At 43.9% G+C, this 142,556-nt stretch overlaps 2 protein-coding genes and 1 pseudogene across 2 annotated transcripts in view; 1 reads left to right on the forward strand and 2 right to left on the reverse strand.

The window, feature by feature from the left end:
* LOC149441892 (E3 ubiquitin/ISG15 ligase TRIM25-like) overlaps window positions 1-2,343 on the reverse strand; it is an 11,062-nt gene extending 8,719 nt beyond the window's left edge. Inside the window, exon 1 of the mRNA XM_089656787.1 lies at window positions 2,255-2,343. The gene's annotated coding sequence lies outside the window, so the exon portion shown is untranslated. The remainder of the gene's footprint in view (window positions 1-2,254) is intronic.
* A 21,697-nt stretch (window positions 2,344-24,040) lies between these two features.
* On the forward strand, window positions 24,041-108,890 carry LOC149441893 (sodium channel protein type 8 subunit alpha-like; annotated as a pseudogene).
* A 29,068-nt stretch (window positions 108,891-137,958) lies between these two features.
* The window catches only part of LOC149441894 (BOS complex subunit NCLN-like), a 69,346-nt gene continuing 64,748 nt past the window's right edge, over window positions 137,959-142,556 (reverse strand). Inside the window, exon 15 of the mRNA XM_089656786.1 lies at window positions 137,959-138,136. Coding sequence (XP_089512912.1) covers window positions 138,077-138,136 — 60 coding nt within the window. The 3' untranslated portion in view covers window positions 137,959-138,076. The remainder of the gene's footprint in view (window positions 138,137-142,556) is intronic.

Consider the following 142,556-nt stretch of genomic DNA (forward strand, 5'->3'; position numbering starts at 1 on the left):
AACTCAATATTGAACCCTACGGACTAAGACTGGGGGGCCATTAAAGGTCATGTGCGTGGAAAGGACGGGGCAACTTAATATTGAACCCTACGGACTAAGACTGGGGGGCCATTAAAGGTCATGTGCGTGGAAAGGGCGGGGCCAACTTAATATTGAACCCTACGGACTAAGACTGGGGGGCCATTAAAGGTCATGTGCGTGGAAAGGGCGGGGCCAACTCAATATTGACCCTCTGGACTAAGACTGGGGGGCCATTAAAGGTCATGTGTGTGGAAAGGGCGGGGCCAACTTAATATTGAACCCTACGGACTAAGACTGGGGGGCCATTAAAAGGTCATGTGTGTGGGAAGGCCGGCCGACCAATACTGCGGGCAATATAGAGTATGTCTCATCTGCCATTTGCGACAGTCAGCCCCTGCCGATGATTACTTGCCGGCGCCTGGTGATTGCTGAGCATCTCTGACGTAAACAAAACAGTTCTCTCCCAATCAGCTCATGCACACTGCTTTGCATGGCTGTGCAAAGCAGTGTGATTACAGTGAAGCACACAGACACAGCCCCCTAGTAAAACACACACAGCACAGTTAACCCTTTGATCGCCCCAGATGTTAACCCCTTCCTGCCCAGTGTCATTAGCACAGTGTCAGTGATTTTTATTTGCACTGATCACTGTATTGGTGTCACTGGGGATGTCAGTGACACCAACTCAGTTCCCCCCCCCCCCCAGTGTCAGAATGCCCACCGCAGTCCCGCTATAAGTCGCTGATCGCCGCCATTACTGGGATAAAATAAAATATCCCGGTATATATATACCGCCATTTGTAAACGCTATAACTTTCACGTAAACCAATTTACACATATTGGGATTATTTTTTTGGCCAAAACACGGAGCACAATAAATTTGGCCTAAATTTAGGATGAAATTTGATTTTTAAATTTTTTTTACTGGACACGTTTAATAGCAAAAAGTCCAAAATATTGTTTTTTTTCTCAAAATTGGTCTTTTTGTTTTCTATATAGCTCAAAAAATAAAACCCACACAGGCGATCAAAATACCACCAAAAGAAAGCTCAATTCGTGGGGAAAAAGGATGCACATTTGATTTGGGTTAAAGTAACGCAGTGCAGTAATGCAAAAAACGGCCTAGTCAGGGAGGGGGGGGAATCCTCGGGAGGGGGGGAATCCTCGGGAGGGGGAGGGGTTAAAGCGTGACACGCTGGTTATCCTTTTATTCAGCATCTCACCTTTTATAAATGTACCAAAAATTAGGAAATATATCGTATTTGTGCCTCAATATTCACTAGAGTGTAAGCTCCTCTGTACAGAGACTGATGTGACTGTGGGGGAGGGGACATTAGAGTGTAAGCTCCTCTGTACAGAGACTGATGTGACTGTGGGGGAGGGGACATTAGAGTGTAAGCTCCTCTGTACAGAGACTGATGTGACTGTGGGGGAGGGGACATTAGAGTGTAAGCTCCTCTGTACAGAGACTGATGTGACTGTGGGGGAGGGGACATTAGAGTGTAAGCTCCTCTGTACAGAGAGTGATGTGACTGTGGGGGAGGGGACATTAGAGTGTAAGCTCCTCTGTACAGAGACTGATGTGACTGTGGGGGAGGGGACATTAGAGCGTAAGCTCCTCTGGTACATAGACTGATGTGACTGTGGGGGAGGGGACATTAGAGCGTAAGCTCCTCTGTACAGAGACTGATGTGACTGTGGGGGGAGGGGACATTAGATTGTAAGCTCCTCTGGTACAGAGACTGATGTGACTGTGGGGGAGGGGACATTAGAGTGTAAGCTCCTCTGTACAGAGACTGATGTGACTGTGGGGGAGGGGACATTAGAATGTAAGCTCCTCTGTACAGAGACTGATGTGACTGTGGGGGAGGGGACATTAGAGTGTAAGCTCCTCTGGTACAGAGACTGATGTGACTGTGGGGGAGGGGACAGAGTGTAAGCTCCTCTGTGCAGAGACTGATGTGACTGTGGGGGAGGGGACAGAGTGTAAGCTCTTCTGTACAGAGACTGATGGGACTGGCTCAGAATACTGCACTATGGTATATGTCGGCTCTATAGAAGGATCAGAGATAAGATCGGAGCCTGCTGTGACTTCTCTGTAATGAAAAGTAAATCTCTGTCCTCCCCTCCCCCACCCTGCTCTCTCCTCTCACATTGATCACCGATAATCTATATTATTGATCATTTCCTCCATGTGTCCCCCTCCCCCCATCCTCTCCCCTCCCCTCCTCACCTCTCTTCTCCTTTCCACACAATATCTCTTCCTGTCACACCCTCCCAAACACTAGAGGACCAACAAGGTTTAGCTGAGGCTCCAGCTGGCGGCCATTTTGCGTAGGACCAAACCACACATCATACACTGCATAGGACACGCAGGGAATCCTCCGGCAGACACTAGAGGTCACACTGCTGTGTGGGAGGGAGGACTCCAGCTGGGAACGGCCATTTTTGAGTAGAGCAAAGAATATGGTCTCTGTGTGGACCATCAGGAAGTGGAGAATGTCATTCTTGGGGGAAGATCAGTATTACACGTCAGATTCATACATGGGAGGGAATAGAAAATGAGTCAATAATTCAATATTTAATAATAGTTAGAATATGTAATATTGATAAATGACTCCGGGAAGATGAAGATACAGATGAATGCAGTTCCATCAATATATTCTATGAATGCAAGCGGTGGAAGCAGCGGAGTGTGATCAGCCTCATGTAGTTCCGGTACAGCAGGGCCAGGGTGTGAGAAGGAGAAGCAGCACAAGCAGCCAGACAAGAAGCATGCTGATAGGAGGAGAGAGCAGGGAGAAGAGCTAATCACGGAGTTGCTTCTCTCACTCTTCAATCACAGGCTAGGGGCCTGGCCGGGGATGACCTGGGCTCACGGACCAGGGAGGGGGGATGACCTGGGCTCACGGGCCAGGGAGGGGGGATGACCTGGGCTCACGGGCCAGGGAGGGGGGATGGCCTGGGCTCACGGGCCAGGGAGGGGGGATGGCCTGGGCTCACGGGCCAGGGGGGGGATGACCTGGGCTCACGGGCCACGGGGGGGATGACCTGGGCTCACGGGCCACGGGGGGGATGACCTGGGCTCACGGGCCACGGGGGGGATGACCTGGGCTCACGGGCCAGGGGGGGGATGACCTGGGCTCACGGGCCAGGGGGGGGGGATGACCTGGGCTCAAGGGCCAGGGGGGGGGGGAATGACCTGGGCTCAAGGGCCAGGGGGGGGGGAATGACCTGGGCTCAAGGGCCAGGGGGGGGGGGGAATGACCTGGGCTCACGGGCCAGGGGGGGGGGGATGACCTGGGCTCACGGGCCAGGGGGGGGGGGATGACCTGGGCTCACGGGCCAGGGGGGGGGGGATGACCTGGGCTCACGGGCCAGGGGGGGGGGGATGACCTGGGCTCACGGGCCAGGGGGGGGGGATGACCTGGGCTCACGGGCCAGGGGGGGGGGGTGACCTGGGCTCACGGGCCAGGGGGGGGGGGTGACCTGGGCTCACGGGCCAGGGGGGGGTGACCTGGGCTCACGGGCCAGGGGGGGGGGGGTGACCTGGGCTCACGGGCCAGGGGGGGGGGTGACCTGGGCTCACGGGCCGGGGGGGGGGTGACCTGGGCTCACGGGCCAGGGGGGGGGGGTGACCTGGGCTCACGGGCCAGGGGGGGGGGGTGACCTGGGCTCACGGGCCAGGGGGGGGGTGACCTGGGCTCACGGGCCAGGGGGGGGGTGACCTGGGCTCACGGGCCAGGGGGGGGGGGGGATGATCTGGGCTCACGGGCCGGGGGGGGATGACCTGGGCTCACGGGCCGAGGGGGGGGGATGACCTGGCCTCACGGGCCGGGGGGGGTGACCTGGCCTCACGGGCCGGGGGGGGGTGACCTGGCCTCACGGGCCGGGGGGCCAGCATGTTCTCCTATGTGTCCATACACACAGACTGGAATCAACGTTTTTTGGCAGGAAAAAAAAAAAACCCGGAATTAGTGGGCTTCTAGAGGAGTGTTTTAGTAAAGACGCAGCAAAACGCTGCAAACTATCGGGTTGGACTTTTTTACCCCCAAAAAAATGGCAAAAACACTAAAAACCGCAAACGCAGAAAAACGCAAACCGGGTTTGGACTTTTTTTTTACAACAATAAAGCTGCCAAAAAAAACACTATAAACCGCAAAACGCGGGAAAACGCAGTAAAACTGCAAACCGGCGGGTTTGGACGGGTTTTTTTTTAACAAAAAAAATGTGAAAACCCACTAAAAACCAAACGCATAAAAATGGCATAAAGTGACTTTTTTCACCTGACATCCGTATTTGATGTCACTGTTGGGATGTTATATATCCAACTGCAACGTATAACTTCTATACATACATATGACACTAAGATCTAATGGAAGCGATCGGATCCCATATGTATGGTGGGTGGACTATACTGCATAGAGCAGTGTGAGAAATCCCAGGGTGATAATATTAATGGTATAGATTATAGCCCTCTAATATTTTTGGATAAATGATGTGATATCCAGCATGCGCTGGATAGCCGGTAAAATGGCGGACGCGAGAAGTGCGCACACCATTTGTACCCATAAATAGAGCAGATCAGACGTCTGATGCTGTAAGCCTGCACCCTAGGACTAAGTGCTGTGCATGCAATGTGTCATGGTAAGGGGCTACAGCATCCTGACGTCACACCGCCGCTGACGGCCATCTTTTACACATGGTCAGTTGTCTTCATTTTCTCCTATCTGGAATAAATACCCTATGGAATGCAGTATCACGCTATGTGGCGTTCTCGGGCTGTCTGAGTCTCATGATTCGCAGAGGTCATTTCAGAAGTGTCCTGAAGCGGTGACACCATTTGAAGGACCCTGAAGGGTGACAGGATGTAAAAAAAAAAAAAAAAAAATTAAATAAAAATGTAAAAACAAATTTTCAAAATGATTTTTGGTTATAAACTAAATTTGTTTTTGTTACTAAAAAGTAAACGGAATACATTTTGGACAAGATTTATGATTAAAGATTATTTATGTGCAAAATTTTATAAGAAAAGCACTTTTTTATCAAAATTTTTGGACTTTAATTTATATAGCAAAAAAATAAAAATCCCAGCGGTGAATAACTACTCAAGAATAATTATAGAGATGTGAAAAAAACCATGTGCTTCAAAACAGTGCAATATCTTGTGCAACAAAACATATAAAACCTATAAATATCTTGTGCAACAAAACATATAAATATCTTGTGCAACAAACCATATAAAACATATAAATATCTTGTGCAACAAAACATTTAAAACATATAAATATCTTGTGCAACAAACCATATAAAACCTATAAATATCTTGTGCAACAAAACATATAAAACCTATAAATATCTTGTGCAACAAAAAACATATAAAACCTATAAATATCTTGTGCAACAAACCATATAAAACCTATAAATATCTTGTGCAACAAACCATATAAAACATATAAAGAGAAGAATGAAAAGAAGAATGAAAAGAAGAATGAGAAGAATGAAAAGAAGAATGAGAAGAATGAAAAGAAGACTGAAAAGAAGAAGGAAAAGAAGAAGAAGGAAAAGAAGAAGAAGAAGAAGAAGGAAAAGAAGGAAAAGAATGAAAAGAAGAATGAGAATGAAAAGAAGAATGAAAAGAAGAATGAAAAGAAGAATGAAAAGAAGAAGAAGAATGAAAAGAAGAATGAGAATGAAAAGAAGAAGAATGAAAAGAAGAATGAAAAGAAGAATGAAAAGAAGAAGAAGAATGAAAAGAAGAAGAAGAATGAAAAGAAGAAGAAGAATGAAAAGAAGAAGAAGAATGAAAAAAAGAAGAAGAATGAGAAGAATGAAAAGAAGAATGAGAAGAATGAGAAGAATGAAAAGAAGAATGAGAAGAATGAAAAGAAGAATGAGAAGAATGAAAAGAAGAATGAGAAGAATGAAAAGAAGAATGAGAAGAATGAAAAGAAGAATGAGAAGAATGAAAAGAAGAATGAAAAGAAGAATGAGAAGAATGAAAAGAAGAAGAAGAATGAAAAGAAGAATGAAAAGAAGAAGAAGAAGAATGAAAAGAAGAAGAATGAAAAGAAGAAGAATGAAAAGAAGAAGAAGAAGAAGAATGAAAAGAAGAAGAAGAATGAAAAGAAGAATGAAAAGAAGAAGAAGAATGAAAAGAAGAAGAAGAATGAAAAGAAGAAGAAGAATGAAAAGAAGAAGAAGAAGAATGAAAAGAAGAAGAAGAAGAATGAAAAGAAGAAGAAGAAGAATGAAAAGAAGAATGAAAAGAAGAATGAAAAGAAGAAGAATGAAAAGAAGAATGAAAAGAAGAAGAAGAATGAAAAGAAGAAGAAGAATGAAAAGAAGAATGAGAAGAATGAAAAGAAGAAGAATGAAAAGAAGAATGAAAAGAAGAATGAAAAGAAGAATGAAAAGAAGAAGAATGAAAAGAAGAAGAATGAAAAGAAGAAGAATGAAAAGAAGAATGAAAAGAAGAATGAAAAGAAGAATGAAAAGAAGAAGAAGAATGAAAAGAAGAATGAGAAGAAGAATGAAAAGAAGAATGAAAAGAAGAATGAAAAGAAGAATGAAAAGAAGAAGTATTCCAGTACAGCAAAAAGTGTATCTGCAGAGAGCTCCGCTATTTCTGACAGTTCTCTGACAGTTCCTTCACATTTACAGCGGTTGAAACATTGTATCTATTTATTTCCGAATAAAAACATCTGTATCCTAAATGGAAACAAATAGATACAATGTTTCAACCGCTGTAAATGTGAAGGAACTGTCAGAGAACTGTCAGAAATAGCGGAGCTCTCTGCAGGGACACTTTTTGCCGGCTGATCGGGAAAAATCCGATTCGCGCACCCGAAGTTGGCTAATATTCGGATTCGGCACGAATCGAATTTTTCCTGAAATTCGAAACGAATTCCACTTTGCCTGGTTCGATTCGCTCATCTCTAATGCCGGTGCCAGTGCAACACTCCCGCTGCTCAAGAATAGGTGTACGCTCACCTTACCCATTAGCCAAACTAAGTGGCTAATAACGCTTTTTGTCCCATCAGGACTTAATGGTGTTTTCCATGCTGGGTGCTTATCGTCAAATACGAACGGATAGGCTTGTACTCCCAACTCTCTCCCACCAGGGGTCTCCCTCACTCCTTTCTATCCACACTCAGTCTTGGTGGATGGATGAGACAAATCTGTGTACTGCTTCCACCTCCCGGAGTTATGGGATACCATAAAAAAGGGGGAAGTAATAATAGTGCCTTGTCCTTTTAGAATTCAAGTGCTTTTATTATATAAAAAAAAAAGCGCACTCACACATTAAAGTGCTATTACAGACAAGATTATGCCCAGATCCTCTATTTGTACTTGCCGCTTATCCGCATCAGCGTCGTGACGTCAGAGCCCAAGCAGCATCAGATGGTGAGTGACGTGACAAGCAGCCAATCAGAATGCACCCTGCTCTGTCTGGCTCGCAGTGGCTTGTCGCAGATGTCGGCAAACTTGTAATGTCAGACATCCACGACAAGCTATCTATGGATGACCAGGAGTTGGTTAACACTCAAATGCGCATTACCATTGCGCATTCTGGTTAGTGCAATCTACACTCATCTCGGTGGGATGAATATGGTCACGGAAGTCACCCATTTTTTCACCACTTCACCTTGAAATTTTGCACTATTCACCACAAGAACGCTCTCGTTGGAGATATTTATTGCGATTACAATCTGTGAACGTTTAGACAGTTTATCATCTAGTGGTGTTCACATACCGTTTTATTATGCACCATCTATAATTATGCATGTATGATTGAACTCAATTAGCGCTGCATGTTCTTTTTATATTCATATTTTGGAGGCTCCTGGTGTTTGCCTTTCATGCTAGTCGCTCTCTTTTTTATCCATCGTATCGTTTCTGTTTTTGATCTGCTATCTATCTAGTTGTTACTGAAGCAGATTAGGTCTGCCTCTGTTATATTTCAACTTCTGTATTGGAACCCGAATATCTCTGTAAGAGAGAGATTTGTGGTTCATTATCATTCTATTTACACTGCAGAATCCTTTTAGATATATCTATCTCTTATCTATCTCTATATCTGTCTCTCTCTCTCTCTGTCTATCTCTCTCTCTCTCTCTGTCTATCTCTCTCTCTCTCTCTGTCTATCTCTCTCTCTCTCTCTATGTCTCTCTCTATGTCTCTCTCTATGTCTCTCTCTATGTCTCTCTCTCTCTCTCTATGTCTCTCTCTCTATGTCTCTCTCTCTCTATGTCTCTCTCTCTCTCTATGTCTCTCTCTCTCTCTCTATGTCTCCCTCTCTCTCTATGTCTCTCTCTCTCTCTATCTCTCTGTCTCTCTGTCTATCTCTCTGTCTCTCTCTGTCTATCTCTCTCTCTCTCTCTCTCTCTATGTCTCTCTCTCTCTCTCTATGTCTCTCTCTCTCTCTCTCTATGTCTCTCTCTCTCTCTCTCTCTCTCTCTCTCTCTATGTCTCTCTCTCTGTCTCTCTCTCTGTCTCTCTCTGTCTCTCTCTCTGTCTCTCTCTCTGTCTCTCTCTCTGTCTCTCTCTCTGTCTCTCTCTCTCTCTCTCTCTCTGTCTCTCTCTCTCTCTCTCTCTGTCTCTCTCTCTCTCTGTCTCTCTCTCTCTCTCTCTGTCTCTCTGTCTCTCTCTCTCTGTCTCTCTCTCTCTCTGTCTCTCTGTCTCTCTGTCTCTCTCTCTGTCTCTCTGTCTCTCTCTGTCTCTCTGTCTCTCTCTCTGTCTCTCTATCTCTCTCTCTATCTCTCTATCTCTGTCTGTCTCTCTCTCTCTATGTCTCTCTCTCTCTATGTCTCTCTCTCTATGTCTCTCTCTCTATGTCTCTCTCTCTATGTCTCTCTCTCTATGTCTCTCTCTCTATGTCTCTCTCTCTATGTCTCTCTCTCTATGTCTCTCTCTCTATGTCTCTCTCTCTATGTCTCTCTCTCTCTATTTATATATATATATCAGTGTTTTCAGCTGCATACGACTGTCAGGTGAACTTTCTATTAACTTCAGTGTATCTTTGCAGCCTCTTTGCTTAAAGCCATAGCACCCTTATTGGTCTGGATCTCCCTTTAGCTAGGATTAGCATAGGGAGCGTTGGATAGATTAGGCTAGAGGTAGGTTAGGCATCCGACGGCCACTTAGACAGATAGAGGCCCGGTTGCGGTGACAGCCCAGTTTAGGGATAGGGACTAAGAGTAAGGATAGATGGGGCATTTTATCCTTTTAGGTGATGCATCGCTGATCGTCAGACAAGCAGTGCAATCATCCGCATAGAACGGGTTACTTGGACGCCATCGCAGCATCTGAAGTGGAAGCGTGCATCTTATGGACTCTCACCTCTCCAGGGGCCCCTGCAACCGGACTGCGCTATAACCCATGTTGGAGGTATTCTGTATACTACATGCACATATACCCGGGTATAACTGCAACCTCCCAATTTATGGTAAATTGTAATTCCTGAATGTTATTCTTATACATCCTGTTTATGTGGCTGCTTTATATAAACTTTGCATTAATCTCATACAGGTGTGGTGACACCTGTATGAGATTGTTTACCCCCCTTTTTTTGACTATTAAACGCAAGTCAAACAATATTACACCATGTGGCGTCCTTCATTGGGCTCTCTATGAGAGCACCATCTCCCACAGCACTTCTTTGGACCAAGGAGTTCCCTGACGCTCACACGTTCGGACGCTACTTGGCCACCTCTTCTTGCGGTGAGACAGTGGATAGGACGCAGTGCGACCTGACCAGATCCCTGATGCTGGAGAGATCTTGCAGCAGCTACTTCCTTACATGCGTTATTTTAACGCACTTCTGGTGAGTGCGCACTCTGTTTTCCAGGATTCCCTCTACCTTTTACTACCATCACCCTGGGATGAGAACTTTGTACGTGCTCTCAGCACCCTTTATAGACTCAATGCACTATTCACCTTGTGGTATATCTGTTTGACCACTGATATTTATATATTTATCCTACAGAGAAATATTTTATTTTGCTTTTAGCGCTGCACCTACTTTTCTTTTATTATTGACTATTGCAAGGAGGATTGGTTGCCTTTTTGGTGTTCTAGCTGCTTGTGCTCTTGTACCTGTAGCGCTCGCTATACTTTTTTCACATGTTAGCAGTATTAATGCACCCAGCTTATATTTCTATGTATAGTTACTGTAAGTTGTCTGCCTGTTACATTCCTAGAAAGGGGGGAGTCTCCTCCATTGCAGGATCCCTATTCTAGGTGGAGACACTGCCATTTGTATTATCACAACCCCCTCTTCCATATAGCGAAGGCTCAGGATTGCCTACTCATATACAGGTTAGCGCCATAGCTTGTTTGGTGTGGGCCATTTCACATAACCCCCCCCAAAAAAAACAGGGCTACACAGCAAACATATCTTTAAGTTCATGCCCTGAATTCCACTGACCACTACCCTTTGTGCTGGATTCCCAATCCCATGAGTGAGAAAGTAGTAGTTCTGAAGCATTTATCTACTCTTATCTGGCTTTCATTAATGTTTACATTTTCTTTTTCAAACAATAGATTCCAAGATGCCATCTTTGATTGGATTACCCAACAAGCATTTGATATAATCATCATGATTCTCATCTGTCTGAGCATGGTCACCAAGATTTATTTATTTCAGGTACTTATATAGCGCCGTCAATTTACGCAGCGCTTTACACATATTGTACATTCACATCAGTCCCTAACCCTCAAGGGGTGTACAATCTAAGGTCCCTAACCCTCGAGGGGTGTACAATCTAAGATCCCTAACCCTCGAGGGGCGTACAATCTAAGGTCCCTAACCCTCAAGGGGCGTACAATCTAAAGTCCCTAACCCTCAAGGGGTGTAAAATCTAAGGTCCCTAACCCTCGAGGGGTGTACAATCTAAGGTCCCTAACTCACATTCATACATACACATACTAGGGACAATTTAGACAGGATCCAATTAACCTACTAGCATGTCTTTGGAATGTGGGAGGAAACCGGAGCACCTGGAGGAAACCCACGCAAGCACAGGGAGAACATGCCAACTCCATGCAGGAGGCGCCATGGTCGGGAATCGAACCCATGACCCATTTACTGCAAGACAGACGTGCTAACCACTAAGCCATTGTGCCGCCCCCACAGTGGAAAGTGGTGGAAATATGATCAGAGTGAATATGCTGAGAACGTCCTTCCAGCTTTCAGTGCTGTTGCACTTTGAATGACAATTGTGCGGTCATGCAACACTGTACCCATATGAAATGTTTATCCTTTCTTTGAGACAGATAAGAGCTTTCTTTTGGTGGTATGTAATCACCTCTAGGGTTTTTTTTGCTAAACAAATCAAAAACTGAAAATTAAAAAAAAAAAAAAAAAATTTGTTTTTGTTCTAAAATTTTGTAAATCAATGATTTTTCTCCTTCACTGATAAGTGCTAATGAGGCTGCAGTGATGGGCACTGATAGGTGGCACTGATGAGGAGGCACTGATGGGCAATGACAGGCATCACTCATATGGCACTGATAGGCAGCACTGACTGGCACTGATAGGTGGCACTGAAAGGCAGCTGAGATGGGCACTGATATGTTTAATTGATGAGCACTGACTGCTGGGGCTACACTGATCATCAGGGCACACTGATGATCAGTGCTCTGATGATCAGTGTACATGTTCCCTCCGAGGAATGCCAAATTACCGGCTCTCCTCTCCTCTGTCAGCGTGACAGCTCGTAAGGAGAGAAATGCCGGATAACTGGAATTTCCCTATTGACATGTGATCAGCTGTGATTGGAAGCAGCTACTCCATTGAAAGCAGCAGTATTGGAGGTAAAACGACACTGCATGAATTATAATTACAGGGTAAATGTAAAATCATCAACTACTGCAAAAAAAAAAAAAAAAAAAAGATAAATTTGTAACAATGAAAATCCATCCTGCATATCAGATATTCACATTACGATTCATAATAGTAGCAAAATTACAGTTATGAAGTAGCAAGGAAAATCATTTTATGGTTGGGGGTCACCACAACATGAGGAGCTGTATTAAAGGGTCGCGGCATTAGGAAGGTTGAGAACCACTGCTTTAGAGGATCTGTTCATGTTTAACCCCTCGCCTACCGGGCACTTCTACCCCCTTCCCGCCCACAGGGCACTTCTACCCCCTTCCCGCCCCCCGGGCACTTCTACCCCCTTCCCGCCCACCGGGCACTTCTACCCCCTTCCCGCCCACCGGGCACTTCTACCCCCTTCCCGCCCACCGGGCACTTCTACCCCCTTCCCGCCCACAGGGCACTTCTACCCCCTTCCCGCCCACAGGGCACTTCTACCCCCTTCCCGCCCACAGGACACTTCTACCCCCTTCCCGCCTCCCAGGCACTTCTACCCCCTTCCCGCCTACAGGACACTTCTACCCCCTTCCCGCCTACAGGGCACTTCTACCCCCTTCCCGCCTACAGGGCACTTCTACCCCCTTCCCGCCTACAGGGCACTTCTACCCCCTTCCCGCCTACAGGGCACTTCTACCCCCTTCCCGCCTACAGGGCACTTCTACCCCCTTCCCGCCTACAGGACACTTCTACCCCCTTCCCGCCTACAGAGCACTTCTACCCCCTTCCCGCCTACAGGACACTTCTACCCCCTTCCCGCCTACAGAGCACTTCTACCCCCTTCCTGCCTACAGAGCACTTCTACCCTCTTCCCGCCTACCGGACACTTCTACCCCCTTCCCGCCTACAGGACACTTCTACCCCCTTCCCGCCTACAGGACACTTCTACCCCCTTCCCGCCTACCGGGCACTTCTACCCCCTTCCTGCCTACCGGGCACTTCTACCCCCTTCCTGCCTACAGGACACTTCTACCCCCTTCCTGCCTACAGTACACTTCTACCCCCTTCCCGCCTACAGGGCACTTCTACCCCCTTCCTGCCCAGGCCAATTTTCAGCTTTCAGCGCTGTCGCACTTTGAATGACAATTGAGCGGTCATGCAACACTGTACTCATATGAAATTTTCATCATTTTTTTTTAGACAGATAGAGCTTTATTTTTGTGGTATTTAATCACCTCGGGGATTTTTATTTTTTCTTAAACAAACCAAAAACCACTGAAAATTTTGAAGAAAAAAAAAACACGTTTTCTTAGTTTTTGTTATACAATTTTGTAAATAAGTGATTTTTCTCCTTCACTGATGTGCGCTAATGAGGCTGCACTGATGGGCACTGATAGGCTGCACTGATAGACACTTTATAGGTGGCACCGATTGGCACTGATGAGGAGGCAGTGGTAGGTTGCACTGATGGGCATTGACAGGCATCACTGATAGGCACTGAAAGGCGGCACTGATGGGTGACATTGAAAGGCAGCTCAGATGGGCACTGAGATGAGGCATTGATGTGCACTGATATGTGGCATTGATATGGCACTGATGGGCACTGGCACGTGGCACTGATGGGGCCACACTGATCATCAGTGCCCTGATGATCAGTGTACATGTCACCTCCGCGGAAAGCAGATTACCGGCTCTCCTCTCCTTTCCTCTGTCAGCGTGACAGCTCGAGAGGAGAGAAATGCCGATAACCTGCATTTCCATGTTTACATGTGATCAGCTGTGATTGGACACAGCTGATCACATGACCGCGCCGACATCTTCGGCTCTTTCCGTGATCCGCTGTGTCCAAGGGACCTAGTGCACCGCCGTTCGTTTCGCGCTCCCTGAGCCACACATGCACAATGAGAATGGAAGGACGTCATATGACGTCCTATCAGAACGGGAGAACCACCTTGCGCCTGTCATTGTACTATAGGGTGGGCGTAAGGTGGTACCTGTCAGTGGCCTTTAATTCCAATCAACCCCCTCCCCCACCTCCCATAGTATCAAGTCTATGTTCAATAGTAGGTTATGGACTTTACTACAGTCTTCTTTTCTTCCAACACAGGTTGTAGTCAACGCTTTGGTTGGATCGATCGCTTCCATTATGAATGCATTGCTGGTCCGCCTTATATTTGATTTTCAGCATCATGGGTGTCGGCTTATTTGCTGGCAAATACTATTACTGTTACAATGAGACAGCTGAAGACAGATTTCAAATCGACGTAAACAATCAGACTGTGAATAGCTCATAAATAACAACTTTACTGAAGTCAGATGGAAAAATGAAAAGATTAACTTTGACAACGTTGGAGCTGGATACCTTGCATTGCTTAGATAGTTGGCTCTCTTGTATGTGTGTATTGCTTGTGAAGGTTGCATTTGTTCAGTACTTTTGTTTTTGACATCTGAGAGCCATGGAATGAAAACCCCGATTACAGAATCTGCTGTGATTGGCTGCACCTTATTTCCCTCATTGCATCACTAACACCGATTTACATACAGCTTTGTGGTCTGTATACTGTAAGTAATGGGCATTTTTTTTTTTCATTTCAACTGTTCATTTCACTTTACCACTTCATGTCCGGACGCCTTCCCCCCCCCCCTTCCGGTCCGGACGCTTTCCCTCCCCCTTCCAGTCCGGACGCTTTCCTGCCCCTTCCAGTCCGGACGCTTTCCCTCCCCCTTCCAGTCCGGACACTTTCCCTCCCCCTTCCAGTCCGGACGCTTTCCCTCCCCCTTCCAGTCCGGACACTTTCCCTCCCCCTTCCAGTCCGGACACTTTCACCCCCCTTCCAGTCCGGACACTTTCACCCCCCTTCCAGTCCGGACACTTTCACCCCCCTTCCAGTCCGGACACTTTCACCCCCCTTCCAGTCCGGACACTTTCACCCCCCTTCCAGTCCGGACGCTTTCCCCCCCCTTCCAGTCCGGACACTTTCACCCCCCTTCCAGTCCGGACACTTTCACCCCCCTTCCAGTCCGGACACTTTCACCCCCCTTCCTGTCCAGGCCAATTTTCAGCTTTCAGCGCTATCACACTTTGAATGACAATTGCGCGGTCATGCAACACTGCACCCATATGAATTTTTTAGCATTTATTTGAGACAGATAAAGCTTTATTTTGGTGGTATTTATTCACCGCTGGGATTTTTAAAAAAAAGTGTTTTTCTTATAAAATTTTGCGAATATTTAATCAAACCTGGAACAAAAATGTATTCCGTTATCTTTTTAGTGAAAAAAAAAAAAATAACCCAAATTAATTAATAACCAAAAATTATAATTTTTAAACTTTTTTCACATTTTTCACAGCGGATGCAGGGGTCAGCCGCAGAAAGGGGATGCAGGGGTCAGCCGCAGAAAGGGGATGCAGGGGTCAGTCGCAGAAAGGGGATGCAGGGGTCAGTCGCAGAAAGGGGATGCAGGGGTCAGTCGCAGAAAGGGGATGCAGGGGTCAGTCGCAGAAAGGGGATGCAGGGGTCAGTCGCAGACAGCGGATGCAGAAGTGAGCTTCGGGTCCTATCTTCCCAAACAGTGCACCAAGCGCATTCACTCACCACTCCGCCTCTTCCTCACTGGCCAATGATCACCCCTGGGGCATTGGCTTCCATGCATTACGCTGCAGCATGAGATGCCCCACCCCTAAACACATTGCACCCTCAGATATCTGTTCCTTCCCTGTCCCACAGTGAGTACAGAGGTAGGGGGGTTTGTGGGAGCGGATGGTGCTGTCACTTACAAACTCAAACACCGCACTTGTGTGTTTATAGGAGACAGTAGATATTGGTGTACACAGGGCCAGAGGTGGTGGAACAGCTGATCACAACTAGGTCTTCTTTTCAGGCTAGGTCTTATATTTCAGCAATTCCCAAAAACAGTACTAGGTCTTATTTTTAGGGTAGGTCTTATTTTCAGGGAAACGGCAGTTAGTCTGGCTGAAAAAGGACAAAAGTCCATCCAGTTCAACCATTAAAAAAAAAAAAGAAAAGAAAAGTTATAATCCTTTACCCACAGTTGATCCAGAGGAACAGAGGGGGCGTTGTGTATTTAATGGAAAGACACTGTTATGATGTTATAAATAACTGGAAATGCTACAGTAAAGGATATCTAGGGGACAAAATACATTTTAGGGAGGCATTGCCCAGCTCTAGGTTTTTGAATTGGAAATAACGCAGATTTGCATTTTTTATTTGCTTGAATGCTTTCATGCAGATTTGTTTGATCTTCAAACATTTACACAAAGCGGCCAATAATAATAGATTGTACAATGTAAGAATGGTATGATTCTCTACAGACCGAGCAAATCTGCCTTCATATATTCAGGCGAATCAGCTTGCTCAGTTAGAACTGTTGATAGCCAATACATGGATCAAGGTTAAAATTGTCTGGAGATAAAATCTAAAAAAGCAACAATACATATTTTGTACATCTCAGCAGAACATGCACGTTTCACCATGTTTTGCCTCTTTTAAAGGAAAAATGCCAGATGATTCTGCCAAAAATCCAGTGAGCTCCTCACTTCCTGTTTGAGTTCAATTCTTTCCTGCTGGGTTACAGAACACCTCCTTCAGGGTGGAGTTCTGCAGTCCATCCCCGGAGGACTTAGGGCTGACAAAACAGCTTGGGATTGTAGTGCAGCAGCTCACTAAAGGAAGTTAGAAGTATTAGAATGTTGTGGGCCTTTTGAATTTACATCTCAAAAACATGATTTTATCAAGGCATAATTATTATTATTATTACTACGAGTTTATATAGCGCCAAAGGGTTTGCTCAGCGCTGTACAATAGGGGGGACAATACATGGCACAGTACAACAACAAACAACGTACGAGGGGTAAGAGGGCCCTACTCTTACGAGCTTACAATCTAGGATCCTATATAACAGCAAGTCAGCATAGCCGGACGTTAAGGGTTAATTTGTCTTGGTTGAACCCTCGAAGGACTCTAGTTAAGAAATGGATAATGAGTGAAGTGAGTTCTTTTACAAGACAATAGATTGTTTGAACTGTAAATAAATACTATTTGTATATTGGGGTCGGGAAGACTGCATAGACAAAAAGTTAATTAGACAGCCAAATAAGACTTTAAACCTTCAAATGGTGAAATCACCACACCAACAAGTGAAACTATAGTAATGTTTGAGAAGCGTAAACAACCCTTGAGGAGACTGGTGAGATATCAGTCTTTTCAAATGGTCTGTACAAACTACAAGGACACCTGGTTATTGCTTCTCATTTTTACAATGGACAAACATCGGTTTAATGTGTTACTTTTAAGACTAAAAGTTAAATTCCGGTCACCTAAAGCTAAGAATTGAATGTATCTAACCACAAAGATATTACTACAAAAGCATAGTATCTATAGATGTTATAAAGAATAGGTTTCACACACCACCAAATATTCAGCAATGGGAATTGTATATCACTAACTTGAGTATTGAGATGATGAAAAGTAAGATATATTGTGAGGTAGCATCAGTGGTATGTCTCATCAGGAAACAGATGCTGTCACACAAGCTTGCATTTCAGGGAGGAATAACTGAATATACACATATATTCCATGGTTCTTATTTAGAACACTATAGCTATGATCAACTATATATCTGGATAAGACGTATATTTAATACCTAAAATTACATTAAATTCCACCCGAGGTATGAGTCATCATCAATACTCAAATTGTTCTATGGTACAAGACCGCCATCTGGCGGATAGGTGAGAAATAGCTTATGTACATACATTTCTCAACTAGCCAATCAAGAAGCCTGGTGGGAGGGTATCTTAGAACAATGGGTTAGTTGGTATAAAAGCCCATGCACCTTTAAAAGAAAGGGAGACATCCAAAAAGAAAAACTCATCAAAAGAAAAAACCTGACTGAAGAAAGACCTCATTAGAAGAAAAATCGGAAGACATCTGAAGAGACCTCTCTATAACCGCTCTTCCATCCTTTCAAACTTCCAAAACTTTTCTAAATTGCTAAATCTCTGTACTTCTAACTTCCTACATTCTCCCATACTAAATATCTATCACTTGCCCTGTGACATCATTCTAAAGGCGTTCCATTGCCAGCTGAATCCACGAGAGAGTTTCATAATCTGAATTCCGGGTGTGGTGAGACTGTCCATTTAATTTTGCATTGCCTATTTTCTCTGTTGTGTAGAGTCATAGAATTATCTTAATGTCTCACAACTATATTGGGTAGTTATATATATGTAGAGAGATCCTGTATTACTGTTAAAATTGTTTGGTGTCATATTATAAATTTTTCATATTTCATAATTTATTAAATATTAATAATTAGAGTATATTTTATCAGAGAATATCTTCTTTCAATCCTATGGCCACGGTTTGTGAGAATATAACCTTTGAGATACTCGAAATTATTAATTATTAATAAATTTAATTAATAATCAGATCATCTAGAAATTGTTATATTGATTTCATTAGTTTGAAACATTACTATTGTGTATGATATCGGCATAGTATATCTTTGAACGTGTGTATCAATATTCATTTATCACCAGTCTTTTGCGTTTTGTGTTAATATAATTTTTGTACATAAATAAATTTTTATATTTATCTATTATAAGGCAAATTTTGTGTGTATGGTACGAAATCATACTGGCTAAAAGAATTCAATGTATAATAAGTGGTGATCAAATTATCAAGGTGTCCAAATTATTGGTTTACTAAATATTTGCCGTATTTTAACGGCTGGAGGCACTGTAATATTTCATCTAAGGGAAAGGGACACGCCCTTTATAAGTACAATAAATCCTTACATAAACCACCACAGGATAAATTTGGAGGCACTGCTGAGATCCATAGAAATCGTACCATAATACAAAACGCACTGGTGATTGTATATTTGTACACTTGGTCAAACATATATTTTGTATCAAAATGGCATCCAGTAATCACGGATCCACCTCTTCCAAGCATAACGAGGAAAATATGGCGGCCCAAGGTATTGAGGAGGAAACTCCGAAGCCAGCTCGGAAAGCTGCCGGTGCTTGGCAGAAGTATGTTGAATGTGGAGTAATAGATTATCTCCGCAAGAGATTACGTTTGGAGGATAGCAATAATGAATTCGTGGATGAAGAAAAAAGGCAGGCTATGAGCACCTTTGAGGACCTGTTCAACCAAAAGGGCCAGGTTGTTGGGTTTTTAATAGCATTTGCTGGAGCAGAAAGTGATAAAAGCCGTGACAGACTTCTCCTAGAAGCTTGGCCCATGTTATGGTTCATGACCGCTGGAGCTGCCCAGCGAACCACAACTTTAAGGGAAGAGTTGTCAGAGGCCTGCATATTGTTGGAAAGCAGAAATCAGGACATTGAGGCTTTGAAAGGAAAGCTTGGTCATGCCGGTATTCGTTTAGACGAATCCGAGAAATATCATGATAGATTGGTCAGAGACTTTCAAAGTGCTCAGGACCTGTATGAAAGAAATTTTCAGGAATTAAAACGACTTCAAAAGAAGTATCAGGATTTAAAAGATGAGGTGGAGTACTTCAGATCAGAAAGGTTATCTCCTGTCGAAATTAAAGTTCACCCAGGGGATAAGCATGACCAGTCAGAACTTACCTTGATAAAATCTGAGCAGAAAACTCTGGAGGAGCAGATTATGAGGTTGACGGCCCAAATAAATTCTGGCGTCCAAAACCGGACCAACCCAGTCGAGCAGGAGGCTGTTGAGCGGAGATACCCGCATCACAGTGAAGTACCTGATAGTGAGGCAGAGACAGAATATAGGTCGCCCCCTAGGCTCCCAAGATACACTCCAGAGCGCTCAGAAGAAAAGTATGAGGTTTCATATAGGCAGGAAGGGAAATCCCAGGGGTCATTCAGGAGATATGACACCCCAAAGGTCATTAAGTTCCTGAAGGACACTGTTCCTATGTTTTCTAAGAAAGGGTCCCTCGAGATCACCGAACATATGAAAACATATGAACAGACGTTAGAGATTCTGGGCATTAGAGATGACCACACCAAAATAGAATTGCTGCCATGGGTATTTGAAGAGAAATACCGGCAATTCTTTGATACCTTGAAGGCCTATTCCAATCAGTCCTGGAGAGAGGTTAAACATAAGTGCCACATGGAATTTGGGCCTTATAAAACTGTAACCTCTGCCAAGGCTGCGGCCTACAATTTAAAGTGTGGTCCTCACCAAAGCCCTGCAGAATTTCTGGCTGTCCTCAGAAATGCCTATTTCCTGGCTGAAAAGGATCCCAATCCTAACCAGCCAGAATTCAAGACCCTATTTTATGAAGCATTACCTGCTTACATAAAATTGGGACTTGCAAAGGATTACAGAAAGGGATGCTCTCGATTGGTTGGTGAGAGAGAGTGACTATTTATTCTCAATCCAACAGTCCAGTGAGGGCGGGATAAAAAGAGAACCCAAAAATAGCCCCAAGATAGTAGCAGCCACTACCGTTTCCCCTCCAAATCCAAATTTGCAGGCAAAGAAGAAATCATATGCGGAAGTAGTCCGTGGGGGTAAAATCAATGGTTCCCCTAGATTTGTATCTCAAACCCAGCAAGTGAAGGAGGTCCATAGCTTTGCACCCCAAAACCAGTGGGTGAGAAAGGATAGACAAAAGCCAGGGAACTACGGTAGTGGAAGTGAGAAAAATAAAAAGTATGGTAAGGGCCAGTACAGTGATGAGAATCAAAGGGGGCAATGGTATCCTCGGAGGTTCTATTATCCTCGCCAAAACCAACATGGGAATTTTTATGGGAACCCCAATTTCAATAGGAACCATAATTACAATAAGAATCCCAATTTTAATAAGAACTCTGACTTCCAAAGATTTCCTCCACGCCAAGAACACCCTCAAGCTCAAAGGGGGGATACAGTACCCCAGGCTCCCCTTAATGACAGGGAGACCCCAAAACCTCAGAGAGAACAATGGCGTCGGGACCAGAGCAGTAGTTCTGACTGAGTCTCATTACCAGTCCCGTCCAAAATACAAGCGTAAGTATAGGAAGAGGGAGAATCAACAGAATGACTCCTCTAAGCGCATTGAGCAAATAGAGGCACAGGTCAGCAAAATGGCTGAACAAATGGACAGGCTTGTCACTCAATTTTCATCCAATCCTTTTTTTAGGAACAGCCCCTGTGACCAACCAAGGGTCACAGAACAGGCAACCAAGACTTACACCAACAGGGGAGAACACTGAGTCAAATGACAAGAGATGTGTGTCCCGTCCCTGACACACCTACTAATGGAGAATCTAGTTCTCAGGCAAAGGGGGACCAGTTGTTGGTTATTAACGATTCTCCTGTTTTTCAGTGTCCATCTATTGCCCCTAATATAGTCGCGGCATCGGAAGTCGTCGGGATTGACAAGCCAGACGAAGCACCAACTTCTAGTTGTGCTTCTGTTTTGAGACAGTCCAAGAATCCCACCAGGGAGGATAAGGGTGATGTGTCCACCACATGCGGTGAGATAAGAGCCAGTCATATGTCATTGAAGGGCCCACAGATCTTCAACCACACCAATTTCATGTGTGAGCTGACTGAATCTGATGGGAGATATTATGCCACGGTGCAGGTGCAGGATGCCAGTGATCTTTCTATTGTTGGCCTAATAGACACTGGATCCCAAGCAACCATCATGTCACAGGAACATTTTGATAAAGTGGCGAATGTCATGCCCACCAAGCCGAGACTTAAAAGTTTTGACAGCTCATTTATTGGTGTAGGTGGAGACCCTTTACAAGTCATGGGTACCGCCTGGCTTAAACTGAAACTGGGTAATAAGGAACTGAGACACCCCATCATCATTGCCAGCATCTCCCAGCACCACATGATAATTAGGATGGACTTCCTAAAAAGGCTGAACACAATAGTTGACTGTGTGAACCAAGTACTGTGGTCACAGGTAAATACCCCGATTAAATATGGGAAACTTAAAACTCCCCATTCCCGACAACACTGCCACCTGGTGGAAGAAAGGCCTGGATCATTAGAAATCCATTTCAGGAACAGTCAACTTCCTGATGTAACGGTTATCAAACATGATGACCATAACCCTATCAGAAGAGATGAGGATCACATTTTTAGAATTCCCCAAGATAAAATAAAAGATATTTCCCTCCAAGATGACATCCTTACGATATCTTTTCATCAGGAGGATAAACCAAGAAAAGGGGGAGATCACACCCAATTCTTGACAGGTATTGAAAGGGTTAACAGCGACTTGTTTATCCCCATCCGGATAAATGGTCTTAATAGGTCAAAATATGCCAAACTAGATTTGAGACAGGAACACAGCTTTGTAAGCCATGGGCTGATAAAACACCTGACCGAAATGGAAATGATCCGTTTCCCCACACCTCAGCGTCATTGGATTTCAGACTCCATTGATGACTCTGATGATTACAATTCAATGGCTAGGTGTCTCTTAAACGTCACTGTAGGAAACAAAACAGCCACCCATGTGTTCCTAGTCTTGGATAATCCCCAAACTAAAATTTATTTTGGCAACGATGTATTACATCGATTTGCAATGCAAGTCGACCTAATTAATGACTGTTTATGGAGTCGACTAAAGGGGGACCCCGAGAAATACCAAAATCTGGACTTAGCTTTAAAATCCCAGCAACAGATGCCTTATGCTGTTGAAGTCCAGATAGCCTAAAAGATTACCATCCCTAAGGGCATAAATAATTTCATACTCCCCATCCAAGTTAAAAAGGGACATAGACTGAAGGGGTCAGATGCATTAGTATGCCTCTCCCATAAAATGCAGGGGGAGGGACTGAACATTACACACACGCCCCTAGTCAACACACATCAATCCCCGATGTACATTTACATACATAATCTGTCCAATCAGGACATCGTCTTACCCAAAGAGACCCTTATTGGTCTAGCAGTAGAGACTGAATATTACACCTTTGGGGTCACTAACCAGGTGATTGGACTCATTCCCGATGAATATTTGTCGGAGGAACAATTAATTGAACAAACATTCCATTCATTACCAGAGGGTATTTTCACCATAGAGTCCATTTATCCATTCGATTCTAAAGATGGCACCTGTCGAATCGAAGAGACATCAATTGTCTTTGATCGCCCAATCAAAGAACAAGAGTACCCCAAAGAACCTGGATGGCAGGAGAACACACACATCACATGCCCAATGACCTCACCACAAAACTTGAAGAGGCATATGAGATAGGTCAGCCGGAAAGCTTTCCTGGATTCAAGGAGTTAGTGGAAGAGATGGTGGCCCTCGCCGATGCGTGTTCCAATGATCTCGACCGACAATTGCTCCGAGAGCTTCTCCTTGAATTCCAAGAGATCTTTGCCAAGGATTCTTACGATTGTGGGACTACTGACCTACACATCGCTAGGATCCAAACAGATCCAGATGCCCCACCAGTATTCGTAAGACAGTATAGGTTACCATTAGCTTCCTATGAATCTCTAGCTGAGATTATCAGGAAGTTACATGAAAGGGGTATAATTAGGCCCATCCACAGCTCCTATAACCACCCGATCCTGGGTATTTTAAAACCCAATGGACAATGGCGGTTGTGCGCTGACCTCCGTCAGCTGAACAAACGTGTGTACATGTCAGGATGGCCTGTCCCATACATAGACCAGTGTCTAGCCCAGCTCCAAGTTTTTACAGCCTTGGATTGTGCACAAGGGTATTGGACCATAAAGGTGAGTGAGGAAGACCAATACAAACTGGCTTTCAGTTTTGGAAATCGACAGTATTGTTGGGTGCGAATGCCTTTCGGATTCATAAATTCCGGACATGAATTTGCTGTGTTCATGCACAAGGCCATGCCAGACGCCTTCAAGAGGGGGACGTTGGCATATGTAGACGATATCCTGATCAAAAGTACTGATATGGCCAAACACATTACAGAACTTCGGCATGTTTTGGGCCAATTGAAATCAGCAGGAGTTAAACTGTCCTTACAAAAAGCCCAGTGGTGTCGCACGAAGGTAAACTTTCTAGGCCATGAAGTTACTGCTGAAGGTTTGAACTCACAAAAGAAGGTTGAGGCGGTTCTGAACTGTAAAGTCCCTACTAACCTTAAAGAATTGAGATCATTCCTAGGTATGGTAAACTACTCGCGCAAGTTTATTGATAATTACGCCGAGATAAGCAAGCCGTTGCTTCACCTACTGAAGAAAGATGTCGGATGGTCGTGGGGTAGGAAACAGGAAGACGCCATGAAGGAGTTAAAGGAATGTCTTACACAAGCGCCGTGTCTCGGATATCCCGAAGGGGGTAAAAATTTCTATCTAGAGACAGGGTTTACGCAGGTAAGTATGAGTTCCGTTCTTTACCAGAAGCGTGATGATGTCAGTAAGGTGATTGCCTATGCCAGTAAAACTTTGTCCCCGGTTGAAGTAAAGTTCAGTGACTGTGAAAAAGCGCTATTGTCCACCGTGTGGGCATTACAGAATTTCCGCAGTTACATTCAGGGAGAGAGAATCATTGTTGAAATGGCACACCAGCCTTTACAGTATTTAAAGAGTGAACGTATCAAGGGAGGAAATGTGTCTAATAGCCGCATCACTGCTTGGACTTTGTCTTTGCAAGGGTGGCCTCTTGAAATTCGGTACAAACAGAACAAGGAAAGTCCAGTAGCCCAGGGCCTAGCCGAGCTCCATGATTGTTCCGCAACTACGCCTGCCATGGAGGCCCCGGACACTGACTTTCTGGAAGAACAACTTTTCTCTCCCTACAAGGTTTATGATGAAGAATACTGTAAACAGCTGCCGTGTGTATATGTGGATGGTTGTGCTTTTCGTCACAAGGATGGGGAACAGCTCCAACTAGTGGCAGGTATTGGAATCGTTTGGACCCAAGGTGTCACCCCAATTTCTGTGGGATACAAACTTGGACCAAAAAGCAGTCAGGTTGCTGAACTTACTGCAATCCTTAGAGCAGTTGAGATGGCTATAGAGTTCAACATTAAAGAGTGTGCCATCATAACCGATTCCAATTATGTCAGGAATAGTTTTGTGGAGTATTTCCCTAGGTGGAAGCGAAACAACATGAACAAGAGTAATCACAAACCCGTGAAACATGGTAAGCTCTTTTGTCACATCGATGAACTGGTAAGGTCCAATGATATCACCCTGCACTTCAAGAAGACCAAAGGCCACTCCAAGGTTCTAGGTGCCGAGAAAGAAGGGAACGATCTGGCTGATTCTCTAGCCAAGGAAGGGGCAATCACCGGTGAACTGTTAGACATTCATCAATTTTTAGGTACCGTACAGGTTGAAGCTGTCACCAGGCAACAGGCCAGAACAGCTGGTGATCCAAATGCATTACAGTGGAGTCACGATTCTCCTAGTGAGGATTTAATTACTGCCCAAAAAGAAGACCCAATAATTGGCTTGTTTTATAGTCATATAGAAGATTCCAACCAAAATCCCATAAATAAGGAAGTATGTAGTGGGAAGGAGGATTTACGTATCTTAATGAAATCCAAATCCCAATTCTCTTTGTACCAGGGATTGTGGATACGAACCTCAAAGGGTGGCGTACAACAATGGGTCGTCCCACTTAAATTTAGAGGTTTGATGCTACAGCATGCCCATGATGCTCCTACTTCCGGTCATCGTGGAGAGAAGATCACGTATGAGATCCTGCGGGATTATGCCTACTGGCCTCATATGTTACGTGATGTGAAGGAGTACTGCCAAGGTTGCCTAATATGTCCCCAATTTCAACCTACCAAGCCAACTCACAGAGCACCTCTCCAGAAAAGGGGGATATGTATGCCTTGGTCAGACCTTCAAATGGATTTTATTGGGCCCGTAATAAAATCTTCACGAGGAAATCGGTATATGTTAACAGTTACATGTTTATTCACCAAGTATGTCGAGTGTATACCAGCACAAAATAATAGCTCCGAGACATGTGCTGCATTGCTAATAAATCATGTATTTTCACGTTTTGGTCTCCCACAGAGGATAGAGTCTGATAGAGGATCGCACTTCACTAGCAAAGTGATGGCCAAATTGTGGAAAATTTTGGGGGTTAAAAGGAAATTGCATATCGCCTATCGGCCAGCCTCTAGTGGTGGTGTAGAATGATACAATCAGACCATCGTTAATGTCCTTAAAAAATTTGTTAAGGAAACAGGCAAAGATTGGGATGTTAAACTTCCACTGGTCCTGATGGCGTTGAGGGCTACTCCTAATACAGTTACAAAAATGTCATCTTTTGAACTGATGACAGGTAGACGGATGGTACTGCCCCAGCACTTATTGTATCGCACTACAGATCAAAATTTGATCAATGCCACCACCACACACCAGTACATAGAGGATTTGTCAGGGCAGGAGCCGAGGAACGGACAGGCAGGCCTAACAATGTAACGCACTGGCTGACGACAACCACCACCCACAGACCGAAGTCCCTCAGGGCGCGGAGTCTAAGTCCCAGGCTGCCCTTCACCAGGGCCCCTGATGGTGGGGATGGACTTGATGCAGCCAGGAACCAGGTCGCGGCCCCCGAGACACCTCAGCTGCGGTAATGGCCGCCGCCAATGGCGTGTAGCTGGTGGAAGAAACAAAAGAGTAGTTAGACAAGCCGGGGTCAACAACAACAGGACAAAACAGTACAGGACAGCAGACGAGAATCACAGGTCACAAGCCGGGTTCAGCAACAGAGGGTCAGATCAAAGGAGAATACAAAGAATAGTCAAGTCACAAGCCGAATCAGAATACCAGGAGAGTCACAAGAGTCAGAACAGAGTAATAGTAACACAAAGACACAAGTGCAAAGAGCATGTGCGGGCCACAGGCTTATATGTCATCAGCCACGCCCCTCTGGGGGGTGGACCTCAGAGACCTGAAGGCATAAAAAGGATTCCCATCATGCACAGCAGAATCCAAGATGGACGCCAGCACATGGAGTAACATAACCTCAGGGAAAAGGTAGGACCTTGACAGGATTTACGTAAACATCTGCAATATGCTTTTGCCTTTGCCCAGCGAAATTTGGAAAGAGCTGCAACTAGTGCTAAGACATACTATGATCTCAAAACCTCCAAGAAGGAATATGAGATTAGTGACAAGGTCTATCTATACAACTTTGGAAGAGACCAGATCAAGGAATGGAAATTCCTTCCATCTTGGAAAGGTCCGTTCTCTATCATTGATAAAATCTCTCCGGTCGCATATAAATTGCAGGTTACCCGGTATGGTGAAATCAGTGATAGATGGGTGCACATCAACCAATTACGTGCTTGCCATCCGAAGTCTCAATTGCAGTTGTTGGAAGACTGACCCACCAGTTCCTATCTGGAGATATTGAGATCATTATTAAATTTCCTTTGAACATATTATTCATCTTTTGCCTTACAGGATCCAGTAATATAATTTTATGTATATCCAATACTTAAACTGTTCATTTTAATAATTTAGAAAGGAAGACCCAGACAATGACCAGACCGGCGATCGGAGGTGTCAATGACCAGACCCTAGAAGGAAGCTATAATGTCCTGTGGGAAAGACCAGATGCCAGAGATCGACCCGGAGACGATAACCTGATGTCCCAGGCCACCAAGGGCCAGTCCAGAGGAAAAGACCCGCCTAGGAGACCGTCTAAGAGACCTGTCGTGCGGAGGACCCATGGACCCCAAGGTGGATGTGCCAGGCCAGGCCGGCCTCATCACAAGACCAGGATCGTCATCAGAAGTGTCCATCTAAAGACGCCGAGTCAAGTTGAGGACCAACCAGCATCACCGCTGCCATTTTTATTATTAAAAAATTCCTTATTTCATTCACTTCACCGGAGAAGACGAACGATCACCCTAGCCAAAAGTCCCACTCGTGTTTTGCGACACAGACACCCATCTGTACGTGCCTGTACCCCAAAAAAAGGGGGATTTGTTGTGGGACTTTTGAATTTACATCTCAAAAACATGATTTTATCAAGGCATAATCCTATATAACAGCAAGTCAGCATAGCCGGACGTTAAGGGTTAATTTGTCTTGGTTGAACCCTCGAAGGACTCTAGTTAAGAAATGGATAATGAGTGAAGTGAGTTCTTTTACAAGACAATAGATTGTTTGAACTGTAAATAAATACTATTTGTATATTGGGGTCGGGAAGACTGCATAGACAAAAAGTTAATTAGACAGCCAAATAAGACTTTAAACCTTCAAATGGTGAAATCACCACACCAAGTGAAACTATAGTAATGTTTGAGAAGCGTAAACAACCCTTGAGGAGAATGGTGAGATATCAGTCTTTTCAAATGGTCTGTACAAACTACAAGGACACCTGGTTATTGCTTCTCATTTTTACAATGGACAAACATCGGTTTAATGTGTTACTTTTAAGACTAAAAGTTAAATTCCGGTCACCTAAAGCTAAGAATTGAATGTATCTAACCACAAAGATATTACTACAAAAGCATAGTATCTAGAGATGTTATAAAGAATAGGTTTCACACACCACCAAATATTCAGCAATGGGAATTGTATATCACTAACTTGAGTATTGAGATGATGAAAAGTAAGATATATTGTGAGGTAGCATCAGTGGTATGTCTTATCAGGAAACAGATGCTGTCACACAAGCTTGCATTTCAGGGAGGAATAACTGAATATACACATATATTCCATGGTTCTTATTTAGAAAACTATAGCTATGATCAACTATATATCTGGATAAGACGTATATTTAACACCTAAAATTACATTAAATTCCACCCGAGGTGTGAGTCATCATCAATACTCAAATTGTTCTATGGTACAAGACCGCCATCTGGCAGATAGGTGAGAAATAGCTTATGTACATACATTTCTCAACTAGCCAATCAAGAAGCCTGGTGGGAGGGTATCTTAGAACAATGGGTTAGTTGGTATAAAAGCCCATGCACCTTTAAAAGAAAGGGAGACATCCAAAAAGAAAAACTCATCAAAAGAAAAAACCTGACTGAAGAAAGACCTCATTAGAAGAAAATCGGAAGACATCTGAAGAGACCTCTCTATAACCGCTCTTCCATCCTTTCAAACTTCCAAAACTTTACTAAATTGCTAAATCTCTGTACTTCTAACTTCCTACATTCTCCCATACTAAATATCTATCACTTGCCCTGTGACATCATTCTAAAGGCGTTCCATTGCCAGCTGAATCCACGAGAGAGTTTCATAATCTGAATTCCGGGTGTGGTGAGACTGTCCATTTAATTTTGCATTGTCTATTTTCTCTGTTGTGTAGAGTCATAGAATTATCTTAATGTCTCACAACTATATTGGGTAGTTATATATATGTAGAGAGATCCTGTATTACTGTTAAAATTGTTTGGTGTCATATTATAAATTTTTCATATTTCATAATTTATTAAATATGAATAATTAGAGTATATTTTATCAGAGAATATCTTCTTTCAATCCTATGGCCACGGTTTGTGAGAATATAACCTTTGAGATACTCGAAATTGTTAATTATTAATAAATTTAATTAATAATCAGATCATCTAGAAATTGTTATATTGATTTCATTAGTTTGAAACCTTAGTATTGTGTATGATATCGGCATAGTATATCTTTGAACGTGTGTATCAATATTCATTTATCACCAGTCTTTTGCGTTTTGTGTTAATATAATTTTTGTACATAAATACATTTTTATATTTATCTATTATAAGGCAAATTTTGTGTGTATGGTACGAAATCATACTGGCTAAAAGAAGTCAATGTATAATAAGTGGTGATCAAATTATCAAGGTGTCCAAATTATTGGTTTACTAAATATTTGCCGTATTTTAACGGCTGGAGGCACTGTAATATTTCATCTAAGGGAAAGGGACACGCCCTTTATAAGTACAATAAATCCTTACAAAAACCACAAGAAATACTGTTACAGGGCGGCAGGGGTGCGCAAAATCGTGTATATATACGCGATTTTGCAGTTCCTACCCACGCCGCCATTCCTGGCCTCTGCTGTCAATCACCGGGTCCCGGCCGGTGATTACTCGCCATTACCTGGTGATCGCAGAGTATTACCAACGCTGGAGAGAACTGTATGTAAGCAATACAGTCTTCTCCCCTGTCAGCTCCGGCACACTGCTTTGTATGGCTCTGCATGGCAGAGTCATTCAACGCAGTGTGCTTAAAGTTGAAAGCACACAGCATACTGTGAAACAGCACACAGTTAACCCTTTGATTGCCCCAGATGTTAACCCCTTCCTGCCCAGTGCCATTAGTACAGTGTCAGTGCTTTTTACTAGCACCGATTACTGTATTGGTGTCACTGGGGATGTCAGTGACCCCAAGTCAGTTCCCCCCCAGTGTTAGAATGCCCGCCACAGCCCCGCAGTTCCACTATAAGTCATTGATCACCACCATTAGTGGTAAAAAAAAAAAAAATGATGTTTACATTATTATACATTAAATGGAGACCACTACAATAAAGTGTTTGGTCTCAACTTGAGTTACTATACTGTATTCAACAAGCAAATGTAGCCAAAGTCAAGTGGCTTTGTTGAACTCTATGTGCTGTGCAATTTCACTGGGTGCCCAATGAAACATTCCCATATTCTTACTAGCAGCAGACCCGAACAGTCCACAAAAGGCAAGTTCAAGATCAACATTCAAATGTATTGATACAAGTTAATGGTGATCCCGCCAGAAACCAGTCGTCCTCCTGACATGTTTTACCCAGATTATTCTTCGTCTTGTTTGTAGTACTAGAATGTGCCTTGTTACAGCTCACTCGGTTACAATGGACATGTTCTTGGTCTATGTAGAGGCTTTTCCTTGTGCATAGAACAAAATGATTTACAGTATTTGTGTGAAGAAAGCTCTATAACCTAAAGACCTTTATTGTCAACCACTTCCCATCCGGCCATTGTATATAAACGGCCGGACGGTGGCAGTGCAGGGTCGGGTGGCCATTTATAAACGGCCTCCCCACCCCCTGCTTATGCGCACTCCTTGGGAGCGCACAGCATCGCGAGCCGGTGCCCGCTGTGTCTTTCGGACACAGTGGAACACCAATCGGACGGTACCTGTGTGCGAGGTCCCGATCATGTGATCACTGATTGGCCAATCAGTGATCACATGCAGAGTAGTAAGCAAGATGTCACTTGCTGACATCATTGCTTACTACGTGTGAAATCTGTGAATGTTCACAGAGGTCACATGGTACAAGGCTATTCACAACAGCTTTGTACCATGTGACAAGCTGTGACCAATCACAGCTCACATCGTATTTCTCAATGGCTGCAAGAATGCAGCCAGAGAGAAGGAGAAATGATTGCTTTTACAGCCTTTATGGGTGTTAAAAAAAAAAAAAAAAAATCTTCATCACCCCCCACAAGTAGTACAGTGTCACCATGGTGCTAGGGTGACAGTATGTTAAAATATAAAAAATAAAATAAAAATGTAAAAAAAAAAAAGTTTAAAAAATTATAATTTTTGGTTATAAACTAATTTGGGTTTTTGTTTTTTTTTACTAAATAAATAACGGAATACATTTTGGCCAAGATTTATAATGAATTATTTATTTGCAAAATTTTATAAGAAAAACACTTCATAATTTTTGGACTTTATCATTTACATAGCAAAAAAAAAAAAACCCCAGCGGTGAATAAATACCACCAAAATAAAGCTTTATCTGTCTCCAAAAAATGCTAAAAATTTCATATGGGGTACAGTGTTGCATGACCGCGCAATTGTTATTCAAAGTGTGATAGCGCTGAAACTGAAAATTGGCCTGGACTGGAAGGGGGGGGGGAAAGTGTCCGGACTGGAAGGGGGGGGGAAAGTGTCCGGACTGGAAGGGGGGGGAAAGTGTCCGGACTGGAAGGGGGGGGGGAAAGTGTCCGGACTGGAAGGGGGGGGGGGAAAGTGTCCGGACTGGAAGGGGGGGGGGAAAGTGTCCGGACTGGAAGGGGGGGGGAAAGTGTCCGGACTGGAAGGGGGGGGAAAGTGTCCGGACTGGAAGGGGGGGAAAGTGTCCGGACTGGAAGGGGGGGGGGGGGGGGGAGTGTCCGGATGGAAGGGGGGGGGGAAGTGTCCGGACTGGAAGGGGGGGGGAAGTGTCCGGACTGGAAGGGGGGGGAAAGTGTCCGGACTGGAAGGGGGGGGGAAAGTGTCCGGACTGGAAGGGGGGGGAAAGTGTCCGGACTGGAAGGGGGGGGAAAGTGTCCGGACTGGAAGGGGGGGGAAAGTGTCCGGACTGGAAGGGGGGGGAAAGTGTCCGGACTGGAAGGGGGGGAAAGTGTCCGGACTGGAAGGGGGGGAAAGTGTCCGGACTGGAAGGGGGGGGAAAGTGTCCAGACTGGAAGGGGGGGGGGAAGTGTCCCGGACTGGAAGGTGGGGGAAAGTTGTCCGGACTGGAAGTGGTTAATGTAACGCTCAATCTAGCCTTATTCCAGCAAACAAATCTAAGTTCATGCACTGAATTCCACTGACCACTACCATTTGTGCTGGATTCCCAATCCCATGTGTGAGAAAGTAGTAGTTCTGAAGCATTTATCTACTCTTTTATCTGGCTTTCGTTAATGTTTAAATTTTCTTTTTCAAACAGAATAGATGCCCAGGTGCCATCTTTGATTGGATCACCCAACAAGCATTTGATATAATCATCATGATTCTCTGTCTGAATATGGTCACCAAGATGGTGGAAATACGATCAGACTGAATATGCTGAGAATGTCCTGTACTGGGTTAACTTGGTCTTTATTATATGTTTTACCTCGGAGTGGGTGTTCAAGCTGTTTGCACTGAGACATTACTACTTTACCATCGGATGGAGTATTTTTGACTTGGTTGTGTTTTTGGTGTCAGACACTCAAAAGGGATCTTCAATATTTCTGGATCACACAGCTGCACCTCTAGTAATGTTGTGTACCTTATCCAGTGTGGAATACGTAGAAAAGGATCTTATGTTGGCAGAACAGAAGTTGTGAACAAGGATGAATTTGTACAGACATACCATCAAGGAACATACAGTCAGGTCCATAAATATTGGGACATCGACACAATTCTAACATTTTTGGCTCTATACACCACCACAATGGATTTGAAATAAAACAAACAAGATGTGCTTTAACTGCAGACTGTCAGCTTTAATTTGAGGGTATTTACATCCAAATCAGGTGAACGGTGTAGGAATTACAACAGTTTGCATATGTGCCTCCCACTTGTTAAGGGACCAAAAGTTATGGGACAACTGGCTACTCAGCTGTTCCATGGCCAGGTGTGTGTTATTCCCTCATCATCCCAATTACAATGAGCAGATAAAAGGTCCAGAGTTCATTTCAAGTGTGCTATTTGCATTTGGAATCTGTTGCTGTCACCTCTCAAGATGGGATACAGATGTGTATGTATACACAATTACTCCATAGGCCTTACAGACTCAATCATCAATAAACATTAGTCTAAAGCCAGGTTCCTGGATGTGACACCTTTTGTGTGTCAATCAGGTTATCACTTTCTGGGAAAACAGGTTTGGAGCTAAATGACAGCAGACTGTGCCTGATGTGGAAAGGTATAATTCACATCAAAGAAGGATGTTTCATCTCTCATAAAAGCTAAAATATTAGTTGCAGAGAGATGAACATGCTTCCTTCTTGTAGGCCATTCTGTACGCTGCATTTGCATATGAAAATCATAGTTGTGGCTTGGGGAGGAAGCCAGGAAAACGCAGGAAACTGTTAGGTGACGCTGGGTCGCGACCATCGAACAGTGTTTGGTACTGATGCGCGGGTGTCAGAAATCCAATCCCTAACCTGGTGTTCAGGCCCGTCTTGGCCCAATAGGACTTGGGCAGGTCAGCATCCACAGCATATTGTGGGCGGATGCAGGAGCAGCCCCCCGTGGTCGGTTGGCCGAGGACTAATGTCCCGCCCATGTCCAAATGCCAACAAATTGAGTACACGGACATTTGGATTGGCGATTCATACGGAGCTGGTTCGATTTACCAATGGATTGCGAAGTTTCTTGCTTGCTCCAGTCGCAGGGTAAAGTGTTATTCTGTCTTTTTATTCCCTTTTTATTTTATAGTAATTAGTCATTTGTGTGTCTTCTTATATCTTTTGTATTTTATGTAACTTTTTATATTTTGTACATATTTTATGCACTGCCCACTTTGGGAAATTAAATCTTAAAATTAATTAGTGAACTTCTGTGTATTTAAGCACGGCCCATATCTTCAGAGAGATTAGATTAGATTGTATTGTATTTTAGTGCCTTAAAACACACGTTTAAGATCATTGCCAATCTGTATGCAATTGCTCTGTGTGTGGGCAGATTGTGTGCAGATTTTAAAAGGCAACACATCGGCCAGACGGAGATCTGTGTGTGTGGGGTGTCTCAACAGACCATTCTGTGGATAAACTGTTGGGTGGTGGCAGGCTACCTTTTGTGGTGTGTCTGGTGTGGGGGTGTGTGGACAATAGAAGGGTTGTCAACACCAGGGTTCAAGCTAGGATAGCTGAAGGGACCATGGAAGGGTGATTACTAAGCTGGTCCTCAACTCTAATCAGGGCACCAGGGTGTATGTAAGATCGTAGCTGCCAATGTGTGGTCGACCAGCTGGATAGGAGTGGAGTCTCCATCTGGTGGTGGCCAAAAGGTAGTGTGGGCTGTGAAAGTGTGTCACGGCTGATCTTATATATGGTTTTAGATATTCAAGTGTAAGTCCCCTTTATTCTCCCTCTTTACCACCCTGTCGCGGCCGCACGTGCGCATCTCGGTTAGCTAGTCGCTGTGGGCGTGGTGTGAGGGGGACACGTGACGGGGTGAATCCTTGACAAAACCCATCAGAGATAGCAAAAACATTAGGTGTGGCCAAAACAACTGTTTGGAACATTCTTAAAGAGAAGGAACGCACCGGTGAGCTCAGCAACACCAAAATACCCGGAAGACCCCGGAAAACAACTGTGGTGGATGACCGAAGAATTCTTTCCCTGGTGAAGAAAACACCCTTCACAACAGTTGGCCAGATCAAGAACACTCTCCAGGAGGTAGGTGTATGTGTGTCAAAGTCACCAATCAAGAGAAGACTTCACCAGAGTGAATACAGAGGGTTCACCACAAGATGGAAACCATTGGTGAGCCTCAAAAACAGGAAGGCCAGATTAGAGTTTGCCAAACGACATCTAAAAAAGCCTTCACAGTTCTGGAACAACATCCTATGGACAGATGAGACCGAGATCAACTTGTACCAGAGTGATGGGAAGGGAAGAGTATGGAGAAGGAAAGGAACTGCTCATGATCCTAAGCATACCACCTCATCAGTGATCATGGTGGTGGTAGTGTCATGGCGTGGGCATGTATGGCTGCCAATGGAACTGCTTCTCTTGTATTTATTGATGATGTGACTGCTGACAAAAGCAGCCGGATGAATTGTGAAGTGTTTCGGGAATATTATCTGCTCATATTCAGCCAAATGCTTCACAACTCATTGGACGCTTCACAGTGCAGATGGACAATGACCCAAAGCAGACTGCAAAAGCAACCAAAGAGTTTTTTAAGGGAAAGAAGTGGAATGTTCTGCAATGGCCAAGTCAATCACCTGACCTGAATCCGATTGAGCATTTCACTTGCTGAAGACAAAACTGAAGGGAAAATGCCCCAAGAACAAGCAGGAACTGAAGACAGTTGCAGTAGAGGCCTGGCAGAGCATCACCAGGGATGAAACCCAGCGTCTGGTGATGTCTATGCGTTCCAGACTTCAGGCTGTAATTGACTGCAAAGGATTTGCAACCTATTAAAAAGTTAAAATTTGGGGCGCATGCGTGGCCAGCTCTCAAGGTGGACGTGCAGTGAAACGGCTCCGTCCACCCGCCAGACTCAAAGCGGCACACACCGGCCCTGGGACTCAGTAAGAGCACCGCACCGATCCCATACCTTATCCGATCCTCTGCAGCCATGCCCAGGAGGAAAAAAACGGCGGATCAGCCAGGTAAACTGACCCTATTCTTCCCTGCAGTCGGGCCAGGAATCCAAGATGGCGCCCGCGGCTGCAAAGAGGGAGAGGAAGGCAGAGACCAGCAGGAGGACTACAGGTCCCAGCAAAGGGATCCCAGGCTGCAGCACCTGCTCTACCCCGGGGACCCTGGTGAGTTGTCACCCCCACTATCCCCTACATCACGAAGCCCGGCTAAATCCAAGCCGCGGCTAGAGCAGGATCCCAGCGCATTATTACAGGCCTCGGAAACCATAACACATATATCAGATATAGACGCATTCCCTGCGTCAGATATACCGCTCACAGAGATATGCATGAGAAATATGCTCACATCCCTGCGCCAAACGCTACATAATGATATCCTCACGTCACTCAGCCAATTGTCAAATATAGTACAACATCAGGAGCGCAGAATAAGCCACATTGAGAACAACATAGGAGGCATCATCACGGCGCACAACAACTTAATTGAAGCTCATGCAGACCACTCAGCTGACATAGAACAAATTAACCAAAAATTGGCCGACCTGGAAGATAGGTCAAGGCGCAATAATATTAAGTTCAGAGGAATACCTGAATTTGTGGCAAACGATGACCTAAACCCATACATACAGCAATTTGTCAAAATCCTCGTGCCATCAGTATCTGACCTAGAACTTGCAATTGACCGTGCGCACCGCCTACCCAAACCCTCTTTTTTACCAGCATCTACACCTAGAGATGTCTTAGCACGTATTCATTTCTACCACGTGAAAGACAAAATCATGTCGGCAGCCCGAAATCCGCCACCGATCCCGCCGTCACACACCAATCTCCGCTTATATGCGGATTTATCTAAGGCGACCCTCCTTAACAGGAAACGCATGCTGTCAATCACCAAAGCCCTCAGAAACCACGGCATAGCCTACCAATGGGGATTCCCCACCAAGTTAACGGTGCGACAAAATGGTAGGATCTTTACCATCAAAACATTGGAAGCAGGCCTGGATTTGCTAAAATCCTGGAATATCATCCCTGCGGAAACACAGGAACCTACGCATAGCTCTATGGACGCAACATAGCCCTTACAGGGCACACTTTTCTTTACCACTCAGCATACTCATCCGCTCTCCCAGGAGCCACTCATACACTTAATTTGTCTGGCGTTTGGCCTAAACCCTTCAACTCTGATCAAAGGTTTTTTCCTTCTTGCAACTAGCCTGACCACCACCCGGCGGTCAAGCTCTCCTGAACCCCCCAGTTTAGAGGTAGCAAAATTGGCTACTCATGATGTTTGCATTTTTCGCAAATGGTTTTTTATTGTTTCCCTTATCCTCACCACTTCCTTACCCTGGCACCATTGGACATCCACTCCATACCCTAAGATCATCTACGGCGACACAGATTGGAATACTCTTTTTATCGCTTCAATTGAGTCACACATACGCCACATACATTCGATCATCCACCCTCATGGAAAAATACATACTCATCCGATTCTCTCAAATAACACTCCAGTTAACGGAAAACCCTGGAATTACAAATACCAATGATTAACTTTCTGTCCTTAAACGTCCGAGGTCTCAATTCACCTTATAAACGGTCACTACTATCTAAAGAAGCACGGAAGTCACGAGCGGACATACTCTTCATACAGGAAACACACTTCGCTACTAATAAATCACCCAAATTATACCTTCATCGATTTTCTCAAATATTCATGGCGACCAACACCACTAAGAAAAATGGAGTGCTCACAGCCATAAATGACTCTCTTTCATTCCGTATTATTTCACAGACAGCGGATCCACAAGGACGCTTTCATATATTAGTGTGCCAAATAAATGACAAGACCCACACTCTAGTGAATGTTTATGGCCCAAACTGCAAACAGTTACGCTTCTACCGTAAACTTTTCAAAACCATCTCCCTACATAAACAAGGGAAACTCATCGTTGGTGGCGATTTTAACATTTTGGGGAATTCGGATATAGACTCATCTTCCACTCCCACATATACTAAACCTACCTTTAACCAATTTCTTCACGACAATGACCTCTATGATATTTGGAGATGTCAACATGGCTCTGAACGGGACTATACGTGCTACTCCCCTCCGCATCTTTCCTACTCACGAATAGACATGTTTATAACAGACAAATGGACACTACAACAAGTGACATCATCCAAGATAGGGACCATTACCTGGTCCGACCACGCTCCGATCCAAATATCCTTGGTCGACGATCAAAGAACAGCATTATCACCTATCTGGAGACTCAACTCCGCTCTTTTAGTTACACCGGAAAATTTGAAGCACATCCAAGAAGCTCACAAACTTTTCTTTGATATTAATTCCACCCCTGATATATCCATTACCACGCTATGGCCGGCTTACAAGGCCTACATGAGAGGTATCCTCATCCAACTAAACTCCCGCATTAAGAGACAACGGTCTCAACAAATTGACCAACTTATGACTTCTATCCGCCTTAACGAAAAACTGAATAAACAGCACCCAAATCCAGCCACAATAGCGACCCTAAACTCTGATAGAAATAAATTACGAACCATTTTTCTACAGACATATGACGCCAATCTGCAAAAAACAAAAACCAGATTTTATGCGCTAGGTAACAAAGCTAACTCACTCCTTAGCAAGACTATTAAACAAAAACGACTTAAAACCAAGATAGCCACAATCCGACATCCTACCTCACAAAACATCCTGACAAACCCACAAGACATTGCCAATGCTTTCGCGGCCTACTACCAGACACTGTATAACCTAAAAGATGACCCTGATACAATCCAGCCAACAGCACAATCAATCGAACAGTTTTTGCTTAACACCAATCTTCCGCGCTTAACTCATTCCCAACTTGCATCGATCTCTGTACCGATTGACCCTCCTGAGATAGAGAGAACCATACGCACCCTGCCTTTAAACAAATCACCCGGGATCGATGGCTTCACCAATGAATATTACAAAACACTTGCCCCCAAACTCACTCTACCACTAGCTCTTCTATATAACCACGCTGCTACTTGTGGAGAATTTCCCCAAGAAATGCTGCAATCAATAATTACTACCATTCCGAAGCCTGGCAAAGACCCTCAATTAGTACAGAATTACAGGCCAATATCACTTCTCAACACAGACATAAAGATATACGCTAAGATAATAGCCCTGAGACTACTTCCCTACCTACCGACTTTAATTCACCCAGACCAAGTAGGATTTATTCCTGGTAGACAGGCCCCTGACGCCACAAGACGAAACTTATCCCTAATACACCACCTTGAACTAAATCCCCAACCTTCGCTCCTACTATCGCTCGATGCAGAAAAAGCGTTCGACCGCATTCACTGGCAATTTATGATACATACACTGCAAAAAATTGGAATATCAGATTGGATGTTGTCAGCCATAATGTCCCTTTACTCTAGACCTACAGCCAAAATATTAACCAACGGCACACTTTCTCAACCTTTCTATATCTCTAACGGAACTAGACAAGGATGCCCACTATCCCCTATAATTTTTGCTCTTCTTATTGAGCCACTAGCAACCAACCTTGGAAACGACCCTAAATTCGCAGGATTCAAATTCCTAAAATCCGAACACAAGATTAGTCTCTTTGCGGATGACATACTAATGGTCACTAACCCATACAAATCCCTCAACACAATACGAATGCACATCCAAAACTATACATCAGTATTAGAGATGAGCGAATCGAACATGGCGAAGTGGAATTCGTTTCGAAGTTCAGGAAAAATTTGATTCGTGCCGAATCCGAAAATTCGCAAACTTCGGATGCACGAATCGAATTTTCCCAAAAATGGCGGCGACATGTGTGGCGACGGAGCGGGGATCTCTGGGAAGGCGCGCAGACAAGGCGCGCTGACCCATAATGCATTCATTCATGACATGTGATCGCATTAGCCAATCAGCAGCCAGCCAGCCAGCACTGTGTAATGGTGGAGCTATAAATTGCGGCCATCTTACAATTCTCCATTAGCCTCCGGTCATTCAAGAGAGACAGACCTGTCTGTATTAGGGACAGAGTTAGGGCCAGAGAGACTTTAGGGCCACAGAATCGTTACTGAGGGACACAGAATCGTTACTGAGGGACAGACACAGAAACGTTACTCAGGGACACAGAAACCTTACTCAGGGACACAGAAACGTTACTCAGGGACACAGAAACGTTACTCAGGGACAGACACAGAAACGTTACTCAGGGACAGACACAGAAACGTTACTCAGGGACAGACACAGAAACGTTACTCAGGGACAGACACAGAAACGTTACTCAGGGACAGACACAGAAACGTTACTCAGGGACAGACACAGAAACGTTACTCAGGGACAGACACAGAAACGTTACTCAGGGACAGACACAGAAACGTTACTCAGGGACAGACACAGAAACGTTACTCAGGGACAGACACAGAATCGTTACTCAGGGACAGACACAGAATCGTTACTCAGGGACAGACACAGAATCGTTACTCAGGGACAGACACAGAATCGTTACTCAGGGACACAGAATCGTTACTCAGGGACACAGAATCGTTACTCAGGGACACAGAATCGTTACTCAGGGACACAGAATCGTTGAATTAAAGAGTATGTCAGACAACACGCAGAGTAGTGGCAGAGGAGGCAATGTTTCAGGAGCGAGCAGACGTGGCAGCAGAGGAAGGGGTCGAGGCAGCACTACCAGCCAGAGGCCAGTGCTCCCGGTGTCATCCAGCGGTCGTGTCTCCACCGACAACCCTGCCGTCATCGATTGGTTGGCTCGGTCGTCTTCCTCTTCCCAGGTCACCTCTGACACCTACAGCCAACGGTCGGTGGGTACATCAGACACAACCGTTAGTTGGCATGGCCCGGGAGCAAGCCCACTGAAATCACGTGTCCTCTACCTGCCCCTGTCCTTTGGTGTTCCCTCACCAAGCGAAGTATCGCATGCTGTGGGCTCAGCCCCACTGTACAGTGAGGAAGAGCTAACAGAGGGCGGTCAGGAACGGGGGGAGACATCCGCCTCTTCAGCAGCCAGGCGAAGAAGTACTGGCGAGGAGAGTGGCTCGGTAGCCGGTCTAGAGACAGGTCTGTCTCCTGACCCACACGGAGCCGAGGGGGCTAGTAGTGAGGCGGAGACCCTAATTGATGATGATGAGGCTGATCGCACTTGGCAGCCTCGTCGTCATCAGGCTATTGCTTCCGCATCATCAGGAGAAGAGGGTGCCAGCTTGGCAGCGAGCAAAACAGTCGGTGGGTTGCCCAGGAGGCAGCAGGGTCGCAGCAGTGTCAGTGGAGGCAAACGGCCACGGAGTAGAGCACCAGCTCCACTGCAGCCTACCACCACGGCCAGTAGTGGTGCCGGTGTGCACGGAGGAAGTAGCAGTCAGCCAGTGAGGAGTAGCGGGGGCAAAGTTTCCTACTCGGCGGTGTGGCAATTTTTTGTCAAGCCGCCCGAGGAAGTAAACGTAGCCGTATGTCGACTATGTGGCCAGAAAGTCAAGCGTGGCCAGGGGGCCCATGCTGGGACTACAGCGTTGCGTCAGCATATGCAGCGTCGCCATTCGGTGGCCTGGGAAAACCGTGATAAAGATACGGCGGTTCTGCCTGCCCCAGCCCCCTCTCCATCACCCGCTCCGTTACTTGCTCCGTCACCCGACGTCAATCGCCCTCCATCAGCCAGTCAAGGCTCCAACACCTCTGCTGAGGGGAGTTGTCGCTCGTTGGCATCTTCCGCTCGTTCAGATGCTCCTTCTCCTGCTACTCCTCTTCACAGATTCCGTCAGCAGTCTTTCTTGGAATCCGTTTCCAAGAGACAACAGTTTGCGAGCACGCACCCGACGGTGCAGAAGCTGAACGTCCTCCTGTCCAAGTTGCTGGTGCTGCAGTCCCTCCCTTTCCAAGTGGTGAACTCAGCACCTTTCCGAGAAATGATGGCTTGTGCCGAGCCGCGGTGGAGAGTGCCAAGCCGGCATTTCTTCGCCAAAAAGGCAGTGCCAGCCCTGCATTCGCATGTAGAAGAGATGGTGGGCCAGTCTTTGAGCATGTCGGTCTCTGCCAAAGTGCACGGCAGCGCCGACGTGTGGAGCTGTAACTACGGTCAGGGACAGTACATGTCATTTACGGCCCACTGGGTGAACGTGGTGCCGGCACAGCCGCACCAGCAACTTGGACAGGTCACGACGCTTTTGCCTCCACGTTTGCACGTCCTTGGTCCAGCAAACATGTCCGCCTCTACCACCTCTTCTTCCGCCGTGTCCTCAGCCGCCACCCCCGTGCCAAGTCCCATTACCCGACCGGCATATTACATGTGCAGGGCGCAACGGTGTCACGCTGTGCTGCACCTGGTATGCCTTGGCGAACGTAGTCACACAGGGGAGGAACTTCTGAGTGTAATGGACAGAGAAATCGACAGATGGCTGTCTTCGCGCAAACTGAAAATCGGAACCATGTTGACCGACAACGGAAAGAACATGGTGTCTGCTCTGCGTCAAGGAAGGTTGTGCCATGCATGGCTCACGTGTTCAATCTGGTTGTCAAGCGGTTCCTAAAATCCACCATCCCACTGCAAGACATCCTTAAAATGTCACGTAAACTTTGCATGCATTTCAGCCATTCCTACACCGCAAAGCACACCCTCCTTGAGCTGCAGCGGCAGAACGGAATTCCACAGCATCGCCTGATCTGCGACGTTGCAACAAGGTGGAATTCAACCCTACACATGTTAGACCGCCTTTACGAACAGCGAAAGGCCATCACCGATTTCCTGATGTTACAAGCGGATAAAGGTACTCCCCTGTGTAACTTAGATGTCAGCCATTGGCAGCTCATGCGTGACACCTGCCGCTTGCTCAGGCCCTTTGAGGAGGCCACGCTATTCGTGAGTCGGCAGGACTATGGGATGAACGACGTCATTCCTCTGTTGCACGTCCTGGAACAAATGCTGTTAACAATGGCTGGTCAGGGTGCGGTAGACGTGGCGCACAGATCTCAACGCCACATGACCCCTGTGGGGGCAGGACAGGAAGAAGAGGAGGAGGTAGAGGAGGACATTGGTGCTCAGGAATTATTGAGTGAAATGGGTGGTTTTTCCACTCAGCGGACAGGAGTGGAGGAGCAGGAGCATCTGGTAGAGGAGGAGGAGGAGACAGAGGACCCAGACGCACCGTGGCAGTATGCTGTGGAGATGGAGGCAGGGAGTCCCTCGCATTCCTTGGCACAAATGGCCCATAGCATGCTCGGTTGCTTGCGTAGCGACAGCCGAATAATAACCATCAGACAGAGGGATGACTTTTGGCTGTCCACCTTGTTGGACCCTCGCTACCATTCAAAAATGGTGGCCTTTTTCACACCTGCTGAGAGGGAGGCCAAAATAACGTACTATAAAAACCACCTATGTAGTCAGTTGGTCTCTGCCTTTCTGCGCCAACGTCCATCCTCAGACACTGTGGGCCCTGTGCGCTCGCGTTCCGCTGCCATGGCAGCAGGGGAGGGGTGGGGTGGTAGGAGCAGTGGCAGCTCCACCAGCAGCGGCTGCCTCAGTCTGCAGTCGATGATGAGTAGCTTTCTTCACCAGCGCAGTGAGGAAACTACTAACCAGCCGCAGCAGCAGCAGCATCAGGTGGACCTGGAGCAGGACCTCAAACAACAGGCTTGGGCCTACTTGGACAGCACCCTGCCAACCGAGGTAGAAAATCACCTTGACTACTGGGCAACGAAACTTGCCCTTTGGCCGCAACTAGCTGAATTTGCCCTTGAAAGGCTGTCATGCCCGGCCAGTAGCGTGGCATCGGAGAGCGTGTTTAGTGCGGCAGGAGGTATTGTAACTCCGCGGAGGACACGACTGTCCACCCAAAGTGTGGAGAGACTCACGTTTGTGAAAATGAATCAGGCGTGGATTAGTCTGGATTTCAAACCACCAGTTCCTGACACAACTGACTAAATCCGCCATGAATCATGCCCCAAACATGTTATTATTTTTAACATAGGCCTCTGTATGGCCTTCAATTTAAGCTGCTTACGCTTCGCCACTCTGCCATGGGCCCCTGTACCGCCTCCTCTTGCTGCTGCCAGGTCCAGAGTGTGTCATGGGTCCCTGTACGGCCTCCCATTGCTGCTGTCTCCATCGCCACACTCTGCCATGTGCCACTTTCAGGTCTCCTCACACTGCTGGTGGGTTCCATTTTGTCATAGGGTGCTGGCAGATTACGGGCCTCCCATTGCTGCTGCCAGGCCCGTAATCTGCCATGGGCCCCCGTACCGACTCCTCATGCTGCTGCCAGGCCCGTAATCTGTCATGGGCCCCTGTACCGCCTCCTCATGCTGCTGCCAGGTCCAGAGTGTGTCATGGGTCCCTGTACGGCCTCCCATTGCTGCTGTCTCCATCGCCACACTCTGCCATGTGCCACTTTCAGGTCTCCTCACACTGCTGGTGGGTTCCATTTTGTCATAGGGTGCTGGCAGATTACGGGCCTCCCATTGCTGCTGCCAGGCCCGTAATCTGCCATGGGCCCCCGTACCGACTCCTCATGCTGCTGCCAGGCCCGTAATCTGTCATGGGCCCCTGTACCGCCTCCTCATGCTGCTGCCAGGTCCAGAGTGTGTCATGGGTCCCTGTACGGCCTCCCATTGCTGCTGTCTCCATCGCCACACTCTGCCATGTGCCACTTTCAGGTCTCCTCACACTGCTGGTGGGTTCCATTTTTTTCATAGGGTGCTGTATGGCCTCCCATTGCTGCTGCCTCCACCGCCACACTGTGGCTCCACACTCTGGTTTTGGCCCCGTGACTGCCCAAATGAGTGAAGTGTGCGGTGATTCTAAGATCGACGGCACTCATCTGCATGTCATACTGACTGACAGTATTATTTCTCTTCCCCAGCAGACTCCAAGGGCATTTAAATTAAAGGTACAGTGTTCTGCACTAATATAAAGGCTCTCTGAAGCCTAGAAACACCCTTTTTATAAGTTAAATTCGCAGCGAATATATTCGACTCAAATCGAATTTATTCCGCGAATTCGCCGAATCAGCCGAATCGAATTTTTGAATAATTCGCTCATCTCTAATCAGTATCTTACTATAAACTTAATGCACCGAAATCTTCCATACTGAATCTTCACACACCTGCGAACACCCAAAACCTTATTTCTAAACACTTCCCCTTCACTTGGGAAAGACTTAGCGTTCCGTACCTAGGAATTAAACTCACTCCAAGGACTAGCCAACTATACAATGCTAACTTTAAACCACTGCTTGAATCTATCCCACAAGAGATTAAAGGCCTACGCACCACTACCCTCTCGACGTTAGGTAGAATAGCTACAGTTAAAATGTGTATCTTACCCAAGATACTCTACATCTTTAGAACACTCCCTATCCCAGTTCCTCATATCTTTTTTACCAAACTTCAGACAATTCTGAATCAGTTCGTATGGAACTCGAAAAAGCCTAGATGTGTCACAAATCTTCTAATCCGCCCTCCCTCCAGAGGTGGAGCGGGCCTCCCACATGTGAAGTCATAATACCTTGCTGCTCTACTTGACCAGCTTTTCTTCTGGAGGCAGCCCACTGTTAGCAAGACCTGGACCCTGATGGAAACCTCCCTATTCCTACCACACGCCTTACCCAATGTACTATTCATATCCCGTGGAGTACACCCCACGAATTTGCACTATAATCCTTGTATACGAGCTTCCCTAGCAGCTTGGGAGGATTTTCTTACTCTTACCCAATTACGGAAAGACAACCTCCAAATTCCCACTCCACTTTCGTCCCTACACTTCCTCTCTCCACATTTAAACCTAAACCTCTGGATAGACCATGGCATACTTCATATACAAGATCTATACGCTAACGATAAACTACATACCTTTCAGGCTATTCGGGACAAATACCGAATTCCGGTTACCGAATATTTCACCTATATACGCTTAACCCATACCCTTCACAAGACGAAAGTACCACTCAACATAAAATTCCCAGTGACAGCACACCACTTCTTACAAAAATCTACCTACCCAAAAAAAGGTATATCGACTTTTTACACAATGCTGGTTGACTCACAGTTCACCACATATACATCATCCCTAGCAAATTCGGAAAACATAACTCAACAACCGATACCTCCTTCCACCTGGGAGAGAACTTTCACCACTACGTTTAAGGCCTCAAAGTGTAGCTCACACTGGGAATCATATTTAAAAATACTCCATCAATGGTACTTAATAACCTGTCAAACTGTCTTTATTTTATCCTCATCATCCCCAAACTTGCTGGAGACATTGTGGGGAAAGAGGCTCCCTTCTTCACTTGATGTGGGCGTGTAAATCCCTTACTTCCTACTGGAATCAAGTTTTCCAATTAATCTCCTTAATAGTAAAAACCCCAATTTCCCCAAACCCTGCTTTAGCGCTCCTCCATATTGGCATAGACAACATTCCATTGTCCTCACGCACTATTATTATACATGTCTTATCAGCTGCAAAACTGAACATCACCAGGCTCTGGCGTTCTAATACCACTCCTACTCTGTCCCGCCTATTGACCGACCTTAACTTCTCCTGCGAGATGGAGAGAAACACAGCACTCCGTAATTCCTCGTACTATAAATTCAAGACCCAATGGACTCGATGGTTACAGAATCCCAATTGTTCAATAAAATGATTTTACAACATCCCTTTATACTACATCACCTTGACAACTACGGTGCCTTCACCCCCCCCCCCCTCCTCCCCTCTCTCTTCTCTTTCTACTCCCCCTAAATACACCCACTAACGCCCCAACTGGTTCACATAAGGAAGCATACCTCTCATGTACCTTAACCGAAACTTTGCATAGTACCTCGGCCAGATGGCGAGGTGCCGTTAGCTCATTCTCTGAATGCATATTTTGCTTGTATTAATGTGAACTGCGTTATACCACTGTTTTCAAATGTTTTTGTATGTTCAAAAATCTTCTAATAAAAATATCTGAATAAAAAAAAGTTAAAATTTGATTTATGATTATTATTCTGTCCCATTACTTTTGGTCCCTTAACAAGTGGGAGGCACATATGCAAACTGTTGTAATTCCTACACCGTTCACCTGATTTGGATGTAAATACCCTCAAATTAAAGCTGACAGTCGGCAGTTAAAGCACATCTTGTTTCATTTCAAATCCATTGTGGTGGTGTATAGAGCCAGAAATGTTAGAATTGTGTCCATGTCCCAATATTTATGGACCTGACTAAAGAAGATGACTTTTGCACACCTGTGGGACACCATTTCGCACAACCGGACCAAACCATGGGAGACCTCAATATTTTAGTTCTTAAAAAGGAAATTTCAAAACTATTCAGGAAAGGAAAACTTTGGAACTAAGAATGATAATTCTATTTGATACAAGAGATAACGGCCTTAATTTGGACATGGGATTCCTCACTCATTATCAAACAGTTTTACGACCCCCTCTGTGAGTGTTGTTCCCCCCAGTCTTTGCTTTTGCTGTGTCTTATCTCTAGTCTAATCCTAGTCTTATAACCATTGCTGTGTACATTTGTTTGTGTGTGTTTCTTTTTTTTTTCTCCCCCCTTTCAACATCTCTTCTAACATTCTGCTAAAACTTTGTGAAGTAGTACTGCCTGGACCTTGAAGAAGGACATTCCCCGAAAGCTTGTCCTCAAAATTGTATGTTAGTGCAAATAAAAAAAACTATCACGTCAGGACTCAATTGTTTCTGACTTTGTTGTAGTAATTCTATTGTTGGTAAGTGTGGTATTTTTTTATAATTCTAGGAAAATCTATATGCAGAACAACATTAGCATATCAGAACTTTCACTTTAAGAACTCAAGGCAAAACACTGTTTTAGTAGTTCATATTCAGATTTAATCCTTTAAAGACCTTAGACATATCCTGCCCCTGAAATCACTTTTACAGGACTTCAAAGCCTTTATTTAGGACACCCCCCCTTCCTTCCAGATTCCTGTTCTCCCAAGAGAATCACAGTAAAAATGATGGAGAGCGGGAGATTGAGAACCATCTATACCCCAATGTCCTCTGCAGACTGTACACATGAACACACTGAGCTCTGAGTACTTAGCTGTAAATATCCAAGATGCAAAGCCAGGAAAACAGTTGACTTATGAGGGGTTTATGTATAATCTTCATCAGCAACTGTAAATAGATATTTTTATAACGATACATCAATCAAGGTACAAAGTTAGAAATATCAGAGCTTGGTTTGATATAGCTGTACTGTACTTAGATATGGGAACAAGGGATCAAGGTTTGGTAATTATTCTACTAGATAGCTTTGTATTGGAGGAATGTTTGATGTGCTAAGCATGTGCGTGCCACAGGGAATGCTCTATTATGTGAGAGGGGGCAACCACTAAATTAAATACCTTATCTCAGACTTTATGGGGCCTACAGAACGATCTAGACCAGGCCATTTAAATCTGTATGAGGGCCACTTCAAAGTACCGTCTTTAGATATGCAATGGTGATGGCTATCTGGGGAAGGGGCTGAGTTATGTAAGCAATATGGGATGGGGAAATTGTCCAATCCTGGATGAGATGCGTCAGATATGGGAGATGGATTAGATAGTTCTACCAATCAGGATGGCCCCATGCAAGTCTGAGAGACCGGTGTATATCAGGGTAGATTTTGGGGAAAAACAGGAGAGAAGATCCAACAATCCTGGGGGCCCCCATGCTACACCTGTCAGGAATGGACTCGCCAATGGTGGCACTCACCTGCCTTGTGGGCTGCAGTACCAGGGCTGGCCAGCGGGTGCTCTCGGCAGCCAGAAGCTCACTCCTGCAATCAAGCCATCACCTGAGGCTGATTGCAGGTGTATTTAAGGAATGGCCAGGCCTGCAGTCAGGGCCTTGGTGTATTGTTCCCATGAGCCCCTGTACCTGCACCCTGTCTGCTTCCTGCCTGATCCTGACTCTGCCCGCCTGACACCTCTCTCTCTCTCTATCAAGGTTTTGGTTTGTTGCACCTTGTACGTATTTGTGTTAGTTTTGGGTTTGGTTTGTTGCACTGCGTTTGTGTTTGTGTTGCCCTTAATAAATTATATTGTTTTACACGCTATACCTGAAGTCTGTTTCCCTGTGTCGGTCCACACACCTCTGGTCATACCCGAAGCCCTGACAACACCATTGGTAAAATATCAGGACATCTCTCTGGCACTTTACATGTATACATGATTGTTGTATGTGTTGTCTGTCTTGCTGTTTGTGGGTTTAGGGTATGAGTAGTATATTCTTTAATTCATTGTGTTAATCGTTTACATTTTGTTTCTCTTTTCCTTTTTCTTATTGTAAAATTGTGGTATGTTAGTTTAGACCTTCCTACTATTCACTAATAAATTTTGGTTGTGTTAAAACTTTCACTCTTGGTCAAAGAACTCTCATTAAGGTTAATAAAATCATATCAGAGAAATATTATATTTTATAATCTATAGATTTGGTCAACACTGAGCACACTGTGCTTGTTCAGCTGGAGCTGGGGGCAGGACAGACATTACACCTCTGAGGTCTTTATAAAAAGAGTACCTGTCATCTGCACAGTGCTATTACATAGAGGGCTTGTGTCAGGAATGGACTTGCCAATAGTGGAGGGACTCACCTGCCTTGTGGGCTGCAGTACCAGGGCTGGCCAGCAGGTGCTCTCAACAACCAGAGGCTCACTTCGGCAATTAGCCATCACCTGGGGCTGATTGCAGGTGGTGTATTTAAGGGATGGCCAGACCTGCAGTCTGTGCCTTGTTGTACTGTTTGCTTGGCCCTGGTTTCCTGATCCTGTTTCTGCTGTCCTGATGCTGCCTGAACTCTGCCTGTACTGACCTCGGCTAGTCCTGACCACTCTCCCGCCTGCTCCTGGTACTCCGTTTGCTACCGACCCGGCCTGCCTGACTACTCTTGTATCGTATGTTTGTTATCTGTTGGAGGTTTGGTTCAGTTTGTTTGCACTTTGTTATGTTTAGTTTTGCACTGCGTTTGTATTGTTAGTCTTAATAAATTATATTTACTATATCTGAAGCCTACGTTTCCCTGTGTCAGTCCACACACTTCTGGTCACACCCGCACCCCTGACAGCTTGTTAGCCCTCATGTGATAGAAATAAAAAGGTAAGTGAAAGAATGCAATTCAAAAATGTTAAAGTTAAAATGTAACATGGGGAAAATTATTTGATCCCCTGCAGATTTTGTAAGTTTGTCCACTTACAAAGAAATGAAGGGTCTATAATTTTTATCATAGGTATATTTTAAGTGATAGAGACAGAATATCAACCAAAAATCCAGGAAAAATACATGATACAAATGTTATAAATTGTGTTGCAGTTCAGTGAGTAAAAAAAGTACCAACCAATAATATTTCTGGCTCCCACAGACTGGCTATGTGCTTATGTGGTACACAGATTAGTCCTGTTAATTTATGAAGTTGCTCCTAACGACAACTTGATGTGTATAAAAAAAAAAAAAAAAAAAAAAAAAAAAGACACCTGTCCACAGAATCTCCTTTCGTTTGAACATCATCATGGGCAAGACCAAAGAGCTGTCAAAGGACAATAGGGATAAGATTGTAGACCTGCACAAGGCTGGAATGGGCTACAAGACCATCAGCAATAAGCTTGGTGAGGAGACAACTGTTGAAGCAATTATTCGCAAATGGCAGAAATACAAAATAAACATCAATTGCCCTTGGTCTGGAGCTCCATGCAAGATTTCATCTCATGGGGTAAGGATGATCATGAGGAAAGTGAGGGATCAGCCCAGAACTACACAGGAGGAGCTTGTGAATGATCTCAAGGCAGTTGAGACCACAGTCACTGTAAAATTACTGTATGGTACAATGTGGAGAAAAACTTCAGATGTTTCTGCAGCAGGAAATATTTTATTACATCTTATAAAAATTTTTATCATTATGTATTATATTTCAATTATGTTTAATGTGTAAAATGAGAAGGAAATTAGAAGTGAAATTAGGAAAGGAGATGATTACAAAATATACTTGAGAAAAATACTTTCTGGTTTTGCTGACTCAGTTACAAATGATACATTTGAAATTACTAAATCAAAACCTGTGTGTGTATGATATATTCAAATGATTTTTCATATTTCAGAGGGGAATGTAATATTAATTTTTAATATCTAAATTTTAATTTGGTCTCTAGTAAGGTCCTGGCCAGGATAATATAAATGTACCCTCTATTTGGATGTGAATGGAAGGTTTTGAACTGAGTAGTAACAGATGTGAATTATTTGTGTCTGGGTTGGAGAATTACAGAAGACTTAATTTAGTTTATATTTTCTTAAGAATAAGCCTATGTAATATATACTTTGTTATGATTTTATATGAGTCAGAGTTTAAATTGTATCCATAAGTCAAGTGTTCAGACAGTTGTAAAATAAGACTTCAGTTACTCCCTGCAGAGTGTCTTTGTCAATCATGTTAATTAGCCCGAGACTGAAAATGGAACAGGTTACCAACCTAAATTACACTGGGAGGTGACAAGAGGAGTGGTTAATGAGCCAGCGAATTTGAAACAAAATACTGTGGGAGGGCTTGGTTTCTTGAGCCATTTTAAGTACATGCTTGCTTAGACAAAGGCACTTCATACAAAAGGAGACACACTTCATTCACACACAATTACACAAGAATAAGCACATGGCATGCTGAACAAATGAACTACATTTGTTGCTTATATTCAAGGAACAACTTATATTCTTTATTTTTATTTTCAGCTACATATCTTTTAGTATTTGAATTTGCTACTTTTGTATTGACTTTGTATCTTTTGGTGTGTGATAAAATAAAGTCACACTGCTTTTTCCTAACTGTCTTTGAAAAGGATTTATTCCTACAATTACCTACAGAAACACTAAGTTTCACAACTCTAAAATTCCAACATTGGTTCAACTTTTTACAAGCTTCTTGCCTTTTTCCTCGCTTGCTCAGAGGGGAATGAGATGAACCAAATATTGGAGTGACTAAGCTTCGGAAAAGATTGCAGAACCTAGATCGGAAGAAGGCGATTCTGGAGAACTAAGAATCCAAAAGGAGACTTTACGTCCAGAAAGCCAGGACAAAGAAAATTTGCTTAATTCAGTGAGTAGCAAAAATGGAATTTACTGATTCATTAGCTAATGAAAGCAAGTTGGAATATCAAGGTTTAGCTAGCCATGCTTCTGATACTGGTTTGTGGAAATCTATGTATGCAGGCTAATGTTATGGATAGATCTAGATTTTCGTTTAATAAGATGAAAAGAAAATTGCGTAACATTTTGAAGTTAGAGTTTTCAATTCTATGGAGGAGTTTGAATTGCCTAAGAAAAATGTGGTTTGTGCTGTAAATAAGGCAGAAAGCGAACATGTCTTACAGAGTACAAACATGCAGGATAATATGTCTACTATTGAATCCAATTGTACAAACTGTGAAACTTTTTGCAACTATATTGAACATCTTGAGCAAGAAATTGAAACTCAAAATGCTGCAATATCAAGAAACACGCAAATAGCTGTGTTGTCTAAGAAAAAGCAATCAGAAAACACACAGGCCTCATATTCCAGATTCACCCAGTGCTACAGAGAGTAGTGAGATTACTGTTCAAAAGACAAAAATTACTTGCTAAAGCATCCAAGCTGAAATTACAGATTCAGGATCAGTTAATGAAATATTGAAGGATATACCAGCATATGAAAGATTGTTTCCATAATTCAGATATGTGAGAATTTTTGCGATAGGTTCCAATTAAATAATCAAAGAACTGGTATTTTTGGATTATGGATCCCAGGTTTTATGGCCCATAGATTAACCAAGATGCCATATATTGATGAGGATGATATGGAAGTTCATAGCAATGCAACAGACCGATTGCGTCAGTCGTTGCTATACACTACTGGAGAGGAGACGCCTAGTTTGGAAATCTTAGACTCCTTAAGAGCTACTATTAATGATGATCCTTTTGATTTTAGAATTCGATTTTCTAAAACATACAGGATGATATTTAATTTAGAGGAAAAATCTCCTGCTGTGGTTAAAGATTTTGTAAAAACATTTAAGTAGGTCCAGCATCATTGTTGATTGCTAATGGAAAGGATAATTTAGATGATGCAGCTTAGGTTATAGACAAAGTAAGAAGGCAATTAAAGCAAAGTAAATGTAAGACCAAAAATTGCTACAATTCAGAATAGGTATCCTAGAAATGAAAATCAGGAAAAATTTCAAGACAGGAACACTGCCCCCCGCAGGAATGAGAGTAAGACAAGGGACTCGAGGAGAACCACTTAATTGTTTATATTGTTCAAAGCCAGGTCATTTTAAGTGGCAGTGCAGGATATTTTTGAAAGACATTCAGATGAGAAATTTGGGAAAAGAAAATGGACTTATTCCTCTTGAACCGTCTGCTCCACCTCTTTCACAGGAAGTTAAGCCATCTTCACCCTACGCTCCTCTAATAAAAAGAGCTTAGTGAAATGTCAATTGGTAAAGGAGAAAATTTGAACAACTCACATTCATCCAATACTTTAAGACAGCCACTATTACCTTCACCATGACTAGTGAAGGAAAGGGAGTTTGAGCCTCATTGTCTGGATTATGTAGCTCCAATTTTCTTAGACAAGTGTGGGCGTCCCTATGTAAAAGCCAAAATTAACGGCCAAAAATTGAAAGGTCTTTTAGACACAGGAGCTCAAATTAGTGCCACAGGTTTGAAATGACCTATTCTTTCAAATGCAGCAGTTTGTACAGTTATAGGGTTCAATGGGAAAGGTGATGCTTGTGCTAAAAAATGTAAAAATGTGTCTTGACATTCCAGGTTGTTTGCAAAATGAAATTGACATTTGGTGTTGTCAAGGTGCTGAGAACATTGGTACAGATGTTTTGTCTCAAAGAGGCTGGATACTTGATTTATAGCCAATGGCATTGTTTAGCAAGGCCCTGCTAATCGTAAGCTAATGTAATTGACCCAGCAGATTATTGTGAAGTCGGCAGCATCTGTTTGACAGAAGCAATTGATGCTGACTATAAATGGCCAGATACGGGAGATAATTTGGAATCGAAAGTTAGTACAAACTGTGCAACCAAATTAATCCATCAAAAAGTGTCAGATGCTCAAAAGGGATCTTCAATATCTCCGGCTCATACAGCTGCACCTCCAGTCATGTTGTGTACCTTTTCCAGTGCAAAAAATGTAGCAAAGGATCTTATGTTGGCGAAACAGGACAGAAGTTGCAAACAAGGATGAATTTCCACAGACATACCATCAAGGAACATAAAGAAGATGACATTTGCACATCTGTGGGACACCATTTCGCACAACTGGACCACCCTATGGAAGACCTCAATATTTTAGTTCTTAAAGGAAATTTCAAATCCATTCAGGAAAGAAACGTATGAACTAATAATGATAATTCTATTTGACACAAGAGATAACGGCCTGAATTTGGACATGGGATTCCTCAAGCATTATCTGACAGTATTATGACTATCACCTCAAGCATGACTCCCTCTGAGAGTGTTGTCTCTCCTCCCCCCCCCCCCCCCCCCAGTCTTTTCTTATCTCTAGTTCGTTTTTTTTTCCCTCTTTCTCATCCCCCACATCTCTTAAATTTCTGCTAAAACATTGTGATCAGTACTGCTTGGCCCTTGAAGAAGGGGACATTTCCGGAAAGCTTGTCCTCAAAATTGTATGTTAGTGCAAATAAACAAAGTATCACTGACAGTACTCAATTGTTTCTGTTTCAAATGCACTAATACGGCTACAATCACCTCATACAATTATACAAAAAACTTTGGAGTCAAGGTAAAAATGAAGCAGGGCTATTTAAAGATGTTGAAGTCGATATTCAAGTTGAAGTCGATATGCAAAAACCATCCCCCATTAAAGCAATACAAGTTACCGCCATAATCCGATGAACCTGTATCAGTAATCATAAAAACTGTTAAAACAGGGTATCAGGAAAACTAATTCAGTAACAAATAATCCCTTGTGGGTAGTGGCAAAGCGTGATGACCCTACTGCATACAGACTGATAGATCTAAGAATGCTAAATACACTCCAAGTTGTACACCCATTGTGGCAGAAACTCCAGGACATGTCGCAAATAAATGCAAATGTGAAAGTGTTCTCTGTACTAGACGTTGCAAATGGATTTTTTAGTATTAAATTGGCTGAGAGCTGCCGATACAAAATTTTCTTTTGTCCACAGAAATGTTCAATATTGTTTTAGACGCCTTCAAGGATTTCATTCTTCTCCGTCTATATTTCATCAGGCATTAGCAAATGTTTTGTCTAAATTCTCTAGACCAGATTGTTTAATCCAATATGTAGATGATATCTTGCTTATGACGAATACTGAGATTGAACACAGGACCCTCTTGGCAGAATGGTTTACACTCCTGCAAGGACGAAAGTCTCAAGCTGAATACACGCAAAGTAAAATTTCTTGGAGTTCTGATTGGTCCAGGAAAGAGACAGACAGTCTTTACAAGAACCAATGGAGTCTATTGCGTCACTTCCTGTACCAACAACATTCAAAGCACTGAGACAGTTTCTGGGTTTGGTAAATTTTTCTAGAGATTTTATTGAATCATTTGCAGAAAAAGCCAAACCACACTATATGATTTGTTAAAAGTACAATGAGGAAAATGTATTTGGTCCCTGGACAGAAATCCAGCAAAAGGCTTTTGAAATGTTGAAAAATGATTTACAAAAACAGCTCCAGCTTTGGCTACTGTGGATAAGTAAGCACCATTTGCTTTGCAGGTGCATGCTCCAGAAACAGTGAGGGGTCTGGAGAAGTCTTGGATACTTCTCGCGTCTTCTCCAGTAGAGAGGTTTTGATGATTGTCAGACAACTAGTGGGAGTACATTATGCAGTAAAAGCAACAGAGCATATTGTAGGATTCAACAAAATTATTCTACAAACCCCACATAGCACTTTGAAGTTCCTTTTTGAGAAAAATGTTCCTGGAGTTTCCGACCAAAGATTTTCTAAATGGTTGTTAGCTCCAGCACTATCAAGGTCCTACCTTTCCTCAGGGCTTGTGCTGATCCATGTTCTGGCATCCATCTTGGGTCTGCAAAGCATTGTGGAATGCTTTATGCTTTCAGCCCTCTGCGGCTCTTGCCAGGAGGTGGCGGCATATCACATTTAAGTCTGCTGTTTGCAGCAGTCCATTGCATTCGTGTCCTGTCTGTTGCACAGCAGCAAGCTCCTGTTTAGTTAACTCTTTGCTCTCCTGGATACCGACTCGGCTCTGGTGACCATTCCTCGCTTCTGACCCCGGCTCTGGCGACCATTCTTCCTGGCTTCTGACCTCGGCTCTGGCGACCATTCTTCCTGGCTTCTGACCCTGGCGACCATTCTTCCTGGCTTCTGACCCTGGCGACCATTCTTCCTGGCTTCTGACCCTGGCGACCATTCTTCCTGGCTTCTGACCCTGGCGACCATTCTTCCTGGCTTCTGACCCCGGCTCTGGCAACGATTCCCGCTGGTTCTCAACTTGATTATCCTGGAAGACAACCTCGGCAGGAGAACTTGTGTCCTACCAAGTCATCCGCTGTTATCGGACTTGCATAGACTCTTGCCTTGTTTCTGTGTAAATAAATCTACCTTTAATTGCACCTCCTTGTGTGTCTGGCTCCTCGCTCCCTGACAATCACCTAAGCAAATACAGGTTGAACATAATGCCAAGTATGTCCTACCTCAGTTGATGGAATACAACGGGTTAGAACATGAATGTTTATGTGAAGTCCAAGAGACTTCCTCTCCTTTTTTTTGTAGAGAGGCACAGAAAACTGATCAACCTGTATTTGTTTATGGTACTTATATAGCGCTGTCAATTTACACCACGCTTTACACATATATACTGTACATTCACATCAGTCCCTAACCCTCAAGGGGCGTACAATCTAAGGTCCCTAACTCACATTCATACATACTAGGGACAATTAGACAGGATCTAATCAACCTAACCTTAGAGAAAATGAAAATTAAGACTAGAAAACAACCAACATAATCAGAAACAGACTGATATAATAAAAAAAAAAATCTATTAGAAAATAATCTGGTAGTCCGACCTGCAGACAAAAAGGTGGAGGAGTGGTAGTAATGGACAAGGGGAATTACCCCTCACAAGTACGAGATCTTAAATGACAAGGACACATATGCGGAGTTACAAGCCAATCCCCTTATTCCACACAAGAAATCATTAAAGGCGATACTAAAAAGGGGGTTTGATACTGGCATCCTGAATAAAAAAAAAAAAAAAAAGAAAAAAGAAGAGTGATTACCTCTGCCCTGTGGTTCCCAAGTTACCTATACTTTGCTAACCCAAAGAACACAAGGACCCAGTAAACCCCCCAGGCCACCCGATAGTCAGCGGTATAGGCTCTCTCTGCTCCAGCATGGGGGAAGACAGACTTTTTCCTCCAGCCTCTAGTCTGTATTACCCCATCCTTCCTCAAAGATATGAAACAAGTCTTGATGGATATCAGGGAAGTCAAACTAAGACATCCTACTTTAGATACGGCAGACGCTGCTGCCTTATACAGCAACATCAAACATGGTGACTGGTTAGCTGCCGCGGAGTATTACCTAAGCATCGCCGAGGACATACCTAACTTGCAAAAAAACTTTATACTAGAATTACTAAAATTTTGCCATGAGCCACAATTATTTTTGATTTAGCAATAATTATTATTAACAGACTACAGGAGTTGCCATGGGGGCCAAATTTGCACCCAGTCTAGCTAACCTATTCATGGCCCGATGGGAAGAGGACATCATATACTCAAGGGATTAACTATATGAACTATATGAACCCATAACTTGGAGGAGGATCTTGATGTAAGTCGGTGGAGGCAGTGGAGTATCAATATCCTGGCAGAGATATATATTATATATATAAAGCCTTGTAACCCGCAAGGGTCGAATATTGAAGGTGAGGGGGCATTTTGGCCATTTATAAGGGGAGTCACTTCAAGAGTCACGAAGAGCACAATGGCAGCATGGAGTGAAATCATTACCACAGTGTATTGAACACTTTTATTATTTTACACAGTGTGGCATCACTAATAATAATTTTTTTGGATTTATCTTGCATTTTACTTTGTTTAATATTTGTCACTTTGCACAGTTCAATTGTCATTTTGTTATTCTGTTGAATATCACTATTCACCACTAGGGGGTGTATAATTTACATGAGGGTTTTTGCACTATATTGATTATAATTTTGAAGGATATAAGTTGAGCGCTTCATCATTTATATTATTTGTTTACTCAAGGGATTGGCCACAATTACTGTTCTATCGTAGATACATTGATGATGATATACTATTTTGGGAAGGTGATGAGTTTACTTTACAGAATTTCTTCACTACCCTTAACTATAATAATCTCAACATCAAACTCACCTTCCCGTATGATCATCATTTTTGGACTTAACCCTCTTTAGTAACTGTTCAAGGATTTCCACCAAAAGCTATTTTAAAAACAACTGACAGAAATAGCTTCATCCCAAAAGGACAGCTGTCATTATCCTAGATCGGGTGTCGGCAACCCGCGGCTCTTTTTCATCTTTGCTGCGGCTCCGGAGCACACTGCCCACCAGGTGACAGGCAATAGGGTTTCAGTGGTCGGCAAGCCGCGGATCGCAAGCCACATGCGGCTCTTCTGTGTGCCGGGCGCCCGCTCCCCTCCCTCCTCTCGGGCGGCCGCCTCAAAAGTCGGGACTCTTTTAATCCGGCCCGCGGAGCGTGGAACATTAGCTGTCAGGATGTAGGCGGGGCAGCCAGGATGTAGGCGGGGCAGCGTGACGAACTCCTCTCACAGTCCGCCCTGAAGACCGGAACACAGCGCGGGAACACAGCGAGAGGAACGCGCGGAGCAAAGGTAAGTGAATTGAGACAATATGGGGGATGAATTACTATATGGGGGATGAATTACTATATGGGGGATGAATTACTATATGGGGGATGAATTACTATATGGAGGATGAATTACTATATGGAGGATGAATTACTATAGGGGGGATGAATTACTATAGGGGGGATGAATTACTATAGGGGGGATGAATTACTATAGGGGGGATGAATTACTATATGGGGGATGAATTACTATATGGGGGATGAATTACTATATGGGGGATGAAGCTAACTGCACGATCCTGTATATAGCATTAAGGTAAGAAACAATATATGCAGTGTCGGATTTGTTTTAAATGTTGCAATGGTTTTGCGGCTCCCAGTCTTTTTTTTCCCTTCGGAAACGGGTCCAAGTGGCTCTTTATGTCTTAAAAGTTGCAGACCCCTGTCCTAGATGGTTAGACAATATTCCAAGGGGTCAATTTCTACGTCTATACAGGAATTGCGACAGAAAGGAGGATTATATCTTTCAGTCTAATATCCTCAAACAGAGGTTTATTGAAAAGGGTTATGATGCCACTATCCTGGAAACTGAGATTAAAAGAGTTGGTAGTATCAACAGAGCAGATCTTCTCCCCTCTAAAAATAGAGTCCAAACAGAGAGATGCTGCCCCTTTATCACTAATTTTTCTATCCAACATAAAGACATAGCAAAAATCATTAAGAAAAACTGGATTATTTTAAAAAATTATCTGGTTCTAGGGAGTTTTTTTTACCCGACTCTCCTGAAATAACTTATCGTAAAGCGCCTTCTCTGAGAAATAAACTGGCTCCCAATATAGTTAACCCCCAGAAGCAAATATTTTTCTTTGACCGTAAGGGATTTTTCCCATGCAACAGATGTATGCTGTGTGTATGTAGTCGCATTCATAAGAACCCAGTGAAAAAGTTTCGTTCTAATATAACAGGTAGATCATATGATATACAGTCCACTATCACATGTAACAGCTCACATGTGGTCTACCTGTTAGAATGTTCATGTGGCAAGCAGTATATCGGTAGAACAACCAGAAGACTCAGACAGGCTATGCGAGTATTTACAGAACATAAAAAAGGGTTTCAGAGAGCGTTCGCTATCTATGCATTTTCGTCAAACACACAATAGAAATCCACATTCCTTAAAATTTACAGGTATTGATATAATTAAGAAACACTGGAGAGGAGTCTATGTTGGAAACTAAATGGATATTTCTATTACAAACACTTTCCCCCACAAGGGTTAAACATCGATTTGGACATTAACTGCTTTATGGATACCAGCTAATTTCCTTTAGACATCTCCTTTTATCATTTTTAATATATTCGTTACATTTTTTATGGGGATTACACCCTTGATCGAACATCCCTCATCTTAATCCACATTAGGGATGCAATGCCTTTTAACTAATGACATAGTGTTGACGTCTGTGATAAAACCTATCTTGATATCATTGTTTTAACCACTCAGATTTTATGGGGAAATGTACTCCTAACCCCTGTTCTCTTGTATATTCCTTTTCTAGACATAGGTCACATTTTTATTTTATATATATATATATTTATATTTCTTATTAATTTATTTCACTTGGTTGACTAATTTGAGTAGATTGCGTTACCTTGATTTTACGTATATTGACATATTTTCCTTTTTTATTATTTATATCCCATAAGTGGATTTATTTTCATGATGATTTCTGATATTTTTACTACGCATCCATTTTAGTATATCACATTGATGCTTTATGCAAGATCTGTACCTATTTTCACCATTTACACAACAGAATAGAGCCATCTAGGGAGAGGTTCCTTTTGTATTTGTTGATCCACATGCTAAATATAGCACAAGCATCTCTGCTTTTTGAGTTTCTTCTTCAGCTAAAGTTGTTTAACCCAACTCTATATATTGGTTACATTCCATATATCCCGGGATCGCTAGATATATACATCATATTAAGATTGTGAATATTAAACTGGTTATTGCTTTCCTGGCACTGGATGTACGTAGAACCGTCCCCCTGGCTTGTCCTCTATTTCTGTCATTGTGTGACGGTCTCCAGTAAAATGGCCGCCCCCCGCGATGATGCGGGTGGTTTGTGCTGCGCACGCGCGGTGGGTGTGTAATGACGCGATAGCTCCCCCGCATGCGCAGTGGGACTAAAATGACGCAGAAGCGTCATACAACATGACACCTTTTAGCATAAATATGAGACTTTAATGAAGGGCACACTCCCTTTGAGAATGTGTATTTGACACGAAACGCGGTAAGAGTGCCCTTACACTGTGTCATAGCCCGCACGGTCCTTATGAACAGCCAGCAGCCATCTTGGAATTTTGATGTAAGTGCATTTACCCGTTTTATTTTTAAATTTTCAAATAAAATACTACATTATAGGATACCTTTCTTCTGGGCTCGTTTGTTATGCGGGCCCTCCCCAAGGTGATTTCGGATATTTGAGAGTGTGGAATATCCTCCTGGTGGCTGATGACTGAATATCCTGAGATGGGCTATCCCCCTTTGACGGACATCACCCGGATGCTATTGGCTTGGTGACCTTGCACGTCACAGCGCTCCAGATCCGGATGACCAGGAGCAGGTCTTAATTACTCCAATGTGCAATAGATTGCGCTATCTGGTTCGTGCAATCAACATTCACTTTCTAAGCCACAGAAGTCACGGATTGTTTCACCAGTTCTTAAATACCACTGGATAGACGGACTGCCACCCATGTCACTATTTTGTACCTTTTCTCGTTTAATATATGATATCAATTCTCATTATTAGTCTCAGCACTTAAATATTTTACTAATTTATACACGTTTATTCTATACGCTGTATTATTGATTTTTTAGCGCTGCATATTTTATCTGTATACATTAACCTACCATCCCTTCCTTCACTGACACCTAGCGCTTGGTTTATTTATCTTTCTAGCTCTGTGTTTACCTCAGTTTTACTAGCAGCAAGGTGGAGATTTATTGTGCCATTTAAAATGGACATTTTTGAATATAGGTCTAAAAGATCTATCATCACAGATGATGTCTTTACACATAAGGTATCTAATGATCTACACAGCCTTTTTATACATTTGTCTAATCATACTACCTCAGAAATTCGCACATTATGGGACATTTCTTTTTTGGAAAAATATCTAAAAGAAGGAATGGTCCCCAGATCACTAAGATGGGATATTCCACCAGAAGTTGGTGACGTTAACAGCGAATCAGAATGGTATATATTCTTTAACACCAAAGGCCTTGAATTGTTAAAATTTCTGATATCAAAAAAGAAATTGGTACATTTAGATACGGAAATTAATAAGACAAAAGAGCTACTGGCTCCTTATATGGATAAAGAGGATTATAGAGCTGAATCAGAAAAACTGAAAAGTTTACTTGATAAGACCGAAAGAACAAAAAATTAAGAAAAAGAAAAAATACAGAGACTACTATGACTACAAAGAAAAGTCAGTTTTTAAATGGGAAGCTGCGAACTATGATTTTGTAGCCTCAGACGACCCTAGGGTCACTCATCCACCCACCCATCAGCAGCATGCCTCTAAAGTTCTAAATCCAAAAGAGGACCCATGCCTCCACATACACCTGCCTCTAGACAGAGGAACAATTCAGGTTTCTCCCCTGGGCGGATTACCTCCAGACCAGGTTACAACATCCCTACGTCTAACAGATTTGTCCCACTTATGAATTATCATCATACCCCTCGCAACGATAACAGGTACCCTGGGACTCGTTCTCATAGGGTTCTCATAGGCGGCGATCTTACACTAGGTCTCCAACTAGACCTCATACTTACCCACAAAGGGCGAGGTACCATTCCCCACTACCGGGTAATTATCAACATTATGGTAATAATAGGATGGCTGATAACCATCACCATGAGGACTATAATCGTGAATATTACCATCACTCAGTTAGACCTTATAACAGAACACCGTCAAGGAACCAGACCTATAATTCACGAAGTAGACCTTACCACAACGTACCATATAACCCTCAAAACCAACAACCTCGTCACTCCCCTCACACACATCCCCAATATAATGGCTCTTAATAGAGGAGCTCCTGCCAACACGCGCCACTCTAAAATCATATCATAATGGGCATGACCATTTTTTAGAGCAAGGCTCAGGACGAAAGAGAAGTTTACGAGAAGAGGAAAGTGAGGAGGAGCGAGGGTTAATAGACAAAAAGAGAAGGATGTAATTGAATCCGGGATTTTTAACCTTAGCAACCAAACACTCACCAAAAAGGAATTACTTCTTTTAAATAAAGGGCTAAAATTTGCCCCTTCCACTAAATTGAACAAATTTGGCACCTTTTATAGATGTGCAAAAATTTGCTAGAAAGTTGTCACTAAAAAGACACTATTAGTAACCCTATCAGAAGTAACATAACTCCCACCTCTTCTATAGTATACAAAACATCTAATCTTAAGAACGCATCTCTTTTTAATCCACCTGCCCATTCCCACATTAATATCTTTAAGAATATGGTTCTGAAAGATCTGGAGAAAACAAAGATTAAACAGGGGTGTCCCTTGTCCCCGGTCTTGTTTGTTTGTGTGATTGAACCTTTGATCAGAATGATTGCGAGAGATAAATGCGTGAGTGGAGTGGTGATACCTGGAAGTGGTGGGAGAATGTTGAAGATCATTGGCTATATGGATGATGTGACGGTGGTATGCAGGGATGTAAGAAGTTTGAAAAGAGTGAGGTTGTTGATGGATATTTTTTGTTTGGGGAGCGGTTTTAAAGTTAAAGTTAATTTGGATAAATGTGAATGTAAGTTTTTTGGGGATTGGAAGGAGATTGGACAGTGTGGTTGGAGAGTGTGTATGGGTAGCATAAAAGTGTTGGGTGTGCGTTTTGAGAGGGACTTGTATGGGAGAGAAAGTTGGGAAGAGGTGGGGAAAATCAGGAAACGAATCGCGTTTTGGTCTTTGAGGGCTTTGACTTTGGAAGGCAAGGTGTTGGTGACCAAGGCGGTACTGATGCCAATATTACTGTTTTTGTATAGTGTTTTTCCGGCTCAGGACAGGGTCCTGAGAAGGATCATGAGATTGATCTTTCAATTTTTTTGGTCTTCTAAAGCAGAAAAATTAAAGCGAGAGAAAGTTGTGAAGAGTAAGATGAATGGTGGGAAGGGAATGGTGTGGATTGAGAGATGGCTGTTGGTAAGGTATGTGAGTATGTGTGTGCGTTTGAGTGAGAAGGAGAGTATGGCAGGATGCATGACAAAGTATTGTGCTGGAAGTGTGTTGCGTAAGCTGGGTTGGTACGAGGTGGAATTGAGAAAGCCGGTGTGTTTCAGGGCACCTTGGTTTTACTTAAAAATTGCGAAAGGAGCTGAAAAATTTGCGTTGAATGGGATAGTGAAAGAAATGTGGAGTGATTGCAAGAAGATATGTAAGAAGTTGGATGAGAATGAGGTGATGGAAGGGATAGGTGGTTTGAGGTCAGTTGAATGTGAGAAAGTATGGAAGAATGTGTGTTTTTGGGAGTTAATCGTCAGAAAGATATTGCATGGATGGGGGTGCATAAGTGTTTGCTTGTAAGGATGTTTCAGAGACGGCGTGGGATGTGTGCGACTGAGAGGTGTCCGAGGAGAGGCTGTGTGGGGATAGAAAGTGTTGAGCATGTGTTTTGGAAGTGTAGGTATGCGGTGAAGGTGTGGAGATGTTTGGGGGGTATGATTGAGGGGTTGGTGGGAGTGAAAGGGGTGACGTATGAGATGGTGATGTTTGGTTTATGGCAGTTGGGAAAGAATGATGGGAGAGTTTTATGGATTTTGGTGAATTGTGTGAAGGAATGTTTGTGGGACGTACGGAATATTTTGTTATTTAAGAAAGAGGTGGTGAGTGTGCGTGATTGTGTGGCCATGGTCCGTGGACGGGTGTATAATTATGGGTACCTTGACTGCAAGAAGCTGGGTGCTGCTAGTGCAAACAAGATTTGGAAGTTTGCGTCGTGGAAGAGATGGTTCGTGGTTTGATGGGAACTTTCTTTCTCCATGAGTTGCAGGAAGCTTGACGTTTTCTCCCTCTTTTTCGGTCTGAAGGTAGTTAGGTGCCTGATGGTCTTTCAGAAGTCTGGAATTCGCAGGAATCTGTGAGCCTTGTGGCTTGTTTTTTTCCTTTACCTTTTTGAAGATATTAAAAACTGGATGGCCTTTGTCTGTGCATCTTTACATGTTAAATGAAGATGAAACTTACTTTTCTCCTTTTTGTCCTAGGTGACATGATCGATGGGACAGTATCGTTTGAGGGATGGCTAGATGGTCTGTCTAGTTTTGAGGGTCAGTTGTGAAGGGACAGAACCTTTATGGGACATACACCTTGGAACTTTGCGGCATCACATATTGTTGGAAATTGAAGTCATTTTGGCGTTTGCATATATTTGCATGTATGTTTTCATATGCTAATGCATGTAATTTGGCCTTTGCGGCTTGTAAAATGTGTTTTTTTTTTGTGTGAGCTGGAAGAAAAAAAGAAACAGACACATCTGACAAAATATTGTTGTACCTTTTTATTTTTGGTGTATTTTGTTTTATTGTTTTGTATTTCATGTACAAGTTTGATTATACTTTTGTATATTCTTTGGAAATTTTGAAGAGATTTCTTGTTTTTTCTTTGTTGTAATTTCTTTGCCTGTGAATTTGTGTGATGTAACCTGTAACATGGCAAAAAAACAAACTGTGATTACTTTGTATATTTACTTTGAAATTTTCTAATAAAAAAAAAAAACATAACTCCCACCTCTTCTGTAGTATACAAAACATCTAATCTTAAGAACGCATCTCTTTTTAATCCACCTGCCCATTCCCACATTAATATCTTTAAGAATATGGTTCTGAAAGATCTGGAGAAAACAAAGATTAAAAAATACCATGATCAGCGACATATTGACTTTACAACCAAGGAATTACTAGAAAGTAAAGATTTGGTATTAAGGCCTGTGGATAAGGGTGGTGGAGTAGTCATCATGAATAGACCAGACTATCTACTACAAGTCAATAAAATTTTAGAAGATAAAGAAACGTATATGCTGCTCAACAAGAACCCGCTGTGCGCATATAAAAAATATCTCTAAAGACTTGAATCAATTCAGGCTATGAAGCAGGTATTCTTAGCAGGAAAGAAAAAGATTATCTCTGTCCTACTGCTCCAAGATTGCCTATACTCTGTCTCCCCAAAATCCATAAGGATCCTGTCAATCCTCCTGGGCGTCCCATTGTTAGCGGTATTGGGTCTCTCTGTGCCTGGGTAGGTGAATATATAGATGGGTTTCTTCAACCTCTAGTGAATAACACACCTGCATTCTTAAAGGATTCGAAACAGGTCCTATTAGCCATTAAGGATATAAAACTTAGCAACCCCACTTTTTTGGTCACGGCAGACGTCTCAGCTCTCTACAGTAACTGTCGGGGATCGCCTCGGCGCAGTACACCGCCCTGTGCAGGGACGCAGGCGCCGGGACCTGGCCGACCGCGGCAATAAAGTTTGCGCATGCACAGTAGAGACCGCGGGCGCGTGCCTGGCACCAATGACAGCGCTGGGCGGCATATTTAAACGGCCCTGAGCTGTCATTCAGTGCCTTCTGGTCTCCTTGTATCCTGTGAACTTGTGAACCTGTTATAGTAAGTGCCCTGACCTTGCTGCTTTCTCCTGTTTTGACCCTTGCTTGCCTGACCTCTCTCCTGAATGCCCCCTATTGGATCTGACCTGCTGTTGCTGACCTGGCGTGTGACCCGACTATTCTTTGCCCGCTGCTCTGTACCGCACCGTCCCCATAGTTACCGACCCGGCTTGTCTGACCTTGCACTTGCTCAGCCATCCATCCATCTCGACGGGGTCTCCAGACCTCCTCATACCTGGCTCTCTCCCGTGGGAGACCCTGGCGAATACCCCTACCACTGACGGGTGTCCTCAGTAGTCACGACCTGGTCCCGGGGTACTCCAAGTCCATCCCCAGCATCAGGGGCTCTGGTGAACAAGTACTCTGGGGCTTAGACTCCGTACGCTGGGGACGACCAATCAGTGGAGTGCTAGTGGTACCGCCGGGCGGTCCCTTACAGTAACATTAAGCATGAGGATGGCCTCCAAGCTGCTGAATATTATCTGAGCGGTGCGTTAGATATTCCTCCACCGCAGCAATGTTTTATATTGGATCTCCTTAAATTCGCAATGAGCCATAATTATTTTTGGTTCAGTAACAATTACTACCTACAGGTCACGGGAGTTGCCATGGGTGCAAAATTTGCGCCAAGCCTTGCAAATTTATTCATGGCCTACTGGGAGGAGGACATCATTTACTCCAGGGATTGGCCTCACCTCCTGTTTTATCGTCGTTATATTGATGACATTTTATTACTATGGGACGGGGATGAATTTTCATTGAAAAATTTTTTTACAACCCTAAATTACAATTCTATTAATGTCAAGTTGACTTTCCAATATGACTATCAAGAAATAAATTTCTTGGACCTGACTATTCTTAATAATGGTACTGGGCTATCATCCAAAACATTTTTTAAGCAGACTGATCGGAATAGTTTCATTCCAAAGAATAGTTGCCACCATCCGAGATGGCTAAATAATATACCAAGGGGTCAGTCTTTGCGGATTAGAAGAAACTGTGACAAGGAGGAGGATTTTATCTTACAATCAAATATACTCAAAAACAGGTTTATCGAGAAGGGCTACGACAGTAATACACTAAAGACAGAAATTAATTATGTGAAAAACACCAACAGGGAGACATTACTTTTCACAACAAATAAAAATAAAGACAATAGGGTTTGTCCGTTTATTAACAATTTTTCTGCTCAACATAGAGACGTAGCCAAAATTATTAAAAAACATTGGGGTATTCTAAAGAGTGACCCGGTGTTAGGAAATGTTTTACCAAGCCTACCTGAAATTACATTTAGGAAGGCCCCTTCATTAAGAAACAAACTTGCCCCCAATGTGGTTAATCCTCCAAGGCAACTTACATATTTTTTTTACCCGAAATGGATTCTTTCCGTGTAATAGATGTATGTTGTGCATTTTTAATGGCATCCACAAAGCTTCGGTTTTTACTTTCTGCTCCCGTTCCACAGGAAAGCAATTTGAAATTAATTCCACCATTACATGTAATAGCCTCCATGTGGTCTACCTCCTTGAATGCTCCTGCGGCAAACAATACGTGGGCAGGACCACTAGGAGACTAAGAGACAGATTGCGTGAGCATCTTGCGAATATTAAAAAAGGCTTTAAAGGAGCATTCTTTGTCGATGCATTTTCGCCAACAGCATAATCGGAATCCTCACTCCCTCAAATTTATCGGTATCGATATAATCCACAAACATTGGAGAGGCGTACATAAAAGGGCAGTCTCGATGCTAGAAAAAAAAATGGATTTACCTACTCCAGACACAATCACCATTAGGCCTTAACATAGAGCTTGATATAAATTGTTTTATCGACACTAGTTAGCCCAATTTTATCCCTCTCCATTTCTTTTACAACTTTTTTCATTGTTTACCTTTTTTACGAAGTTCTCCCTACGATTTGAGATTGCGATCATGTGTATTCATCCTTTTACTGGTGTGGTGTTTGGTTGCTGATCTAATTTATTCTATATTCTATATTTATTTTAAATACATCATTTTGCACATATTTTATCCAGCATATCATATTATATTGATTGTTTTATGGCCATTTATCCATATTCATTTATCATGTGCTACTATTGTATTATCATGTATATTTATTTATTTTTTACATGTTTACATTTTTAGGATTTTTATTGACATGAGAAATGCTCTTCATGTGTCCACTATTATTATGTTTAAGCTATCTTTGGTGCAATACCTCTCTGAATAACCCTTATACTATGTGGTTATTAGTCCCCCCCTTTTTTATTATGGGGTTAATGAATTCCCAGGCTGTTTAGCGTCATAGCATTTTTACATTCAGTCTTCATATCCTGAGTTAGCTACTAATAATCCCGACATTGGCATGAGTGGTGAATTATCTTCACCCCCGACTCATCTGTGCTCTCTTCCTACAGTCCTGTGGTTTAACAGGACTGATCACAGACAAAATGGCCACCGCCATGGCTTCATGCACCGTGGGTATTTTGTCTGCAGTTAACATACTACAGGAAAATGGCCGCGGCGCGATGTTACTGCGCATGCGCGCCGCAATGACGTAGCGGTTTACACGGCGCATGCGCGCCTCGGTATATAAGGAATCGATTTTGCTTCATGCACCCCCCTTTGAGAACGTGCACAGTGCACGAAACGCGTCAGAAGGTGCCCCCCAGATACCTTCAACTATTGCATGGCCATTGCTGGACGGCTGGACTCTTGCTCACTTTTGTAAGTGGTTTCTGCTTATGTTTTTTATTCTACCAATAAAACCCTGCTACACTATCAAAGATTCTGGCCTGTGGCTCCTTTTCTTTCACTGAGGGAGCCCGGGCCCCTTTTTTGAAGGTGGCTATATATATATCCTGTGCTTCGGCTGGCTGATATTCCTGGTTAACACTTCATCTGGCTGCTGCTGCTGCTGTCTGTGGATTTCCTATCTTTGGCTGTCCTGGGAGATATGACACCTAGTGGCAAGTTTGGAGATGACAACTACCCATCCAGCGACCTACTTCCAGAGTACTAGGAGTAGGTCTTAATTACTCCATGCTTCATTTGCATATACCGTATTTTTCACCCCATAAGACGCACTTTTTTCCCCCCAAAAAAGGGGGGAAAATGTAAGTGCGTCTTATGGAGCGAATATGGAGCGGCCGGTCCGGTATTTCCACCGCGGCCGTGTCAGAATACCGGGCCGGCCGCTCAGCTTTGCAGCGGGACCTTATGGAGATGACTGCTGACCTTTGGGGAGGTGGGGAGCGGGTACCTGAATTTGACAGGTACCCGCTCTTACTTCTTTGTTCTTTGATCTTACCTGTTCCTCTATCCAGCGGCGCGGTGTCTTCCGGCTTCTGTAGTGTGGGCACTGGGCATGACAGCCGGGTGCCAAGTGCGCATGCGCAAGAAGCGGTGCTTTTTGTGAATGGTAAGGCGGTACCTGGGACACATGACAGATCCCAGAAGCCGCCGGACCAATCACAAAGCGCAAGTGCTTCTCGCTCATGCGCACTGGGCACCCGGCTGTCATGCCGAGCGCCATTACAGAAGCCGGGAAGACAGTGCGCGGCTGGATCGAGGAACAGGTAAGATCAAACAAAAACTCTGCGGAAGTAAGAGCGGGTACCTGTCAAATTCAGGTACCCACTCCCCACCTCCCCAAAGGTCAGCAGTCATCTGTACTGTCCGCAGTCTCTGGTCATCCCTGTGCTGTCCGCAGTCTCTGGTCATCCCTGTGCTGTCCGCAGTCTCTGGTCATCCCTGTGCTGTCCACAGTCTCTGGTCATCCCTGTGCTGTCCGCAGTCTCTGGTCATCTCCTGTGCTGTGTCTGCAGTCCATTAGTTCAGAATTTTTTTTTCCTGTTTTCTGCCTCTAAAACCTAGGTGCGTCTTATGGAACGAAAAATACGGTATATCCGGTTAGTGCAATCCACTCTCAGTGAATTACCACAAGAGTCACGAATATCCCAGTCTTCCAGACGTCCAGACAGAAGTCACGTTAATACGTTATGTTAACCTAGAAGCCTTATAATCTATCGGACTTTTAGCAATGGGGATTTTATTCATTTATCTTTAGCGCTGCATATTTTTACCATTTATTAACCTACCAGCATGTCTTTGGAGTGTGGGAGGAAACCGAAGTACCCGGAGGAAACCCACGCAGGCACAGCGAGAACATGCAAACTCCTGGCAGGTGGTGCCGTGGCTGGGATATGTGAACACAAGCAGATTACTAGAAAGTGAAATGAATGCTAATTATTACAGCGGATATTCAATTTGGTATCCAGAGTGTAATTATTCCATACAGCACAAATTGCCAGGACATTTTTCAGCTCAAAGGGCAGAACTTGAAGCAGTAAACTGTGATGACATTAGACAAGGAAGAGAACAGAAGTCCATTAGTGATCTACAGTGACCGCTCATATGTTGTACGTTCCGACTGATTACCTACCAATTTGGAAAACGCAGAGATTTTGTAGATGCACCCAATAAAGTCCTTGTTCACAAAGAGACACTTGAATCAAAATTTTTGATCTTGCAGAGAAAAATCCTTTTGCCTATGCAAATTGTTAAAATTCCATCTCATAGGAAGGACAATGATGAGATGAGTGTAAGCAATAGAACAGCTGATCTCTTAGCAAAAGAAGCAGCTTTACATGGAGAACCAGTGATTCAGTCTGAACCAGTCCCAGTTAACCCTTTGAGGACCGTAAGGTTTTGGAACGCCAAAAGAATCAATTTTTTTGTTTTTAAAGTTTGTACACTTCAGTTGCTGTAACTAAGCCATTTCATGAAATAATTGGCAAAAAGCTAGATCCATTTGTTGTTTGTTGATAAGAACTAATATTTTGACTCAAACCAAAAAAAAAAAAGAGTTAAGTTTTTAACCAGATGATACACACAATTACAAACATGGGACAAATACGTCCCTTGGTCCTCAAAGGGTTAAGGTTGTTAGGAAGACAGACACACAGATTCCCTCCTTTGCAGAAGAACAGAAAACATGGGCAGCACAGTGGCTAAATGGTTAGCACTTCCGCCTGGCAGTACTCGGGTCATTGGTTCGAATCCCAGCCATGGCACCACCTGCCTGCAGGTTTCATGTTCTCCCTGTGCCTGCGTGGGTTTCCTCCGGGTACTCAAGTTTCCTCCTACACACCAAAAGACATTCTGGTAGGTTCATTGGATCCTGTCTAAATTGGCCCTAGTATGTGTATGTATGAATGTGAGTTAGGGACCTTAGATTGTACGCCCCTTGAGGGTTAGGGACTGATGTGAATGTACAATATATATGTAAAGTGCTGCGTAAATTGACAGCGCTATATAAGTACCTGAAATAAAAAGGGATTCATTTCTTTCTGCTTCTCAGGTTGATCCAAAATCTCCCTTTTGTTTGTGAAAACGGGATTGTGTGTCATGACTTACACGGGTTTCTGCGTCCTGTTATACCGCAGCATCTACAGGTCGATATTACAAAATACAATCATGAAAGCCTAGGTCACATAGGTAAACAAAGGAAAAATTTTACTGGGACAAAATGGAAGAAACAGTAGACAAGTTCAATCTTGTCTAATCTGTGCTCAAGTAAATCCTCGACCAAAGGGTCAAAAACCTCCATTACAAAGAACTCCTCCAGCAGATGGACCATGGTCCACGTTACAACTAGACTATATAGGACCGTTACCTACAGGTACAAATGGGGACAGATATGCTTTAGTTGTAGTTGATGTTTTCTCAAAATGGATAGAAATTTTGCCTCTTCGCAAAGATGATGCATTAACAACTGCTAAAATGCTAATTAATCATGTTTTTGCAGTCTGGGGTATACCAACAAACCTCAGTAGTGACAGAGGAACCCATTTCACAGGGAAAATCATGCAGGCAATGTGTACAATCTTAGGTATACAACAGATTTCATGTGCCATATCATCCACAATCTGCAGGTATTGTGGAAAGAATGAATAGGACTGTCAAGTCAAGAATTGCAAAAATGTTATTAGACAGAGGAAATACTTGGGTTGATGCTGTACCATTGGTTCTGATTAGAGATGAGCGAATCGAACTTGGCGAAGTGGAATTCGTTTCGAATATTATGAAAAATTCGATTCGCTCCGAATCTGAAAATTAGCAGACTTCGGATGCGCGAATTGAAATTTTTCCAAAAATAGCGGCGACATGTGTGGCGACGGAGCGGGGATCTCTGGGAAGGCGCGCAGACAAGGCGCGCTGACCCATAATGCATTCATTCATGACATGACATGATGCGTGATCGCATTAGCCAATCAGCAGCCAGCCAGCACTGTGTAATGGTGGAGCTATAAATTGCGGCCATCTTACAATTCTCCATTTGCCTCCCGTCATTCAAGAGAGACAGACCTGTCTGTATTAGGGACAGAGTTAGGGACACAGAACTGTTACTGAGGGACACAGAACTTACTGAGGGACACAGAACTGTTACTGAGGGACACAGAACTGTTACTCAGGGACACAGAACTGTTACTCAGGGACACAGAACTGTTACTCAGGGACAGACACAGAATTGTTACTGAGGGACAGACACAGAATTGTTACTGAGGGACACAGAATTGTTACTGAGGGACACAGAACTGTTACTGAGGGACACAGAACTGTTACTGAGGGACACAGAACTGTTACTGAGGGACACAGAACTGTTACTGAGGGACACAGAACTGTTACTGAGGGACACAGAACTGTTACTCAGGGACACAGAACTGTTACTCAGGGACACAGAACTGTTACTCAGGGACACAGAACTGTTACTCAGGGACACAGAATCGTTGAATTAAAGAGTATGTCAGACAACACGCAGAGGAGTGGCAGAGGAGGCAATGTTTCAGGAGCGAGCAGACGTGGCAGCAGAGGAAGGGGTCGAGGCAGCACTAGTCGCAGCCAGAGGCCAGTGCTCCCGGTGTCATCCAGCGGTCGTGTCTCCGACAACCCTGCCGTCATCGATTGGTTGGCTCGGTCGTCTTCCTCTTCCCAGGTCACCTCTGACACCTACAGCCAACGGTCGGTGGGTACGTCAGACACAACCGTTAGTTGGCATGGCCCCTGTCCCAGGCTATTGCTTCCGCATCATCAGGAGAAGAGGGTGCCAGCTTGGCAGCGAGCAAAACAGTCGGTGGGTTGCCCAGGAGGCAGCAGCAGGGTCGCAGCAGTGTCAGTGGAGGCAAACGGCCACGGAGTAGAGCACCAGCTCCACTGCAGCCTACCACCACGGCCAGTAGTGGTGCCGGTGTGCACGGAGCAAGTAGCAGTCAGCCAGTGAGGAGTAGCGGGGGCAAAGTTTCCTACTCGGCGGTGTGGCAATTTTTCGTCAAGCCGCCCGAGGAAGTAAACGTAGCCGTATGTCGACTATGTGGCCAGAAAGTCAAGCGTGGCCAGGGGGCCCATATTGGGACTACAGCGTTGCGTCAGCATATGCAGCGTCGCCATTCGGTGGCCTGGGAAAACCGTGATAAAGATACGGCGGTTCTGCCTGCCCCAGCCCCCGCTCCATCACCCGCTCCGTTACCCGACATCAATCGCCCTCTATCAGCCAGTCAAGGCTCCAACACCTCTGCTGAGGGGAGTTGTCGCTCGTTGGCATCTTCCGCTCGTTCAGATGCTCCTTCTCCTGCTACTCCTCTTCACGGATTCCGTCAGCAGTCTTTCTTGGAATCCGTTTCCAAGAGACAACAGTTTGCGAGCACGCACCCGACGGTGCAGAAGCTGAACGTTCTCCTCTCCAAGTTGCTAGTGCTGCAGTCCCTCCCTTTCCAAGTGGTGGACTCAGCACCTTTCCGAGAAATGATGGCTTGTGCCGCGCCGCGGTGGAGAGTGCCAAGCCGGCATTTCTTCGCCAAAAAGGCAGTGCCAGCCCTGCATTCACATGTAGAAGAGATGGTGGGCCAGTCTTTGAGCATGTCGGTCTCTGCCAAAGTGCACGGCAGCGCCGACGTGTGGAGCTGTAACTACGGTCAGGGACAGTACATGTCATTTACGGCCCACTGGGTGAACGTGGTGCCGGCACAGCCGCACCAGCAACTTGGACAGGTCACGCCGCTTTTGCCTCCACGTTTGCACGTCCTTGGTCCAGCAAAGATGTCCGCCTCTACCACCTCTTCTTCCGCCGTGTCCTCAGCCGTCACCCCCGTGCCAGGTCCCATTACCCGACCGGCATATCACATGTGCAGGGCGCAACGGTGTCACGCTGTGCTGCACCTGGTATGCCTTGGCGAACGTAGTCACACAGGGGAGGAACTTCTCAGTGTAATGAACAGAGAAATCGACAGATGGCTGTCTCCGCGCAAACTGAAAATCGGAACCATGTTGACCGACAACGGAAAGAACATGGTGTCTGCTCTGCGTCAAGGAAGGTTGTGCCATGCGCCATGCATGGCTCACGTGTTCAATCTGGTTGTCAAGCGGTTCCTAAAATCCACCATCCCACTGCAAGACATCCTTAAAATGTCACGTAAACTTTGCATGCATTTCAGCCATTCCTACACCGCAAAGCACACCCTCCTTGAGCTGCAGCGGCAGAACGGAATTCCACAGCATCGCCTGATCTGCGACGTTGCAACAAGGTGGAATTCAACCCTACACATGTTAGACCGCCTTTACGAACAGCGAAAGGCCATCACCGATTTCCTGATGTTACAAGCGGATAAAGGTACTCCCCTGTGTAACTTAGATGTCAGCCATTGGCAGCTCATGCGTGACACCTGCCGCTTGCTCAGGCCCTTTGAGGAGGCCACGCTATTCGTGAGTCGGCAGGACTATGGGATGAACGACGTCATTCCTCTGTTGCACGTCCTGGAACAAATGCTGTTAACAATGGCTGGTCAGGGTGCGGTAGACGTGGCGCACAGATCTCAACGCCACATGACCCCTGTGGGGGCAGGACAGGAAGAAGAGGAGGACATTGGTGCTCAGGAATTATTGAGTAAAATGGGTGGTTTTTCCACTCAGTGGACAGGAGTGGAGGAGCAGGAGGAGACAGAGGACCCAGACGCACCGTGGCAGTATGCTGTGGAGATGGAGGCAGGGAGTCCCTCACATTCCTTGGCACAAATGGCCCATAGCATGCTCGGTTGCTTGCGTAGCGACAGCCGAATAATAACCATCAGACAGAGGGATGACTTTTGGCTGTCCACCTTGTTGGACCCTCGCTACCGTTCAAAAATGGTGGCCTTTTTCACACCTGCCGAGAGGGAGGCCAAAATAAAGTACTATAAAAACCACTTATGTAGTCAGTTGGTCTCTGCCTTTCTGCGCCAACGTCCATCCTCAGACACTGTGGGCCCTGTGCGCTCGCGTTCCGCTGCCATGGCAGCAGGGGAGGGGTGGGGTGGTAGGAGCAGTGGCAGCTCCACCAGCAGCGGCTGCCTCAGTCTGCAGTCGATGATGAGTAGCTTTCTTCACCAGTGCAGTGAGGAAACTACTAACCAGCCGCAGCAGCAGCAGCATCAGGTGGACCTGGAGCAGGACCTCAAACAACAGGCTTGGGCCTACTTGGACAGCACCCTGCCAACCGAGGTAGACAATCCCCTTGACTACTGGGCAACGAAACTTGACCTTTGGCCCCAACTAGCTGAATTTGCCCTTGAAAGGCTGTCATGCCCGGCCAGTAGCGTGGCATCGGAGCGCGTGTTTAGTGCGGCAGGAGGTATTGTAACTCCGCGGAGGACACGACTGTCCACCCAAAGTGTGGAGAGACTCACGTTTGTGAAAATGAATCAGGCGTGGATTAGTCTGGATTTCAAACCACCAGTTCCTGACACAACTGACTAAATCCGCCATGAATCATGCCCCAAACATGTTATTATTTTTAACATAGGCCTCTGTATGGCCTTCAATTTAAGCTGCTTACGCTTCGCCACTCTGCCATGGGCCCCTGTACCGCCTCCTCTTGCTGCTGCCAGGTCCAGAGTGTGTCATGGGTCCCTGTACGGCCTCCCATTGCTGCTGTCTCCATCGCCACACTCTGCCATGTGCCACTTTCAGGTCTCCTCACACTGCTGGTGGGTTCCATTTTGTCATAGGGTGCTGGCAGATTACGGGCCTCCCATTGCTGCTGCCAGGCCCGTAATCTGCCATGGGCCCCTGTACCGCCTCCTCATGCTGCTGCCAGGTCCAGAGTGTCCCATGGGTCCCTGTACGGCCTCCCATTGCTGCTGTCTCCATCGCCACACTCTGCCATGTGCCACTTTCAGGTCTCCTCACACTGCTGGTGGGTTCCATTTTGTCATAGGGTGCTGGCAGATTACGGGCCTCCAATTGCTGCTGCCAGGCCCGTAATCTGCCATGGGCCCCCGTACCGACTCCTCATGCTGCTGCCAGGCCCGTAATCTGTCATGGGCCCTGTACCGACTCCTCATGCTGCTGCCAGGTCCAGAGTGTCTCATGGGTCCCTGTACGGCCTCCCATTGCTGCTGTCTCCATCGCCACACTCTGCCATGTGCCACTTTCAGGTCTCCTCACACTGCTGGTGGGTTCCATTTTGTCATAGGGTGCTGGCAGATTACGGGCCTCCCATTGCTGCTGCCAGGCCCGTAATCTGCCATGGGCCCCTGTACCGCCTCCTCATGCTGCTGCCAGGTCCAGAGTGTCTCATGGGTCCCTGTACGGCCTCCCATTGCTGCTGTCTCCATCGCCACACTCTGCCATGTGCCACTTTCAGGTCTCCTCACACTGCTGGTGGGTTCCATTTTGTCATAGGGTGCTGTATGGCCTCCCATTGCTGCTGCCTCCACCGCCACACTGTGGCTCCACACTCTGGTTTTGGCCCCGTGACTGCCCAAATGAGTGAAGTGTGCGGTGATTCTAAGATCGACGGCACTCATCTGCATGTCATACTGACTGACAGTATTATTTCTCTTCCCCAGCAGACTCCAAGGGCATTTAAATTAAAGGTACAGTGTTCTGCACTAATATAAAGGCTCTCTGAAGCCTAGAAACACCCTTTTTATAAGTTAAATTCGCAGCGAATATATTCGACTCGAATCGAATTTATTCCTCGAATTCGCCAAATCGAATTTTTGAATACTTCGCTCATCTCTAGTTCTGATGAGTGTCAGAAGTACATCTTCTGCAACACAGTATTCTCCTTTTGAGTTAATGACAGGAAGGAAAATGCCGCTTGTGTTTCCCATGAACCGTTTTTGTCTACACCGCAAAGAGGCAATAGAAAAAACAAAGTGGTTACAGATGTTGCAAGGCAATCTGAACACCATTGTACCACATGCAGCTACTCGCATGCAAAAAATGGTTCCTCCACATTCTTCAGTTTGAAAAAGGACGACAAGTGAAAAAAATTTCAGAAAAACTGGGACCATGGCAAAGCAATTGGGAAGGTCCATTTGATATTTTGGATGTTCAAGCAGTAATGGTACAAGTTCAAAGACCTCAAATTCAGTGAAAAATGCTCGTAGACAACAAGAAAATGTGGGTACACACTGACCAATGTAAATCGTTTATACCGAGATAATGATACTGCATTTCTTTTACAGAAATGGATTTCAAAAATCTAGAAAAGAAAAAAAAAAAATCGCAGATTCCAGGAAGAAGTAAAAATTACAACAAAAGAACATAAAAGGAAATCAAAGCAGTAAAAAGACTTCACAGGATTGATCTTTTCTCTAGTGACAATTACATAATTGGTAATCTACATCAAACTGTTCCGGTAATGCAGAAGTTAACAAGATTGAAGCCCTACATAATTATTATACAGTATTTCTATAGCGCCAATAGTTTGCTCAGCGCTGTACATTACAGTGGGAGACAGTACACGAGACAGTACAGTAACAATACAATTCGATACACAAGGGGTTCGGGGGCCCTGCTCTTTGGAGCTTACAATCTAGGAGGGAGGGGATGGTGGCACAGGAGGACATAGCTGTGGGGGATGGAGTGGTAGGAAGAGTGGAGGAGATCGGCAATTAGTTGAGGGCGGGGTAGGCTTCCCTGAAGAGATGGGTTTTCAGGGAGCGCCTAAAAAGGAGAGGAGAGTAGGTGATAGTCTGATGGATTGGGGTAGGGAGCTCCAGAGGATGGGGGAAGTCCTGGAGATGGGCATGGAGGAGGAGATCAGGGAACTACATAAAGACATTACACTTATTAGGAACAAAAGATTTTTTCAAAAGGACAGTGACATTAATACAGCTGAAGACTTGTTAGGATGTGTGTGCGTAGGTTATGGAAGAACTTGTATGGAATTGTGTTTCGTTCATAGTAATGATATTGAAGAGCTAAAATAGAGTCTAAATCAAAATTTGTTAAAATGCAAGGAACTTATATAATCAATAACAAAACTAGTAACTTTTAATGTAATCAGATATGGGATTCTGGTTAATAGTTTTAAAGGGAAATGAGCCTACTATTGGGTCAGGAGATATTACAATAGACATGTTAAATTCTGGGAAAATAGGAAGTTCTAAAAACAGATATTTGGAATCAATTACAAAATTATTCACAATTTCTTGATCCCGAACATCTGAATATAAAATGGGAATGAAAAAAAGGACAGAGTTAAAATATGGGATTTCCAAGTAGCAAGAGCTTTGTATCAAAGTTCTTGTTACTGTGGTAGATTTGATTGTCCCAGAGATAAAAATCTCAACCTTTAAGACTCATAGAAGGAAAGGATCATCTGAATTTGATGTGTAGTACACAAATACACCTACCTCAAAATTCATTAACTTGGAAAATAAATGAATTTTTGTGAAATTATCACTATAAAACTGATATTATCCATAAAAGTATTTTTGGTAATTTGAACTGGGAGAATGATAAATTTGTATCATCAAAACACTATTAAATGACACAGGTATATATGAATGCTGCATATCAATAGAAAATTATCCAACGAAATGTGTGAATACAAATGTAATTGTAATATCCCCTAAAAAAACAAACAGTGCATGGATAAGAAATTTATTCCAGCCAGTCCTTTCCAAAATTAACCTTTTCCAAACCAGAGAAGGAAAGTTTATTATATTGTGGAACTTCAATATTTCAGAATGGAAAATCTCAACAAGGTTTCTCCAATGTCAAGAACATCTGGTTAATATGGAATTAGGTATTGAAAGATGGTTTGGTACTAATATTAAGAATCCTCACAGGAATAAGCGTGGTATAGTTGAAGGTATTTTAGGAGGAGTTGGTACCATTGGAAGTATTACAAATAGTATGGACATTAGTACATTAAAGTCTGATCTCGAGACAGCTGGTTTAGTGGGAAGCAATAGCATTAAAGTACAAAGAAACTTAAATCAGATATTGGAAAATATGGTGATTAAAACAGCCAATATTCTGGGTCCATCTATATTACATTTACAGAATATTACTGTTAATTTAATGACTAGTGAACAGCATTCCCATATAGCCAGAGCATGTTTAGAAATTCAGATGGAATATTCCACAAATCTTAATAGCTCAAGCCTTTCGAAGTGGAATAACTCCTCTAGGTATTGTACAACATTTCCCCAGAGAGTATGTGTATGCCATAAATCATACAGATCTGGGGGTAAATAAATGGATTGGATGTTATCAGAACATATGTTATAGTTTTCCTGCTACAGGAATCATTGAACAAATGTTGGTTCCAATCACTGTCTTGGGATTACCTGTTAGCAACACACAGTTACTATATTATCAACTACAATATACAGATTTTGCATTTAATGATAATTTTGAGTTGGAACAATTAGATCGGTCTTCATGTTTCCAATTTCAGTCTAAAGTTATTTGTCTACCTAATCAAGACAAAAAGGTATATTTCATTCTTGTTACCATAACCATGCTCTATGTTCAGCAAGGATAGAAAAGGTTAAAACCACTTCTGAGTTAAATTTCAATTGTAGATAAAAAGAAAGTTTCTTTCCAAGTTTTGTCTAACTCAGAAAGGGTTAAATCTTTCTTCTCTTCTTGTACACATACAGAAAACTTAAGTCGAGGTTTGTTCTGTATAGGAGGAGATATTTTAGCAATAAGTGTTAATGGGATGAGAATGAAATTTGACAAACATGCTTATGAAAAATATAAGTGCTCTTCCCATACAGTACAATATATCTCAAGTGGATGAATTCCCTTGGAGAGATTGGGCAAATGTTATTCAAAAAGATAAAGGTTTATTGATAACTTTATCAGATGAACTCAAATACAGAAATATTATTTAAACATGAACAAGGGAACTTGCAAGAAATAGAACATGAATGGTCTGAATTTTCAGGTCACTTTTGGTGGTCAAAATTTAAAAAAATGTACTGTATGGTATAATGGAGAAAAACGTCAGTTTCTGCAGCAGGAAATATTTTATTACATCTTATAATAATTTTTATCATATTATGTATTATATTTCAATTATGTTTGATGTGTAAAATGAGAAGTTTTAAGCAAATTAGAAGTGAAATTAGGAAAGGAGATGATTTATTACAAAATATACTTAAGAGAAAAATACTTTCTGGTTTTGCTGACTCAGTTACAAATAATGATACATTTGAAATTACTAAATCAAAACCTGTGTGTGTGATATAAAAGGTGTATGATATATTAAAATATGATTTTTCATATTTCAGAGGGGAATATAATAATTTTTAATATCTAAATTTTAATTTGGTCTCTAGTAACGTCCTGGCCAGGATAATATAAATGTACCCTCTATTTGGATGTGAATGGAAGGTTTTGAACTGAGCAGTAACCGATGTGAATTATTTGTACGGAAGGCTCAGTTTAGTTTATATTTTCTTAAGAATAAGCCTATGTAATGTATACTTTGTTATAATTTTATAGAATGAGTCTGAGTGTTTAAATTGTATCCATAAAATCACGTGTTCAGACAGTTGTAACATAAAAGATGTCAGTAACTCCCTGCAGAGTGTCTTTGTCAATGTTAATTAGCCTAGCTGAGACTGGAACTAGAACAGGTTACCAGCCTAAATTACACTGGGAGGTGACAAGGGGAGTGGTTAATGAGCCCGCAAATTTAAAAAAAAAAAAAAAAAAAAGGGACTGTGGGAGGGCTTGGTTTCTTGAGCCATTTTAAGCACATGCTTGCTTAGACAAAAGGCACTTCTTCATACAAAAAGGAGACTCACACTCCATTCACACTCAAGAATAAAGCACATGGCATGCTGAACAAAAAGGACCTACATGTTTTTGCTTATATTCAATGAACAAACAACTTATATTCTTTATTTTAAGCTACATCTTTTTGTATTTGAATTTGCTACTTTTGTATTGACTTTGTCTCTTTTGGTGTGTGATAAAATAAAGTCACACTGCTTTTTCCTAACTGGCTTTGAAAAGGATTTATTCCCACAATTACCTACAGAAACAGGAATACTAATAGAGTTTTTTCACAACTCTAAAATTCCAACAGTCCCCAAACAAACCATTGGTAACACAATGCGCTGCCATGGATTGAAATCCTGCAGTACAGGCCCGTCTGAAGTTTACCAATGAACATCAAAATGATTCAGAGAAGGATTGAGAGAAAGTGCGGTGGTCAGATGAGACCAAAATTGAGCTCTTTGGCATTAACTCGACTTGCTGTGTTTGGAGTAAGAAAAATGCTGACTATGACCCTAAGAACGCATTCCCTACAGTCAAGTATGGAGGTGGAAACATTATGATTTGGGTATGTTTCTCTGCAAAAAGGTAGATGCCGACTTTGCTACATTGAGGGACCAATGGACGGGGCCATGTATTATAAAATGTTGGATGAGAACCTTCTGCCCTCAGCTAGAACACTGAACATGGGTCTTCCAGCATGACAATTACCCAAAACATACTGTCAAGGCAACAAAGTGGCTCAAGAAGAACTACATTAAGATCATGGAGTGGCCTAGCCATTCTCTACACTTTAATCCTATAGAAAATCTGTTAAGAGCTAATGTGCAACTTTTCTTTACTCATTCTGTATAGCATAATGGGAGCTCAATTGACCTCTAAACAACTGCCAGGTCACTCGTTCAGTTCCAGCCTACTGCTTGGATGCCTACTTCTTTGATGTTATCCTTCTACTTGGGCTTCCTCTTCCTAGGGTTTCCTCACATCTTTCTTCCTAAGCCAGTCCAGGCAGTTTATTTTTTTGTCATACTTACAGACAAACTAAAGCTGCACCATCTTTATTATGGCTTATAGAGGGGATGCATTCTATGTAATGATTATATTAGTTCGAAAAAAATTCAGGCACCTCCTTGCGGTTTAATGATCTTTATTACCATTCAAAAATCACATGATCAAATGGGGCACACACACTGTCAGGGACCATCGCGACGCATTAGTCTACACATGCGTAGGCGTCTGTCAAGACGTGCAGGTAGCAGGGCACTAGGACCCAGGCGCACCCGTCTTGACAGTACTGGGCAGGCACTGGGACCTAGGCTGCGCCTGTCAGGTGCAGGGCGGGCTACTTAAACCAGCCCTGCACAGACACTTGTTGCAGAATGGTCTTTTGTATCCTGTTGCCTGTGTTGTGAGTACTCTGATCTGGATTGTCTGACCTTGTTGCCTTCTCCTGTCCTGACCCCTTGGCTTGCCTGACTCTGCTCCTGGATGTTCCCTTAGAGATCTGATCTTTTGGTATTGACCATCAATGGGCAAACTACGGCCCGGCGGACCTTTTAATCCGGCCCGCGGAGCGTGATAAAAAAAAAACAGCCAGGGCAGGCAAACATTGGCTGTCAGGATGTGTGTAGGCGGGGCAGCATGACGAACGTGAGGGGAGCTAGGCTCCTCTCACAGTCCGCCCTGAAGACCGGAACGGCGTGGGAACACGGCGAGAGGAACGCGCGGAGCAAAGGTAAGTAAATTGACACAGGGGGGAATCAGCGTCATGAACATCAATAAATCCCGTCACAGATCCCAGTTAAATGACCAACACCTCAGATCTATTCTGCGAATTGCAACAACAAAACTAACTCCTGACTTTGATGCCTTAACAAAAAAGGGAGACCAACAACACTGTTCCCACTAAAATTGAAGGCACTATTTTATGAAAGAAATACATTGCATAAAAGTTTTGTAAAATAACTCTTTTTATGCTTTTCTACCTTAAAATTAATCTAAACATTTAATGTTACAAATTTTAATTTATATTAATTCACACATCATTCATCTACTCTTGGTCCGGCCCCCGGGTCCAATATATGAACCCATTGCGGCCCTCAAGTCAAAAAGTTTGCCCACCCCTGGTATTGACCCTGCGTGTGACCCGACTATCCTTTGCCTATCGTCTTGTACCTCACCGACCCGCTAGTTACCGACCCGGCTTGTTTGACTCTGACTTTGCTCATCCGTCCGTCCATCCATCCCTCAGGGATCCCTGGGCTCCCTCACATCAGACTCTTAACCCGCTGGAGCTCTTGGCAGGCTCCTCTACCTCTGGTAGAGATACCTAGCAGCTGCGACCTGGTCCCGGAGCGCTCCAAGTCCATCCCCACCATCAGGGGCCCTGGTGAACAAGTGCTCCAGTACTTAAGACTCCGCACTCTGGGGAGGCTCTATCAGGGGACTGAGAGGTACTGTCAGGCGGTCCGTTACACACACCTTATATTCCAACTCAGTCTGGCTACACCAGTGGGCATTCTTTATCATTCACAAACTCACATCATAACATTACCTGTAGTTAATTTTAATAATTTAAACCTAATGTACCCATTACCTTAGCTTATTAAATCCAATTTGCATCCGTCCATTTTAAATAACTGAAGCCCACGGTTTGTACCCTATAGCTTTTTTGGAACCATTTGTAACTATATTAAAGTCAAAAACAATTGTTTCACCCCCTTATATGATCAGTCCTTCTTGAGGCCCAACATCTCATCAAAACAGGATACAGGTCCAATCTTCACAAACCTCTCAATATACAGAATATCTGTTATATATTGATCAAGTTAACCCAAGTCAGTGCTTTGTTAAATAACCTTTTTACATGTATTGATCTATTGGGAAATAATTAAAAAAATGTAATGTTTCATTTTCTATGTAACAAAATAAAAGCTTAATCTGTCTCAAAAAAATGCTAAAAAAATTCATATGGGTACAGTGTTGCATGACCGCGCAATTGTCATTCAAAGTGTGATAGCGCTGAAAGCTGAAAATTGGCCTGGACAGGAAGGGGGGGGGGTGAAAGTGTCCGGACCGGAAGTGGTTAATCAAGATTTTAGAATGTAAGTATGTTTAATTGGTGTCCTTGCATACGCCGTACAGACCTGACAACAGGGAGTTTTACACAACCCAGTGGCTGCAGCATTGTGTACAATACTGACAAGCAGACTCCTACCTGTCAGGTGGAAGCAGTCAGTCCGCTGTTGCCAATTGCTTCCACAGGAGCACCCAGCAACGGTGCCCCCCCCCCCCACACACAGGCGCACACCCGCCATGTCAATTTCGGGTCTCCGCTATCACTTTCCCTGCTAGATCTGCTCCGTGAGGACGTCGATGACGAAGCGCGTAGGGTGGAGCCTGTGGATGACACGTCATTACGTTCCTGCGCATGCGGGACGAGGCTGGATTTGTACTGAATAGTTATCACGCTTTGTTTGCTGGTGTCGGCTGGGACACCAATATGTGTAAGTGCAATGAGTTTAAGAGTTTTTATGGTACTGCACCATGAGTTTCTGTTCTTATATCACGAGCGTTGGTCTGAACATCCGAGGAGGAGGTGTTTATTAAAGAAGTGGATCTATATTGCCGAGTATTCCTTGCAGAGTATTGCTCCCAGAGCTGAAAGTGCTTATGCTGATTTATAATTTGATCAGCATATTGCCCTGGAGAGTTCATTCAATTTATCTGGTGGTGGATTGGCACACAGTGAATTTTGTTGGACACTAAAAGTTTTTTGAAAAAGTTTTTTTTTTTTTTTGTTTTTTTTACTGCAGCACTATTATATTGGTGTTTGGACTTCATTATGTCACTATATTTACCATTTTTTTTGGACACTAATTATATTACCTATTTGACTCACATTTTTAATAATATAAGCGCAACCTGTTTTTGATTAGAATAGCCGTTTGTAGTGCAATACATCTAATGGATCACAAAGGAGACATGCAGGGTCTTTTAGACCCTGCATGTCTGAAAGATTAACTAGTTGCCGACCGCAGATAGCCGAATGACGGCTTCACTGTGGCCGGCCAGTTCTGGGTGGACGTCATATAACGTCCCCCCAGAACGCGCTCTCCTGCGCGCCCCAGGGGGCGCGCACCCGGCGATCTCCCAGCTGTGATCCCAGCGGCCTTTTACCACGTGATCAGCGGTGTCCAATGACACGCTGATCACAGGGAAATGCAAGTGCCGGTTCTCGGCTGCACTTTCCTCACGCTGTCAGATCGTGAGGAAAGTACTGCCGAGAACCGGCAGTTGTCACAGCGGGGATCGGCACCGATCATCAGGACACTGATGATCAGTGCCCTGATGATCGGTGCCCAGCAGTGCCACCCGCAAGTTCCGCCCACCTGTGCCCAGCAGTGCGCCCACTAGCTCCGCCCACCTGTGCCCAGCAGTGCACCCACCTGTGCCACTCTGCAGTGCCACACACCTGTGCCCAGAAGTGCCACCTACTGTACCTGTGCCCACCCACCAGTGCTGCCCACCAGTGCAGCCCAGCAGTGCCACCAGTCAGTGCCCAGGGGTTGTGCCAGTCAGTGCCCAGCAGTGATGCCAGTCAGTGCCGTCTATCAGTACCCATCATCAGTGTCACCTATCAGTGCTGCATATTAGTGCTGTCTATCAGTGCCACCTCATTAGTGCTGTCTATCAGTGCCACCTCATTAGTACTGCCTATCAGTGCCCTTTAGTGCTGCCTATCAGTGCCCATCAGTGCCGCCTCATCAACGCACATCAGTGAAGGAGAAAAAATACCTGTTTGAAAAATTTTATAATAGAAACAAAGAAATTTTTTTTTTTTCCAAATTTTTTGCAATTTTTTTTATTTATAGCGCAAAAAGTAAAGCGCCCAGTGGCTATTAAATACCACCAAAAGAAAGCTCTATTTGTGAGAAAAAAATGATCAAAATTTCATATGGGTACATTGTTGCATGACCGCGCAATTGTCAAAGTGCGGCAGCGCTGAAAGCTGAAAATTGGCCTGGTAAGGAAGGGGGTATAAGTGCCTGGTAGGCAAGGGGTTAAATAAAAAAAATCACAGGGAAAAAAAAAAAAAAAAAATTAAAGTTACACCCAAGCAAATAACATCCCCACCCAAAACATTTTTTAAGGAACCCCCCCACCTCCACATATACACACACACATATGAATGTAAAAGCACACCTCAGAGCGCCTACGCATGGAAACGTCAATTGCGAAAAACTTGTTACATATCGCTGCGCACGCTGGAGAGCATCAAGTTTAGGACCAAACCTGCTGTGTAATGCTGAACTGATGTAGGGGCTTTTGAAGTGTTGTCTGTAGAAAATCGCGGGTACTGAAGTTTGACGCAATTTTATAGGTGCACACAAAATTTAAGGTTTGGCATTTTGGATATCAGTTTACTTGGCACAACCTCGTCTTTTATTTTACAAAAAAGTTTGGGAAATTTATTGCATTTGTTTGCCATAACATTTGTGATGTAAAAAATTGGAACCACTACTATTTTGATCTCTAGGGTGTCTGCTTTCAGAAAATATATGTTTGGTGGTTTTGTGTAATTTTCAGGCCTAAACTTTTTTAAACGTGTGCAAAAAAATGCAAAAAAACACCTCTGGCAGTAAAAAAAGGGTTAAAGGATATCTGTACTTTACACTTCTCCTATAAATTTTGCCACCCGCTCTCCATAACACCTCCCTTCCCCCAAGCCTCAGACATCCTTGCTATTTGGTTGCTGAGAGCCACAGAGCCTCTCAATTGTAACTATGCCAGGTGGCATGATTCTTCTAGGCATGAATGGACGAATTCCTTTCAATTCGGTTTCAGGTACCTAAAACAATTTTACTCATTGATCAACACTTTTCATCCATCCATCAAACTAAAAATGGAATACTCAAATACACAGGTCAGCTTCCTAGACACCACAGTATACATCAAGGATGATACGCTTCACACCTCAATATACATGAAACCCACCGACAGATGCAACTACCTCCACAGTTCCAGCTTCCACCCCCAACACACGAAACGTTCCATCATACACAGTCAGGCCATTAGATACCACCGAATATGTTCTGACCCAATAGACAGAGATAAACATCTCGGGACACTAGCAGACTCCTTCCATAAAAGGTTACAAGGACAAAACTATAAAACACAGCCTTGAGAACCCGAAGGGAAAAATCTACTTCAGTACAAGGAGAAAAAAAACAAACAACCGTCTACCTCTAGTAACCACATGCAACCCGGCACCCGAAGGAATAAAGATTTACAACCCATCATAACAGAGGATGGAACTCTGAAGGCCAGTATTGGGGGGTTGTCTGAAGGCCAGTATTGGGGGTTGCTGGAATATTTCTTTTAGACAACCCCCCCAATACTGGCCTTCAGACAACCCCCCCAATACTGGCCTTCAGACAACCCCCCCAATACTGGCCTTCAGACAACCCCCCCAATACTGGCCTTCAGACAACCCCCCCAATACTGGCCTTCAGACAACCCCCCCAATACTGGCCTTCAGACAACCCCCCCAATACTGGCCTTCAGACAACCCCCCCAATACTGGCCTTCAGACAACCCCCCCAATACTGGCCTTCAGACAACCCCCCCAATACTGGCCTTCAGACAACCCCCCCAATACTGGCCTTCAGACAACCCCCCCAATACTGGCCTTCAGACAACCCCCCCAATACTGGCCTTCAGACAACCCCCCCAATACTGGCCTTCAGACAACCCCCCCAATACTGGCCTTCAGACAACCCCCCCAATACTGGCCTTCAGACAACCCCCCCAATACTGGCCTTCAGACAACCCCCCAATACTGGCCTTCAGACAACCCCCCCAATACTGGCCTTCAGACAACCCCCCCAATACTGGCCTTCAGACAACCCCCCCAATACTGGCCTTCAGACAACCCCCCAATACTGGCCTTCAGACAACCCCCAACCTCAGAAATAAACTAATCAGTAGGAAACTTCCTTTTGATGTCACAAATAATGGAAGAGAACCTTGCAATAAAACGCTGCAAGCTGTGCAACCAAATCAAGCCATCAAAAAAAGTGTCAGACACTCAAAAGGGATCTTCAATATCTCCGGATCATACAGCTGCACCTCCAGTCATGTTGTGTACCTTATCCAGTGCAGAAAATGTAGCAAAAGGATCTTACGTTGGAGAAAACAGGACAGAAGTTGCAAACAAGGATGAATTTGCACAGACATACCATCAAGGAACATAAAGAAGATGACTTCTGCACACCTGTGGGACACCATTTCACACAACCGGACCACACAATGGGAGACCTCAATATTTTAGTTCTTAAATGGAAATTTCAAAACTATTCAGGAAAACTTTTGAACTAAGAATGATAATTCTATTTGATACAAGAGATAACGGCCTGAATTTGGACATGGGATTCCTCACTCATCCTACAGTTTTACTGTGTACATCTGTGTGGGTTTCTGGGGGGTTTTTTCCTCCCCCTTTCAACATCTAACATTCTGCTAAAACTATGTGTAGTAGTACTGCCTGGACCTTGAAGAAGGGGACATTCCCCAAAAGCTTGTCCTCAAAATTGTATGTTAGTGCAAATAAAAAAAAGTATCACGTCAGGACTCAATTGTTTCAATTCTGTCAATGGCTTTCCTATAGGAAGGAATGAAGGGGTGGGGAGTTTTATCCAACGCTTAACTTTAATTGAGTAAATAATGCTTCCCTCTTAGGCAGCATATCCAATGTGTGTGAATCAGACTGAATACTGTATGTATTTCTGCCTTGTGTGTATTTATTTGCCCAGTCTTCATAAACTCTCTAAGGCAGTGGTTCTTAACCTGGGTTCAAATCAAACTCCAGGGGTTCGGTGAGTCAGTCTCGCGGGTTCGGCGGAGGTGAAGACCCACACCCGACTCATATGATTCGTGATGACATGCCCCACTTGTCCATCATTGGCTGCAGGTGGTCACGCAACATCGCTTAGCCCAGTGGTCGGCAAGCCGCGGCTCTTTACACGCTTTAATGCGGCTCTTGTGTGCCGGGCGCCCGCTCCCCTCCCTCCTCTCGGGCGGCAGGGACTCTGCAGCGTGATCCAAAAAAAAAAAAAAACAGCCAGGGCAGCGCGCTCAAATGCAATGATTGGCCAGTCTCGTTGCCACTCACATCCTCATAGCCAGTGATTGGCTGTCAGGATGTGTGTAGGCGGGGCAGCGTGACGAACGTGAGAGGGGCTAGGCTCCTCTTACAGTCCGCCCTGAAGACCGGAACAGCGCGGGAATACGGCGAGAGAAACGCGCGGAGCAAAGGTAAGTGAATTGACACAGGGGGGACTTGGCTTACTACTTGCTACTTACTTACTACTACTATATGGGGGATGAATTACTATATGGGGGATGAATTACTATATGGGGGATGAATTACTATATGGGGGATGAATTACTATATGGGGGATGAATTATTATATGGGGGATGCTGGACATAAAGACGAAGAAAAGGAACAGACTTTGTTGCGAAAATGACATGAGAGTGGCACTTGCCAAGGTAATGCCGCGCATTTCTGAACTGGCCTCTGAAAGACAACAGCAGAAGTCACACTGATTTGCGGTAAATGTTCATTATTTTGTTTTTGTGTGAAAATCATGTTTTAATGGTTTTGTTCTTTGTTCTTAATGGTTTTGTTCATTTTGCGCACCTATGTATAAATATATACCTATGTTTTGAATTTTAAAAATCATATTTTATTTTTCCAATTAAGAAGGGTTCGGTGAATGCGCATATGAAACTGGTGGGGTTCAGTACCTCCAAAAAGGTTAAGAACCACTGCTCTAAGGTCTAGACCCCAAGTACTGCTTTTCCACATTAAAAAATAGAAAATGTTAATGTATCAGAATATCCTTCAAGTAAGCTTTCAAATTGCACAAAAACTCTGGTTTAAAAATAAAAAATTCTATTCAAGTATGAATTCTAAAAAAAGGATTTTCTATAGCTCTCAGCCTCCTCCATAAGCTCCGAATTACAGTGGTTCTAAAGGCTCAAGGTTTTTTACCTTCATGCATGTTATGCATGAAGGTAAAAACTTCTCTGTGCAACAGCCCCCCCTCAATCCAGTTATGTGCATTGGAGCCTCAGCTATCCCGGGACTCCAGCTCCTAATTGGCTGAGACAAAAGTGGGAGCCACTGGCTCCCACTGCTGTCAATCACAGCCAGTGAGCCAATGAGAAGAGAGGGGGCAGGGCCAGGCTGCTCTGTGTGTGAATAAATACATAGAGCAGCAGGTGCCCCCATAGCAAGCTGCTAAAAAGGGCTTTCAAACACAAAAAAGGGAAATATTACAAGTTCACTGAATTCTGCAATTGCTCATCCACATTCGCTGTCTGCTGCCTTAGTTGTCCCTGTGGTCTCTTGTACGTGGGATGTACTGAACGTACCACACGTACCCTGCGTTGCAGGTTTGGAGAACACAGTCGCCTAATTGAAGGTGGAAAGGATGAGCAGTGTCCCCTGCCATTTTTTGGATACTTTTAACAAATCCACGGTGGGAATTTGGGTTAGGGTGGTCGAGGTAATGCCTGTTGGTCTCCCTGCAGACGGTTATATGCCACCATATTATAACAGTCTGCATTTTTAACCCATGTGTGTCATCATTTCTTCTGCATTGTTCATTCTCCCCCCTGGGATCTGCCAGTTAGACATGCGTTTACACCACTTCCGGTCATGCTGGTCGTTATTACCACACTATCACAGACCTAATTAACCTGTGGGGTTTTTTTTGTACAACCATATATGCATGCGTCATCCCCCACTGGCCTCAATGAGGAGTTGGAAATTGCCACCATATTATAACCACCGTCTTCATTTTTAATACATTTGAGTCATCCTTACTTCTCCATTGTTCATTTTTACCCCCTGGGCTCTGACGGTTAGACATGTGTTTACATATATGCATGCATCATCACCGCACTATTACATACCAAATTAACCGGTCCTTTAACCTAACCATATACGATGCACCTCCATTACAGCATGCCCGCTTATCTACGTATGGTTGCCTCATATCCATTGCATTGCTGTGGCTACCATAAATTATGCAATTCATTTATCACCCTTTGCCCCTTTTGACATCCCCCAATTTCTTTTCCATGCAAGGAACATATACCAAAACTATTTTCCGACGCAGGGTTATCCTCTACCAGTCGTCCATTCTGTCCTTTTTATATAGGTATATGCGCACACATACAGTCAGGTCCATAAATATTGGGACATGGACACAATTCTAACATTTTTGGCTCTATTCACCACCATAATGGATTTGAAATGAAACAAACAAGATGTGCATTAACTGCAGACTGTCAGCTTTAATTTGAGGGTATTTACATCCAAATCAGGTGAATGGTGTAGGAATTACAAAAGTTTGCATATGTGCCTCCCACTTGTTAAGGGACCAAGTAATGGGACAATTGGCTTCTCCGCTGTTCCATGGCCAGGTGTGTGATTCCCTCATCCCCAATTACAATGAGCAGATAAAAGGTCCAGAGTTCATTTCAAGTGTGCTATTTGCATTTGGAATCTGTTGCTGTCAACTCTCAAGATGAGATCCAAAGAGCTGTCACTATCAGTGAAGCAAGCCATCATTAGGCTGAAAAAACAAAACAAACCCATCAGAGAGATAGCAAAAACATTCGGCGTGGCCAAAACAACTGTTTGGAACATTCTTAAAAAGAAGGAACGCACCGGTGAGCTCAGCAACACCAAAAGACCCGGAAGACCACGGAAAACAACTGTGGTGGATGACCGAAGAATTCTTTCCCTGGTGAAGAAAACACCCTTCACAACAGTTGGCCAGATCAAGAACACTCTCCAGGAGGTAGGTGTATGTGTGTCAAAGTCAACAATCAAGAGAAGACTTCACCAGAGTGAATACAGAGGGTTCACCACAAGATGTAAACCATTGGTGAGCCTCAAAAACAGGAAGGCCAGATTAGAGTTTGCCAAACGACATGTAAAAAAGCCTTCACAGTTCTGGAACAACATCCTATGGACAGATGAGACCAAGATCAACTTGTACCAGAGTGATGGGAAGAGAAGAGTATGGAGAAGGAAAGGAACTGCTCATGATCCTAAGCATACCACCTCATCAGTGATCATGGTGGTGGTAGTGTCATGGCGTGGGCATGTATGGCTGCCAATGGAACTGCTTCTCTTGTATTTATTGATGATGTGACTGCTGACAAAAGCAGCCGGATGAATTGTGAAGTGTTTCGGGAATATTATCGGCTCATATTCAGCCAAATGCTTCACAACTCATTGGACGCTTCACAGTGCAGATGGACAATGACCCAAAGCAAACTGCAAAAGCAACCAAAGAGTTTAAGGGAAGGAAGTGGAATGTTATGCAATGGCCAAGTCAATCACCTGACCTGAATCCGATTGAGCATTTCACTTGCTGAAGACAAAACTGAAGGGAAAATGCCCCAAGAACAAGCAGGAACTGAAGACAGTTGCAGTAGAGGCCTGGCAGAGCATCACCAGGGATGAAACCCAGCGTCTGGTGATGTCTATGCGTTCCACACTTCAGGCTGTAATTGACTGCAAAGGATTTGCAACCAAGTATTAAAAAGTGAAAGTTTGATTTATGATTATTATTCTGTCCCATTACTTTTGGTCCCTTAACAAGTGGGAACATATGCAAACTTGTAATTCCTACACCGTTCACCTGATTTGGATGTAAATGCCCTCAAATTAAAGAAGACAGTCTGCAGTTAAAGCACATCTTGTTTGTTTCATTTAAAATCCATTGTGGTGGTGTATAGAGCCAAAAATGTTAGAATTGTGTCCATGTCCCAATATGTATGGACCTGATTATCTCTGTGTGTGTAATTTTTTTTCCTGTTTTTTCAATGTTTAAGTATATTATCCCTCCACCTGTGCCATTAATCTTCCTGATCACAGACAGCTTGTCTGGTGCTCTTTGACAGCTTCCTCCTCCTTTCCCCGCTCCTGGCCCTGTCCATCATCCGCCCTTTGCTCTATAAAAAAGGCTTTCACCCCCAGTTCCTCCCTGCCTGATGAAAGAGCGTGCCTGAACTCATTTCATCCTGCACATGCTCAGAAACGCATAACATTTTGATGACCTCAGATGCGGACATCTTGGAGACTCTGCCAAGCTCCACCATCCATGCTGCATATGCACAGCACCATCTGCTGGCAGACTCCATTGATCATCTCTCTGGATTAGACACACGACAACAACTTCTGGCTACAGACGTCTCACCCATGAGCCTGTTTTTAAATTCTAAGATGTGAGTTACTACTTATTTTTATTAAATACCTTTACAGTACACACTTAGAGGCGCTGCGTTTCTTAGTTTGGACCCGAGGAAGATCCAGGCTGCTCTGTGTGAAACCACTACACACAGCATGTAAGTATAGACGATTATTAAAAAAAAAAAAAGACTAATCTTATTCCGAATAGAACAGGGGAAAAGGAGAAGTTTGGGAGCTCAGAGGATGTTACAAGGAGGCAAGAAAACAGTAAAAAAACATTTAATGAAAAAATAAGTAGTGGACATGTTCGGATTATTTTGGAGAGTAAAGAAATTGTTTAGTGCCACTTTAACATTTGAAGACCGTGTTTAAAAAAAGAAAAGTGGAAAAGTTTGTTCAGTTCTTTTCTACAATTTTACCTTTATATATGATTTCAAAGAATGAATTGAATTAAAAATGTGAATGTTTCTGCAATTTATATTATGTACCAAGTGGTCCATTTTCTTCCCTGGGTATGTTTCTGGCTGATTTGATTGAAAAGTACTTTGTGTCCCCGACACTCTTCAGAGTCATACGTTTGGCTCGTATTGGTCGTATACTTCGCTTAATCAAAAGGAGCCAAAAGGAATTTGAACCCTGCTTTGTGCCTTAATGATGTCCTTACCGGCCTTGTTTAACCATTACCGCCCGGCCAATGGCCGTTTGGCGGCTTCAGAAGTGTCTCTCCACTCCGGGTGCACGCCATTTGGCGAGCTCCCGCACATGCGCCGTTTGCGTTAATGCAGAGCGGCGCAGCAGTGCGATCTGTCACCGGCCGTGCACCTCGGACACGGCCGACAGATCCGAGTACCGGCTCCCGTTGCTGGTACCATGTGACCTGCTGTGACCAATCACAGCAGGTCACATGACAGTTGTATACAATGGATGGCTTCATTCATGATGCCATCCATTGTATACTAGTGCCTAGCTGTGAATGGTCACAGCTAATCACATGCACATGTCATTAGCTGTGACCAAATCACAGCTAAGCACAAAAAAAAAAGAAAAAAAAAAAAAGCTGAATGAATCGATTTCATTCAGGTAAATGCTTGCTTATAGCAAAGTAATTCTTTGCTATAAGCAAATTGTGTAAAAAAAAAAAAAACCGATCACTTCCCCAAAGTAGTACAATGTTACTATAGTAACATTGTACTACTTTGGTCATAGTAAAATATGAAAAAAAATTCTTAAAAAAAATTTAAAAAAATATTTTTTTTTTTTCATACTGTCACCAGTCAGTGTCCCTGTTCACCGCCATGCCAGTTATATGATGACGCTGTACTGCACTGGTGACAGTATGTAAAAAAAAAAAAATCGTGAATAATTTTTTTAATTTTTTCATTTTCCGAAAAATTATGACAAAAAAATACAACTTCAAAAAACTCGCCATGCCTCTTATGAAGTACGTCGGACTGTCTACTCTGCAAAAAGGGGTCATTTGTGGGATATCTGTACTATTCTGACATTCTTGGACCTCAAGAAATTAGATTGGCTGTCAGTACTTCAGGATTGATCAATATTCAGATCTATCCCATAGTTTGTGAACTCTATAACTTTCCTACAAACTAAATAATACATCCTAATTTGGGTTATTTTCACCAAAGACATGTAGCAGAATACATCTCGGCCTAAATTTATGAAGAACATTTATTTGTAAACTTTTATAAACAGAAACAAAGAAAAATGTGTTTTTTTCAAAATTTTTGGACTTTTTTTGTTAATTTAGCAAAAAATAAAAACCCCGGCGGTGATTAAATGCCACCAAAAGAAAGCTCTAGTTGTGTGAATAAAATGATAAAATTTTAGTTTGGGTACAGTGTTGTATGACCGCGCAATTGTCATTCAAAGTGTGAGAGCGCTGAGACCTGAAAAATGGCCGGGGCAGGAAGGGGGTAAATTGCCCGGTATGGAAACGGTTAATATCGGCCTGCTACTGTTTCTCGTTATGTTTATATTTTCAATATTTGAAATGTCGAACTTCGCTTACGTAAAAGAAAGAAGCCGGGATAGAGGACATGTTCAACTTTGAGACTTTTGGCAATAGCACGGTTTATTTCAGATCACTACCTCTGCTGGCTGGGATGGCTTGTTATTACCCATCTTATACCGCCCCCCAGACTGCGATCCTAAGAAGGAGAACCCAGGAAGTCCAATGCAAGGAGATTGTGGAAACCCCTCTGTAGGAATCTTCTCTCTCAGCTATATCATCATCTCCTCTCCCATAGTGGTGAACATGTATATTGCTATAAATAAAAGTACAAATGCGGCGCTCTATAATATTTACAGAATGCAGATGGTATCCCACAGTATTCAAACTTATTTGATATGATACATGCGGATTAACCACTTGAGCTCCAGAGGATTTACCCCCCTTAATGACCACGCCTCTTTTTGCTACTCGGCGCTGCACTAATTCAACTGATAATTGCGCGGTCGTGCAATGCTGCACCCAAGCGAAATTTACGTATTTTTTTTCACACTATTAGAGCTTTCTTTCGGTGTAGTTTGATCACCTGTGCGCTTTTTATTTTTCACGCTATAAACAAAAAAAAGCCAAAAATTTTGACGAAAAACAATATTTTTTACTTTCAGCAATAAAAAATATATAGTAAACTCAAAGTTGGTTATAAATTTCGGCCAAAATTTATTCTGCTCCATGTTTTTGGTAAAAAAAATCCCGATAAGTGTATATTGATTGCTTTGTGTGGAAGTTATAGCGTCTACAAACTATGGTATAGATACTGTAATTTACACCATTTTTCTGCTATACAGCGCTGCGCTAGTTTAACGGACAATTGCGCGGTCATGCAATACGGTACATAAATGAAATTTACATCTTTTTTTCCCCACAAATTGAGCTTTCTTTTGGTGGTATTTGATCGCCTGTGCGGTTTTTATTTTTTGCGCTATAAAAAAAAAAAGTCTGACAATTTTTAGGAAAAAAAAAACAATATTTTGGACTTTTTGCTATAAAACATGTCCAGTAAAAAAAAATGCAAAAATCAAATTTAGTCATAAATTTCTGCCAAAATGCATTTTGCGACATGTCTTTGCTAAAAAAAAATCCCAATACGTGTAAATTAATTGGTTTACGTGAAAGTTATAGCGTTTACAAATGGCGGGAAAGATACTGGAATTTTTAATTTTTATTTATACTAATTATGGCAGCGACCAGCGACTTATGGCAGCGACCAGCGACTTATGGCAGCGACCAGCGACTTATGGCAGCGACCAGCGACTTATGGCAGCGACCAGCGACTTATGGCAGCGACCAGCGACTTATGGCAGAGACCAGCGACTTATGGCAGAGACCAGCGACTTATGGCGGGACTGCGGCGGACATTTTAACACTGGGGGGGGGGAACTGACTTGGGGTCACTGACATCCCCAGTGACACCAATACAGTGATCAGTGAAAAAAAAGACACTGAAACTGTACTAATGTCACTGGGGAGGAAGGGGTTAACATTTTTAGGCGTTTACTGTGTAAGGGGAGTGTTTTACTAGGGGGCGGTGGTGTGTGCTGGACGGGGGGGAGAGAGGGGGGAGCTGATCGAGGGAGAGAAGAATTTCTCTCCCTCTTCAGCTTGTCGGGGAACTGTCACAGAGCAGGCTGTGTGTAAACAATGCAGCTCTGCTCTGTGACAGTGATGACAGCTCATCACGGGAAAAACCGGCCGTGACCCGGCGGCTGACACCCACGGGACAGGGAGGGCGGGCGCGCGCCCCACGCGCCCCCTACCTGTTTTGCGGGGTCCATTTTAAAACGTCGTTTTGCCTACCAGTGCCGCAATGCCGCCGTACATGTACAGTGGCTGGGCTGCATGCGGTTAATGTGACTGTTGTGACACAGTGAGCAATAATAAACTTTCGTGACTGCTGTGACTGTGGTACTAAATAATATTACCAGCAACAAAGCTTATTGGATATAGTTCATGCGGAGTGATGTGACTGTGGATATACCGTAAGCAAAGATTAATATTCGTGACTGCTGTAGTTGGACGCAATGAGCATACTATGCACCGACTAGACCAGCAATGGGCAAACTACGACCCGGCGGACCTTTTAATCCGGCCCGCGGAGCGTGATATAAAAAAAAAAAAAACAGCCAGGGCAGGCAAACATTGGCTGTCAGGATGTGTGTAGGCGGGGCAGCGTGACGAAACGCGAGGGGAGCTAGGCTCCTCTCACAGTCCGCCCTGAAGACCGGAACGGTGAGGGGAACACGGCGAGAGGAACGCGCGGAGCAAAGGTAAGTAAATTGACACAGGGGGGAATTAGCGTCATGAACCTGAGAAAGGCTATCTCCCTGAGAAAGGCTATCTCCCTGAGAAAGGCTATCTCCCTGAGAAAGGCTATCTCCCTGAGAAAGGCTATCTCCCTGAGAAAGGCTATCTCCCTGAGAAAGGCTATCTCCCTGAGAAAGGCTATCTCCCTGAGAAAGGCTATCTCCCTGAGAAAGGCTATCTCCCTGAGAAAGGCTATCTCCCTGAGAAAGGCTATCCCCCTGAGAAAGGCTATCCCCCTGAGAAAGGCTATCCCCCTGAGAAAGGCTATCCCCCTGAGAAAGGCTATCCCCCTGAGAAAGGCTATCCCCCTGAGAAAGGCTATCTCCCTGAGAAAGGCTATCCTCCTAACGCGTTTCGTGTAATAACACAAATTTTCAAATGTATATTGCTATAATCCTAGAACATTTTAGTATCGCCACAGAAGAGAGCGCAGATCCTCTAAGTGAGGATGACTTAGAAACATTTTATGAAATATGGGAGAAATTTGATCCCGATGCCACCCAATTTATCCAGTTCAGTAAACTCTCAGATTTCGCTGATGCCTTGGAGCATCCATTGAGAGTTCCTAAGCCAAACACTATTGAACGTATTGCCATGGAGTTGCCTATGGTGAGTGGTGACAGAATCCATTGTTTAGATATCCTCTTGGCCTTTACTAAACGTGTGCTTGGAGAGAGCGGGGAGATAGATATGTTGCGGCAGAAAATGGAAGAGCGCTTTGTAGCTTTCAAAAGCGTCTTATGAGCCCATCACCGCTACGCTCAGGGCAAACAGGAGGATGTATCAGCTGTGGTTATAAAGCAGGCCTACAGACGACATTTAACAAGGTTTTGTTTGTAGAAAACCTTTAACTAAAATGGGAAATGGTGGAATATGGACAAAAGAAGGCACCCCTTCTACAGCATCACTGCCATCATATGACAGTGTAACTAAACCTGAAAGGAAAAAAACAAGAAAATACAAGCAGCAATGAGAGAGCAAAGACAAAAATCTGTCAGGGAATCAAAGTGTTGAAAACAAATGTTCATATTTCTCATTTGCAAGCAAAGATTGTTTACAAATTGAATAATTCTATCAATGCAGATCAGCTATGGAGACACTTATCCGAAGATCAATACCAAACAATCCGCTTATTATGGCATGGTTGCATTTTAAAAGGCAGTGAATCACCACCACCTATATCTGGAGGCAACTTAATATACACCCTTCACCAATATTTACCAAATCTTCAAACTTTTACTAGTTGCTGCTTAAGGTTTCCTTTACTGGGGTACTATAAAAATAGTAAGAAAAAAGAAAATAGCTTCTAATATTCTATGTCACTGTAAACCAAAGTCTAGGGCTTATAAAATTCTGCTTTTTGTATTGTACAATGTTTTTAGTCTTCATTCTACAGACGGCATATAATTTAGCAGAAGCAAAGCTGCAATATTTAGAAAAGCCTTTCATTGACAGAGTAAAGATCATGGCACTGGGATGTTTTTTTGCAATTTGCTTATACTTTTGTATAGGCATTGTTCTCAGAAAATGATTGTTTTGTTTCGCTCGGGACAATTCATATCTTAGCACTTTAAATGGCATGTTTCACTTTGTCCTCAACTTTGAGTTGCATTTTTCTTTTAATTTTTTTACAAAAATGTATTGCCACCATATTTATAGTGGCAAATTTGACAATGGTCAGAATAAAAAGGTATAGTTCAAATGGTGAGTTTTAGGGTCCTGAAGTGTAACAATTCGTTGTGCGATGAGTTCCAACGCATTTCATAGCATACCACTGAGGAACTTTTTTTTTCACAATTTCTTCATTTTAATACATTTTAGTGTTTTGGGTTTTTTTTTTACTACAGGTATTAACAATGACTAAGAATGTTAGAGACCAGAAAATTAAAAGTGTTATTTTTTTATATTCATTCATTTTTAAGTATAGTTTGACACCTGGCTGGTGCTGCAGTAACATTATGCAAAAAAAATTAAATCTTGCTGTGTTCTGTATGTTATTAGCTCATGCTGATGTACAGTTGCAAGAAAAAGTATGTGAACCCCTTGGGATTACGTGGAGTTTTGCATGAATTGGGCATAAAATGTGCTCTGAACGTCATCTAAGTCACAACAATAGAAGAACACAGTCTGCTGAACATAATACTACACAAACATTAGATGTTGCCATGGTTTAATTGCACATAACATGTAAACATTCACAGTGCAGGGAGGAAAAAGTATGTGAGGCCCTAGCTTAATGACTTCTCCCAGAGCTAATTGGAGCCAGGAGTGAGCCAACCTTGACTCCAATCAGTGTGATGATATTGGATGTGTTGCTGACAGCTGTCCTGCCCTTAAAAAAAACACACCTGTTTTGGGTATACTGGTTTCAAGAAGCACTGTCTGATGTGAACCATGCCTCGCAGAAAAGAGCTCTCAGAAGACCTACCATCAAGAATTGTTGACTTGCATGAAGCTGGAAAGGGTTACAAAAGTATCTCCAAAAGCCTTGATGTTCATGTGTCCTCGGTAAGACAGACGGTCTACAAATGGAGAAAGTTTAGCACTGTTGCTACTCTCCCTAGGCGTGGTCGTCCTGTAAAAATGACTGCAAGAGCACAGCGCAGAATGCTGCATGAGGTAAAGAAGAATCCCAGAGTGTCAGCTAAAGACCTACAGAAATCTCTGGCACATGCTAACATTTTTGTTGACACATCTACAATAAGGAAAACATTAAACAAGAATGGAGTACATGGGAGGACACCACGGAGGAAGCCATTGCTGTCCAAAAAGAAGATTGCAGCATGTTTAAAGTTTGCAAAAGAGCACTTGGATGTTCCACAGCACTACTGGGAAAATATACTGTGGACAGATGAGACCAAGATTGAGTTGTTTGGGAAGAACACACAACACTGTGTGGAGAAAAAAAGGCACAGCACACCAACATCAAAACCTCATCCCCACTGTGAAACATGGCGGAGGGAGCATCATGGTTTAGGGCTGCTTTGCTGCCTCAGGGCCTGGACGGATTGTGGTCATTGATGGGAAAATGAATTCCAGAGTTTATCAAGACATTTTGCAGGAAAACGTACGACCATCTGTCCGCCAACTGAAGCTCCGCAGAGGATTAGTGATGCAACAGGACAATGACCCAAAGCATACAAGTAATTCAACAAAACAATGGCTGCAACAGCACAGAATACACCTTCTGGAGTGGCCCAGTCAGAGTCCTGACCTCAACCCCATTGAAATGCTGTGGCATGACCTTAAGAGCGATTCACACCAGACATCCCAAGAATGTTGCTACACTGAAACAGTTTTGCGAAGAGGAGTGGTCCAAAATGACTCCAGATCAGTGTGCAGGTCTGATCTGCAACTACAGGAAACGTTTGGTTGAGGTTATTGCTGCCAAAGGAGGGTCAACCAGGTATTAAGTCCAAAGGTTCACATACTTTTTCCTCTCTGCACTGTGAATGTTTACATGTTATGTGCAATTAAACCATGGCAACATCTAATGTTTGTGTAGTATTATGTTCAGCAGACTGTGTTCTTCTATTGTTGTGACTTAGATGACGTTCAGAGCACATTTTATGCCCAATTCATACAAAACTCCACGTAATCCCAAGGGGTTCACATACTTTTTCTTACAACTGTAACATGTACACAAAAGAGACTAAAAACTTGGAAATCCTGAGTATTCTTTGTGGTTACCCTTAGACAGCTCAGAGGAACAGAAGATTACAAATTACCTTTTGGCTTGGATAGGATTTCATTACCTTCACCACTTATTGTTCTATCACTGCTAATTCCCTCTGCCAATGCGTAGCAGTAAGGGTACGGTTCCCAACAAATAATGGGGTTACCAGCTTAGCAGAAGAATGGTATGTTTGATTCCCTCCCCCCCCCCCCCTTGTGGCAAATGCTGCAATTGTGTCGTATCCTCTTCCAACTCTGGAACAAAACTCACCCTTCCCCCCAACCAATGCAGCTTGGAGGTGCTGTGTTGGGACACAGAATCACCCCAACACAGCCTATCCTGATATTATCAGATGATATCCCATCTGCCTGTTACCTGTGTCACTTCAAGGTGGTGTTATTCCAGCTTCAGGTCCGGTTGCCATCAGGTTCAGATGAAAAGCTCATTATATTTGTCATGGAAATTTTCTATTACAGGTTGTCCTTTAAATGTCATATATTTGTGTTATTCATATGTCTCTCCTGTGGCTTAATTAAAGCTCTGAAGGCTGCAATTAGGAAATGCGCATGTACAATGTATGTATTACAGTACTCAGCTCGGTAATGGATGAGATGGCAGATCTGCGTTTATAGACCGGCGTGTAGGCCGCGGGTCTGTATTCACATATCAGCAGCATAGTACCACATGGACTTCGTATGGCCAGGCGCCAGGCAGTGCGAACTCCGCGTGTAAGCTCATGTATATCTCTACAAGACGCTACCGACCTGAACTGTATCTGGATGGATGTGTTTTAATAAAGATCGTATCGGGCCCATTCAGATACAGACTGGCACTGTTTAATCTAAGGGATTCTTGTACAGACAATGTACATACTGCTGGGAGCTGATAGCATGTAAATAATGTGAAACTCGCTCTCCAAAGTGAGCTTACGGGGGGAGGACAGAATAACTGGTTTTAGTGTAGGTTAAGAGGGAACTTTGCACTCCAAGCAGGATGGACATTCTCGTGTATGCACACTCCCTATACATTGCTCTGTGGGAGGGGATTGACTTGGCCCTGTGCGGGGGGTGTGTTTTGTAAGATAATAAAAACAGGAGTCTGGGGTTAGACCCGGGCAGAGTGGATTCCAACTTTAACCTGGGAGTACCGTCTGATTTATTCCTGGATTACTGGAGCTCCATTTCCCCACATCTCAAAAGAGCTAAACCTTTGCACACCGGTTGGAGGCGCAGGAATCGTGGGGCTAAGCTGGAGTCGCGGTAAGCGGAGGGCGCAATACGGTTGCAGCGAAGTTCGCACAGCTTTATGGGGGATTGCTGCGCATCCAACTGCGGGCACTCACGGTAAGGAAAATTCACGTTCCTAACCCCAGAAACCACTAAACAGCTCATCCACTCCCTCATCATATCACGACTCGACTACTGCAACTCCCTCCTCACTGGCCTGCCTCGCCGCTGGCTATCCCCGCTTCAGTCCATCCTGAATACGGCTGCCAGACTCATTCACCTTTCCAACCGCTCTGTCTCCGCCACCCCCCTCTGCCAATCCCTCCACTGGCTTCCGATTGCACAACGGATCAAATTCAAAATCCTAACGCTGACGTACAAAGCCATCCACCATACTGCCCCGAACTACATCACTGACCTAATATCCAAGTACCACCCAGCAAGCACACTCTGCTCCTCACAAGACCTCCTTCTCTCTAGTTCCCTGGTCTCCTCCTCCCATGCCCACCTCCAGGACTTCTCCAGGGTGTCACCCATCCTCTGGAACTCCCTGCCCCAACCCATCAGATTATCAACTACTCTCCTCTCCTTTAAGCGCACCCTGAAAACCCATCTCTTCAGGGAAGCCTACCCCACCCCCTGCTAACTTGCCGACCTCCTCCACTCTTCCTACCATTCCATCCCCCACAGCTATCTCCTCCTGTACCACCATCCCCTCCCTCCTAGATTGTAAGCTCGAAAGAGCAGGGCCCTCGATCCCCTCATGTTTTGCATTGTATTGGTATTGTTCTGTCACATGTTCTGTCCCCCTTTGTAATGTACAGCGCTGAGCGAACTATTGGCGCTTTATAAATACTGTATAATAATAATAATTCATTGAAAGCGAATTTCCAAGACATTCTAAAGTACAAACATGTTTTAATACTTAAGTATTTATCTCCCCACCCACAGGAGACATTTTGTCAGCAAATTTTCCCCCATTGCTGACCAAGATTTGACAAGACTTAACTAAGTGGTCATCATTACTTCTCTCATGGTTTGGGAGGAATAGCATACTTATCTGGCTCTTACGTCAGTGAAATGCTACAAATGCTCCCTTTTAATACATTTGCTGAATGCAGCTAAATACCGTATACCAATTTATTGGAAAAAAATAAACCATCACCACTTAACCTATGGTTGTCCAAGATTAATGAACTCCAAACTATGGAGGGAATGATGATGGCGGGAAATTTTATAGAGGAACAAGTTTTCAAAACTCATTTCTTTTGGACCGCATTTACTTAGTGGTGTCCACATCCTTAACGTACTTTTGTTTAATGCTTTGTTATGTTATTGAGTATATTGGCACCGCTTACTTCTGCATGACTGTACAATTGAAAATAGAGAATTAAAAAAAAGTAACACCTGACCTACCTAGATCTATCAACACTGTCACTAACCAAAATTCAAAGCCATTGCAACAATGACCAGTGGCTAAACAGAACATTTCTATGTAAACCAACTGATACAGAACTAGGCATGTGCAAACTAATTTGTGAATCTAAAATTGGAAGAAGATGAAGCAATTATTTTCTTTTTTTTTGCCTAGATACACTTTCTAGATTGGGAGTCCTAGATAGCAACTGCAGCACTGTTAAGAGAGCACATAGATTTGGTCATGAACTTCATAATGCCAATAGCAGCCACAGACCTGAAGGAGTTTTTAAATGTATTTAAACTTTACAAAGTGGATATAATTTGAGTCTACAAAGCTACAAAGGTCTGATTATTCAAGCCAATAGTCTTTGCTTGTTCAACAACAAATCTACAATGTGCCTGTAGCACCCTTTACAAAGAACTTTGAAAGAAGAAAACACATTGTCTACTGGATACTCTGTGGTTCAGTATAAGAACAGATATGACAACACAGTTTAATCTCTACTGAACCAGAATAAGCCCCAAACTATATCTTTCATTTATTCATTAATTACAATTGGTATCAAGCTGTGAAAATATTTTTTTGCAATCTGCACCAATTTCTATTAGTCATCAGAAATGATAGTCCTCAAAGTCCTTGTAAATTCTAGTATATAATTTGTTCAAAATCCCCTTCTCCAGTTTGCCCAAAGAAAGCCTAAATAAAGTGATGCCTGGTTTGGGGGAAAAAAATCAAGGTTATTGTCTAAAAATTTCTAAACTTGCTCCTAGTTAAAATTTGAACCTGTATCTGGGCTATTCACACTAAAGTGCTTGAATATGTTTTCAAAGAATGAGTTGAATTAAAAATGTGAATGTTTCTGCAAGTTATATTATGTACTAAGTGGTCCATTTTCTTCCCTGGGTATGTTTCTGGCTGATTTGATTGAAAAGTACTTTGTGTCCAACACTCTTCAGAGTCATACGTTTGGCTCGTATTGGTCGTATACTTCACTTAATCAAAAAGGAGTGAAAGGAATTTGAACCCTGCTTTGTGCCTTAACCCCTTCCAGTCCGGACGCTTCCCCCCCCCCCCCTTCCAGTCCGGACGCTTCCCCCCCCCCCCCCTTCCAGTCCGGACACTTTCCCCCCCCCCCCCTTCCAGTCCGGACACTTTTCCCCCCCCCCCCCTTCCAGTCCGGACACTTTTCCCCCCCCCCCCCCCTTCCAGTCCGGACACTTTTCCCCCCCCCCCCCTTCCAGTCCGGACACTTTTCCCCCCCCCCCTTCCAGTCCGGACACTTTCCCCCCCCCCCCTTCCAGTCCGGACACTTTCCCCCCCCCCCCCCTTCCAGTCCGGACACTTTCACCCCCTTCCTGTCCAGGGCAATTTTCAGCTTTCAGCGCTATCACACTTTGAATGACAATTGCGCGGTCATGCAACACTGCACCCAAATGAATTTTTTACCATTTTTTTGAGACAGATAAAGCTTTATTTTGGTGGTATTTATTCACCGCTGGGATTTTTATTTTTTTTGCTATGTAAATGAAAAAGTCCAAAAATTTTGAAAAAGTGTTTTTTTTTATAAAATTTTGCAAATAAATATTTCATCATAAATCTTTGCCAAAAATTATTCCAAATTAGTTTATAACCAAAAATTATTTTTACATTTTTTTTTTTTTTTTTTACACACATACTGTCACCCTACCAGTACAGTGTCACCATGGTGACACTGTACTACTTGTGGGGGGTGATTTTTTTCTTTTTTTTTACACACATTGCTTTTACACCCATATAGGATGTAAAAGCAATCATTTCTCTCTCTCTCTGTGCATTCTTGCACTCATTGAGAAGTACTGAGTGAGCTGTGATTGGTCACAGCTTGTCACATGGTACAAGGCTGTTGTGAATAGGCTTGTACCATGTGACCTCTGTGATCATTCACAGATTTCACACGTAGTAAGCAATGTCACAAGTGACATCTTGCTTACTACTTTGCATGTGATCACTGATTGGCCAATCAGTGATCACATGATCGGGACCTCGCACAGAGGTCCCGTCCGACGATCGGTGTTTCACTGTGTCCGGAGGACACAGCGGGCACCGGATCGCGGTGCTGCGCGCTCCCAGGGAGCGCGCACAAACAGGGTGCGGGGAGGCCGTTTGGGCTCCATACAGTGCATACGAAGTTGTTGCTGGCTTTTAGCAGCCATGTCTTCCTATATTTCTGTATAGGAGGCTAATCCCGGAGCTCAGGCAGAAAACGGACAGTCCCCAGAGACGATAGGAGCGGTCGGCTGTCGGCATAACGGTCACCGAGGAGAACAGAGCTGAGCGGGTTCTGATAATTTTGGATCTATATGGGACTCTCCCCCCCTTCATGCTGATGCTAGTCCTGGTGGAATGACTAAGGATGCACCCAGACTGAGGACATCTAGTGGCTGACCTGTAGATGACATCTGCCTGGTTATTACAAGTCCAGAGCACCAGGAGCAGGTCTTAAATGCTCCATGCGCTATATGTGCGCTATCTGGTTAGTGCATCGTTTGTACATTTACAAGTGCACAAAAGTCACCATTATCTCTGACCGAGGATCGCTGTAACATCTGCACTTAATCACCTCTACATTACTCTAAAGACTGAGCTAGTATATGTATTTACATATGTTATTATACCACTTATGGTTTTGATTTATCTGATTGATCCATATTTACTTATTCATATTAGCGCTGCATTTTTTATTTGCTTTATTTGATATTGGGTCACCCGACCCTGCACTGCCACCGTCCGGCCGTTTATATGCAGCGGCCGGTCGGGAAGTGGTTAATGATGTCCTTGCCGGCCACGTTTAATATCGGCCTGCTACTGTTTCTTGTTATGTTTATATTTCAATATTTGGAATGTCGAACTTCGCTTACGTAAAGAAAGAAGCCGGATAGATGACATGTTCAACTTTGAGACTTTTGGCAATAGCACGGTTTATTTCAGATCACTACCTCTGCTGCCTGGGATGGCTTCTTATTATCCATCTTATACCGCCCCCCAGACTGATCCTAAGAAGGAGAACCCAGGAAGTCCAATGCAAGGAGATTGTGGAAACCCCTCTGTAGGAATCTTCTCTCTCAGCTATATCATCATCTCCTCTGTATATTGTTATAATCCTGGAACATTTTAGTGTTACCACAGAAGAGAGCGCAGATCCTCTAAGTGAGGATGACTTGGAAACATTTTATGAAATATGGGAGATATTTGATCCCGATGCCACCCAATTTATCCAGTTCAGTAAACTCTCAGATTTTGCTGATGCCTTGGAGCATCCATTGAGAGTTCCTAAGCCAAACACTATTGAACGTATTGCCATGGAGTTGCCTATGGTGAGTGGTGACAGAATCCATTGTTTAGATATCCTCTTGGCTTTTACTAAACGTGTACTTGGAGAGAGCGGGGAGCTAGATATGTTGCGGCATCAAATGGAAGAGCGCTTTGTAGCTTTCAAAAGCCTAATCACCACCACCACGCTCAGGGCAGAGCCCATCACCACCACGCTCAGGGCAAACAGGAGGATGTATCAGCTGTGGTTATACAGCAGGCCTACAGATGCCATTTAACGAGGTTTTGTTTGTAGAAAACTTTCCTCAACTTAAATGGAAAATGGTGGAATATGGACAGAAAAGGCGGCACCCCTTCTACAGCATCGCTGCCATCATGTAACAGTGTAACTAAACCTGAAAAACGAAAAAACAAGAAAGACTACAAGAAGCTATGAGAGAGAGAGACAAAAATCTGTCAGGGAATCCAAGTGTTGAAAAAAAAAGTTCATATTTCTCATTTGCAATCAAAGATTGTTTACAAATTTAATGATATCAATGCAGATCAGCTATGGAGACACTTATCTGAAGATCAATACCAAACAACCTGCTTATTAGGACATGGTTGCATTTTAAGGCAGCGAATCACCACCTGGTAAAAAGGACAAAAACAAGGAAGTTGTACCGCATGTCTCCCATCAACCAACCAATGCAACTTAGGAGAAATGACCAGAACTGCAAGGCAGAGTCCAATTCCAGGGCAGCCAGATGGAGTTTATTTTTGTGGTGTAAACGTGGTTGAAGAAGAAAGCGGTTTTTGGTCTGGACCAAATTATTACCCAATATCTAGCCACACAGAATGCATGAAATCTCATACTGTACACTCATTTGTTACTAGTTCATTACTCGATTTACTGTTGAAACCAACTTTACACTTCCAGCCGTACCTCTGTGCCAAGACAAACCCTTCCAGCCATACCTCTGTGCCAAGAGAAACCCTTCCAGCCGTACCTCTGTGCCAAGAGAAACCCTTCCAGCCGTACCTCTGTGCCAAGAGAAACCCTTCCAGCCGTACCTCTGTGCCAAGAGAAACCCTTCCAGCCGTACCTCTGTGCCAAGAGAAACCCTTCCAGCCGTACCTCTGTGCCAAGAGAAACCCTTCCAGCCGTACCTCTGTGCCAAGAGAAACCCTTCCAGCCGTACCTCTGTGCCAAGAGACACCCTTCCAGCCATACCTCTGTGCCAAGAGAAACCCTTCTAGCCGTACCTCTGTGCCAAGAGAAATACTTCCTAGTCAACTCCAAATGCAGTGACATAGGTGAGCATTAAACTAAGGAAACTCTGAACGAACAGTTTCTAACTTCATAGCGTGTTTCTATTAATTTCTCTCCATTTACAGCTGAAATAGGATGTATTACATATCAACTCCATACATGTGTACAGGCTACGTTCTAAACAGCACAAAAAGCTGTTCCAACTTAAGAGGATATTATAAATGCTGTAAAATATTTTATATTGACTTTTTGTAAATACGGAAAATGACAAATTAAACAAAATAGCTTGTCATCTTTAGCATTTATTTTCTATTTTTAAAAAATGCCAGAATGCTTTATCTCAGATAATACACCAATAGGATGAGTGGTCTATTCTCATTCCAGTGTGCAATAAGTACTGACCACTTCTATGCAACATTCGGCTAACCTTCATACAAGTATATTTAACCACTTGCCGACCAGTCACTGTAGAAATACGGCGGCAGGTCGGCACGGCTGGGCAAAAGCAGGTTTTAAAACGTGCGTTTGCAAAACAGGTAAGGGGCGCTGCCGCCCTACCTGCACCGCCGATCCCGGCCGCGGGTGTCAGTCGCCGGGTAACGGCTGTGTCCTGCAGATTAGCGGCAATCACTGTCAGAGCAGGGCTGCAGTAGCTCTGCTTTGTCAGTTCCCTGACAGCTCCTGACGCTGATCAGGACGGAAGAGTTTAGCTCTCCGGATCAACACCCCCGCCCCCTAGTAAAACACTCCCCTCACACAGTTAACCCTTTCAGTGAATAAAAAGTTAACCCCTTCCTCCCCAGTGCCATTAGTACAGTGTCAGTGTTTTTTTTTTTGCACTGATCACTGTATTGGTGTCACTGGGGATGTCAGTGACCCCAAGTCAGTTCCCCCCCAGTGTCAGAATGTCCGCCGCAGTCCGGCAGTCCTGCCATAAGTCGCTGATCGCCGCCATTACTATAAAAAAAAAAAATTAAAAATCCGAGTATCTTTGCCATTTGTAAACACTATAACTTTCACGTAAACCAATTTACACGTATTGGGGGTTTTTTTTTTTTTTTTTAAGCAAAGACGTGTCGCAGAATGCATTTTGGCCAAAATTTATGACTAAATTTGATTTTTACATTTTTTTTACTGGACATGTTTTATAACAAAAAGTCCAAAAATATTGTTTTTTTTTCTCAAAATAGTCAGCTTTTCTTTATAGCGCAAAAAATAAAAACACCGCACAGGCGATCAAATACCACCGAAAGAAAGCTCTATTTGTGTGAAAAAAAGGACATACATTTCATTTATGTACCGTATCGCATGACCGCGCAATTGTCCATTATACTAGTGCAGTGCTGTATAGCAAAAAATATGGCGTAAATTGCAGTATCTATACCATAGTTTGTAGACGCTATAACTTTCACACAAAAGCAATCAATATACACTTATTGGGATTTTTTTTACCAAAAACATGGAGCATTATACATTTTGGCCTAAATTTATAACTAACTTTCAGTTTACTATATATTTTTTATAGCTGAATGTAAAAAATATTGATTTTCTTCAAAAATTTTGGTCTGTTTATAGTGAAAAATAAAAAGCGCACAGGTGATCAAATACCACCGAAAGAAAGCTCTATTTGTGTGAACAAAAGGAAGTAAATTTTCTTTGGGCGCAGAATTGCATGACCGCGCAATTATCAGTTGAATTAGTGCAGCACCGAGTAGCAAAAAGAGGCGTGGTCATTAAGGGGGGTAAATCCTCAGGAGGGCGAGCGGTTAAGCTGTGACAAGGCCAAGTTGTTTTTCTATAGCCGCTTGCAACACATTGCTGAGGCTGGTGAGATCACAAAGCTACAATTTTGTAGGGTTTCAAACTTCATTTTTAATGAAAAGGGTCAGTCTACCCAAAAACAGATGTTTCAGTTAAAGTTGGCACCGGATCAAACAATGGCATCTTCGGTCTCTAAGGGTCGGCTGCTATGTAATCTGCTAACTAGAGGTCTGGGTACAGTCTTAATGACAAACTCCGTATCACTTCCACATCTCTCCAGACGTTCTATACGACATCATATTCAGCAACATGGAATTACCAATAGTACCATGAACGAAAGAGGCAGGGAAGCTCATTGTAAAACCGTAAAAAAAAAAAATTTAAATATGCAATTTTGCCACTCACAAATAACACGTACGAGCCCTTGTACACATATAAATACTGGTCCCACGAGACGATCTGGTCCACTTCCTGGTATCAGACCGCGTGGGGATGTCACGAATGTAAGCTCTGCTATGGTGTTAGAAATATGAAGGGCCTTCAAAAAAAATTCAGGAAATCAGATGTGTAATTTATACCCCTAGAATGCCTGAATGTGCTACTTGGATGTTAGGCCTCTATGTGGCCAGGCTGTGGAAAAGTCTCACATATATGGTATGGCCATACGCAGGAGTAGCAGAATGGATTTTGGGGTGCAATTCTTAGAATGTCCATGCTCTTTGCCAGAAAGATCTTATAAATTGAAAACTTTGTGTAAAAATAATCTTTTCATTTTCTTGCCACATTTTCAAAAAACTAACTTGTTCAAAAGACTCATTATGCCTCAGAATATACATTGCGGTGTTTGCCTTCCAAAAACGTGGTCATTGTGGGCGTCTCCATTGTCCTGGTGCTACAGGGCCTTCAAAACTTGTGATAAGTGGTCAGGATGCTGGATGTGTAATTTATACCCCTGAAATGCCTGAAGGTGTTCCTTGGATTTTGGGCCTCTCTATGTAACTAGGCTGTAAAAAGAAAAAAAGGCCCGCACATATGTTGTCTGCACATGCTCTGTTTGGTGTGTTTTGCTATAAAGTTATTTTTTTTCTTGGGAGATGCACAGCGGCAATCAGTGCTGTCCAGAAAGGTCAGGGGTCATCTTAGATTGTAAGCTCCAAGGAGCAGGGCCCTCCTAACCCTCTTGTATTGAACTAAATTGTCTCCTGTTATACTGTAAAGCGCTGAGTGAACTGTTGCCGATATAAAAACTGAATAATAACAATAAATAATAATGCAGCCTCATAGGACAGTCAGAAGAATTAAAACTCCTCCTACAAGATTAACCAGTGCTCGGCTGGACACTGATAGAAATCACAAAAAACCTATATACTGTTGATGAAAAAGGTATTTAGCAGTTTATAGTTACTAAAATAATTGTATTTCCATGTTATGTGTACTGTGGGAGAGCACATATAATAAAGGCAGGGTTGTGGGTTTAGTAACACTTTAAATAACCTGCAATTCTGTACAATATTTCTGTTATCACTAAAATATTTTTTTTTTATATATTTCACGATAAAACATGCCTGGTCCCTCCCTCTCAAATTGCAGCCTGGTGAAAAACAGCTGTCTGCTGTTCAATATTTCTAGTTTGTCTCTGAAATATATATTTTTTTTATGTTATAAAAAAACCTGCATGGTTTCACACTCGAAAACTGGGGCCTACCAAAACCTCCTGACGTTCACTGTGCATCGGGTCTGTACAAATTTCTGGCTTTTATCCTTGAAATAATACTCATTCATGATAAAACCCACCAACTCGCCCTCTTAAAATTGGAAACTACTAAAGCTGCTGACATTGTGCATCAAAGCTGTACAATAAATCTGATTTTTTTTCTGAAAAAAATACGCTAACTTTTTTTTGTGGATAAAACCTGCCAGGCCCATCCCTCGTATATGTTTGCAGTGTATAGACTGTACAATATTTCTGGCTGTTTTCTGTGAAATACAAAATGTTATGTTATGATAAAATCTCCCCGTTATTTTTCCTCTGAAATTAGAGCCTACTAAACCTGCCAGTTTTATGTGATGGTCTGCACAATATTTCTGGCTGTTGTCTCTGAAATAATGCACTTTACATCACGATGAAGCCTGGCCTCTCCCTCCTATAATGCAGCCTAATCAAACTAATCATATGCTTCCCATCCCTTGTACTATAGGTTCGGGTATTGTCTCTGAAATATAGCACTCTAAAGGCTCATGTACACTGCAGCTGATAAACACACGTTTGAGATGTTCTGCGTTTTTTTCAGCAGCCCCTGAACTCTCCCTAATGGATTTCCTATGTGTCCATGTACACAGCTTCGTTTACAGGCATTGGAGTTTACCGTTTTTTTGAACCCAGAAAACTTGCGTTCAGCAGTCGATTTTATCAGCGTTTCAAACGCAAAACGCTTGTAAAAGCAGCTAAACGCGGCAAATTGTGTTTACAAGCGCTCAAGGTTGAAATTTTTTTTTTTTTTTTTTTTTTTTTTTTTTTAACTCTTCTAGTTCCTGATGCTGTCCAGAGCCTTTTTTTCCCCCCATCATGAAAATGCATGCAAAGCGTTTTGAAGGTACTCAGATGGACAAAACACTGAACACAGGATGTTCCTACCAAGCTTGTCACACATTGTAATGACCAATTCACACCTCAGACCTCTCCCACCCTTGGAAACAAAAAAGATATGTTAATGACCATTCACACCTCAGACCTCTCCCACCCTTGGAAACAAAAAAGATATGTTAATGACCATTCACACCTCAAATTCCTCATGAAGACCCCCTGCCAGGTGACCTTAATGACTCCCTCCACCAGTTACTTTTCCCACTCTTGGAAATAAAAGAAATGTTAATGAGCAACTCGCACCTAAACTAATCTCCACACATACTTCTGTCTCTACTTCTACTCTGTATTTCTCTTTAACAGTCTGAAATAGTTCATAATTTACCACTTTTCAGTACATTCTGGGCATTTGGGAGGATACAGCAGTCAGTTTCCATCGTTCAGAAGTGTCCCGTGTACATGGGGCCTAACTTATTTTAAAGTCTCATCTGTGAAACGCGGGTTTGTTAGACATGCATTTCTGCTATTCTGTCTCTCAGTGTTACAATACAATTTTCAGATCGATCATTTCTTTGTGAGGGGCAAACATTCAACATCAGCCAGGGAACAAATACACATTTCCTTCACTGTATATGAAATGCCTCCAAATGTAATGTCCTGTTGGGTCAGAAATCAAAATCTTCAAGTCACCTCCCAACTATGTGATATAAAAGATTGGTGTTTTCCCATGTTATCCACATAAAAGGTCCCATAAAAAAAAAAAAAAGAAAAAAAAAAAAAAAAAAAGAACCTTCGTGTTTTTATATTTGTTTTCGTATTGGTACACATTCACGACAATGCGAAGCTCCCAAAGTCCTTTGTTTGACCATCCCCCATTATCCCTTGGTGCCATAGATTTCATTAGGATTTGGATTAACGTTTGCAATTTTTTTGGACCTTGCAAGGAGTCCGATGGATGGCCTACGGACCGAACAGACCAGTTCGCTCATCTCCACTAGTGCAATGGAAAGATTTTGGAGATTGAACTTTGGATTCAACTTGAGAATTTCAATTGAAGCTTTTGAAGACTGTCAAAAAAATAAAAATCTACAAAAACATCACTGGTATCCAGACCAAAAAACACCTGTCAGCCTAACACTGTGGTCTCAGAACTGTGGCTCTTTGCTTGACGATCTCGCCCTCTGGGTACTTTTCCTCTCCCTGACACCAAGGAGGCTACATTTCTTACACTGGCACCAACAGTGGGGAACCATTCCTCTGACACCAACGGGGCATATTTCCTTCCACTGACACCAATGATGGAGCACAAATCCTCCCACTGAGGAACAATTAGGCACTATCCCTACAACGGACACCAACGGTGGGGAACTGATCATGCCACGGGCACCAACGGTGGGGAACTGATCATGCCACTGACACCAACGGTGGGGAACTGATCATGCCACTGACACCAACGGTGGGGAACTGATCATGCCACTGACACCAACGGTGGGGAACTGATCATGCCACTGACACCAACGGTGGGGAACTGATCATGCCACTGACACCAACGGTGGGGAACTGATCATGCCACTGACACCAACGGTGGGGAACTGATCATGCCACTGACACCGACGGGGCACTATTCCTCCCACTGACACCGACGGGGCACTATTCCTCCCACTGACACCGACGGGGCACTATTCCTCCCACTGACACCGACGGGGCACTATTCCTCCCACTGACACCGACGGGGCACTATTCCTCCCACTGACACCGACGGGGCACTATTCCTCCCACTGACACCGACGGGCACTATTCCTCCCACTGATACCAATGATGGGGCACTATTCCTCCCACTGACACCAATGATGGAGCACTATTCCTCCCACTGACACCAATGATGGAGCACTATTCCTCCCACTGATACCAATGATGGGGCACTATTCCTCCCACTGACACCAATGATGGGGCACTATTCCTCCCACTGACACCAATGATGGGGCACTATTCCTCCCACTGACACCAATGATGGGGCACTATTCCTCCCACTGACACCAATGATGGGGCACTATTCCTCCCACTGACACCAATGATGGGGCACTATTCCTCCCACTGACACCAATGATGGGGCACTATTCCTCCCACTGACACCAATGATGGGGCACTATTCCTCCCACTGACACCAATGATGGGGCACTATTCCTCCCACTGACACCAATGATGGGGCACTATTCCTCCCACTGACACCAATGATTTTTTTTTTTTGTTACTCCCATTTTCACTGGGACATTTTCTACTCTCCCACTGGCCACTCCAATCCCCCTAAAGTCTAAAGGACAGTACACCGGCTCTTCGTTTATTATGTTTGGAGACCCCCTGGCCTAACAAAACATCTGATTACAGATATCATTTGTGATTAGGAAAGGTAGAGCTCCGGTGCTTTTGTAAACAGGCAAACCTTACGCTATTCCCTCCTTTCCAAAAAGAATAAAAGTTTTTTCTTCCTTTTTGGTACTTTGTACTCTATGGGTATTTCTTAGTTTTGGCAATTTATTTTTTTATTTGTTCTGCAAATATTTAAAATTTTGCTTCAAAGAAAAATCAGGTTTGCAAAAAAAAATACCTTGATTCAGACTGAACATAAAATATAATATATAAATATAATATATAAAAAAATAAATATATTACATTTTTTATAGATAATATATTGTATATTTTAATTTTTTACGTTTGTGTCTGCACCTGCACATTTACATGCGTGTAAGGTGTTTTCTGCTGCAGAGAAATGCATTATGTTGTACTTTTTCAAACGCACGAGAGCACTGCGAAGGTGTAAACTGGAACACATTCATTTTACTTGTGTTCTTTCAGCATTTATGCCGAGTCTCAAACCCCCCCCCCCCAACCGGGTGAGAAGCCCCTCTCCTCCCGAGCGATGAGCTTTCAGCTTTTCGTGCCAGACTAATCTTCATAGAAACGCAGTCCAGATGCGTTTTTGAATGCAAGTTTGTTTTTGGCATTTTTATGCTTTTGACACGTTTGCGACGTATTGATGCTTTCTGGTTAATTTTTTTTCTCCGTCATTTTAAATAGGGACATGTGCATTCCAGCGTGTTTTTCATGCGTTTTATTACAGCTCTGTGCAGGAAAAATTAATCCAGTTTTTTTTATTCTGCAGCTGCAAGCACTGATGTGAACTAGAACATAAAACCTACTTTATATGCGTTTTGGATGCAGAAAAAAAAACTGAAATGCATGTGGTGTGAACTGGCCTCCAATTTTTGAATAGACGGAAAATAAAGTTTTCCAAAAATAAAATGCTCCTGACTGCATGTGGTTACACGAGCCTATAAACGCAGGACGAATGACCGCGCAAAAAAAAATGCACACGGAGATCAAATGAATGTGTTTTAAATGTATAAACAACCATTGCGGTGCTTTCACGTGCGTAAAAAAAAAAAAAAAAAAAGATTGCACACGGACATCAAATGAATGTATTTCAATGTTTTTACGCCATTGCGGTGCTTTCACGTGTACGAAAAAAAAAAAATGGAGATTGCACGCTGAGATCAAAATGAATCAATTTCTAAGTTTTTACGCCATTGCAGTGCTTTCACATGCGTTAATGAAAAGATTGCACACTGACATCAAATGAATGTATTTCAATGTTTTTACGCCATTGCAGTGCTTTCATGTGCATTAAAAAAAAAATGAAAATTGCACATGGAGATCAAAATGAATGCATTTCAATGTTTTTCCGCCATTGCGGTGCTTTCACGTGCGTAAAAAAAAAAAAAAGAAAAAGAAAAAGATTGCACACAGATAAAATGAATGTATTTCAAACTTTTTACGCCTTAGCGGTGCTTTCATGTGCGCAAAAAAAAAAATGAAAAGATTGCACACGGAGATTAATCAATTTTAAGGTTTTTCACCATTGCGGTGCTTTCACATGCGTTAAGAATGAAGATTACACATGGAGATCAAATGAATGTATTTCAATGTTTTTACGCCATTGCGGTGCTTTCACATGCGTGTAAAAAAAAACAAAAACAAAACAAAGCACAGCATGCTACATATTTTTCCCTTCCAGAACGCACCATAAGGGCCAGTTCACACTATGCCCTGATATGAATCTCACAAAAAGGCGCTGTGCGTTCCTGCGCGGTTCATATGCGGTGCGATTTCATGCCCATTCATTTGAATAGGATGAAAACCGCACTGCGCTAAAAAAGTGCACGCACAACTTTTATATAAAACGCATTGCAGGACAACTAACCGACCTCCGCCGCAAACCGCAGGGGCATTGCGACCGGAATGGGAATGTGACTCTCCCGCACCTCATACCAGTGTGAAGGAGCACAAACGCTCAGGAAGGTTGGTGTCCATTTTGACTCACATAAAAAAATTTAGAAACAAGAGCGCAATGCGGCGATAAACATACAGCCCCGCCCCCTGCCAGAGATCGCACTGATGGCTGCCCGCCAGGTGAAGTGCTGCCATCTTCTATGTGTCCCGCAGGCCGTGTGGAAGATTGGAGATCACCGCACTGTGTGGAGGAGCCCTCAGGACTTGTTCATATTGCGTGAAAAATCCCGCTCGGCGTCCCCACCACCCACAAACAAGGTGCACCCCGTCTCCAGGGGCACCACCACCATTCATCATGGAACCCCAATGAACAAAGCACGGATTTAAAACATACAAAAAAGTGGGTTAATCTACATCTGTGCCATGTCCGTGTGTACGTCGGCCTGAACACCCCCCTCATACATCTCCTACGCCATGTCCGTCGGCCTGAGCACCCCCCTCATACATCCCATGCACCATGTCTGAGTGTACGTCATTATGAACCTCCCTCATACATTTGTGTGCTGTCCGTGTGTACATCATTCTGAACACCCCCCTCATACATCTCCTGCGCCATGTCCGTGTGTACGTCATTCTGAACACCCTCCTCATACATCTGTGTGCTGTCCGTGTGTACGTCGGCCTGAAAACCCCCCTCGTACATCTCCTGCGCCATGTCAGTGTGTACGTCATTCTGAACACCCTCCTCATACATCTGTGTGCTGTCCGTGTGTACGTCGGCCTGAACACCCCCCTCATACATTTCCTGCGCCATGTCCGTGTGTACGTCATTCTGAACACCCCCCTCATACATCTGCGCCATGTCCGTGTGTACGTCATTCTGAACACCCCCCTCATGCATCTCCTGCCCCATGTCCGTGTGTACGTCGGCCTGAACACCCCCCTCATGCATCTCCTGCGCCATGTCCGTGTGTACGTCGGCCTGAACACCCCCCTCATGCATCTCCTGCGCCATGTCCGTGTGTACGTCGGCCTGAACACCCCCCTCATGCATCTCCTGCGCCATGTCCGTGTGTACGTCGGCCTGAACACCCCCCTCATGCATCTCCTGCGCCATGTCCGTGTGTACGTCGGCCTGAACACCCCCCTCATGCATCTCCTGCGCCATGTCCGTGTGTACGTCGGCCTGAACACCCTCCTCATGCATCTCCTGCGCCATGTCCGTGTGTACGTCGGCCTGAACACCCCCCTCATACATCTGTGTGATCTCCGTGTGTACATCGGCCTGAACACCCCCCTCATACATCTGTGTGATCTCCGTGTGTACATCGGCCTGAACACCTCCCCCATGCATGTCCTGCGCCATGTCCGTGTGTACGTCAGCCTGAACACCTCCCCCGTACATGTCCTGCGCCATGTCCGTGTGTACATCGGCCTGAACACCCCCCTCATGCATCTCCTGCGCCATGTTCGTGTGTACATCAGCCTGAACACCCCCCTCATACATCTGTGTGATCTCCGTGTGTACATCGGCCTGAACACCCCCCTCATACATCTGTGTGATCTCCGTGTGTACATTGGCCTGAACACCTCCCTCATGCATCTCCTGCGCCATGTCCGTGGGTACGTCGGCCTGAACACCCCCCTCATGCGTCTCCTGCGCCATGTCCGTGGGTACGTCGGCCTGAACACCCCCCTCATGCGTCTCCTGCGCCATGTCCGTGGGTACGTCGGCCTGAACACCCCCCTCATGCGTCCCCTGCGCCATGTCCGTGGGTACGTCGGCCTGAACACCCCCCTCATGCGTCCCCTGCGCCATGTCCGTGGGTACGTCGGCCTGAACACCCCCCTCATGCGTCCCCTGCGCCATGTCCGTGGGTACGTCGGCCTGAACACCCCCCTCATGCGTCCCCTGCGCCATGTCCGTGGGTACGTCGGCCTGAACACCCCCCTCATGCGTCCCCTGCGCCATGTCCGTGGGTACGTCGGCCTGACCATCCCCCTCATGCATCTCCTGCGCCATGTCAGTCGGCCTGAACACCCCCCTCATGCATCTGTGTGATCTCCGTGTGTACGTGGGCCTGAACACCCCCCTCGTGCATCTCCTGCGCCACGTCCGTGTGTACGTGGGCCTGAACACCCCCCTTGTGCATCTCCTGCGCCACGTCCGTGTGTACGTGGGCCTGAACACCCCCCTCGTGCATCTCCTGCGCCACGTCCGTGTGTACGTCGGCCTGAACATCCCCTTCATACATCTGTGTGATCTCCGTGTGTACGTCGGCATGAACACCCCCCTCATACACCTCCTGCGCCATGTCCGTGTGTACGTAGGCCTGAACACCCCTCTAATACATCTCCTGCGTGATATCCGTGTGTACGTCTGCCTGAACACCCCCCTCATGCATCTCCTGCGCCATGTCCGTGTGTACGTGGGCCTGAACACCCCCCTCGTGCATCTCCTGCTCCATGTCCGTGTGTACGTCGGCCTGAACACCCCCCTCGTGCATCTCCTGCGCCACGCACGTGTGTACGTCGGCCTGAACACCCCCCTCGTGCATCTCCTGCGCCACGTCCGTGTGTACGTGGGCCTGAACACCCCCCTCGTGCATCTCCTGCGCCACGTCCGTGTGTACGTGGGCCTGAACACCCCCCTCGTGCATCTCCTGCGCCACGTCCGTGTGTACGTGGGCCTGAACACCCCCCTCGTGCATCTCCTGCGCCACGTCCGTGTGTACGTCGGCCTGAACACCCCCTTCATACATCTGTGTGATCTCCGTGTGTACGTCGGCCTGAACACCCCCCTCGTGCATCTCCTGCGCCACGTACGTGTGTACGTCGGCCTGAACACCCCCTTCATACATCTGTGTGATCTCCGTGTGTACGTCGGCATGAACACCCCCCTCATACACCTCCTGCGCCATGTCCGTGTGTACGTAGGCCTGAACACCCCTCTAATACATCTCCTGCGTGATATCCGTGTGTACGTCTGCCTGAACACCCCCCTCGTGCATCTCCTGCGCCATGTCCGTGTGTACGTGGGCCTGAACACCCCCCTCGTGCATCTCCTGCGCCATGTCCGTGTGTACGTGGGCCTGAACACCCCCCTCGTGCATCTCCTGCGCCACGCACGTGTGTACGGCGGCCTGAACACCCCCTTCATACATCTGTGTGATCTCCGTGTGTACGTCGGCCTGAACACCCCTCTCATACACCTCCTGCGCCATGTCCGTGTGTACATTGGCCTGAACACCTCCCTCATACATCTCCTGCGTGATATCTGTGTGTACATTTGCCTGACCACCCCCCTCATACACCTCCTGCGCCATGTCCATGTGTACGTAGGCCTGAACACCCCCCTCATACATCTGTGTGATCTCCGTGTGTACATCGTTCTGAACACCCCCCTTATACACCTCCTGTGCCATGTCCATGTGTACGTAGGCCTGAACACCCCCCTCATACATCTGTGTAATATCCGTGTATACGTCATTCTGAACACCCCCCTCATACATCTGTGTAATATCCGTGTATATGTCGTTCTGAACACCCCCCTCATACATCTCCTGTGCGATATCCGTGTGTACGTCATTCTGAACACCCCCCTCATACATTGTCTGTGTGATGTCCGTGTGTAGGCTAGACTGAGCACCCCCCTCACATAACAATCCTCCCTATATCTCCTCCATCCTCTATAATACACTTCTTTCAAAGAGATCCTCTCTCCTCCATCCACCTCCTCTATCCTACAGGCCGCAAATTTCCTGTCTATAGCAACAGAGAGGATTCTAATCCTCCATCTCGATTCATCACCATCCCTCCCGCCCTTCCTCTCCCTGCCATGTCTCTACACACACTACTTCCCCTCCCAGCATCCCCTGCCTTTTTTATCACCTCCTACAACACTGAAGGACCAGTTGTCCTCTATCGGAGTTTCGGATGGCGGCGGCCATTTTTCGGTAGACAAGAATGCATTGATTGTTTATGGCAAAATTCTAATACACTAGAGAACAAACCTTCTTCCTGTGATGTGTCTCCAGATGGGCGCCGCCATGTTATAGAGCACAAACAAGCCATGACACCCTCACAATACAAATAAACAGATCTATCTATGTATATATTAATTAACATATATGTATATATATATTAATATATATTAACATATATATTTTATACATGTATGCACACACAGAGAGATACAATGGATATATAAAATCTTCGCACCCCTGTTAAAATGTCAGGTTTCTGTGATATAAAAAAATGAGACAAAGATAAATCATTTCAGAACTTTTTCCACCTTTAATGTTAACTATAAACTGTACAACTCAGTTGAACAATAAACTGAAATCTTTTAGGTGGAAGGAAGTAAACATAAAAAAACTAAATGAAACTGGTTGCATAAGTGTTCACACCCTTACACTAATCCTTTTTGAAGCCCCTTTTGATGTGATTCCAGCACTCAGTCTTTTCGGGGAGGAGTCTATCAGCATGGCACATCCTGACTTGGCAATATTTGCCAGCTCTTCCTTGCAAAAACACTCCAAATCAGGGGTGGACTGACAACTCATGGGGCCCCCGGGCAAAAGGGGATCATAGGGCCCCTGTGTCCTTGCCCAAACTCAAAAAAGCCTATGAAAAAGGTACCAGGGGTATCTCATGGGGCCCCCTACTGACCCTGGGCCCTCGGGCAGAGCCCGAGTTTCCAAATGGTCAGTCTGCCCCTGCTCCAAATCTGACAGATTGTGAGGGCATCTCCTGCGCACAGCCCTCTTCTGATCCCCTCACAGATTTTCCATCGGATTCAGGTCCGGACTCTGGCTGGACCATTCCAGAACTTTCATCTTCTTCTGGTGAAGCCATTCCTTTGTTGATTTGGATGTATGCTTTGGGTGGTTGTCAAGCTGAAGGATGAAGTTCCTCTTCATGTTCAGCTTTCTAGCAGAAGCCTGAAGCCTTTGTGCCAATATTGATCGGTATTTGGAACTGTTCATAACTCCTTCTACCTTGACTAAGGCCCCAGTTCCAGCTGAAGAAAAACAGCTGCCACCACCATGCTTCACGGTGGGTATGGTGTTCTCTTGGGGATGTGCAGTGTTGTTTTTGCGCCAAACATATCTTTTGGAATTATGGACAAAACGTTCAACCTTGGTTTCATCAGACCAGAACACATTTTCCCACATGCTTTTGGGAGACTTCAGATGTGTTTTTACAAAATGTAACCAGGCTTGGATGTTTTTCTTCTGTCTTGTCACTCTACCCCATAGCCCAGACATATGAAGAACATGGGAGATTGTTGTCACATGGACCACACAGCCAGGACTCCAGATATTTTTGCAGCTCCTTTCATGTTGCTGTAGGCCTCTTGGCAGTCTCCCAGACCAGTTTTCTTCTCGTCTTCTCATCCATTTTGGAGGGACATCCAGTTCTTGGTGATGTCGCTGTTGGTGATGTCACTGTTGTACCATATTTTCTCCATTTGAGGTCACGGCTCATTCACACTATGCCTGTTCACCACCATTATCTATTTAAAGATCACCCCAAAGCAGATTTACTGCTACAGGGCGGCCAAGCTATAGAAAATCATGCCGCCCTACCCGCCTTGTCATTGGCTCCTGAAGATGTCAATCACCGAGTCCCAGCCTGCGATTCATGGCTGGAACTTGGTGTTTTTTTAGCACTGATCACTGTATTAGTGTGATGGATATAGTAAAATGCCTATTTGGTTTCCTGTTGAATATATACATATTTCTATACATTTTATACATATCTACTTTTATACTTTTTTGTATTTCTAAATGTTTTCTATGAATATATATATATATATATGTGTTGTGTGTATAGTTTCTGCCTGCTGGGCTTTGTGGTACTTTACGAAATCCTTGCTCAAGAAATGTCTGCTCAGCAACCCCTCCCATCGAGTGAACTTGAGAACAAATAAATATTTCTTTTCAGAGATAAGAAGTAGAAGAGGATTACGCCTATATTCTGAAAGGAGATTGTTTTCGTGTAAAGTGACCAATCAAAGACTAATATAATGCTTATGCTGCTCTCGCGTGATGTTTGCATCATATTGCATATAGAAGCTCACTTTCTCATTATAATAAACTAGAAGTGTTCATAGACTGAACTTATGTGTGTCAGTGTGAGTCTCTTCCAGTGTGCGCACATTCAAGAGCTAGCTAGCAAGATTAATTAGGACAGGAGCAGATAATCACCGGACTCCTATGCAGGCCATAGACGGGGAGAAAACCGGACGGTTTTTTATAAAAAAAAAACAAAAAACGGTCGTTCAATAGACCGACGTTACTACCAACAGTAAAAAAAATCGGCCGATTTTTGTCCGGCCGGCATTTAATTACTTCTGTCCCTGCAGAGAGCCCCGCTATTATATTTGACATTAAAAAGTATAGCGGTTGCAACATTGTATCTATTTGTATCCATTTCGGATACAGATGGTTTTTTCAGATACAAATAGATACATTGTTGCAACCGCAATACTTTTTCATGTCAAATATAATAGTGGACTGGAATTCTTCTTCTTCCTCTTCTTCTTCTTCTTCCTCCTCTTCTTCTTCTTTCTCTTCTTCTTCTTCTCCCTTCTTCTTCCTCTTCTTCTTCTTCCTCTTCTTCTTCCTCTTCTCCTTCTTCTTTCTCTTCTTCTTCTTTCTTATTTATTATTTCTCCTCTTCTTCTTCTTTCTCTTCTTTCTCCTCTTCTTCTTTCTCTTCTTCTCTCTTCTTTTTCCTCTACTTCTTCTTCTATTCTCTTCTTCTCATTCTTTCTCTTCTTCTTCTTCTTCTTCTTCTTCTTTCTCCTCTTCTTCTTCTTTCTCCTCTTTTTCTTCTTTCTCCTCTTCTTCTTCTTCTTTCTCCTCTTCTTCTTTCTCCTCTTCTTCTTCTTTCTCTTCTTCTTTCTCTTCTTCTTCTCCTTTCTCTTCTTCTTCTCCTTTCTCTTCTTCTTTCTCTTCTCTCTTCTTCTTCTTCTTCTTTTTTCTCTTCTTCTTCTTCCTCTTCTTCCTCTTCTTTTTCTTGCAGGTCACTGCTCATGCGCAGATTTTTTATCGGTTAAAAGATCAGCCGATTTGCCCATCATTGCCGCGAAAATTTTTTCCAACTTTACCGATCAAAAAAATCAGAGAAAATCCAGAAAAACAGCCGACCAATTAACCCATTAACGGTGCGAAAATCAGCCGATTTTTTTTCCGGCTGAAAAATCGGACGATTTTTGACCCATCTATGGCCTGCTTTATTCCTCATCTAAATCATTAGTGTCACTGGAGATGTCAATGGCAGTTAGTGAGTTCCCACCCAGTGTCAGTTAGCCTGCCTCAATCCTGCAATCCCTATCACTGATCACAGCCATTACTAGTATAAAAAAAATGTAAATAAAAATCCCAATATATATACCATAGTTTGTAGATGCTTTAACTTTCACACAAGTCAATCAATATACACTTATTGGGGATGTTTTTTATTTTTTATTTTACCGAAGACATGTAGCAGAATAACTTTTGGTCTAAATTTATGAAGACATTTTATTTTTTATTGGATATGTTTTATAGTAAATAGTAAAAAATATTGTTTTTTGGAGTGTTTTTTAAAAATTGTCGGTCATTTTTTATTTAGAGTGCAAAACATAAAAAACAAACAGGTGATCAAATACCACCGAAAGAAAGCTCTATTTGTGGGGGCTGAAGACATAAATTTAATTTATGTACAGCATTGCATGACTGCGTAATTGTCAGTAACACAGCGCCATATCACACAAAATGGCCTGATCAGGAAGGGGGGATAAATCCGGAGGTCAAGCGGTTATTCTGTACACAACCATCAGCAGGGCAATTGTTATCAATGTGTCACGCTCACACCACAACTTGGCGTCATTAAGCGACATTTCAATAAATAAAAAAAATAAATACAAAAAGTAAACAGTGCCGCATGTTACATAGTTAGTCTGGCTGAGAAAAGACAAAAGTCCATCCAGTTCAATCCTATACCCACAGCTGATCCAGAGGAAGACAAAAAAACCCAGCAAAGCACGATCCAATTTGCTCCTGCAGGGGAAAAAAATTCCTTCCTGATCCCCCCGAGAGGCAATCAGATATTCCTTGTAGTAAAGACACCATGCTCCCAGGGGCGGACTGACCATTTGGGAACTCGGGCACTGCCCAAGGGCCCGGGGTCAGTAGGGGGCCCTATGAGATGCCCCTGGTACCTTTCATAGGTTTTTTTGGGTGTGGTTTGGGTGTGGGTGAGGATACAGTGGCTCCATGATCCCCTATTGCCCGGGGGCCCCCTGAGTTGTCAATCCGCCCCTGCATGCTCCTGTTCACTTCCTGTACAGAATCGACCCCACCGGGTGTGAATGACCCCCCAGTGATAACCCCACTTTCTCACCGCAAGGAGTCCGGCCTTTACAGTCAGGTGGGGCTGTACACATGCCATGCCCACGGCATTGATGCCAATGGGACCACAAGCTAAATGCTTGGCTCACAGTGGCGGGGTGATCCTGCAATGCAAAAAATGAACAGCCATCAGGAGGGGGCTAGAGGACCTCCTAAAAGCCTACCAGGAGGGAGCTAGAGTGCCTCCTAAAAGCCTACCAGGAGGGGGCTAGAGGACCTCCTAAAAGCCTACCAGGAGGGAGCTAGAGGGCCTTCTAAAAGCCTACCAGGAGGGGGCTAGAGGGCCTCCTAAAAGCCTACCAGGAGGGGGCTAGAGGGCCTCCTAAAAGCCTACCAGGAGGGGGCTAGAGGGCCTCCTAAAAGCCTACCAGGAGGGGGATAGAGGGCCTCCTAAAAGCCTACCAGGAGAGGGCTAGAGGGCCTCCTAAAAGCCTACCAGGAGGGGGCTAGAGGGCCTCCTAAAAGCCTACCAGGAGGGGGCTAGATGGCCTCCTAAAAGCCTACCAGAAGGGGGCTAGAGGGCCTCCTAAAAGCCTACCAGAAGGGGGCTAGAGGGCCTCCTAAAAGCCTACCAGAAGGGGGCAAGATGGCCTCCTAAAAGCCTACCAGGAGGGGGCTAGATGGCCTCCTAAAAGCCTACCAGGAGGGGGCAAGATGGCCTCCTAAAAGCCTACCAACCATTGCTATACCGCCTTCTGATAAACATCGAAACATAGAAAAGTGACGGGAGTGGTCAATCAAATCTGCCTTTTTTTTTGGTGTGTGTGTGTATTTTTTTGGTGTTTTTTTTTTTTAGTTTTTTTTTGTTTTGTTTTTTTGGGGGGAGGGGGGGGGGTTTGTTTTTGTTAACTTTTTTGTCTGACTATGCTTGTCCCAAGCATGTTTGAGCTATTTGCTCTATAATTGTCTAATGTTTTTGGCTTTTTTTTTTCTAAAGTACTGTATATCTTATATACAGTCAGGTCCGTGGATTAGGGGGTACCACCAGTCCTCCTGTAAATGACCCAGGCCATCAGGGGGGCCCAGGCAGCTGGGTGAATTGGATGTGGGTAGGGAGGGTGATTGGCACAGCTGGGAGGGTGATTAATAGAACTGATCCCTTGTATAGCTCTCTTTGCAGCAGCTGAAAGCCGGCTTCTTCACCTCTCCCGCTGGCTTTCAGCTGAAGCAGAGGATCGGTTCCAGAAATCCCCCCCGCTGCACCCATTACCCTTCCTGTGCACCATACATTTCTCCATACTACCTAGGCCCCCCTGTGTGCCCCCAACCCCGCAGTGTTGCTGTCTTCCCTCCTCTCCTTCCCACCGGCAACAGCAAAAGCACTGACACTGTACTAATGGCACTGGGCAGGAAGGGGTTAACATGTGGGGTGATCAATGGGTTAACTGTGTGCTGTGTGTGTTTTACTAGGGAGACATGCTGCAGTGTATCGCTCTGCTGTGCATGTCGGTGCTGACAGGGGAGCAGAGGCAGACTGACAACTCATGGGGCCTCCGGGCAATAGGGGATCATGGGGCCCCTGTGTCCTTGCCCAAACTCAAAAAAGCCTATGAAAAAGGTACCATGGGGCCCCCTACTGACCCCGGGCCCTTGTGCAGTGCCCGAGTTTCCAAATGGTCAGTCCGCCTCTGCAGGGGAGAGATCTGTGTTGTTTAGACACAGGTCTCTCCCCTTTCACTGTTCCTCTGTGATCTCCGGGTGCCGGCGGGGAATGTCTGGCCGGGACCTGGTCATCGACATCTATAGCTGCCAATGGCATTTCCTACCCGGAAATGCAATATCATGTATACATACGTGATTTTGCGCAGCCCTGCCGCCCTGTAGCAGTAGTTCTGCTGTAGGACGGCGAGGAAAGTGGTTAAACGCGGTCTATGGAGTCAGTAAAATAATTCCTTCTTTATTTCCTGTGAAATATATACATTTAAATGTGGGATTTAGGGCTGATAAACTGCATGTGTGTGTCAGTTTCAGAATGAGGACCACAAAGGATTGCTGAGGTACAGTGTGTGCAGGCTGCACAATATTCCCTCCAAAGCATGAGGTGTATGTAGTGTAGCCAACAGGGCCACAAGATATTGCTGAGACACTGTCTGTACAGCTGCACAATATTCCTTCTTTTATATGAAAAATATACAGTACAGATCTCCTTCCAGCTGCAGACTCTGGATCCCTGAACTCTGTGTGTTATAGACCCCCGACCCTCACACTCTGTGTTATAGACCCCCGACCCTCACACTCTGTGTTATAGACCCCCGTCCCTCACACTCTGTGTGTTATAGACCCCCGACCCTCACACTCTGTGTGTTATAGACCCCCGACCCTCACACTCTGTGTGTTATAGACCCCCGACCCTCACACTCTGTGTGTTATAGACCCCCGACCTTCACACTCTGTGTTATAGACCCCCGACCCTCACACTCTGTGTTAAAGACCCCCGACCCTCACACTCTGTGTTATAGACCCCCATCCCTCACACTCTGTGTGTTATAGACCCCCGACCCTCACACTCTGTGTGTTATAGACCCCCGACCCTCACACTCTGTGTTATAGACCCCCGTCCCTCACACTCTGTGTGTTATAGACCCCCGACCCTCACACTCTGTGTGTTATAGACCCCCGACCCTCACACTCTGTGTGTTATAGACCCCCGACCCTCACACTCTGTGTGTTATAGACCCCCGACCCTCACACTCTGTGTGTTATAGACCCCCGACCCCCACACTCTGTGTGTTATAGACCCCCGACCCTCACACTCTGTGTTATAGACCCCTGACCCTCACACTCTGTGTGTTATATACCCCCGACCCTCACACTCTGTGTGTTATATACCCCCGACCCTCACACTCTGTGTGTTATATACCCCCGACCCTCACACTCTGTGTTATAGACCCCCGACCCCCACACTCTGTGTGTTATAAACCCCCGACCCTCACACTCTGTGTATTATAGACCCCCGACCCTCACACTCTGTGTATTATATACCACCGACCCTCACACTCTGTGTTATAGACCCCCGACCCTCACACTCTGTGTATTATAGACCCCCGACCCTCACACTCTGTGTATTATATACCACCGACCCTCACACTCTGTCTTATAGACCCCAGACCCTCACACTCTGTGTGTTATAGACCCCTGACCCCCACACTCTGTGTGTTATAGACCCCCAACCCCCACACTTTGTGTGTTATAGACCCCCGACCCCACACTTTGTGTGTTATAGACCCCTGACCCTCACAATCTGTGTTATATACCCCCGACCCTCACACACTGTGTTATAGACCCCGACCCTCACACTCTGTGTATTATAGACCCCCGACCCTCACACTCTGTGTATTATAGACCCCCGACCCCCACACTCTGTGTGTTATAGACCCCCGACCCTCACACTCTGTGTGTTATATACCCCCGACCCTCACACTCTGTGTGTTATAGACCCTCGACCCTCACACTCTGTGTGTTATATACCCCCGACCCTCACACTCTGTGTGTTATAGACCCCCAACCCTCACACTCTGTGTGTTATAGACCCCTGACCTTCACACACTGTGTTATAGACCCTCCCGACCCTCACACTCTGTGTTATAGACCCCCGACCCTCACACTCTGTGTGTTATAGACCCCCGACCCTCACACTCTGTGTGTTATAGACCACCGACCCTCACACTTTGTGTGTTATAGACCACCGACCCTCACACTCTGTGTGTTATAGACCACCGACCCTCACACTTTGTGTGTTATAGACCACCGACCCTCACACTCTGTGTTATAGACCCCCGACCCTCACACTCTGTGTTATAGACCCCAGACCCTCATACTCTGTGTGTTATATACCCATGACCCTCACACTCTGTGTATTATAGACCCCCGATCCTCACACTCTGTGTGTTATAGACCCCCGACCCTCACACTCTGTGTGTTATAGACCCCCAACCCTCACACTCTGTGTGTTATAGACCCCCGACCCTCACACTCTGTGTGTTATAGACCCCCGACCCTCACACTCTGTGTGTTATAGACCCCTATGTGTCCAATTGCACAGCACACAATTTGCATGTGATATGCAGAGGAATGCGGTGCGGTTCCTGTGCGAATCACATGCGATATACCGCACCGCATATGTGTGAACCCGGCCTCAATATTTCTTCCAGTTCACAACATAGAATCACGGTCCGGATGCATTTCTGTACGTGCGTTTTTGACGATTTCTGGTGCGTTTTTGATGCATTCTATTTCACATTTTCTTCAGATTAATAGACATGTGCGTTCCTGTGCATTTTTGGTGTATTTTTTATGCATTTTACTTTATTCTAGTACAGTTCAGTGCAGACAAAATGTTCTACTTTTTTTTTTCTGGAACTGGAACACACTGGAACTGACCGCACTGGTGTGAACAATCCCATTGGAAACCATGTAACCTACCACCAATGCGTTTTTGATGCAGAAAAAAAAACGCATTGGACTGCATGTGATGTGAGCTGACCCCTATCAATTTTTTTTTTACCCTAGAAGCTGCATGAAGTATTTTAGCAAATGAGGCCTGAAAGAGAATATTGAAACACCGCCGCTGAAGTATCACTGCAGATCGCTCTTCAGAGATCAACGCATAATGTATGGGCAGCCTTAGGCAGGACATACACGAGTCGAATTCTGAACGAATGTTCTTTAGAAAATCGGAAATTTCATGCATTTTGTAATCCAAAGGAGCCACCATTGATTTCTTTTGAAAAACCGTAAATCAGATTTTTCATTCAAATTTTGCACCATGAGTGGGGCCGGACGATTTTTGCGCGGTGAATTTGAATGATCGGTCATGTTGGAAATTTTGTTGAAAAATGAACGAATTTCTAATCAGTGATGGGGGAATTGTGCGAGAAATATAATTGAAAAAGAAATACATGTGAGCTGTGACCTGGAATGAAAAGAAGATTCCCAGCCACAAAAATTATTTTCTGTAGGGGAAATTGAAGGCTTGGTTGGTCGAATTTCAAAATCAATGGTGGTGCCAGCGGATTACAAAATGCACAAAATTTCTGATTTTCTACAGAAAATTTGTTCAGAATTCGAACCGCGTATGGCCTGCATAACACACCCTGTTGATTAGAATCAGGCCTGAGGCTCTGACTTTGATTAGAAGTCTGCTAATGAGGTCAGGTGTGACACCTGCTGCATGGTCTTGCTTTATGCCGGCCATACATGGGTCGAAATTCGGCCGATTTTTCATCCAAAAATTCGACCTAAGAATAATCAGATGATTTTCACTCTGTTAGTGGAGTCAATGGCACCGGACGATTTTCGCTCTGTTAGTGGGGTCAATGGCACCGGACGATTTTCTCTCTGTTAGTGGGGTCAATGACACCGGACGATTTTCGCTCTGTTAGGGGAGTCAATGGCACCGGACGATTTTCTCTCCGTTAGTGGGGTCAATGGCACCGGACGATTTTCTCTCTGTTAGTGGGTCAATGGCACCGGACGATTTTCGCTGTTAGTGGGGTCAATGGCACCGGACGATTTTCTCTCTGTTAGTGGGTCAATGGCACCGGACGATTTTCGCTGTTAGTGGGATCAATGGCACCGGACGATTTTCTCTCTGTTAGTGGGTCAATGGCACCGGACGATTTTCGCTCTGTTAGTGGGGTCAATGGCACCGGACGATTTTCGCTCTGTTAGTGGGGTCAATGGCACCGGACGATTTTCTCTCTGTTAGTGGGTCAATGGCACCGGACGATTTTTGCTGTTAGTGGGATCAATGGCACCGGACGATTTTCGCTCTGTTAGTGGGGTCAATGGCACCGGACGATTTTCACTCTGTTAGTGGGGTCAATGGCACCGGACGATTTTCTCTCTGTTAGTGGGGTCAATGGCACCGGACGATTTTCGCTCTGTTACTGGAGGCAATGGCACCGGACGATTTTCGCTCTGTTAGTGGAGTCAATGGCACCGGACGATTTTCGCTCTGTTAGTGGAGTCAATGGCACCGGACGATTTTCGCTCTGTTAGTGGAGTCAATGGCACCGGACGATTTTCGCTCTGTTAGTGGGGTCAATGGCACCGGACGATTTTCGCTCTGTTAGTGGGGTCAATGACACCGGACGATTTTCGCTGTTAGTGGGGTCAATGGCACCGGACGATTTTCGCTCTGTTAGTGGGGTCAATGGCACCGGACGATTTTCTCTCTGTTAGTGGGGTCAATGGCACCGGACGATTTTCTCTCTGTTAGTGGGGTCAATGGCACCGGACGATTTTCGCTGTTAGTGGGGTCAATGGCACCGGACGATTTTCGCTCTGTTAGTGGGGTCAATGGCACCGGACGATTTTCACTCTGTTAGTGGGCTCAATGGCACCGGACGATTTTCTCTCTGTTAGTGGGGTCAATGGCACCGGACGATTTTCTCTCTGTTAGTGGGGTCAATGGCACCGGACGATTTTCGCTCTGTTACTGGAGGCAATGGCACCGGACGATTTTCGCTCTGTTAGTGGAGTCAATGGCACCGGACGATTTTCGCTCTGTTAGTGGAGTCAATGGCACCGGACGATTTTCGCTCTGTTAGTGGAGTCAATGGCACCGGACGATTTTCGCTCTGTTAGTGGGGTCAATGGCACCGGACGATTTTCGCTCTGTTAGTGGGGTCAATGACACCGGACGATTTTCGCTGTTAGTGGGGTCAATGGCACCGGACGATTTTCGCTCTGTTAGTGGGGTCAATGGCACCGGACGATTTTCTCTCTGTTAGTGGGGTCAATGGCACCGGACGATTTTCTCTCTGTTAGTGGGGTCAATGGCACCGGACGATTTTCTCTCTGTTAGTGGGGTCAATGGCACCGGACGATTTTCGCTCTGTTAGTGGAGTCAATGGCACCGGACGATTTTCGCTGTTAGTGGGGTCAATGGCACCGGACGATTTTCGCTCTGTTAGTGGGGTCAATGGCACCGGACGATTTTCACTCTGTTAGTGGGCTCAATGGCACCGGACGATTTTCTCTCTGTTAGTGGGGTCAATGGCACCGGACGATTTTCTCGCTGTTAGTGGAGTCCATGACACCGGACGATTTTTGCTCTGTTAGTGGAGTCAATGGCACCGGACGATTTTCGCTGTTATTGGGGTCAATGGCACCGGACGATTTTCTCTCTGTTAGTGGGGTCAATGGCACCGGACGATTTTCTCGCTGTTAGTGGAGTCAATGGCACCGGACGATTTTCTCGCTGTTAGTGGGGTCAATGGCAACGGACGATTTTCTCGCTGTTAGTGGGGTCAATGGCACCGGACGATTTTCTCTGTTAGTGGAGTCAATGGCACCGGACGATTTTCGCTCTGTTAGTGGGGTCAATGGCACCGGACGATTTTCTCTCTGTTAGTGGGGTCAATGGCACCGGACGATTTTCGCTCTGTTACTGGAGGCAATGGCACCGGACGATTTTCGCTCTGTTAGTGGAGTCAATGGCACCGGACGATTTTCGCTCTGTTAGTGGAGTCAATGGCACCGGACGATTTTCGCTCTGTTAGTGGAGTCAATGGCACCGGACGATTTTCGCTCTGTTAGTGGGGTCAATGGCACCGGACGATTTTCGCTCTGTTAGTGGGGTCAATGACACCGGACGATTTTCGCTGTTAGTGGGGTCAATGGCACCGGACGATTTTCGCTCTGTTAGTGGGGTCAATGGCACCGGACGATTTTCTCTCTGTTAGTGGGGTCAATGGCACCGGACGATTTTCTCTCTGTTAGTGGGGTCAATGGCACCGGACGATTTTCGCTGTTAGTGGGGTCAATGGCACCGGACGATTTTCGCTCTGTTAGTGGGGTCAATGGCACCGGACGATTTTCACTCTGTTAGTGGGCTCAATGGCACCGGACGATTTTCTCGCTGTTAGTGGGGTCAATGGCACCGGACGATTTTCTCGCTGTTAGTGGAGTCCATGACACCGGACGATTTTTGCTCTGTTAGTGGAGTCCATGACACCGGACGATTTTCACTCTGTTAGTGGGCTCAATGGCACCGGACGATTTTCGCTGTTAGTGGGGTCAATGGCACCGGACGATTTTCTCTCTGTTAGTGGGGTCAATGGCACCGGACGATTTTCTCGCTGTTAGTGGAGTCAACGGCACCGGACGATTTTCTCGCTGTTAGTGGGGTCAATGGCAACGGACGATTTTCTCGCTGTTAGTGGGGTCAATGGCACCGGACGATTTTCTCTGTTAGTGGAGTCAATGGCACCGGACGATTTTCGCTTTGTTAGTGGGGTCAATGGCACCGGACGATTTTCGCTCTGTTAGTGGGGTCAATGGCACCGGACGATTTTTGCTCTGTTAGTGGGGTCAATGGCACCGGACGATTTTCGTTCTGTTAGTGGGGTCAATGGCACCGGACGATTTTCGTTCTGTTAGTGGGGTCAATGGCACCGGACGATTTTCGTTCTGTTAGTGGGGTCAATGGCACCGGACGATTTTCGAGCGTGTTGGAAATATTTTGGAAAACAAACAAATTTCTAATCAATAACAGGGGAATTGTGTGAGAAATGTAATAAAAAAAGAAATGAGCCGTGACCTGGAAAGAAAAGAAAATTCTTTTCTTTATCAACATGTGAAATTGAAGGCTTGGTTGGTCGAATTTCGAAATCAATGGTGGCGCCATCAGGTTAGAAAGCGCACAAAATTTCAGAATTTCTAAAGGAAATTTGTTAGGAATTCGACCCGTGTATGGTCTGCCTAAATCATGAATTAGGGCCCTAGAATCATTGTTTTCACTCCACCATTTGCGATGATACCTCTCATGTGTGACGCAGTTTACATACATGTACTCACCATAGGCTGTGCCTATTATATGGGGTGTGTGCAAGGATGACGGGGGTGCTTTACAATTTTTAATAATTTTATTTATTTTTATGTGATTTTTCTAGACTCTTTTTTATTTATTTTTAATTATTTTTAATAATTTTATTTATTTTTAATACATTTTTTTTTCTTTTTAATTTTTTTTTTTATTATTTTTAATAATTTTATTTATTTTTATGTGATTTTTTTTTTAAACCCTTTTTTATTTATTTTTTTTAACCAATACCCAGTTCACAGTTGCAGCAGCAACACTGAGCTTGATTTAACCACTTATCTACCATGAGATCCAGAAGGTTTTATCCCTTTCACTCCACCATTTGTGATGATACCTCTCATGTGTTTACATACATGTGCTCACCATAGGCTGTGCCTATTATATGGGGTGTGTGCAAGGATGATGGGGGTGCTTTACAATTATTTTTAATAATTTTATTTCTTTTTATGTGATGTTTTTAAACTCTTTTTTTATTTATTTTTATTTGTTTTTAATTATTTTTAATACTTTTATTTATTTGTATGTGATTTTTTTTTAAACCCTTTTTTATTTGATAATTTTTATTTATTTTTAATTCTTTTTAATAATTTTATTTCTATTTATGTGAGTTTTTTTAAACCCTTTTGTTTTTTTTTTCTTTAATGTTTTTTTTTTAATTATTTATAATAGTTTCATTTATTTTTATGTGATTTTCTTTTTTAAAAACCCTTTTTTATTTTTTTTTAACCAATACCCAGTTCACAGTTGCAGCAGCAACACTGAGACTGATTTAACCACTTATCTACCATGAGATCCAGAAGGTTTTTTTAAAACTCTTTTTTATTTATTTTTAATTCTTTTTAATACTTTTATTTATTGATTATGTGATTTTTTTTAACCCTTTTTATTCATTTATTTTTAATTATTTTGAATAATTTTATTTCTATTTATGTGAGTTTTTTTAAACCCTTTTGTTTTGTTTTTTTCTTTTTAATATTTTTTTAATTATTTATAATAATTTCATTTATTTTTATGTGATTTTTAAAAAAAAAAAAAAAACCTTTTTTATTTATTTTTTTAACCAATACCCAGTTCACAGTTGCAACACTGAGCTTGATTTAAACACTTATCTACCATAAGCTCCAGAAGGTTTTACCCTCTTCTTAACCAGAACATTTTTTTTGCTATTTGGCACTGAGCTTCTTTAACTGGCAAATTGCGCTGTCATACAACACTGTACCCAAATTAAATTTATATCTTTTTTTTTAACACAAATAGAACTTTCTTTTACATACATGTGCTCACCATAAGCTGTGCCTATTATATGGGGTGTGTGCAAGGATGACAGGGGTGCTTTACAATTATTTTTAATAATTTTATTTATTTTTATGTGATTTTTTTTAAACTCTTTTTTATTTATTTTTTATTCTTTTTAATACTTTTATTTATTATGTGATTTTTTTTAACCCTTTTTATTCATTTATTTTTAATTATTTTGAATAATTTTATTTCTATTTATGTGAGTTTTTTTAAACCCTTTTGTTTTGTTTTTTTCTTTTTAATATTTTTTTAATTATTTATAATAATTTCATTTATTTTTATGTGATTTTTTTTTATTAAAAAAAACCTTTTTTATTTATTTTTTTAACCAATACCCAGTCCACAGTTGCAACACTGAGCTTGATTTAAACACTTATCTACCATAAGCTCCAGAAGGTTTTACCCTCTTCTTAACCAGAACATTTTTTTTGCTATTTGGCACTGAGCTTCTTTAACTGGCAAATTGCGCGGTCATACAACACTGTACCCAAATTAAATTTATATCTTTTTTTTTTAACACAAATAGAACTTTCTTTTACATACATGTGCTCACCATAGTCTGTGCCTATTATATGGGGTGTGTGCAAGGATGACAGGGGTGCTTTACAATTATTTTTAATAATTTTATTTATTTTTATGTGATTTTTTTTAAACTCTTTTTTATTTATTTTTTATTCTTTTTAATACTTTTATTTATTGATTATGTGATTTTTTTTAACCCTTTTTATTCATTTATTTTTAATTATTTTGAATAATTTTATTTCTATTTATGTGAGTTTTTTTAAACCCTTTTGTTTTGTTTTTTTCTTTTTAATATTTTTTTAATTATTTATAATAATTTCATTTATTTTTATGTGATTTTTTTTAAAAAAAAAAAACTTTTTTATTTATTTTTTTAACCAATACCCAGTCCACAGTTGCAACACTGAGCTTGATTTAAACACTTATCTACCATAAGCTCCAGAAGGTTTTACCCTCTTCTTAACCAGAACATTTTTTTTGCTATTTGGCACTGAGCTTCTTTAACTGGCAAATTGCGCTGTCATACAACACTGTACCCAAATGAAATTTATATAATATTTTTTATACAAATAGAACTTTATTTTAGTGGTATTTGACCACCACTGGGTTTTTTTTTTATTATTTATTATATAAATAAAAACATTATTAACATTTTTGAAAAAAAAAAAAACCCTATATATCGTCTGCTGTTATAAAAAAATCCAATAAATTCAAATGTTGTGATGAATTTAGGCCAAAATGTACTCTGCTATATGTCTTTGGCAAAATTTAAAAAAAAAATCCCCATATGTTTATATTAATTGGTTTTATAGCGACTATTTTAAAAATGATCAATCCTGATGCACTGACGATCGATCTCATTTCTTGGGGCCCTAAAATGCCAATATCGTCCAAATTACCCCTTTTTGGAAAGCAGACGGTCCAAGGTGTTTACTAAGAGGCATGGCGAGTTTTCTGAAGTTGCAATTTTTTTTTTTCACAATTTTTTGGAAGATGAAGAAATAATAATAATTAAATAAAAACTTTTTTTTTTACAATTTTAAGGAAGACGAATAATTCAATAAAAACATTTTTTTTCCCAATTTTTTTTTTTTGCATACTGTCAAAAGCATCATGTGACTGGGGAGGAGGTGATCAAGGACACTGACTGGTGACAGTATGTAAAAAACAACAACAACAAAAAGCAAAAAATAAAATAAATAATTTTTTATTACATTTTATTTTTTTCTTTTACTGTTTTTTTCCCTTGTTTTTATTTGTTTACTATTTGTTTTTATACCCTTTCTTCAGAGTAGCTCAGTGTCACCATAGTGGTATTGCCGCCCGTGGAGCCCAAACCCACCGGTGACAACGAGTTCACAGACCAATAAAAAGTTTACTTTTACAATATGTGTATTTTTTTTATTTTTTTTAGAAAACAGACAGATGCGACGTAACAATCTGAGTTCCATTCAGTGATGAAGAGGAGGGATGGCGGATCTCGGGCGGCTCTTCATCTCCTCTTCCGCTTCGTAATGAGGAGGACAAACCTATTATAAGCCGGGCCGAAGTTCTGGGAGAAAAGAGGAAAAAAAAGGACTAATTTTAATCACATGACAGATTCAACTCACAAAGATAACAGGCTGGGATAACCTACGTAGAAGAAAAATATATTTTAAATTATATTTTAAATATATTTTAAAAATATTCTTCCCAAATATATTGACACATATTTGAAATGCTACAATTTTGGCCGCATTCAATATATTAAAAAAAAAACAAAAAAACAAAAAAACAAATTATTTCATTAAAAAAAAAAAAAAAAAAAAAAAATATATATATATATATATATATATATATATATATATATACATAATATATAGATATATATATACATACATACATACACACTGTATGTTGAAATGTGTTTTTTATATATTACAAAGTACATGAAAAATATTTTTAAAAATATAAAAAAAAATTTAAATATATTCTTCAGATTTAGCATGTAACTGAGAAAAAAAGCCCTGAAAATGACAGTTACAGTAGATGGCTATTAGCACGTTATCCTTGTGTAAAGCTTCATGGATTGATCTGTATGTGCTGTACTGAAGATGATAATCCCCCCGTCACCTAGCAGCAAGTTATTGATGAAATTATTACTTTGGCCACTAGTAAGATAGGGCAACTGTCATTTATCAGGGAAAATAAACTTTAATTCATCAGGGAAAATAAATTGTCATTTATCAGGGAAAATAAACTGTCATTTATTAGGAAACTTAAACTGTCATTTATCAGGGAAAATAAACTTTAATTCATCAGGGAAAATAAATTGTCATTTATCAGGGAAAATAAACTGTCATTTATTAGGAAACTTAAACTTTCATTTATCAGGGAAAATAAACTGTCGTTTATCAGGTAAAAGCAATTGTCATTTAACAGGGAACGTAAACTGTCATTTATTAGGGAAAATAAACTGTAATTTATCAGGGAAAATAAACTGTCGTTTATTAGGAAACTTAAACTGTCATTTACCAGGAAAAATAAACTGTCATTTATCAGGGAACGTAAGCTGTAATTTGCCAGGGAAAGTAAACTGTCATTTATCAGGGAAAACAAACTGTCATTTATCAGGGAAAGTAAACTAATTTATCAGGGAAAATAAACTGTTTTCCCTGATAAATGACAGTTTACTTTCCCTGATAAATGACAGTTTGTTTTCCCTGATAAATGACAGTTTACTTTCCCTGATAAATGACAAACTGTCATTTATCATGGAAAGTAAACTGTCATCTATCAGGTAAAATAAACTGTCATTTATCAGGGAAAGTAAACTAATTTATCAGGGAAAATAAACTGTCATTTATCAGGAAATGTAAACTGTCATTTATCAGGGAAAATAAACTGTCATTTCTCAGGGAAAGTAAACTGTCATTAATCAGGGAAAATAAATTGTCATTTGTCAGGGAAAACAAACTGTCATTTATCAGGGAAAATAAATTGTCATTTGTCAGGGAAAACAAACTGTCATTTATCAGGGAAAGGCAAATGTCATTTATCAGGGAAAGTAAACTGTCATTTATCAGGGAAAGTGAACTAATTTATCAGGGAAAATAAACTGTCATTTATCAGGAAATGTAAACTGCCATTTATCAGGCAAAATAAACTGTCATTTCTCAGGGAAAGTAAACTGTCATTTCTCAGGGAAAATAAATTGTCATTTGTCAGGGAAAACAAACTGTCATTTGTCAGGGAAAACAAACTGTCATTTATCAGGGAAAGGCAACTGTCATTTATCAGGGAAAGTAAACTGTCACTTATCAGGGAAAATAAACTGTCATTTATCAGTGAATATGCATATGGGTGGTTGTGTTTTCTTGCTGCGCTGTGCACGGGGCCACTACTTGGTTCAGCAGCGTCCTGGTTGAATGCCAATACACAGCACTGCCCATCCTCTGCTGCACTGCAGGATCAACCAGCACTATAAAAAACAAACAATGAAATCCCAGCTCACGTACCGTCCTGCCTGCATCACACCGAACTCCCCCTGCCTGACAGTTCATGTTAAAACAAGAGGCGCAGTGTATATGCTGCAGAGGCCACATCATGGCCCCCCAGTGTGCTGCAGTCCTAAATACATGGGGGGCCATGGCCTCCGGGAACTTCTGTCTGATGTTGTCTGACACGCATCGCCCTTCCATGTGCTCCTTGTGCCAAGGCCAGTTATAGGTCGGGGTGGTCGCCATTTGTTTGTGCTGTTGGAGAACTGGTGAGGAGACACACTGGACATGTGTGTGTGTGTATATATACTCTGCTCAAACCAATGGAAGGAAGACTGAGAACCCATCAGATCCCAATGGGGACGAATCTCCTGCTGGATCTCTATACTGACATGGACGGGGGATGGGTGAGGAACGTAAGGACGCCCCATCATTGGATGAAAATGATCGACCTACAGAGGACTGAATTCACAGACACCCCGAAAATCAAAGTGAAGAAATGATGCAGCAGGCGAGTCTATTTGGCTGAAATGTCATTGCAGCAACTCAGAATGGTCCTCAGTAGTCTGTGTGGCCCCCACGTGCTTGTATGCATGCCTGACGTCGGGGGAGGCTCCTAATGAGACCACGGATGGTGTCCTGGAGGATTTCCTCCCAGATCTGGACCAGGGCATCACTGAGCTCCTGGACAGTCTTAGGTGCTACTTTGTGGCGTCGGATGGACCGAAACATGACATCCCAGAGGGATTCTATTGGATTTAGGTCAGGTGATCGTGGGGGCCATTCAATGGTATCAATTCCTTCATCCTCCAGGAACTGCCTGCATACTCTCCCCACATGAGGCCGGGCATTGTCTGCACCAGGAGGAACCCAGGACCCACTACACCAGGAGGAACCCAGGACCCGCTGCACCAGGAGGAACCCAGGACCCACCGCACCAGGAGGAACCCAGGACCCACCGCACCAGGAGGAACCCAGGACCCTCTGCACCAGGAGGAACCCAGGACCCACCGCACCAGGAGGAACCCAGGACCCACCGCACCAGGAGGAACCCAGGACCCTCTGCACCAGGAGGAACCCAGGACCCACCGCACCAGGAGGAACCCAGGACCCTCTGCACCAGGAGGAACCCAGGACCCTCTGCACCAGGAGGAACCCAGGACCCACTGTACCGGGAGGAACCCAGGACCCTCTGCACCAGGAGGAACCCAGGAACCTCTGCACTAGGAGGAACCCAGGACCCGCTGCACCAGGAGGAACCCAGCACCCACCGCACCAGGAGGAACCCAGGACCCACCGCACCAGGAGGAACCCAGGACCCTCTGCACCAGGAGGAACCCAGGACCCTCTGCACCAGGAGGAACCCAGGACCCTCTGCACCAGGAGGAACCCAGGACCCACTGTACCGGGAGGAACCCAGGACCCTCTGCACCGGGAGGAACCCAGGACCCACTGCACCGGGAGGAACCCAGGACTCTCTGCACCAGGAGGAACCCAGGACTCTCTGCACCAAGAGGAACCCAGGACCCACTGCATCAGGAGGAACCCAGGACCCTCTGCAAAAGGAGGAACCCAGGACCCACTGCAAAAGGAGGAACCCAGGACCCTCTGCACCAGGAGGAACCCAGGACCCACTGCACCAGGAGGGACCCAGGACCCTCTGCACCAGGAGGAACCCAGGACCCACTGCACCAGGAGGAACCCAGGACCCACTGCAAAAGGAGGAACCCAGGACCCACTGCATCAGGAGGAACCCAGTACCCTCTGCACCAGGAGGAACCCAGGACCCACTGCAAAAGGAGGAACCCAGGACCCTCTGCACCAGGAGGAACCCAGGACCCACTGCACCGGGAGGAACCCAGGACTCACCGCACCAGGAGGAACCCAGGACTCTCTGCACCAGGAGGAACCCAGGACCCACTGCATCAGGAGGAACCCAGGACCCTCTGCACCAGGAGGAACCCAGGACCCCCTGCACCAGCAGGAACCCAGGACCCACTGCACCAAGAGGAACCCAGGACCCACTGCACCAGGAGGAACCCAGGACCCTCTGCACCAGCAGGAACCCAGGACCCACTGCACCAGGAGGAACCCAGGACCCACTGCACCAGGAGGAACCCAGGACCCTGTGCACCAGGAGGAACCCAGGACCCACTGCACCAGGAGGAACCCAGGACCCACTGCACCAGCATAGGGTCTGACAATGGGTCCAAGGACTTCATCCCGATACCTAATGGCAGTCAGGGTGCCATAGTCTATCCTGTAGAGGTCTGTGTGTCCCTCCATGGAGATGCCTCCCCAGACCATCACTGACCCACCACCACAACGGTCATACTGAACCATGTTACAGGCAGCAGAACGTTCTCCACGGCTTCTCCAGACCCTTTCATGTCTGTCACATTTGCTCAGGGGGAACCTGCTCTCATCTGTGAAAAGCACAGGGTGCCAGTGGTGGACCTGACAATTCTGGGGTTCAATGGCCAATGCCAATCC

Source organism: Staurois parvus, unplaced genomic scaffold (assembly GCF_062004578.1).
Source record: "Staurois parvus isolate SC_StPar_1 unplaced genomic scaffold, SC_StPar_1.0 ptg000938l, whole genome shotgun sequence".
Lineage (NCBI taxonomy): Eukaryota > Metazoa > Chordata > Amphibia > Anura > Ranidae > Staurois > Staurois parvus.